Source organism: Pimephales promelas, chromosome 17, assembly GCF_988280905.1.
Source record: "Pimephales promelas chromosome 17, fPimPro1.hap1.1, whole genome shotgun sequence".
NCBI lineage: Eukaryota > Metazoa > Chordata > Actinopteri > Cypriniformes > Leuciscidae > Pimephales > Pimephales promelas.
The window spans coordinates 34211868-34333763 of record NC_142785.1 but is presented as its reverse complement, the minus strand read 5'-3'; the positions used below and the strand labels follow the sequence as shown (position 1 = coordinate 34333763).

Below are 121896 nucleotides of genomic sequence, written 5' to 3'. Positions count from 1 at the left end.
GCTCCTCTTCTGGTGTCACTCCTCTTCTGAGAATACAGTATCACTCCTCTTCTGTGTCACTGCTCTTCTGGTGTCGCTCCTCTTCTGGTGTCACTCCTCTTCTGAGAATACAGTATCACTCCTCTTCTGGTGTCACTCCTCTTCTGGTGTCACTCCTCTTCTGTGAATACAGTGTCACTCCTCTTCTGGTGTCAATCCTCTTCTGTGAACAGGAGCTGATTGGAGCTCCGCTGGAGAAACTGCAGGATCCTTTAGCAAGGGTCAAAGCTTCACTGTGGGATTTACTGCAAAAGATCTGATTCATACGCCGTAGAAAGATTGAGATGTCAGTGTTAAATCTTGAGTTTTATCAGACGTATGATTTTCTATTTTAGAGTAGTCCTCTTAGTAAGAGCAAGAAGGACTGAATTGGTAACGGTTTAATCCGTCTGTGAGACTGGTTGAGCTTCTGGCGTGTTTGACATTCATACTGACTGTGTGAGCTTCAAAGGTCAAACTCATTCAGGGACACACACCGAGAGCAGATGCGCGTTTGAAATCTGTGCGCTACAAAGCCTGGGTTCTGCCAGCGAGCGGCTCAGTCGATCAAACCCAGCGGGTCCGGCGGCTTTCATCTCTGGACCCGCACACGCAGAAGCACAACACACAGCTGACACACTATTAGAACAGCTTTATTGAGGATCAGTGACGTCAGAGGTACACAAAACATGTCAGAGCTGCTGGGGTCAGTCAGGGGTCAGAGCTGCTGGGGTCAGTCAGGGGTCAGAGCTGCTGGGGTCAGTCAGGGGTCAGATCTACTCGGGTCAGTCTGGGGTCAGAGCTGCTGGGGTCAGTCAGGGGTCAGAGCTGCTGGGGTCAGTCAGGGGTCAGAGCTGCTGGGGTCAGAGCTGCTGGGGTCATTCAGACGTCAGAGCTGCTGGGGTCATTCAGGGGTCAGAGCTGCTGGGGTCATTTAGAGGTCAGAGCTGCTGGGGTCAGTCAGGGTCAGGGCTACTAAGGTCAGAGTTCAGAGCTGCTGGGGTCAGTCAGGGGTCAGAGCTGCTGGGGTCAGTCAGGGGTCAGAGCTGCTGGGGTCAGAGCTGCTGGGTCATTCAGACGTCAGAGCTGCTGGGGTCATTCAGGGGTCAGAGCTGCTGGGGTCATTTAGAGGTCAGAACTGCTGGGGTCATTCAGGGGTCAGAGCTGCTGGGGTCATTCAGGGGTCAGAGCTGCTGGGGTCAGTCAGGGTCAGAGCTACTAAGGTCAGAGTTCAGAGCTGCTGGGGTCAGTCAGGGGTCAGATCTACTGGGGTCAGTCAGGGGTCAGAGCTGCTGGGGTCATTTAGAGGTCAGAGCTGCAGGAGTCAGAGCTACTGGGGTCATTCAGAGGTCAGAGCTGCAGGGGTCATTCAGAGGTCAGAGCTGCTAGGGTCAGAGTTCAGAGATGCTGGGGGTCGGGGGTCAGAGGTGTTCAGAGAGGAAGCTGTAAAGTGTTTCCTGAGGTTTTGCTCCTGATGTTTCCTTAATCACACGCTCATAGTATTGCAGCAACATGTTGAACACGGATCCTGCACAACAGAGGAGGAAAATGACTGATGAAAACCTGCACAAATATGATGTCCAGCATCTGATAATGCCGTGATCTCAGGTGTGTCTCACCTACGCTGGCGTGACGGTGTGTGAAGTGTGTGTGGATGCGGCTAACATCTCGGCGCAGATCAACGTCACCAAACGTGAAGTACATCAAATCACGCTCCGCTTCTGCTGCCGCCATCATCTGCAGAACAGCTACACACACACAGATGCACACACACACAGATGCACACACACACAGATGCACACACACACACAGACAGATACACACACACGTTGAGAACAACAGCCGATAGCAATAACAAATATCCCCACACACACTCTTCATCTGAATTCGGAACGGATCTGATGATGTCAGATGTGAGTTAGAGCCGTTTATGAGAAACTGTATGAGGATCAGTAGAGGAGAGGCAGATGCTCTTCAGTAAAGCGAGAGTTACACACGGTGTTGAGGATGGAAACATATAGCTGTTGCTTTCAGTCGAACCTTTGAGACGAGTGTCTCCTCCAAACGCTCCACATCCCCAGTTTCCCGTCGCAACGGCCGACAGATTCTCCGACTCGACTCCAGGGCGAGCGAAACCACAGAAGGCCTGATGGACAGAGAAAGAGAGAGAGAGAGATCATGAGGGACCATCGCTGAGCCGGACCGACCCTCAGCTGAGTCTCCTTCAGTATCCACACTCATATCTGTGAGGATCTGGTTTATGATCTGCCCCTGGATCAGTGATATTGAATGTCTCTGCAACAGATTCATTCACCATTTAAATTTAATGGACAATGCAAACAGCTCTACAATCTGCAATCAATCAATCATTAATGCTTATTTACTCTGTTTGTCCACAACAATACAAATATTAATTCATCATTAATTAGGTCAGAAAGGAAACGGCAATTACAGTTTCCAGAGCAGATGATTAAAGAGACACATCAAACACAGAAACAGCAACCCTGCGGCTCATCGTTAATAATGCAGGAATAAACCAGACCAGTTTACAGCTGCGAACCGAGTCTCGCCACATGATCAGGGGCTTTCTCTCTTATTGCACAGACGATGTGGGATATTTCGGGATTATGATGAGTGATATCTTGCGATTGACCTTGTTGAGTTCTCTGGTCATGTTGTCGGGGAGAAACTGCTGCAGGAAGTTCCTGTAACGCAGGGCGTCAATGGCGACGATCTCCGTGACCCTGCGCTGCCACTCGTCCCTGCGGACACACACACACACATCAGCGTCTCTGAGAACACACACTCGCAGTCAGACGAGTCGCACATCGGCATCACCTTGGCGTCTGGTCGTCATGGTTACCGTCCCATCGGTAGGTGTGCGAGTATCCCGAGTATCTGCTGAACCGCTCTGTTCCTGTTTAATACAACAGAGTCATATTCACACTTGAGCTGAATAACGGCTATAGCGAATGTAGAGCAACATGAACTTGACAACACCGACAGTTATTCTCCTGTTTATATCCAGTTATTCTCCTGTCTCCTGTCTGTCATCATGAAACTATGTGATGATATCTAGGGGAAGACCTCAGACGCCGCTGGCAGACGGTCGGTTTAGCCAGTCCGTCTGCTTCCTGACCTGAGCCCCAGATTGTCACGTTTGAATATTTGCCATATTACTAAAGAGAATAGCAGCACCATGCCAGGAGGGACGTTACAAGTGCCTGACATTGCACTTATCTGACCGTTATCAGTTTGTAGCAGTAAATGAAGAGATGTCTTATCCATCACGAGTTCAGTATGGCGTCCCACAAGGCTCAGTACTAGGACCGCTGCTGTTCACTCTGTACACGCTGCCATTAGGAGATACTATCATTAGGAAACATGGAATAAGCTTTCACTCTTATGCTGATGATACTCAGCTTTATATTTCTTCGCACCCGACAAAACTTACCCATTCACAAAATTTAATTGAATGCACAGCTGATATAAAACATGTCCTACTACTTATTTCTGAAAAAAAAAAAGGAATTTCTAATGATTGGACCAAAAACCTCCTCACGTCATAACCTACAATACTGTCTGACACTCGACGGCTGCTCTGCCAAGTCTTGGTCGTCGGTTAGGAACCTGTGTGTGTGTGTGTGTGTGTGTGTGTGTGCTCTTTTCTAAATTGTGACATGTCCTCAATGACAAATGCGGAACAGTTAGTTGATGTGTTCATGTCATCAAGGCTGGATGACTGTAATGCTCTACTGGGTGGTTGTCCTGCACACTTAATAAACAAACTCCAGCTGGTCCAAAACGCAGCCGCTCCAGATCTTACCAGAACCAGGAAGTATGACCCTATTAGCCCGGTTCTGTCAACCCTGCATTGGCTGCCTATTAAACATTGTATACATTTTAAAATATTGCTGATTACTTTTAAAGCACTGAATGGTTTATCTCCAGTACTAGAGCGAGCTCTTAACGCTTATAGTCCTTCACGTCTATTACGATCTCCAAACTCCGGCCAGTTGATAATGCCTATAACAGTGGTTCCCGAGCACGTTCCTGGAGGCCCCAACACTACACGTTTTCAATCTCTCCTTGGTCTGACACACCCACTTCAGGTCTTGGAGTCTCTACTAATGAGCTGACGACCGGAATCAGGTGCGTTTGAGAAATGAGCGGGGCCTCCAGAAATCTCTGACCTGGAATATCAAACACAACTGCTGGCTGTAGACGCTTTTCCAATTCGGCATGTAAATGACTAAAAATTCGGTATTATGCTGCCAGACAAGTATCTGTACCTTAGAATGACCACACGCCTGCGCGGAAATATATTATGATGCACATACCTACAGTATAGCCTAACGCATAATATCAGTCGATCACCTGACGTCGAGGAGCTGAGAGTCTAATCGGATCACAGACTCCTGGCAGCAGCGGCGGCGGGTCCGCCCGGCATCGACCCGAACCGCAGAACCACAGATAAGCTCATTGTCTTTATTGGAGAGGAAATGAGATAAACGCATTCCTGCTGGGAAGAATTCCTGCTCATGTGACCTTCAGAGGAGTCTGGGCTTTGTGTGTTTCTGAAGCGTCTTCAGTGACCGATGCTGGAGTCTCTGACAGATTAAAGGTCATCTGAACATCGGCTAAACTGAGCATCGGTCCCGCGAGAGCATCATCATCTTCGTCATCTTCATCATCATGGTCTCAGGTTTAATGTCAGGCCTTTGTCTCAAACACCAGCTTTATTCAGAGACGGCCTGCGATTAAAAGGATTCAAATCAGCAACTGGGACGTTCCTGTCGTGTGTGTGTGTGTGTGTGTGTGTTCTGCGTCGGTGAGTCACTGATCTCCATCTCTCACTGAAGCCTGACAGGGCAGACGCTCCGCAATCAGCCGCAATTCAATTAACCGAAGCCACTTTGGCAAATTTCTTTACAGCTACAAGATCCATTTTAGCCATCGATGTCTGAGAGCCGAGCGGGGAATATGATTTTAGAGATAGAGGGCGGGAGAGAGAGAGAGAGAGACACTGTAATAGAGGAGATGTCGCGGCCCGGTGCATTAGCATTAGCCCAGCGACTCCAGTCGGCTCTTAGAGACGTGATTAATTCTGCAGGACCGTAATAAAGTTAAGAGCTGTAAGTGGCGGGAGGGGGGCGGGGCCTGAAGGTGACTCCATGGAGACGAGATGACTGGGGGGGCGGGGCCTGAAGGTGACTCCATGGAGACGAGATGACTGGGGGGGCGGGGCCTGAAGGTGACTCCATGGAAACAAGATGACCGGGGGGCGGTGCCTGGAGGGCGGAGCCTACAGGTGACTCCATGGAGACGAGATGACGGACAGCTGAGGTAAGAATACTGATCAGAGGAAGAGGACGACGAGTCCTTCTGCTACAGTCGACGAGGAGGCCGAAACAGGTCTGTCGTGTGTGTGTGTGTGTGTGTGTGTGTGTGTTATGCTGAAGATTCCAGCGCTACATTAGTGCAAACGCCCGCCTTCCAGTGTTCCCTCCTTCAGGACGCGACTGTGATGAAGAGCAGCGGACGAAGAGTTATGAGTTACACTGATGTGTGTGTAGCTGACTGAACCATCTGAGGACATTGAGACACACACACACACACACACACACACACACTGCAACCTTTATGAGCACTTAAGAAATGAAGGATTTTTGTAGACATCAGCATTCTGGAACATCAACGCAAACTTCTTTCTTACACCATCTGAGTGATCCAGAGAAAGTGCAGTGACGAACGCGTCTCATGAGAACACACACCAGAGCCGCTCTCACGGGTCACTGACGCTGCTTACTCACGCACACGGGTCAGATCACGCACAGTAAAAACTTTGAAATATAAGCCAAATTGTCCTGGAATCGTTCATCACAGCTCCACTTCAGTCGGAACAGGAGGAACCCTTTACAACTGTAAATGGGAAAGACATCGAAATAAAACCCTGATGATTGCGAACACTAATGTCAGAAGACACGAACGGCCTTCATGAGCACTTCAGAAATGAAGGGTTTTAGGAGAACGTCACCATCAGGGACAGACAGCAATCACACACACACACACACACACACACACACACAGACTGATTGAGTCTCAGCGGGTTTGAAGGTTCGAGTGCTGATTACACTCCACAGGGATCTCAGCGTGTTCTTCTGTGTTTGTTCACCTGTGATGATCAGACACTCGTTGTCCTCCAGCGCTTCAGTGAAGAGGCGAGCAGCGATCAGCTCCGGGTTTATCAGGAAACGGATTTCCTCCTGAACCAGACCAGAACCGGTCACTCCGCCCCCGACAAACCTGTTGGCAAAGTCCACCTGCAGAAAACACACACACACACACAGACTATATATATATGCGTGTGGTGAGGCGTGTGGTCAAGCGTGTGTGTGTGTGTGTCACCTGCAGCATGCCGTAGCCCTGCTCCTCTATGGTTCCTTCAGAGCAGATGTGAAGTTTGCTGAACTGCTTCTCTGAGCTAAAACACATCATGAGCATTTACTGGCTTGTGGGAGATGAAACGGCTCAGAGTGTGTGAAGATGAGTCTCACCTGGCCCACGAGGGCGGACGCTGCAGACACTGTCTGGTGTAAGTTATGAGACCGGTGGGCCCTCGGGAACAAAACACACACACACACACGGAGTTAGCCAGCGATCTGTGAGCGAGCGGCGCGTCGAACACTCAAAGCTAAACTCACTTTGCTGCGTGATCCGCTGGAAGTACCACAGAAGGGTTTTGAGCTTCTGCTGTTTGCTCGGGGACGACCCTTCAAACAACCTACAAAACACACACACCACATCAGATGGAAGACTGCGTCTAATATTTCATATTCATATCCACAACGACAGCCACAGTTGATGTGCGGTGCGTTTGGAGACACAAATGCTAACAATCTAAACTCGTGTCAAACGTCTCTTCCATCACTATTTCATTTCATTGAATGTAATTATCATTTGGTTATTTATTAAGCAGTTGTGTCGCAGTCAGTCAGGTTTCAGTAGAGGTCTCAGTCATGTCCATCGAGTATCAGCCGTCATCCTCTCACACACTGATCTGAGGACGCGCACCTGTTGAAGTTGATGTCCGGATAGCTGCTGCGAGAGTTGCGTGGAGGAAAAGTGCAGAAGAAGGCGTTCGCCAGCAGACTCGAGACCTGCTCCTGCGAGAGCGTGACGGAGACGCATCGCTGAACGCTCAGCAGCGGGATCGGCTAAACACACACACAACAGATATTATTAACAACATCCTTCTCAAACACTAAAAATGCTCTTCACTATTGGCAAAGGCAACTGCAATGTGGAGAATCAGTGGGTGGACACTTGATCAACTAATCAATGAGTGCTGGAGTGTTCGCTCTGGAGGCTCTGGTGTGTGTTGTGAGTGATGGAGGTTGTGGTGTGTTTTGTGTTTTGTGTGTGATTGAGATGGAGGTTGTGGTGTGTTTTGTGTGTGTGTTGTGAGTGATGGAGATGGAGGTTGTGGTGTGTTTGTGTGTGTTTTGTGAGTGATTGTGATGGAGGTTGTGGTGTGTTTTGTGTGTGATGGAGGTTGTGGTACCTGTGTGAAGAGGCTCGGCGCTCTCAGTGCCAGCTGTGCCATGGCTGGAAGCAGCTTCCCAAACATCTGCTTTGCTTCTGACCCCTGCAGACCCTGGACAGACACGGACATCCAATAATCAGAATCAGACATTGGATTTCACAGCCGGGCGCAGATGAACACTGGGTTGTGTGTGTGCTTGCGCATCTGTGGGAGATCAGGCCTGTTTCTGTCATGTGTTTCTTTACTCTGTAATATTGTGGAACATTTGACTTACTATCCTGGATTGACTCCATTATATGAGAACTGAACTGAGCTGGACGATGACATCACGGTTTTCTCCAGAGCACATATATATATATATAAATTAACTAAATAACTTTTTTCCAACAGCAATGGAGCATCACTGAACTGACTTACGCCCGTTTCACACATACTCCGTTTGCAGTGCGTATGCGGTCCGTATTTTTTTCCGTACCCATGTAACAGGTTAGAGCTTTCACACTGCACGCGGATGCAGTCCGTCGATCCGTTCCAGTTGCGGTGCGTATACAGCAGTGCAGAGATCGTTTCCGTACCGAGTCTATTTCTGCTGTGCTGCAAACGCAGAAATAAAGTGACAGCGCACGGTTCGTCGTCAAAATGAACTCAGATTGACCTCGAAATGTAGTAGTTTCACCATAAATGCATTTAATTCAATAAAATGTAGTAATCTCTCCATAAAGGTATTTAATTGTTTCATATTTTTTACTTTAAAACATCTTAATATACAAGTAATGCATGGAATTGTATGCATTCGTTGTTTAAATCGTGTTTAAACGAGCATGCGTCCATTCAAGTTTGTAAAAGAGAATCGCAAAGCCATGGCAAAACTTTTATTTTAAAAAAAGTTACTGCATATGGTGAACATATTTTGATTACCAAAAACCAGGACACATGGCCCAGAAAACAAATGATACTCGAAGTTTACTCAAAGATGCCTTATTAATTTCAATACAATTAAAATAGGCTATGCCCCCTCTGTGGATATAGAAAATTGTTGTATTAAGACACAAATTCAGATAGGCTTCTCAGAGGATACTCAACATGTTTTATTATGACAGGTTGGTTTAAAAAATAATGAATAAAATAAAATGATTAAAAAATAATGTCTCTTCTGTGTTAGAAAAATAAATATATCAATATGAATTAACTAAAAGAAATACCTTCAAATTGAACAAAAATACCTCTCACAAACGTACAAAAACAAACTAGTTTCCTTCCTCTTTATCATGTTTTTCCTCCTCATCCTCCTTGTTTGCTCATCTCCTATATTTAGCTGTAAAGCTGATCTTTTCCAGCGGTTTTTTTTTTTTTTTTTTTTGAAAACCAGGACATCACTTTATAAAAAACGGCCAGGAAGGACGTGAAAACAGGACTGGGATAACAGGACTGTTGGTCACTGGTCACGCTATTGCTGCATAACTTCTGATTTTGAAATAAAAATAGCGAGTGTTTGTGGTACAGCTCACGCACTGCAAACGCAGCATATGTGAAAGCACTTTAGCGCGTGCGGCTCCTGTACCGGATACGCACCGCAACACTCACCGCATACGCACTGCAAACGGAGTATGTGTGAAACGGGCGTTAAGCTGGACTGTGACGCTTTTTTCTTCTAGAGAGAAACTTTAATTATATTCCTGTTCTCTCTGTAAATCTGCTCTGAAACACTCTGTGCTGTAAAAAGCGCTATATAAATAAAGGTTGTGTGTGTGTGTGTGTGTGTGTGTGTGTGTGTGTCCTCCAGAGACATGGAGATCAGCACAGAAACTCAAACTGCCGGTCAATCAAGAGCCAGAAAATGATTTCATGTCCTGTTCGGAGGCAGGTTTCTCCTGCTCTGTAAACACACACACACACACACACACACACACACACACACACACACACACAGCTACTGCATTTTTATTCTAATTTACAGACAATCCATGACAAGCAGAAATTCATTTCATCAAGACGGACCTTCAGAGCTTTTAGAGTTTGACACTAACGAGCAGAAGAAATGCAGGCGCTCTTCAGAGCTGTCCGACCAAACCATCACACGACGGGAACCAGGCGGCCGTAAAATCAGCGGCTCCATCTCTGCTCTCACACACACACACACACACACACACGGCCCAATCAGCAGTTTATGGCATGAGCACTGACACACACACACACACAGTGTCAGTCTATCACAGATGATAGTTACTCCGCTCTTGTTTACGATGGCACGTCAGAGGCATCAATCTACAGCGCATTTCATCAGCTTTCCCATCGGATTAAAACCCGTCCGGGAACAAATGCAGACGAAGAACTCCAACGAGCCCGTTCAGCTCAGGACAAACGTGCAGACGACCCCGAACAGGTCGTAAATAACGGTGGCGCTTCCATCATAAACCCAGAGCCGGTCGAGAGCCAGCTGAGACTCAGGAACAGACCAACACACACACACACACACACACACACACACACACACACGCACGATTACAACATCTGACCACACATCCCTCATCCTAATCTCACATCGAGACGTCGAGTCGTACAGGAATTAACATGCTGTGTGTGTGTCATTCAGATATCAGCAAGAAAACAAACAATCAGACTCTGTCAATCAAATAAGTTACACCGCCAAACTGCACCTGTCAATCAAACTGCACCTGTCAATCAAACTGCACCTGTCAATCAAAGCGCGTCTCATTCATCTTCACACTCGCTTCTATTAAACATCTCCACCACTAACATCGTTAACTGTTGAAGTGGACACACACTCACACACACCTTTCTTTTACTGTCAGTCCGCAGCCGGAGGAACACACATACACACACACACACACCTTTCCTTTGACATCTGAGATCTGCTTCTCTTGAACTGTCATACGTCATGAGAAATATGAAGAATATTTTGATTTGAGATAAACTTCATTGTACTCCCCAGTCCTGAAATGACATCATCACAACACTGACATCACAGGCTCATTAGCATATGACCACCTCATTAGCATATGACCACCTCATTAGCATATGACCACCTCATTAGCATATGACCACCTCATTAGCGTTGTGCAGCGATCAGCAGGAACACACACTCGTGTTCCTCATCGTTTCATTTATTACTAGAGAGGGTGGAAAATGACCATCAAAAACTGATTAATTAAAACAACAATTACAAGCAGAGCGTTGGGAAATACACCATTAAATATACGTTATGAGATAATCAGTTTCCAAAGAAATATGATCAGTAATATCTGCACTGCAATCTCCAGAATATAAACCGACTATATTTCACTGTGAAATGCTGAAGATTCATAACGACCTGAGTTTTGATGATGTCATCATCTCACTGACGGAAACACACACCCAGGCTGAGCTGAAATTACCAATAAACTCAGTAAAATCACATTTGATCTTTTCTAAAGAAAAGAAATTCATATTTTCATATGTCAGGCGGTGTCAGAATGAAGGCCATCTGTCAGTCTGAAGTCTGCTTGTGTGTGTAGCGTTCCCGCGCAGTGTGTGTGACGCCGCGAGCGATTAGCGAGATTGAGGAACCGCGTGACGATCACCGGCGACGGCTTCCTGCCCCTCGCGCATCGATCCCTCTTCCGCTCGCTCTCGCCGTTATTAATTAAAACTATTGACTGAAGGGTTGCAACAATTCAAAGGAAAACAAAGTGTTTTATGACGACCTGTACCATAAATAACACCGAATCAATAACAGGACGCTCGCGTTCACTGATACTAGCGGTGCAGAGGCAGGAGAGTCACATGACTGAACACAGCTGAGTGTGTGTGTGTGTGTGTGTGTGTGTGTGTGTGTGTGTTACAGGCGTCGTGTCTCACCGTACAGTATGAGTGCAGTGCAGTGAAGTGTGTGTGTGTGTGTGTGTGTGTGTGTGTGTGTGTTACAGGCGTGTCTCACCGTACAGTATGAGTGCAGTGCAGTGAAGTGTGTGTGTGTGTGTGTGTGTGTGTGTGTGTTACAGGCGTGTCTCACCGTACAGTATGAGTGCAGTGCAGTGAAGTGTGTGTGTGTGTGTGTGTGTGTTACAGGCGTCTCTCACCGTACAGTATGAGTGCAGTGCAGTGAAGTGTGTGTGTGTGTGTGTGTGTGTGTGTGTGTGTGTTACAGGCGTCGTGTCTCACCGTACAGTATGAGTGCAGTGCAGTGAAGTGTGTGTGTGTGTGTGTGTGTGTGTGTGTTACAGGCGTGTCTCACCGTACAGTACGAGTGCAGTGCAGTGAAGTCCCACCCCTTCGCTCGGTCAGGGTTATATCTCAGGATGGCGTCCTGGAGAGTTTGAAAAAGACATATAACATATTTGAAAAAGGTTAAATCTTGAATTAAGTGTGAGAAGCAGCTTCACGTCCTGCAGAGAGTGTGTGTGTGTGTGTGTGTTCATCACTGGTGGAGCTCTGCTGCCCTCATCTGGACAAACCAGGACACCACAACACCTTTCATTCATTAGCACTTATCTTAATGAGGTCAAGACAGACTAATATTGATTAACTATAAACCTAATTTCAATGAATACTGATTGACCAAACCTTTTTGCATCTTTAAAATTTCAATAAAACAATATGATTCATTCTTCCAAATTATGAATCATTCTTCCAAATTAGGGACATTGAGTCATATTTAGTTCATTTGTAAAGGTTAATTTATAGCTGATGATGTTCACACACACACACACACACACACTGACACAGAAGGCATTGAGTAAAACCAAGCAAATCTGTGTGAGTTCAGAGGGGAGGAAGTGACATCACCTTCACATCGAGAGAAGACGTGAACGGGGTGCTCAGGGATCGGGCGATCAAATCCCATCGGCTCTGGAGAGTCTGCAAACATTCACACAAACAACATCACAGTAATGAAGCCACTGCAGGAACGTGTGTGTGTGTGTGTGTGTGTGTCTGACCGTTTGGTCCACAGGGAACAGATTGTGTATGTGAGAGTGTGTGTGGAACAGTTTGTGGATGTGAGTGTGTGTGTCTGACCGTTCGGTCCACATAGAAGGGCAGTTTGACGTGGGAATCGTCCCAGCTGTCGCTCCGAGTCTCTGGAAACGGCACCGGAACCTCCTCAGGATCCAAACGCTCCGTCTGGAAGACAACCGGCGAAACCGTTACAAACCCTGAGTTTCCCAGACTCCTCACTGACGGTTCCTTATCCGGTCTGACTGATCATGACCGTAACTCACCCGGGTCATGACCGTAACTCACCCGGGTCATGACCGTAACTCACCCGGGTCATGACCGTAACTCACCCGGGTCATGACCGTAACTCACCCGGATCATGACCGTAACTCACCCGGGTCATGACCGTAACTCACCCGGATCATGACCGTAACTCACCCGGGTCATGACCGTAACTCACCCGGGTCATGACCGTAACTCACCCGGATCATGACCGTAACTCACCCGGGTCATGACCGCAACTCACCCGGGTCATGACCGCAACTCACCCGGGTCATGACCGTAACTCACCCGGATCATGACCGTAACTCACCCGGGTCATGACCGTAACTCACCCGGGTCATGACCGTAACTCACCCGGATCATGACCGTAACTCACCCGGGTCATGACCGTAACTCACCCGGATCATGACCGTAACTCACCCGGATCATGACCGTAACTCACCCGGATCATGACCGTAACTCACCCGGGTCATGACCGTAACTCACCCGGATCATGACCGTAACTCACCCGGGTCATGACCGTAACTCACCCGGGTCATGACCGTAACTCACCCGGGTCATGACCGTAACTCACCCGGATCATGACCGTAACTCACCCGGGTCATGACCGTAACTCACCCGGGTCATGACCGTAACTCACCCGGGTCATGACCGTAACTCACCCGGATCATGACCGTAACTCACCCGGGTCATGACCGCAACTCACCCGGGTCATGACCGTAACTCACCCGGATCATGACCGTAACTCACCCGGGTCATGACCGTAACTCACCCGGGTCATGACCGTAACTCACCCGGGTCATGACCGTAACTCACCCGGGTCATGACCGTAACTCACCCGGGTCATGACCGTAACTCACCCGGATCATGACCGAAACTCACCCGGGTCATGACCGCAACTCACCCGGGTCATGACCGTAACTCACCCGGGTCATGACCGTAACTCACCCGGGTCATGACCGTAACTCACCCGGGTCATGACCGTAACTCACCCGGGTCATGACCGTAACTCACCCGGGTCATGACCGTAACTCACCCGGATCATGACCGTAACTCACCCGGGTCATGACCGCAACTCACCCGGATCATGACCGTAACTCACCCGGATCATGACCGTAACTCACCCGGATCATGACCGTAACTCACCCGGGTCATGACCGTAACTCACCCGGATCATGACCGTGTGCCCGTCAGCGGGTCTGAGGGGCGGTAAGGAGCCACTGCATGCCGGCGCCCTCCTCAGGTCAGCGAGAGTAACATCCTGACTGATGACATCACTGCTGAGCGCCTTCCCATCAGCCCCTGCTGCAGCCCTGCGAAGAGCGAATCAGGGTTGAGGAGCCAATCACATGATCAGAGACTCAAGCTGCTGTTAATGTGTGTTACAAGCTACACAAGATCTACATAAATACAATAACAAATACAGTCAATTAAATTTACACATTTTGTTGTACATTTTTCATATGATGCAGCCCGTCTTCTAACGAATACACGTAAACATGAGCATGCAACTCCAAGACTTTCTTCACTCCAGTGGCTTCCAGTTTCTTAGTTTTTTAACTAAGAACTAAGAAAAAATAAAGTTTTTTAATTTTTTTAAATTTTAAATGTGTTTTCTCTGGAAAGCACTTTGGTTCACCTTGAGTGTTGTAAAGTTATAAATGTTGATAACAATGATAACAATTCTAAACCTGATGGAATATTTGATGAAACAGCAGGTCTTTAGGAGAGCTTCCTAAATACAAACTTTGTCTAATTGCATTAAAAGACGTTTAGTAAAAAAGAGGATCTTGCAGAACATAAAGTTGGTTCTTCAGTGATTCAGTCCAACAGGGAATGCCATTAATGACACCTGTGAACAACACTAGATCAAATCTAGATTTGACAGAGAATTGACCAGATAAGACAAGATAAGACCAGATGAGACCAGACAATACGAGATAAGACCAGACGAGGCCAGATAATCATAAGACCATATGAGACTAGATAAGACCAGACGAGGCCAGATAAGACCAGATGAGGCCAGATGAGACCAGATGAGACCAGACAATACGAGATAAGACCAGACGAGGCCAGATGAGACCAGCTTCGGCTTGATTGTGCTGTTTTTAGCGTCCATCACTTTAACAAACTTGCACCTTGGAACTTGTTTCAAAGTTTGCGTTCTCGAGCACCGAACACTGTTGTTTAAATGAACAGCTGGAGCACATTAAAAGTGTCGTGTTTATAGCGGCCCCCAAGTTAATGACTAATGATCTTTGCAACGGAAGTGAATCTATCAAAAATAACTTTATCTGGACAATAACTTTATTGTTTATCTATATTGTTAAAGTGCAGTATAAGTGAAGGCGACTCGACTCAGAGCTCAAATGAGTGTTTGTGATTGGCTCTTCCACTTTCAGACAGGAGTACTTCCTGTCAGGGATTAGCAAAAACTGACAGAGCATTTAATCACAAACTCACGCGAATCTGCGGAAGATCGAGCCGATCCTGCATCTGATCCTCATCATCCTCATCACTTCTGTCAGGTTCTACAACAACATCAGCAGCTTTAGCACCAAACCTGAAACCATCATCACACTGATCAGACGAGATTACAGATTACCGACCGCGGAGGCCCTCAGGAGCCCGAACACACACGTCACGAGGAACACCGCGACACACACGTGCACAAGCACCGAGTTGGGGTCCGACTCCGGGTCCACGTCCATCACTGTCGCACTCACTTCCACTGTAACCTCAGTCACTTTCACTTTCCGTTTCACAGAACAGCTGCTCGTCATAAAACTGCATGATGTTTACGGTGTGTATCGAATTAATTGGCAAGGATCTGAATCATGCAATAGTTGCCATGGACACAGAAATAGCAAAGATTAAAAACTAAACTCTCCAGAAACTTTTTCTACAAACGCTCATCATGAATATTAATTAAGTATCGTAACGGTCGCCGCTCTGATTGGCGCTCGCCGTCACCAGCGCATCTCTGCTGTCCAATGAGAACACAGAGCGTTATTCACCTGCTGCTAGTGAAGAAGTGTGTGGTTCTGCGCGCCTCCGGATCAGAACCGGCTCGTCTGGGCTGGACCCTCGCGGGGTCGCGCTCTGGAGAGTTCGAGAGGTCAGGGTGAGCTGAGCTCTTCCGGGTCACACTGGGCTTCTTCTGCAGCCAGAGATCCAGAGAGATCTGACTGCTTTTCCCCGGGATCTGTCTCTTCCTCTGGAGTTTAGATGAACTGTCAGGACGAACGGCTTCTTTTCTTCGGTTTTCTGCATCTTCAGGCCTGTTTAAAAGAAATCACATTATAAATGATAATTTAGAGAAAGTTCAGCTGTTAAAGTTTGTTTCTTCTTTAGCTGTACTTGTGTTCAGACTCCAGCGGCCTCTGGCGCTTCTTCAGCGGCTCGCAGTCTGACATCTGAGGAGAAAGAGAAAGAAACCTCTGATATAATTCACTGGAGAGTATCACGACGTGTATAACACACAGCAACGGTCCCGTCGTGCTCTAGGTTACTATTTCCTGCAGTAATCAGATCACACTCGCAGTTTTAAAGTTTATATGGATGGATTCCATGCAGAGACTGAAGTGAACGAATCGGACTTCCTGTTATCATTGACGTTTAGCGCCACTAACCAATGAGCGGTCGATGTTCTGTGAGTGGGCGGGCTCTGCACGCACATGCGCGCATGTGTTCTGACGCGCTGGTCAGAAGTAGCACGTGATCAACTCAAATCTCCGATGTCTACCGCACGCGCGTGCCTGTGCGTTCTGTGCGGTTTACCGGCGGCGGGGAAATCCCGTCTGGCGCACGAGCTGCGGGGTCACGCGCACGGGCTCGGCTGGAGGATGCTTCTCGTGACGTATGACGAACTGATCCCAGCGCGCGACTGGCAAGAGGTTCTGTTTCATGTTATTATGTCTCATCTCCGTACAGTGTCGTGCTGTGATGATGGCTGTCAAAATCTTCTTCTGAGTGTGTGTGTGTGTGAGAGAGAGAGAGAGAGAGAGAGAGAGAGAGAGAGAGAGAGAGAGAGAATGAGAGTGACAGTGAGTGAGTGTGTGTGTGTGTGTGTGTGTGTGTGTGTGTGTGTGTGTTTGTTTGTGTGTGAGAGAGAGAGAGAGAGAGAGAGAGTGAGAGTGACAGTGAGTGTGTGTGTGAGTGAGTGAGTGTTTTCTGTAAGTTAGTTTTCTGTTCTCTTTGTTTGGCTCATGTGTCTTTTGTATTGTTTTGTGTTCTAGACTGAATGGAAGCAGCACAGGAAGACGGTTCTGGTGTGTTTGGAGAAATTCCTGCAGCAGACTCACACACTCTCCGATCACACACTCTCCGATCACACACTCTCCGATCAGACTCACACACTCTCCGATCAGACTCACACACTCTCCGGCGTCTGGATGCGCTTCCAGCAGATGCTGCAGCAGCAGAGCGTCTCTCTCACACACACACACTCACAGCCGCTCGTCCTGCTGCTGGATGACAACTTCTACTACCAGAGCATGAGGTTCCAGATCCACCAGCTGGCGAGGAAGTGTAGGTGCAGATCGTGTGTGTCTGAGGCGGGCTGCTGGAGAGTGTGTGTGCTGATGACCTGTGTGTGTGTGTGTGTGTGTGTGTGTTGGACAGACGGCGTGGGCTTCTGCCAGGTGTTCCTGCACTGTCCGCTGCAGGTGTGTGTCCAGAGGAACCGGCGGAGATCTCAGCGAGTCCCTGAGGAGGTGCTGGTCCAGGTGTGTGAGCGCATGGAGCCTCCGAACCAGAGCCGGAACCGCTGGGAGAAGCAGAGCGTCACGCTGGACGGGTCCGAGAGCATCGCTGACCGAGATCTGTGGGTCAAACACACACACACACACACACACACACACACACACACGGGTCCGAGAGCATCGCTGACCGAGACCTGTGGGTCAAACACACACACACACACACACACACACACACACACACGGGTCCGAGAGCATCCCAGACCGAGACCTGTGGGTCAAACACACACACACACACACACACACACACACACACACGGGTCCGAGAGCATCCCAGACCGAGACCTGTGGGTCAAACACACACACACACACACACGGGTCCGAGAGCATCCCAGACCGAGACCTGTGGGTCAAACACACACACACACACACACACACACACACACACACGGGTCCGAGAGCATCCCAGACCGAGATCTGTGGGTCAAACACACACACACACACACACACACACACACACACGGGTCCGAGAGCATCGCTGACCGAGACCTGTGGGTCAAACACACACACACACACACACACACACACACACACACGGGTCCGAGAGCATCGCTGACCGAGACCTGTGGGTCAAACACACACACACACACACACACACACACACACACACACACGGGTCCGAGAGCATCCCAGACCGAGACCTGTGGGTCAAACACACACACACACACACACGGGTCCGAGAGCATCCCAGACCGAGACCTGTGGGTCAAACACACACACACACACACACACACACACACACACACGGGTCCGAGAGCATCCCAGACCGAGATCTGTGGGTCAAACACACACACACACACACACACACACACACACACGGGTCCGAGAGCATCGCTGACCGAGACCTGTGGGTCAAACACACACACACACACACACACACACGCGGGTCCGAGAGCATCGCTGTAGGGCGTCCTCAGAGAAGTTATTCTGACTCCAGATTAATTACAGTAACGATGTGCACCCAGAAATCATTTCGAATGAGCGAGAATCGTCCCTGGTGACTCCACAGATCGTCAGATGTAGTGTGTGTGTGTGTGTGTGTGTGTGTGTGTGTGTGTCAGATGATGATGACTCGTTTCTCCTGAAGGCAGAAGCTGGTGGACCTGCTGGCGTCGGCGCTGGAGAACCCGTTGAGGCCCGTCCAGGACGAGTCTCCGCAGAAGGTCTGAACACACACACACTCACTCACTCACACACACACACACACTCTCTCACACACACTCACACACACACACACTCTCTCACGCTGGGGTTTGGGTCGGTTTCGTAACGATTACAGCAGATGAACACGGATAGCGGTGACCCTCTGTCCTCTGTGTTTCAGGAGTCGGACCGGCGCATCTGTGCGTCCAGCGCTCTCCATCGGGCCGATCGGACCTGCAGACGCCTGGTGTCTCACGCCGTGGCCTCGGCTCGCGGTACGCTACCAGCCATGCTAACCTCCGCTAATCTGAGGCTAGCTCAGTCCAACGGCGCGGGGGGTGTGTATTATATCTGTGTGCCAGGATTGTGTTCAGAGTGTGTGTGTGTGTGTGTGTGTGTTGTGCTGTCCCACAGAAGCGCAGGCGTCTCCAGATGTGCTGAAGGCTCTCGCTAAAGAGCTGAACGAGATGAAGACTCGGTTCCTGCAGGATCTGAAGAAGGATCGTCCTCTTTACCCTGAGGAGGAACTGCTGGCGTTCGAGCGGCGCACACACCAGACTCTGTCCGAACACCTGAAGAACACACCTGAGGAACACACCTGAGGAACACACCTGAGGAACACACACCTGAGGAACACACACCTGAGGAGGAACACACACCTGAGGAGGAACACACACCTGAGGAGGAACACACACCTGAGGAGGAACACACACCTGAGGAACACACACCTGAGGAGGAACACACACCTGAGGAGGAACACACACCTGAGGAACACACACCCGAGGAACACACACTTGAGGAGGAACACACACCTGAGGAGGAACACACACCTGAGGGACACACACCTGAGGAGGAACACACACCCGAGGAACACACACCTGAAGAACACACCTGAGGAACACACCTGAGGAACACACACCTGAGGAGGAACACACACCAGAGGAGGAACACACACCTGAGGAGGAACACACACCTGAGGGACACACACCTGAGGAGGAACACACACCCGAGGAACACACACCTGAAGAACACACACCTGAGGAGGAACACACACCTGAGGAGGAACACACACCTGAGGAGGAACACACACCTGAGGAGGAACACACACCTGAGGAGGAACACACACCTGAGGAACACACACCTGAGGAGCACACACCTGAGGAGGAACACACACCTGAGGAGCACACACCTGAGGAGGAACACACACCTGAGGAGGAACACACACCTGAGGAGGAACACACACCTGAGGAACACACACCTGAGGGACACACACCTGAGGAGGAACACACACCCGAGGAACACACACCTGAGGAGGAACACACACCTGAGGAGGAACACACACCTGAGGAGGAACACACACCTGAGGAGGAACACACACCTGAGGAGGGACACACACCTGAGGAGGGACACACACCTGAGGAGGAACACACACCTGAGGAGGAACACACACCTGAGGAACTCTGAAATCCATCATTTATGACCTCTGACATCTGGGTTTCTAAATACTGTAAATGTTTTCAATGCATCGGTCACAAACACTTGAATGTTTGACTTGTAAACATGCATTATTCAATCTTAACATTTTATTTTTTCAAAAAATGATGGGTATAAGGAATGATGAATTATGTAATTGGCAATAAATTCATTGAGCCCCAAGTCGAGTATAATTTCTGAAATGTATACAATTCTTACATCATAATGCGTATTATTTAATAAATGTATCCGATGATCCTTCTGACGAATCTCCAGTTTGTGATACATAAATTTCAGACGATAAGTAGCGCCAGGATTATTGAACTAATTTACGGACGTTATTATAGATTAATTTTAGTAAACTGGCACTGGTTTGTCATAGTTGCAAAATAAAGGTGTTTGTTCCGTTTTCCGTGAGTTCCGCTGCTTGTTTCCCCCGGACACTTTAGAGAGTGACGCAGAGCCAGAATGGCGCCCGGGCTCAGAATGCTGCGACAGGTCAGAACAAACAAACAACAACAAACAAACAACAACACGCTCGACGTTAAAGCTTCAGCACACAACGCGCCTGACACTGAGCGCAGACATAACATCATATTTACATGAAATTATCAGACTTTTGCAATGGGAGCGATAGCCGAACATTTCATAACAACCATGTTTTATGACTGACAGTCTGGATTAGATCAATACATGTTTGTATCCTAAAGGCATGTTTGCATGTGATTGTTTCAGATTCCTCTGATGGGTTTCTGTGTCTGATCTGTCGTTAGATTCGTGTGTTTCGACTGTCAGGATCAGATCAGGTCGAGTCACCTTCAGATACAGCGCAGTTTACCAGCACAGATGTTCCACAGCATCTACAGTGATAACAGAGATTACAGTCACAGAGAGTGTTTAGGTTTCACAGCAGATCTAGAATAAAGTTACTGTCCAGATAAAGTTAGTTTTGATCGATTAGTTATTCACTTTAAAGGGCCGCTAACACGACACCGCTGTACTGAAGACGTTCATGTACACAACAGTGTTTGACTCGATAAATCAGGAGTGTGTGTTCAGTCTTCCACTGACAGGTCACGTGATCGGACCCTTACTGTACGCCAGAGATTAAAATAATATTTCAATAATTTAACGTCACATTTACCGGTTTAATTGTTTTGCCTATAAATTGTGTCTGTATTTATCTGTTTAATCTTTTATTCTCTTTTAAAGACTAAAGCTGGAAATCATCCAGTTGACAGGTTTAGTGTTCGAATAAATAAATTAAATATTAAAAATACTTAATAGTCACATGGCACACAGCTAAACAAATAGCCTATGTGTTTTAATATTTTGGTTTAAATTTGTATTATCATTATTTTTACATTTTATGATTTGCTTGGCAGCGTTTCTGCCATGTACAGAGATTGTGTATAAGTGTGTGTGTGTGTGCAGGTGTGTGATCATGTGACCCGCTCGCGCGCCGCTGTCAGACTCCTGTGTTCACGAGCCGCGGCCGCGGAAACTCCTCCGGACACGAGAGCATCGTTCCCACCGTTACAGAGCTACTCGGAGGAGGAGAGCATGATGAGAGACGCCGGTGAGACACACACACACACACTCCGATCTCAATCCCCATCAGCTGAACACACACACACACACACACACACACACTCACTGAAGTTTGTTCTCCCCCAGTGAGGAGGTTCGCTCAGGAACGCATCGCTCCTTTTGTCTCCAAGATGGACGAGGATTCAGTCATGGATGCAGACGTGATCAGCGCTCTGTTCCAGCAGGGAGTGAGTGTGTGTGTGTGTGTGTGTGTGTGTGCGTTTAACTGATGGGGATTGAGATCGGAGTGTGTGTGTGTGTGTTCAGCTGATGGGGATTGAGACCGGAGTGTGTGTGTGTGTGTGTGTGTGTGTTCAGCTGATGGGGATTGAGATCGGAGTGTGTGTGTGTGTGTGTTCAGCTGATGGGGATTGAGATCGGACCTGAGTTCGGCGGCACCGGCTCCTCCTTCTTCTCGTCTGTTCTGGTGATCGAGGAGCTGGCGAAGGTCGACCCGTCGGTGTCGGTGCTGTGTGACATCCAGAACACACTGATCAACACACTCCTGATGAACCTGGGCACTGAGGAGCAGAAGCAGCGATACCTGCCTCGCCTCGCCAGCGACACGGTGACTATCACACACACACACTCACACACACACTCACTCACTCTCTCTCTCTGACTGACGGTGTGTGTGTGTGTGTGTGTGTGTGTGTTCTTCAGGTCGGCAGCTTCTGCCTGTCGGAGTCGGAGTCGGGCAGCGACGCTTTCTCTCTGAAGACTAAAGCCGAGAAACACAGCGATTATTACATCATCAACGGCTCCAAGATGTGGATCAGTAACGCGGAACATGCCGGAGTGTTTCTGGTCATGGCCAACGCCGAACCCGCCGCGGTGCGTACACACACTCTCTAACACGCACACACACATTCACTTACACACACACACACTCTAACACACTCACACACACACACTTTCTCTCTAACACACACTCTCACACACACACACACGTAGCTGTAAGTCTTATGGCTGTGAATAGTGACCCGTCTCAAGCTTTGAAAAAAGACACGAGTCTCACAGAACGATCCGCTGTGTCGCGTGTGTGTGTCGTGTGTGTCGCGTGTGTGACGCGTGTGTGACGCGTGTGTGTCGCGTGTGTCCGAGTGTTCTGCAGGATCACGGGAGGGTTCGGGGAAAATCAAACCACAACTGAATGTTATTTAACAGAAGGTATGTGTGTGTGCAGGGCTACAAAGGGATCACCTGCTTCCTCGTGGACCGAGACACAGACGGGCTCAGCATCGGGAGGAAGGAGAATAAACTGGGCCTGAGAGCCTCGTCCACCTGCCCTCTCACATTCGACAACATGAAGGTGAAGGCTGTCTTCATTTTACATCATCATCATCATCATCATCATCATCATCATCACCACCTCACCGCATCATCAAATGTTAGCGTACTGACGATGTGCTTCATCCGCAGATTCACCAGAAGAACATTTTGGGGAAAGTCGGTCACGGGTATAAATACGCCATTGGGATGTTGAATGAGGGCCGGATCGGGATCGCAGCACAGGTGTGTGTGTGTGTGTGTGTGTGTGTGTGTGTGAGAGAGAATGAAGGCCGGTCTCACGTCTCTGCTGTGTTTCAGATGCTGGGTCTGGCTCAGGGCTGCTTCGATCACGCGGTTCCCTACACCAGGCAGCGGGTTCAGTTCGGCAAACGCGTCTTTGACTTCCAGGTACTTCACCTGTGTGTGTGTGTGAGTGTGTGTGGCGTGTTGGGCTCGTCCGTCACACACGCCTGTGTAATGTGATGTTGTGAGCAGGGTCTGCAGCATCAGATCGCTCATGTGGCCACACAGCTGGAAGCCGCTCGACTGCTGACGTATAACGCGGCGAGACTGAAGGAGGCCGGAAGACCCTTCATCAAAGAGGCCTGCATGGCCAAATACTTCAGTGCAGAGGTCAGTGTGTCAGTCAGTGCGTGTGTGTGTGTGTGTCTGTGTGTGTGTGTGTGTGTGTGAGTCTGTGCTGCTCTGACACTAGTGTGTGTGTGTGTTTGTGTTTTCAGGTTGCGGCTCTGACCACCTCTAAGTGCATCGAGTGGATGGGGGGAGTGGGGTTCACCAAAGACTATCCCATCGAGAAGTATTACCGCGACTGTAAGATCGGTGAGTGCCGCGCCGCCGCGACTGTAAGACCCGTCACTGGGGTTAATGGCATTTATGACTGTTCCCTTACCATCCTTGGAAAAAAAAAGATCACTCCCCAGATGTAGATCTACATTTTGCTTCGTTTTTCGCGCGGATATTTGATGGCGTGTACAGACACGCGGAATCACTCGGACGTTAATGGCGTAAACATACACATGGATACACGCGGATAGCTCAAAATGCGTAGAGATAACACACCACTTGACTCGAAAGTGTGTGTTTACGCAAAAGTCATGATGTCATGTTGCGTTCTGTTCACTGACGGCCGTTTCCCTGCAGGGAGCATCTACGAGGGAACCACCAACATCCAGCTGAGCACCATGGCCAAGATCATCGACACGGAGTTCGGCGGCTGACTCGGACATCCGGAGATCCAGAATACATAAGCTGCAGCTCTTCACGTACTAAAACACTGATGGAGTTTATTTGATAAAGTTTAGTTTGTTGTGTGTGTCTGTACTGACCCCTGCACTCTCTCGAAACGCATCATTTCTTGCTTCTGTAGTTTTGTTTTTTCCATGAGTTTCTGAGATGATCACGTTAAGATAAAGCTGTCTCATACGTCTGTTACAGTTATTGATCGAGCTGGTGCCTTATTGATGATTGACAGCTGTTCATCGGTTGTGTCTGTGTGTTTGTCACTGATCCTGAGATGAATAAACATGAACACACACCTGTGTTTGGCTTGATGTGTTGTGTTGGACAGCAGGGGGCAGTGCAGGACTGGTCTGATCCATCAGTGTTTCTGCGCATGCGTCCTCTGGCCGCTGGGTGCCGTGCACGCGCTCAAACCTGGCTCAAACAGGCACGCGGTCATGAAAACAGTCAATGCATCAATTTGTGCGGATACAATACTATAAATAACAGCAATAAGTCTTATATTAATAACATAGTGCGTCTGGGTGTATTTTCCTAAACTCAGTCAAGAAAGCGAGCTTTCCTGGTGTCAGACCGCTGAAAGGAGAACAGTTACACACACACACACACACACACAGAGAGAGAGAGTTCAGCAGATCAACCTCAACGTCAGTGCAAGAGTCGTATTTTTTATCATTAATATATGTTGATCAAAACTAAGGATTTACGTTTTTGCAGATTACAGTTTAAATTCTGCCTTTTATTTTTTTCTTTAATGTTAGTTGTATTTAATATTATTAAGCCTACTTGACATCCATCCCCCAGACAGTACTAATAACACAAATATTAATTAAGCTTTTCCAAAATTTGTTAAGAAAAAATCCAGATGAGTTATGAAAGACGCGCGCGCACACACACACACACACACAAACGCGCGCACCTCTCTCTCTTCTCTCAAGATTCTCTCTCTCTCTCTCTCTCTTGATTTCCATCATTTATCTCCAGTCTGCTCTTCAATCGGATCATTTCTCCACATGTGTCAGAGCTGCGGACTGGAGGAACTTTCTTCTTCTTCTTCTTCTTCTTCGACTCTCAGTTTCACTGATGGAGAACAAAACTCAAGAAGTCAATGATTCTCCGTTTTCTATCCAGAATCTGCTGAACAAACCGGACAAACCCAGAGCTCATCTCTGCTTCTCCAGAGGCCCGGAGCTCAGCTTCAGGATCGGGCCCTGGTGCTGCCCCAACACAGGTGTGTGTGTGTGTGTGTGTGTGTGTGTGTGTGTGTGTGTGTGTGTGTGTGAGAGAGAGAGAGAGAGAGAGAGAGAGAGAGAGAGTATTTAAAATATAAATATAGGTAATCAATGAATTATGGATATTTTTGTCATTGTGAGAATAACATCATGTAATTGAAAAGTATTTTAAAATGTAATATAGTCTAATTACAAGTATTATAGACTATAAATGGATCCAGATCACGTGATCAGGCGCAGTGTTATACTAATACCTGAACGGAGGTTTGTAATATAATTATAATGAATGTAATCAATTACAGTTACCGAGACAAAATGTGTAATTAAATTACAGAAAAATGTTAACAATTACAAAGGGGGTTTGAACACCCTAAAGAATCACACTTTATTCTGGTTATTATGAAAAGACGGACATTAAATGGGGACGTAATTAGGGACATTTAATATTCAACAATTGATCTGTGTTGTATTATTTTCATGTTATCACTATGAAGCTGCTTTGATACAATCTGTATTGTAAAAAGCGCTATAAAGGTGACGACGTTAAACTGCTCAAAGTCCCTGTAATGTGCTTTATTTTACTGTGTGTGTGTGTGTGTGTGTGTGTGTGTGTGTGTGTGTGTGTGTGTGTGTCAGATGTCAGGAGCGACTCGACGCTGAACACACACGCGGGTCCCAGGGATGAGGAGGAGGAGGAGGAGGATGAAGGTCTCCTGGAGGAAAGTGACCCGGATGAGCAGAAGCCTGAGGGACAGAAGAGCCTGTGCCGGAAGAAGAAGACGCGCACCGTGTTTTCCCGCGCGCAGGTGTTCCAGCTGGAGTCCACCTTCGACCGCAAGCGCTACCTGAGCAGCGGGGAGCGCGCGGGCCTGGCCGCGGGACTGCGCCTGACGGAGACGCAGGTCAAGATCTGGTTCCAGAACCGCCGGAACAAGTGGAAGCGCCAGATCGCGGCAGAACTGGAGGCCGCTAGCCTCGGGCACGCGCAGAGGATCGTACGCGTTCCCATACTCTACCACGAGCACGCGGAGAACGCGCGGGCCGCGGGGCTAGCCTTCACGCACGCGCTGTATTACCCGCATTCCCTGATTAGACCCGTGTGAGAACCGTAGAGACTCAACCTGGAACAAGTGACCAAAACGAATTAACTTACCTGTGGGAAAGTCACACATCTGCACACGCACACACACACACACACACACACAGACACACACATCTGCGCACAGACACAGACTCCTGCGCGCACACATACACACACACACACTTGCGCGCACGCACACCTGAACAGGGGTTAGCTGGATTAACGGCTGTAAAAACATGTTAGGCTATTTATTTGTTTGTAGAATATGGTAAAATAAACGTGCTTTGCTGAAGGAGAGTGTGTGTTCAGCAGAGGTCGGTGCACTGCGTTTATGAGGCTGTTATTATTATTATTAATTAGCCTAATTATTATTATGAATTATTATTTATGCTGTTGTTATTATTATGAAGCGAAATCAGTGTATTTGTCCATAAAACGTGTGTGTTTATGGAGGAAAGTGAATAGACATCTTATATTATAAATATGTCAATGAAACATCGGCAATGTTGGGAATGTGTTTCCTGTGTGTGTGTGTGTGTGTGTGTGTGTTCATGTTGTTACGCAGATTCATGCAGATACTGAAATCGCATTGTTAATGATTGTATTTGTCAGTGTAAATTTTGCTCTAGTAAATATTTTATTGTCTGAAAACATCAGAAACGATGAATTATGATGATAAACGGATATTTTGGAGGATTTCCTCCAGTTTTTATACGGTCATTAATAAATGTTGATCACTGAATGTGTTTGTGTGATTATGAAGTAGGCTAATAAACTGCTTCTGTTGAAATTATTAAATCATTTATTTTTGTGGTGAATCAGTCATTTAACAACAATCCTCCGTGTTTTATGACGCCACGGGATTTACATTGACATTATCACGCAGCAAATTATGTTTTAGCCTTAAAAATGCTAGAATATCATAAATAATCCCAGTCGTTTCTATCAAGTAATAAAAGTGTTGATGTTCAGAAAATCTATATTCTCTGCAAAGATAGAGATCCACCAGCGATGAACAGAAGATCATAAATAACATATTCTTCTAAGTGTGAATAAATTTTTTAATAACCCATAAATAACATATTTCCTTTATAAAGAAGCTCTTGTGGAATTGGAGATGATAAACGCAGATTATCGAATGAATCAAATTTGACAACTATTATGTTACAACCGAATATTCCAGAGTTATATTTAACATTTATTTATCTTAGGCTAATATTTTCGTGGCAATTCGTGAATAGGCTGCGCATTACAATATTCTCCAGCTAAAGATTAAATCGTATTTAGGCTATTAATGTAGCCAGGGCTATTTGACAGGGGCAGTGTATCAATTAGCATTGCTGCTAAAGCATGAGAATTATTTTCATTCAGTAACGCGCAAGTTATACTAAATTTAATTAAGGTTATATAAATTGAAATCTTATAACGACACAACAAAATATATTCTCTTCATAATATAGGCTACAATAATATGATCTGCAGCTAAAGCAATATTGCGCAGAACTGCGGAGAAATCGTCGTCCAAACTGAGGATTTATAAATATTTTCATTAGTTTCATGATCATCCGCGAAACACAGTTTAAGTGTTTTAAATATTTCAATATAAAGTATTTTTTCCACTCAAATAGACCTAGGCTATATTTTGTTTATTGTTGAATCATTATCATTTTCTGTGAAATGTTGATGTTTCTATAAATAGATTATTTTAATAGTCTGACTGGAATGTTTCTTCATTTGTTTCTCAAAACCTTTTGAATGTTTAAATATGTGCTTAGTTTAATTCTTCAGAAAATCAATGTTTGTTATGATGACAGAATCTGGATGTTAAATCTAAATTGACTGATAATACTAATTATCAACATGAAAAAGGAACTACTTCTTAATGAAATTAAGGAATATACGATCACAATTCTCTATAATGTTGAAATATCCTCTTCAAAGTTCAAACGTTAACATAACGTTATCATTCCTCATTTTGTAGCTACTTTAAATTTATTACATATCGATTTGGCCTTGATCAAATCTTGAAAGAAAAAAAATGAAGAGAAATTAAAATAAAAGGATTGATATAGGCTACAGCTCCAATTCAACAAGCGGAAATACGCAACATCTCGCGGGATTTCGTTGTCTCGTGTTTCTACTATGTTCCCGTTCATGTTCATGCCCGGCTTGGGCGTTCATCCTTGTAACCAATCACCACTAGAGAACATTAGAGGGACTTTTGAAACGGACCAATGAGTGCAAAGGGCTTTTGTGAACGCATCCAATCACAGTAGAGCTTCGATGAGCGGCAGAATAGCAGCAGATCAGAACCTCGCGGTGAGTTTTAACGAACATTCTGCTTATTTTAATACACATATTCTATAATAAACACATCGGCTGTGTTTCAGAGAGGTTTACTCGAGTTTGAGCTCTGTATAAACTCTATAGTGTCAGTCTTTATCAGCTGCGCATTGCTTCAAGACATCCAGTCGAAGGCTGACGGACTTTAGAGTTTAAATACATTCCAGTGTAATTTAAACTTACTTGAGTTTAGTTATGATTTCTTTCGGCTTTAGATTGAGTTTTAGTCCTTTGTAAAGAGAATCGGAGCAGAAACAATGATGTTCACAATGCTGGGAGGTGTACTACTGTGTGGTTGCTAGGGTGTTACTGGATGGTTGCTAAGCTGTTGCTAGGTGGCTTCCTACTGTCTTGGTTTTTGGGGGCAGTTTTATAAGTGGTGAATCTGATGACTAGTAAAGTTAAAACTCACAGAGGATCTGATTCATGTCCTGGGCTGATGAGTGTGAGTTCTGGTACTAGCGATGAGGGTCTTAAAAAATGTCCCCCTGTAACGTTAGTCAGTTTTATCCCTTAAAACTAATATTTATTTCACCCATATATATTTATTAATTCCTTGGAAAAAAATCTTCATGCCTGAGAAACCACTTGAATGTAGCTTAACTCAACACCCTCGGTTCATTTAGTATTTGTGGTTCTAATAAATATTCAAATGAGCCCCGCCTCCACTCACTCACTCAGAGATCCACTGGTTGACCCTCACACGTTGATCTGATTGCTTACAAGGTCGTTTGTGATGTCAGAAACACCAACGATTTCCAATTTTAAGGCTTGGGTCTTTTTTGAGCGAGAGGAATCGAAGTGTAACCGCTAAACGAAGAAGCCATATTAAAAACACCACACACACACACACACACACACAACATTAAACGCTGCATTCACACCACAGGGGGGCAGCAACTAATGCTCCTCTAATGAATGTGTTCAGATGACCGGAGCCAACGAGTTCAAGCTGACCCAGGGCCCGGACGACAGCATCTCCGCTGTGAAGTTCAGCCCGGCCTCGCCTCAGTTCCTGCTGGTGTCGTCCTGGGACTGTTCGGTCCGGCTCTACGACGTCAGCGCCAACAGCATGAGGATGAAGTACCAGCATCTGGCGCCCGTGCTGGACTGCGCTTTCTACGTGAGTGACACGCTGGAGAATGACGTCTGCGTTCGTCTGTAACTCTGTCTGCGTTCGTCTGCGCTGTAACTCTGTGTCTGCTGCTGTTTCAGGATCCGACACACGCGTGGAGCGGTGGGCTAGATAACCAGCTGAAGACTCACGACCTCAACACGGATCAGGGTGAGTTCAACACTTGTGCTGAAAGTCTGGAGTAGGCTGCTCATTTTTGGGTTTGTACACGACATACGCTCGCGACACACTCATGACGCATAGCTCGCTAACACGACATGCTTATAAATGCACGACACAAGCTTGTAAACATGACACTCTCACGAACACACGACACGCTCGCGAACACAACACACGACACGCTCGCTAACACAACACACGACACGCTCGCGAACACAACACACGACACGCTCGCGACCACAACACAAGACACGCTCGCTAACACAACACGCTCGCGAACACACGACACGCTCGCTAACACACGACACGCTCGCTAACACAACACAAGACACGCTCGCTAACACAACACACGACACGCTCGCGAACACACGACACGCTCGCTAACACAACACGCTCGCGAACACACGACACGCTCGCTAACACACGACACGCTCGCGAACACACGACACGCTCGCTAACACAACACAAGACACGCTCGCTAACACAACACACGACACGCTCGCGAACACACGACACGCTCGCTAACACAACACATGACACGCTCGCTAACACAACACATGACACGCTCGCGAACACACGACACGCTCGCTAACACAACACACGACACGCTCGCTAACACAACACACGACACGCTCGCTAACACGCGATACACTTGCAAACACAACACGCGACACGCTCGCGAACACAACACACGACACGCTCGCTAACACAACACGCTCGCTAACACACGACACGTTCGCTAACACAACACACGCTCACTAACACAACACACGACACGCTCGCTAACAGAACACATGACACGATCGCTAACACACGACACGCTTGCTAACACACGACACACTCGCTAACACACGACACGCTCGCTAACACACGACACGCTCGCTAACACACGACACGCTCGCTAACACACGACACGCTCGCTAACACAACACACGACACGCTCGCTAACACAACACACGACACGATCGCTAACACACGACACGCTCGCTAACACAACACATGACACGATCGCTAACACACGACACGCTCGCTAACACACGACACGCTCGCTAACACACGACACGCTCGCTAACAAAACACACGACACGCTCGCTAACACAACACACGACACGATCGCTAACACGCGACACGCTTGCTAACACACGACACGCTCGCTAACACACGACACGCTCGCTAACACACGACACGCTCGCTAACACACGACACGCTCGCTAACACAACACACGACACGCTCGCTAACACAACACACGACACGCTCGCTAACACAACACACGACACGATCGCTAACACACGACACGCTTGCTAACACACGACACACTCGCGAACACACGGCACGTGAACATGTGACGCGCTCATGAGCGCATACAGTAGATGGGGTCCTGATGCCTTGTGTGTAACGCTCCTCAGACACGATGGTGGGGACTCACGACGCTCCGATCCGCTGTGTGGAATACTGTCCCGAGGTGAACGTCATGGTCACGGGCAGCTGGGATATGTCTGTGCGACTCTGGGACCCCCGAACGCCCTGCAACGCCGGCACCTTCACGCAGCCGGACAAGGTATTGTGTGTGTGTGTGTGTGTGTGTGTGCGCTCGCTCGGTCGCTCTAGCGTGTGTGCTCGCTGTGTCATTTGACGTGTGTGTGTGTCCTCAGGTCTACACGCTCTCGGTGGCGGGGGACCGGCTGATCGTGGGCACTGCGGGGAGGCGTGTGCTCGTGTGGGATCTGAGGAACATGGGATACGTGCAGCAGAGACGCGAGTCTAGCCTGAAGTACCAGACGCGCTGCATACGAGCCTTTCCCAACAAACAGGTGAACCGCGACTAACCACGCCTTCACATCCGCGAACATCCGCTGAGCCTGAACCCCACACTGCAAACTGTGTGTGACGCTCTCGCTGTGTTTAGGGGTGTGTGTGACGTAGGGATGGGACGGTATGAAAATTTCATATCACGATTATAGTGTTCAAAATAATCGTGATTATCAATATTATCACGGTTTTTGTTAAAAATTTATGAAAGTGCTCAAAAAGAACTGATGCTCACACTGAAAACATTTCATTTCATTTTATAATTAAAAATCAACAAACAACAAATAAAACAAGTCTCTCTATGCAGTTTTTTAAGCAAGATTCTATTCTATGGCATTTGCTTCTTTATAATGCCCGTCGTCAATAGCAACGCATTATTACACAGCGCACATCCATATCACAACGGACGCGCGCTCTTGTTTCATTCAAATACAACTTGCCGTCTTGCGTCTCCGGTTTTTGATTGTATTGCAAAAATGAAATCAGAGTTGATTTATTGTTTACAGAGTTTGATAATATTGGTGTGATATATCTTGTCTGGACGATTGTTTTACAAAATGAATTCATAAACAGGTAAGATTTAAAACATTAGCTAATCTCATTATCAATTCAATATGTCCCCGTAATTATGTGGTAAAAATAAAATCGGTTTAATACGTGATGTAGCTATACTTTACTATCCCTTAAAATATCACTCTTAATAATAGTCTTGTTTGAAGTTGTTCGTTCGTCTTTGCCTCAAAGCCACTTGCTACGAACTTTTCTTCGCGGAAGCTTGACGTCTAGTTCAAGTGAGTGACATAAAATGTTTCAACTCAAAACAACATTTCGTGCCCAATTGTTTCCCAGACGTAGTTTTGGTATTGAGGTCAAAGTTAACTTGCCTTGCGTTCGGGTGCTGATCACACAAGACGACTCAGCAGATTTGAAGTGTTTCTATTGTAGTGACTTTTTGTTCGGCAGACAGGGTGACCATCCTCGATCAAGTTTCCCTCAGGACTTTTGTAAAACCCAAAATATGACCACACCTCAGATTTGGTCCTCTTAAAAGGCTGAAAAACCTCCTGAGCACGGTCACTGCCTTCCACCATTCCTTCTCGAATAGTAATTTAAAAAAATATTGCGTGCTGCGCGCCTGCGTCAGACTGGCCGACAGGATTCAGTGAGTTATTAAAATCGCGATAATCAAACACGGTTTTAATGATAACTAAATTTTAAACGATAATACTAACCGTCAGTACATTTTATCACGGTTTATAGTGAAACCGGTTATCGTCCCATCCCTAGTGTGACGCTCTCGCTGTATTTAGGGGTGTGTGTGACGCTCTCGCTGTGTTTAGGGGTGTGTGTGACGCTCTCGCTGTGTTTAGGGGTACGTGCTGAGCTCCATCGAGGGCCGAGTGGCCGTGGAGTATCTGGATCCCAGTCTGGAGGTTCAGAAGAAGAAATACGCCTTCAAGTGCCACAGACTGAAGGAGAACGGCATCGAGCAGGTGTTCCCGGTCAGCGCCATCTCCTTCCACAGCGTGCACAACACGTTTGCCACCGGTACTGACCACACACACACACACACACACACACACACACACACACACGCATCACAATGCACCTCTAAACATGCATTTTTTGTTGGGAGAAAAACGGAAGTTGAATTCAGTGACTCTGATAGTGTGTGTGTGTGTGTTTACAGGCGGCTCCGACGGCTTCGTGAACATCTGGGACCCGTTCAACAAGAAGCGCTTGTGTCAGTTCCACCGCTACCCGACTAGCATCGCGTCTCTGGCGTTCAGCGTGGACGGCTCTCTGCTAGCCATCGCGTCCTCCTACATGCAGGAGCAGGGAGACGTGTCACACCCCGCCGACGCCGTGTTCATACGCCAGGTCACCGACGCCGAGACCAAGCCCAAGTGAGTCTGACCTCTGACCTGCCGAAACACGCTCATGCACTGATGTGATGTGTGTTTCTGACACTGATGTGTGTTTGTGCTCTTGTGTTCACAGATCCACGTGAGTCCTGAGAGATTCGACGTCACGTCCGTCTGTTTTGTTTAATTGTTTATATGTTTATTCAATATCTGTTTATTCTGTCTGTGTCGACTGATGTAATTCAATAAATGTTTATATTTTCATGTTCTTTCCTTCAGTGTATTTCCATGTTTTTTAAGAAACAGTAAAACATCCTTTATTACCTGCTGGTCAGTGTGATTTGTCCTGATGTTCGGATCTGTGTGTGTGTGTCCACTTCAGGGGCTTGTACGTCGTTAACTCAGTTAGCTGGATTTGATTGTTGGCGATTTGCCATGATCTCGGATCGTTTGGTTCTTCGACGCTCATCCTGGACTTGCTGTCATAGCAACAGGTCCGTCAGCTTGAAGCTGCTCGCGCGCAGGCTTACTTCATGTAAACAGGATTAGGGGAAGTCCTTTAGCGCAGCGCGATAGTGTAGCCTAATTTCTGAGATTTTTTATTTTTTTTCTCGTGAAACGATCGTCGTGAGGGTGTCGTTTAAATACATTAACGTTATTATTTGTTGGAAATGCACATTAATGTTCGATTCGATGTCGGGCTTCAACAACAGCACAAAATGTTTGCATTCCCCTAAAATTATTTCCGAGTGGCTTCCTTTACACTATTGGAGATGCGGAGATATTGATAAACTTTCTGTCGTGCCATTCACAAAGTTTACCTAGCGCTATAGTTTTTTTTTTTTTTGCCAACTTAGGTTATATTTTAATTTTTAATGAAGATAATGCAATCATGATGACCATGCCTATTATGACTTACAGTCCCTCATTGGTGCCACACTGTAGACTGCACACATGTTCCCATCAAGGCCTCAATGAAGGGATTTTGTGAGCAGAAAGGGGCCTTACCGTGTAAATGTGCTGCCAAGTTACTATTACAATTTTTAATATTCCAGATTAGTAATATTACATCAATATTTTTAAAAGGCAGTTGACTGAGTAAAATCTCTGAGATGGTGTGTGTGACCATGTTCCATATATTACAAATCAGTGTGAAAGCAAACTGGCCAGGATCTGTGCATGACTCAAGAATTAAGAGATTCACATTTATGAACACTGTTTAAACGTGGTAAGGAAAATTATAAATACCAAACTCACGGTATTACATACACTTATGCTGAGAAGTGCATTTTTCCATTACACAGGTGATGACAACAGGATCTGTAAACTGCCATGTCAATCATCTTGTCACAGTTTAAGTCCTCCATTTAATCTAATTTGATTTCCTACCGTTTCGGAGAGCAGGTTCATCTGCCAGTCGTGGGTCTTTCATGCAAAGACTCTCCTCGTGTTTGTAATTTGAATATAATGATGCATTTAAAAAGTAATGGCTAAACGTGTCTTCACAAAAGTTCACAAAGCTGCTGCAGATGAAATATAATGTGGACAACATTGAATAAATTCATTTTCGTCAGGTTAGATACTGATAATTAATCACTCAAAGCTCTTTATCTAAACCTCTCTACACAGCCGCGGGACCAGCTCGGGACTCGCGCGTCCTCTGAGTCTGTAGTTTTTTGGGGTTTTTTAACACGTTTTACTTGTGTTTGTAGTCCTAACCGAATCCTCGTCCACCGCGCAATGGTTTGTGGGCAATATCAGCCGTTAGAGTGTGCATCGATCTACACTTCGGATTCTGACCGGAAATAGTAGACCATCCGGGAATCTTTGAAACACTCATTTCAACAAACTACGATTTGGGACGAACTAATTCTATTTTTGAATATTATTTAGGACGGATATTATGCGAATTGGGACGCAGCAATAAACAACAGGTGTGTTCGATTGTGTTTTTATATTGATGTTCATCTACAATTTCCAACTATGAAACTCCGACTAGGAAACGTTTAGAAATCAGGAAATCCAGACTTCCGAAATTTCTATTCAAACTCATATTATGATAATTCATCACGGTCTATAAAACATATAATATGCTTCAAATGATTATTCATATATGACAAGGCGATGTAGCAGTTGTTGAAAAATTAATAAAGAATAGCAGCAATCGTTCTGTAATACAGTCAATAAAATCTCATTCTTTCCTATGATGAAATATTGATTTATGTGACAAATCCTTCAAACGTCATGATTTAGTAACGCTCTTGTAGTGTTTTTATGTTATGGAAAGTTGCCAATCAACAATACTCTAGCGATTGAACACGCAAAACTCTGACTTTAAAATGATCTCCGAGTTTCCCAGAAGTAAAACTGAGAGTGTTGATCTACGATATCCGACTCGGGAACTCATGATCACTTCACCAGTGCGTGACGCTTCATGATTTCATAAAAGACAGAGGCATGAAAACCAATCAAATCCACAGATGACAGTAAACAGACTGTTCTTGAGTACAGTTGCTCAACTCAACGCACACTCTCTCTCTCTCTCACACACACACACTCTCTCTCACACACACTCCAGAAATTGTGTAGGACATGCAATTATTGCATTAAAGGCACACTATGCAGGAATCCCGGTGGTGTCAAACAGCGCCCCCTGGAGTCGCTGTGGAGTACTTGACGTCACTGTGGTAAACATCACTCGATACTCCTCTGAAGCTGTTACATTACGGGACAAATCTTGCATAGAGTGCCTTTAAATAAGAGATCTAGGGGGTGTTTATGGGTAGGCCTACTGTGATATTACACTACATAGCCTATAATAAACGATAATGAATTTCAAACCTTAACCAAACTTTTTTTTTTTCAAAGACCAGCAGTCTGTCATTAGTATTTATGCCACTAAAAACGGCGTGTCGTGGTTGCGCTACACCAGCCATGTCAACGAAATGAATTAATTTTTTAAAAAAAAGAAACAGAAGAGCTGCTGCAGCCAATGAGGCGCGGCGGGCCCGACTCCGCCTCCACGGACAGTTTTTAATATTTTATCAGATAATAACTACTCAAGGTTTTGCTTTAGTGTAATTTTTGGGACAATTATGTCCGGATTCGGGACAACAGCTTCGATTTCGGGAGGTCTGGTCCCCCAGTGGCGGCGCGGACTCTTCTATCGCCGTTCGGACTCGCTCTATTCAAGCCGGTGGAATCACTAAATAACCTGCACTCATACTAGTCCAACAACAAGATGTCCAGGTCAGCATCACTGCCGACGGGTGAGAGCCCGATCTGGAAAAGCCTGTTATTTATTGTTATCTATTATTTTTTTTATTAATAATTTATTTTATTAACAGAATATGAACAAGTGTCTTCATGCTTCAAATGTTGTTGTTGATGTAAAGCATGTCGTGATTCTCGCGAGATTTGTCGGGCGCTATGATTGGCTCTACTGCGAGTTTAACACTGAAATGACTGAATCGGTCATATGAAGGAACAATACTTGCATAATGTGCCCGTTAAAAGATCAGCTTGTCTAAAGGCTTCGGCTGCTGCTTCAATATCCTAAACATTATTAGTGCGTTTGTTAAATGATGTCAGTAATTGCTCTGATTAGCAGTAATGGCTCTGAGCTAATAGCCCTCATCTGCGATTACACACTTCCTGTCATCTCTGCGTCTGCTAAATTAGAAAATTGACTTCCTTGTCCGGCTTCTGGAGAATCTCCTGATGAACGTCTCGACCGGATCGGAACCGGATCGGAAACGGATCACAGTGAAGCGGTTCGACCCAGAGATCAAGACGCGTCAGAACCAGAATATATCGGCTAAAAATAATCCAAATAGCGCACTAATTAACTAAGTATACATTTAGGTCATCTGCAAAAATACATTTTAAATAATAAATTGAGTAGAACAAATACATTTTGATTTAAATAAAAACATTTGATAAAAGTAAATTACATTTGTAAAATATATAAATAAATAAAATTAAACTCAATAACTAAATAAACAAATACATTTTAATAAAACCTTACAATAAAATTTGATTTAAATAAACTGCAGCAGATGAGCGGATGGGAATCGTGTTTTTGGTGGAAAAAACCTTGAACTGAAATTTCTTTCGTTCATCATTTCTCAGGAAGGAAAGCATGATAAACGTGTGCGTGTGTGTGCGTGTGTGTGTGTGTGTGCGGATCAGAAAGGAATCATCCTGGTCGAGTGTCGAGTTCCTCGTTCCTGCGGGCGAAGCTGAAGCCGGACACGGAGATCAGTTTCCCATCAGAGGCGTTTAACTCCTGATGTTCGACTGCGCCTCGGTGGATCACACACACACACACACACTCCTGTCCAAACCCTCGCATGTGAATCCGCTCACCTTTAAAACACAAGACAACACAATCTGTGTGTCGGAGATCTCACAGGAACAAACACCTCGCTCCTTTGTGTGATCAGAAAGAGTCTGGTGTGATCTCATGCTTCTAGAGTAACATGTGGAGCTCGGAGCGATTCCCACACACACACACACACACACACACACACACACACACACACACACACACACACACACTGAAGTATTGCTGATGTCAGACTCAGATTGAACAGCGACGGAACGCTTTATTGCTTCGTTTGAAGATGATCTCAGGGCAAAAACACGGATGTGAAAGTGAGAAAACCATTCAAACATTCCTGCATTATTACCCAGAATGCAGCAGCCAAAACAAACTGACGGTTTGATTGTTTTCAGATGGAGGGTATATCTAATGACCTTTTCCTGCAATAAAGGTGTTTTGAAACAGATCATGTGATGTCATTTATCTTACCTCAAGGGCATCCAAGATGTAGGTGTCTTTGTTTCCACAGTATCTTCAATTTTGACATTTTTTGGTCAAACCGTTGTTGTCTGTCAGTCATATAATGCAGGTATGAGGGGTCCACCTCAAAGAGCAGCACAGAGAAGTCCAAATTAAACATGATTTAATGACTCGTGAATGCAAGTACACATCGATGGCCTAAGACACGAAACGAGCGGTTTGTGTGAGAAAACCAACAGTATTTATATCGTTTTACCTCTTGTTAACAGCTACGTCGAAGTCGAACTGATCTGAATCAGATGTCTAACTGAACTGAACCGAACTGAACCGTGAACGTTACACCGGAAGTGATCTCTCACGCATTGTTTACACAGAGATTTAGGAAGTTTTACCTTTCACTAAACATATTTAGATATATCGAAATCACAACGAGATTGTTAACAAGAGGTAAAAACGATACTGTTCGTTTTCTCACACAAACTGCTCGTTTCGTGTCTTAGGCCATCAGGCCTTACATTCACGAGCAGGGATGTAACTGTAGTGGAGGCTAAACTCACGTAAACGCCGTTTACGCACAGGTCTCCCAATATTCGGAAATAGCGTTTACCCACCTCAAAAGTGCGTTTATTTACCTCTCAATTGCATTTATCCACCTCTAATTATCCCGTAGTTCCTAAGACATTTTAAATTAAGCTTATGTCGTTTCCATATTATTCATTATTAGTTTCACAGGTTGTTAAACCATAACAAACTCTTTCAGTGTTGTTGAGTATTGCTGACGGTAAGGTTACACTGTTGATGCGCAGAAAAATGCATAAATGAGCGCAGCGCACACAACATAACGTTACTGCCTATAAAAATCTAAATGTGGAGTTTTTATACTTTTAACATATGTTAAGCAACCTCAATTTTTTTCCTGAACGATTGAAAAAGTGACATTGATTTACTACAACAGTTCAATAAAGAGTTCAAATTAATTCACTTACATTTTAGATTCAATATTGGCTGTTTTTGTTCTGTTTCAGCAGAGAAAATAGTTCCAAACTAGCCTGACTAACGCCAGACCACGTATAAAACGTGGTCTGGAAACCAACCACACGTTCAATTTCTCGTATTTGAGGCGTGGTTTACGAATGCCCAGAGCCGTATTATTGGGTGCTACAAATGTCTATCAAATGCGCCTACTCCCTACCCGTTCTGTGATTGGTTCCCTTTTTCAGGGAAAAATTTGGTTCATGGTATCCAGACTGCCTAGCAGAGCGAATTAAATCGAGCCCGCTGCGTCAAGGCCGAATGGGGAAACCCAGGCTAGTTCCAAACAAAAATCACAGCAGAACCACGGAGCATGTCACAGGGACACTCAACCTGTTTTCATTACTGAATTATTCAGCATCTTGAACGAATCGATTGAGTCAAAGATTCAATGAACCATTCATAAACATCAGTCTCATTCTTGAATGAATCAGCCGTTTGAACGAATCGTTTGAATGAATACTCGCCTGCCGCCACCTACTGGCGGTTTGGTGTTAAATGTTTAAAAGCAGTATCATTCTTTCCAACGTTTCTGATATGTAAATTTAAATCAATTTCATAACATTATTTTATGCAATTGTAATTTTTCTGTGTAATTTGATCAGCCCCTAGGGTAACAGCCCTATAGTCTAGTGTCAATTATTCAAAATAATTGAATTTATTGATCAAATTTAGGAATTTAAAATGAAAGATGAAGCATACATTCAATAATATTGGGGGAGAGGATGCCCTATAAAGGTGCATATATTACAATATCGTGATTTAAATATCAAAGCTGATTGAACACTGACAATATTGTTTCAGAATAAATTAACAAAAATCTGGACGAGCAACTTTTTTACTTGGAATCGAAGGACAAGCGTATAAAAAGGCTTAATGTCGAGCCCTCCCTATGTCATCAGGATACAAAGACACTGGGCAGTGGCCCACCTTACCTGTGACCTGTCACATGGTCCACCAGAATTTATAGTTTACCCACTTCTTTTATATAACCAGTACACCTCTGTTCACGAGTCATTAAATCATGTTTAATTTGGACTTGTCTGTGCTGCTCTTTGAGGTGGACCTGCATTATATGACTGACAGACAACACCGGTTTGACTGAAAAATGTCAAAATTGAAAATCCTGTGGAAACAAAGACACCTACATCTTGGATGCCCTTGATGTAAGATAAAACATATCAAAAATGAATTTCAAATTTAACTATCCTTTTAATATTCTCAAGGCACAATTTGATGACATCATGTGGAACGGGTCAGCGACTGATGAACTGCTGCTCTTTCTTTAGGCCTATTGTGTACTTACTGTTCATTAACTGTGTTTATTTACCGTTTACTACTTTACACATGTTGTAACTTACGACGTAAACTTACATTTACTTCGTAACACATGGAATATGCAATATCGTGTCACTCTTTAGGAATCTTACAACAGTTCCCACACGAGTGATTTATAGATTATCACGATAGAATATGCTAATCAATGAGTTGTAGATGATAACTCCACATCTCTGACACTCATCCGTCCGTCACTTCTTCTTCAGTCTCTCCATCCGACTCCGCTTTCAACATAAAAGACTAAATGTTTATGATTCTTTCAGAACGTGTGTGAGGTAATCGGAGCTGCTAACACACACACACACACACACACACAAACTCTTGAAGCTCCGCCCCCTGTGTCAGGAGCAGCAGCTCATTTGCATTTAAAGGGACACAAACAAATCAACATGTTTTTACTTTTTTTTAACATGTTTTTACTTTAACTTTAACTTGCTGTATAAAATGATCTGCTAAAACTTCACTCACACACACACACACACACACACTCTGGGGACAACAGAGACTTATTGTACATCCTGTAAGAAGGTGCATTAAGATTTGACAGTTCAACATGCAGGCTGATGTCTATGAATCATTACTGTAGTGAACACAGCAGAGGATCGTTCAGTAATATAAACCTCATGATTCCCCTTATTAAAGGAAATATAGTTATGTTCATTATAATATGTTCATTAGCGGCGCAGACGATCCTTCAGATGCTCAGTGTGAGGGAGCGGATGCTGCCGGCCGGGATCTTGGCGTCTGCAGTCTCTCCTCGGATGCGGAAGATCACGCGTGTGCTGGACGGGATCGTTGCCGTGGCGATGAGCGGTTTCCCCAGCCAGCCCTGCGCTCCTCGCCGGTACATGGAGACGGTGACCTGCACACACACACACACACACACACACACACACACACACACTCAGCCTTCACTCCACCACACGTGTTCCAGCAGGAGTAAACACTGCAAGTGTGTCTAAAACTTTTGATTACTTGATGGGACACACTTATAGTCTTGCAAAAAATGCAGACCTTTTATTATTATATTTTCAATACTTTGCATTTTAAAATAGACTTCTACATGTCTGTTCCGCTAACAGAAGACACACATTTACAATTGTGGTGGTTGTAATGCAGGGATAAAAACAGGCCTACACACACCATACTCATACACACCAATGACATGTGCAACACGACGTTTTTACTACCGATTATATGCATCTAATTAGTTTAAATGACAGTGGACTGCACTGAAGCCGACAGACGCCTGTGACGAGACGACTCAACGCCGGCGATGTGTCATGCCCTTAATTAAGACATGATTCATTAAATGTATTTTTCCATGTACTTTTCTGAAATGCACTTTCTGTGCCGCTGCTTTGAAACGATATGTATTGTGAAAAGAGCTAAACAAATACATTTGATTTGAATAGTGTGTGTTTAGTGTGCATTAAGGGCACTTTAGGGACATTCTTGCACACACACTTTCTGTCGCACGCGCTCGCCAGTGGCCAAGACCACACGTGTGTGTATTTGGACAAGCCATGTGTAACACTGAGTCTGCTGAGGGTCGTCAGGTCACGAGACCCTGACTGTGACCTCTGACTGTGACCTCTGTGGGCTCGTCTGCACGAAACACACTGAACGCTGAACCGACATTCATGTGAACACACACTCAGTCGAGAACACACACTCAGTCGAGAACACACACTCAGTCGTGAACACACACTCAGTCATGAACACACACTCAGTCTTGAACACACACTCAGTCGAGAACACACACTCAGTCGAGAACACACACTCAGTCGAGAACACACACTCAGTCGAGAACACACACACTCAGTCGTGAACACACACTCAGAAGCCGGATCTTCTTCACGGAGCGTCACATAATGGAGAAAACACACTTGAGCATGAAAGACGAGGCCGATTTGAAAAGCAGATCTGTGGATTACACTCATGAGTCCCGGCACTCGTCTCCGGGTCCGGTGTGTGTGTGTGTGTGTGTGTGTCCCACAATGGCCACTTAATGAGATTCACACATCCACAGATAATAGACGCGTCGATCCGAAGGAGTATTTCCAGCCTCAGGATTAAAACCTCTCTCTTTTCTCTTTTCATGGCTTGATTTTCTTTCATTCTTGATGCCACAATTTTTCAATTATGTTTTTTCTATCCATCCATTCTTTCTTTGGAGGAGAAGTAAATTGGCAAAGGGTTTGTTAATGGAGACGGAGATCAGCGCTTGCTGTGTGTTAAAGCTCTTTTGACATGAAAAAACACACACACACAAACACAAAAAGCCAAGAGACCTTCACATGCATGTATGTGTGTGTTTTATAATTGGCCTTCTAATGCAGCTAACCCACACTTAAACATGCCTGTAATCCACACACACACACACACTTGTCTTGTTCTCCGGCTCTAATATCCAACCTTCTCAAACTCGGAGTGTGTGTGTTTCACTCTCAGCTCTTCAGATTCATGCCGGATCGAATTTGACGTCACAAACATTGGTAATGGCATTAGACTATCCGCACGCACACGACTGCTGCCCGGTAACTCCATTTAGCAGCCAAATCGGGTTTAAAGACCTTATTGATGCGCAGTGTTATTAAGTGTGATTATAAAACAACAGACAATGAGGCAGAGTGTCCGCTAACCGGTTTATCTCTGAGCACAACAGATGGAGAAGCTCCGCAGGACGAGGAACGGCAGATAAAGACCATTTCAGATAAATATCAAAGCACAAGTTCTGATAAAAACATGGCTAATCGCATTTTACAGCAAATGAGGGATTCAAGGAGAGTGACAGATTTTATTGGCAATCAGGAAGTAGATGTTCATTAAAGGGCCTAATTTCTAGCGAAAACACTCCACACTCCTGACATCGCTCAAACCCAGCGGCCGGTCAGTGTGGGTCAGTTAGCTTAGCATTTAGCAGCTAATTATCTGAGGGCAAAAAGCGTCTCTTTCTGGCTCTGACAACAACATTCAGTCAAGCGTCACATCAGTTCTACATTTAAGGACATTTTTAGAGACTCCAGAAACATCTCTAACACTCACCTGCGATCACAAATCTGTTCATACACTTACTTCCATTTTCCCACTTTAGCTACTCTAAATGATTAACAGACACAAGTGGGTAAACTGATGTAAACTTGGATAAACGAGACACGATGAGACCACAAACCTGTCGAGATCGACTCACGCATTTCCCCATCATCCTCATCATCATCATCATCCTCCTCATCCTCCTCCACAGAACGCGCTTCCATCTGCATAATGAAGTGAACTCAAGCTCAACTTCTCAAGTTCCTTCAGTGAAACAAAGCGATCAGACGAGGCTAATGAAATCAAATGAAAGCGTTAATAGAAATTAGCTGAACACACAGATAATCTGAGCGCCCGATCAAGTGCAGCCGCTTCAATCTGCAAGTCAACCAACAAAACTATCGGTCAGTCGGTGGATGATCAAGTGTGTGCCGACAGTAATAAAAACGATCAAAAAAGAGTGAAAGGAGATAATCGCCGTCCTTCAGACAAATATATTCAAAATATGCATAACATAATCTGACCTCGATTATACAATGCGCAGTGATTATGTTCACATTGGCACTCGTGTTGGTGTGTGTGAGGATCTGGATTTCCTGAAGGGCTGTTGAAGCAGAACAAGCACAGGTTTGAGGAGCCTCAGTCGTTAGGATAATTACACACGAGCGAACACGAGAGTTTAACACACTTCCGCTTCACTGAACACATGCAGAAACACAAACATTGGCACTTTTATGGACAAAATAGAGATTTCAGTGCAGCTTATTTTCACTACAAAACCTGTAACATATTGTAACTTCTAAGATATAGAAGTTTATTTCAGAAAATACAGTATCGTCCATACGTGTTACATTTTTAAACAAAATATTATTGTAAATGTGTTACAGGTTTTGTAATCATATTGTGTAGTTGTGCTACGAGTCGATTGTTTTATTTATTTATTTTCTTATAATCCTTATCCAGACTTTCATACAAAGAAATTATGAACATATGCAAAAAGAAGAGAGAACGAACCAAACATTAATAACTGTTTGCTTTTTGTATTCCTGTGCAACATAATCCTGTCAGATAAACGCCTTCATCAAGTTTAGAGTTTATTTAAAATAAATATTTTCTGCATATTTTGATATGGTTTCATTGAGCGTTGTAGGGTCATTAAAAACAGACATCTCCTCCGGACGGCTGAAAGCACACTGCTGTATGGGTAAGAATCGTGTCTGAAGAAAAACACCAACAGAGAATAACCCGAGAGTAAAACCTCTATCAGCTGTTCTCGACTTACTGAAGCAAAGCCACTGAGAAAATGATCAAAATAAAGTGTTTTCCTTAAAACAAACAATAACTAAAATGTAGCAATTGGGTCCAAATATAAACTTATTTTAAAGTGAAAACACGTGAGTTTATTCCTGATTTATTCATAAACTACCTTCATTTTCATTGATTCTTCAGAAAACAAGACTTAATATGTTCAGTCGTTGTGTTTCTCCAGTAAATGTGATTTAGGAATATTTCGATAAAACAGGACTTGATGAGATGAAGTGATGTTGTGTGTGTGTGTGTGTGATCACTGCAGGTGTGTGTTCAGTGAGATGTGTGTGTTATTGTGGATCCGGTGGAGCAGAGCTGTGTCTCGTCCGCTCTCTCTTATCTGATGAAACGTCATATTTCATCAGTTGTGTGTGTGTGTCACCTGAGGCGTGTGTCCCAGCAGGCCCCACAGTGTGTCGGTGATGGCGCTGCCGGCGCGGCTGAACTCCAGCTGGTCGGTGTCGTGTCGGTTGAGCGCCAGATGTCGGCAGCTCTGGAAGTCTCCGCTGAGTTCCTGACCGTCGCAGAGCAGGAGCAGATCCCAGGTTCCCATCAGCTCCAGGTGCTCACGCAGCGCACGCATCTGCCCGTACGACAGGTGACCTGCACACACACACACACACACACAGATCAGCACAACACTGACAAAACACTGAAATTTCAGCTCAAATTCCCCTTAGATAATCTATTATAGCTTGGTGTCCCTTTAAATGCAAATAAGCTTTAGCTCCGCCTCTGTTCAGAAGAGGGCGGAGCCTTCACACGAGCTTCAGAGACTCCGGCATTAACAGCACAGGCGGATCTGACTGATCCAGGATCAGGAGTGACAGCAGCTTTAGCTCCGCCTTCTGGAGAGACTCAGGGAGAGCTTCTGGATGTTAGCGGAGACGTTTGTGTAGTTGTTGTGGAGAAACACTGATCATCTCATCATCATGTTGAACTCTTCAGTTCCTGAGTCAGTGTTTATAAGACAGCGCTGGTCACATGTTCTGCTCAATAGTGGTCAGTGTCGTCTGTGCTGACCACAGAACAGTTTCAGGCTCAGCTGGATCTTCTCCAGTGCGTTACAACTGGGCTCTGATGGCGCTCACCCAACCCAACGTCACTGGTGTGTGTGTGTGTGTGTGTGTGTGTGTGTGAACATGCAGATTAAGGGCTGGGGATATTATAATTAGATCCTCTTCAAACGGCAGAAGCGAAATCTGATTGGCTTATTCTATAATATGCTCTCAGAGAAACACTCGCCAGAACACAGTTACTGGGTTTCACTGTTCATGTGTTCTGGGTCGGTAGAAGCGCCGGAATACAGCACACACACACACACACACACACACACACACACACACACACACACCTCTTCTCTAGCTTGCTTCCTAACAAATGTTTGGGGTTTGGACTGACGGGTTAGTGACCCAAGGTCCCCGATTATCTATAAATCATCTTTTTACTCCCTTTTATCTATTTTTTTAATTTGCTTTTATTTGGTGATTATTGTAATTCCTGTCTGGGTAAAGCACTTCCATGATGTGGTATGAATAAACGTGCCTTGCCTAATCTGGTTGTGTAATAAACTGAATAATGGCGATGCTCTGACCTGAGATCCAGGCCGGGGTGAAGGCGTCGGACAGCCAGGACACGTATCCGGGCCGGAGCGAGTGCAGGAACGCCTGGACCTCGGCGCCGGACACCAGCAGCTCGTGCCGGACCTCGCAGTCGGCCGACAGCAGCAGGACCCGCGGGACGAACAGAGCCGGACGCAGCTTCTGCCCGCAGCGCACCATGTGACTGCAGAGGAGTCGGGCTTTCACCTGCACACACACACACACACACACACACACACACACACACACACAGTTTTGGGGGAATTCACCTTTGGCTAAGCCCCGCCTCCCTTAGTTACTGTTGCTACTGTTGTTTTTGTACAAGTAACTAGTGACGCATTACTTTTACATTTACAACAAACAACAGTCTGAGTTCTCCGATCTGATCATCAGTTCCCCCGTGCTGACGGACTGTCCTCGCTGCGTCAACATGATGCCTACTGTACAGCAAGAGTTAGTTAGCATTTCAGCATTAGCAATCACATGCAAAAAACTGGGAAACGGCCTGAACTGGTTTATTCTGAAGAGCTGAACTGGTTTGTCTGAGGAGCTGAACTGGTTTGTCTGAGGAGCTGAACTGGTTTGTCTGAGGAGCTGAACTGGTTTGTCTAAGGAACTGAACTGGTTTGTCTGAGGAAGGGAAGGCTGGTCTGACCGTGATGGCCTGAAGCGCGTCGGGAAGCTGCTCGGCGGAGACGCTGCTGAGGTTCTGTTGCTGCGACCGGACCCGAGTCTCGCTCCGGGCCGAAACCGAGCCGCTCCACGTCTTCAGGTCGATACACACCACGCCGTGACCTGGAGCGACACACACACGTGTGTGAGAGGGTGTTTGACGGCTGGTTCTGACAGACCCGAGGCTCGGGACGCACCTGTGAGCAGCACCAGGCTGATCTCGTCTCGGCCCGTCTGGGACTCGTTCGGCACACGCAGGTTATAGAACATGTCCTGCTGTCGGAGGCCGGTGACTGTCCTGCGGGAACACACACCAACGACTCTCATACCAGCACAGATCCACCGGGTCATCACGGGTCAGCCTGAGGCTAGAGTGACATACTGAGAAAACATTGCTTAACACACTCCAGGGAAAGGGGCGGAGCCTGAGGGCTGTGATTGACAGGGCACTTTAAACTCTCTAGTAACTCCAGCAAACCATAATGGTAAAGACTTACACACACACACACACACACACACATATATGAATATGTATATGTGTAATTTATTCCTGTGATCAAAGCTGAATTTATCATCATTACTCCAGTCTTCAGTGTCACATGACCCTTCACAAATCACTCTAATATGAGGATCTGTAATAATATTTCACAATATTACTGTTTTTACTGTATTATTGTCAAATACATGCAGTCTTGGTGAACATATGAGACTTTTCTAAATATGTATATATATTATTGGTTTATATATTCTCACCGTACATGCTGTAGAAACTCGCAGTGAGCGGGTTGAGTCCGGTTCTGTGCGGTCGGTGGAGGAACGCTGGTGTTTCCGGGTCTCTTGGGCCCTGAAGGAACTAAAAACTGAACCATCTGGAACATTCTTCTGTCGAATATCTGAAAGCAACCATAAACACACACACATAATCAGAAAAAACCCATCAAACACTCCAAGACACGTGAACGGGCTGAGATGAAGACTTCACGAGACTGGCGTCCACTGTGACCTACAGCACAGATCCTGGAGCAACAGCTGACTGGGCGAGGGGTTAATTAGCTGGGGTTAGTTAGCTAGTTAGTTAGGGTTAGTGAGTAACATGCGGAGCTGCTGTCATACTGACCATGAGCTGCTGTCTGTCACTGATTCTGATGAAGAACTCAATCTGAAGAACATGCGAGCAGAGCCGAAACTCGATCCAGGAACAGTTTCACAATCAGCGCTCCCTGCCTGTCTCTGTCTGTTTATCTGTCTCACTGCTCCTGTCTGTCTGTCTGCATCTGTTTATCTGTCTCACTGCTCCTGTCTGTCTGTCTGTCTGACTGCATCTGTTTATCTGTCTCACTGCTCCTGTCTGTCTGCATGTATTGGAGCGCTGATGACGTCACGCCTGCTTAACTCCAGTATAGTATATGGTACTCGATCTGCCACATTTCTAAATAGAAATTGATACATTTCTGAAGTCTCAAAGATTAAAAACAAGAAACGTGACAGATTCTTGAAATATTATGATGATATTTTCAATACCACTGATGCATGAGGTTTCCTCTGTGTACGTCTTTTATTTATTTATTTATTTTTTCTCTTTATATATGTGAAGCTTTATATAGGCTATACTTGATATAACATGTCGGAGTTCTATGTGTTCTGTGCTTTATACGTGCTTATTTGATACATATTCAATAAAAAAAGGGAGAAATGTTACTCGATCTGCTGTTTCTGTGTTGTAACTGTAATAATGGCACTAATGATAATAGAGTTTGACTGACTCTGAGTCTCAGCTCAGACACAAACAGATTTTATAACGCGATGTTCCTGGATTTTCGTCCATCACAGAAATGAATGTTTCTCCAGACTTTTGTTCGCTCCGCCGCTGCACAGGCATAAAAAAGAGGATATTAGTTTGGAGATGAAGAATGTTTAATTTCGGTGTAAATACACACAAAGCGGTCCGGGCTGGCGATAAGAATCAGAAGCTCAAACAGACTCGCATCGACAGCTGAAGCTCAAACCGAAGCGAATGAACTCAATAAAGAGCAATAAAGCGTTTCAGTGACCTGCACTTCAGCGGCAGATCTCGCGATAACGGCGCGCGGGAACAGAGGAAGCGGGAGCCCGGCCAATATCAGCTGAAGTCCCACACAAAGCCTCCCGACAGGATTTAATATTGCTGCAATCAGTGAACAGAGTCAATTATTACGAGTCCTTTATGCTGCGCTATCAGAGAGAAACGTCACTCAGAGAATATGATTATGATTCTGACGATAAATAATAAACTTTACACACAATAAACAGCGAATCACGTCAGAACACAGAACACACTATCAAATGATTTAGATATTCGCTCTTTCTAAATATTACCTGTATTGTCCTGAATTATCACTAATTAAGGATCATTCTAGAACAATTTTAATGATGTCTGTATTGTTCTTCAGATGAGGACAATATTCTGTCGCGCCTGTTTGATGATGTATGCAATCTTTATAATCATAGTTTACGGAAGAAAAACCTGTAAAAATATACATTACACACTCGAAAATGTTTACTGTTGCATAAACTACATGTTGGAGATTAATAGGCTAATTTTATTAATCGAGCCGAGGACACATTAAACTGATCAAATTTGGACAGTAAAGACATTTATAATGTCACAAAAGACCCTATTTCAAATAAAAGCTGTTCTTTTGGACGTCCTATTCGTCAAATAATCCTGAATAATAAAATGTATGACGGTTTCCACAAAAATATATGAACTGTTTTCGTCATTGATAATAATTATAAATGTTTCTGCAGATTAATAATTTTAACTCACTGTAATGTTTCATCTTTACGTAAATGTTAAATATTACCGAGATAAACATAAATGATTTATGACTGAGTGCACTATTGTGTTAATAATGTTGAATCTTCTCTGATGATGTGGGCGGGGCAACCTGTCAATATTACGAATACGAATATTTCGGACTCAGTGTGCGCGCTCATCATCACCTGACTCATCCGCGGGCGGCGGGAGTGTTACTGTCACGGTCAAATTAATAATAATAGCCTATAATAATAATAATGATAATAACACACACACAATTATGTATTACAAAAAAAATATTATTTTAAATTCTAAAACAATAAGTTTGTCGTGTTTTTTTTTTTTTTTTTTTTTTTTGTCGTGAAAGTGTATTGGCGCATGGAAATGTTAAGGTGACGTAAACCTGAACTTGCTCGGGTCGTTGGCGGGACTGGCCTGGAATACTACAAAGCCGCGAGTCGTGGTTTACGCGCTCAAAAACCTGCTTGGAGCGCATGAGACGAGAATCACAGCTCCTCTGGGTCAAAGGGCAAAAGTCATGAGTCGAATTAACATGGAGAATCTAGGAACACTTTCTAGGAACACCTTTCCTCCTGTCGAGCAGCTCTGAGTGTGTTTGACCAGCAGAGAGAGAGAGAGAGAGAGAGAGAGAGAGAGAGAGAGAGAGAGAGAGAGAGCGAGAGAGAGAGAGAGAGAGAGAGAGAGAGAGAGAGAGAGAGAGAGAGAGAGAGAGAGAGAGAGAGCGAGAGAGAGAGAGAGAGAGAGAGAGAGAGAGAGAGAGAGAGAGAGAGAGAGAGAGAGAGAGAGAGAGAGAGAGAGATATGTCCTCGTCTCTCGGAGCGGAGCCGCAGATCCATGAAGTCGGCCGCTGTTCCCAGACTCCTCTCAGTAATTAATTTGATAAATGTATTAATTATGAATGGGGTCAGCAGGCGATCAGATGGTCAGGCGTCCAGCGGCGCTCGGCTCTTATCACTCGTTTCCTAACCGAGAGTTTAAACCTTCAAAACCTGCAACACACACACACACACACACACACACACACACACACACACACACACACACACACATACATTGTTTCAAAGCAGATCTAGGCTACATAAAATCATGATGATAATGTTAATAATATCTTCATGTTGCGTTTACCAGTTTAGATTATAGTTACACACACACTCAAAGTCAAAGACAACTATTTTACCTTTCACGAGTAGCCTACAGTTCATCTTGTTTTATATTGTATACTATTTTAATATATATATATATATATATATATATATATATATATTTCATTAATACATGATCCCACAGCTCTTTATAAAGTTGGATACCTTCTCTCCAGAGCTGTGATGATGATGATGATGTTCAGTGTGATATCCCGGTTAGCAGAACACACACTTTTGATGAAACTCGCTTCACATTCAAACAGCAGTAACAGAAGTGGCCTGAATATGTAAATGCCACTGCCCTGCTGCTTTTGTTGTGGAACGTTCAAAGAACATTGAAATAGCGAATCATAATGCTTGAAGAATGATGATGATGATGAAGGCCAGAGGAAACATTGACTGATTCCAGTTTCCGCTTAAACTGCTCAGCAGAAACTCCATCATCTCTGCACACGCCGAACAAACGCCTTCATCCTGATGATGAACTCCTGAGTCCTGAAGCACGTGATCCACACCTGTGAACAGGTGACCCGCAGCGGACCTCAGTGAAGACAGCTCGGACCCGGACTGAAGCTCGAGCGGGTCGAGCACGCGCACGGCACTCTTCGTCATCCTCATCCTCAATCCCATGGGTTAGCGTGTGTGTTTGCTGAAGCCCTGAAGGCTGGCCGAGGGCTCCCCCTGCCGGACTGATGGAGTATCGCCACACACACTTTAAACTTTACATAAAACATATTCAGTTATTAGATGATGACGTGTCCTGCAGTGTCACTGTGAAGGCAATGAGTCTGAACGGACATTACAGATTATATTATAACAAGACTATAACAAGACTATAACAAGAACAAAACTTTAAATCATTTCAGCATCAACAAGTCACAAATTGTGCAAAACAGTCACGTGTTCGTCGTCAGATCTTCATCATCATCATCTTCATCTCGATGCTCTGCGGAAGAGAAACACTGAAGTTCGTCAAGAGGAGGATGAGCAGAAGCGATCAGGTGGCGCTACAGGACCTGATGGAGACCCGCTCATTTACACACACACACACAGAAAACTGTTTTTGTTTTTTTCATGCCCATTTTGGGAGATTTTATCAGGTTCAGCTCACTCATGGGTGCAGATGTGTCTCCAAAATATCATTAAGTACAAACACACACACACACACACACACACACTCACACGGAAGGCCAGATATAGTAGGTTCAGATCAGTTCTCTGAAGCTTTATTGTTGCTGTATGTATGAATATTCTCAATACAATGACGAGGACATTATGAACAAACACAGTGAGGAGGATCTGATGATGTCAGAGGTCACCGGCGAGACCCCGTCGAGCCGGGAGCTTCACCTTATTATTCATTACGCTCTAATGACATTAAACTGAATAAAACTAAAAGAGAGAAGAGCTGGAGTCACTCGATACCGAATGAAGAACAAATCTGAAATATATTAAAGCCAATAAACATCAATGAAGAGCAGATAATGCTTTATATAAAATACTCTCTTGATAAACAGCTCCTGTACACACACACACACTCACACACTCACTCTCCTCTATGTGTCCAGTGGGCGGGGCTGTCTCAGTCTCCTCGTGCTGATTGGCTGCTTGTTGAACTTCTGCATGATCTCTCGGATGCGCGACAGGTTTGAGCGTACGAGTGTGAAGTCGCAGCCGCTAGCGCCGATGTCGTATCCCACCACACACACTCGACTGCTGCCGCCGAAGCCCTCGGCACGGGCCGTCACGCGGTACTCACCCGGGTTCAGCAGACGCCAGTAATCCCCGTCAGACGCTGACACACACACACACACACACATCTCAGTTTAATCCAAGACGTTACAAGATCATCAGCTCATATATTCATCCAATCAATCACATCAATATCTGCTGAGACTCGCCGCTCCTGCGCTGCTGTGGGCTGGAGTGTGTCGCGGTGTGTGTCGTGTGTGTCGTGTGTGTCGCGGTGTGTGTCGTGTGTGTCGCGGTGTCACCTGACCTGTGCGAATGTCGTGATTGATTCCGTCCACAGAGATGATGGCATTGGCGATTCCTCTCCCCTGAACGTCTCTGACCACACCTTTAATCCCACGATGCACCTGTACACACACACACACACACACACACTCACTGAGTCTCTTTGAGTCGTTATGCTGGACTGTCACTCTCGGATACGAACGGCTGAAACTGAGGATTAATTAATTATCCTGTTTAATTAAACCAGAGGATTTTAAAGTTCTATCACTGTTTTCAGTCCCCTGATGTAAGACCTCTTCTGATTGGCTGTGATTTGCGCTTGATTTGGTTATTTTTAAAGGGTTCGTTCACCCAAAAATGCAAATTCTGTCAGTATTTACTCGCCCTCATGTTGTTCAACCCCGTAAGACCTTCGTTCATCTTCACAACACAAATTAAGATATTTAAGATATTAAGATCGCTCCTGCATACTAGTCCATAGGCTTCTTGAGGGAATGACTCGAAAAGTCATTAAAGACGTCGTTAAAATAGTCCAAGTGACTACAGCGGCTCAATCTCAACTTTATCAAACGGCGAGAACACTTTTGTGCGAAAAAAACAAACAAAAATAAGGACTTTATTTCAACTATTCACTTCCTTCTCCATGGGCCTGTAGTCAGTTAACGTAGTGTGATTGCGTAGAGCTACGTCACACGAAGGCTCACTATTGGCCGACGCTGGTCATGTGTGTGATGCGTGTGACGTACAATAACAGAAGCTTACGCTATTAAACTAGTAACCTGACTCGCGCAGAGGGAGAAATAAACCAATAGTTGAAATAAAGTCGTTATTTTTGTTGTTTTTTCGCACAAAAAGTGTTGGAACAACATGAGGGTGAGGAAATACTGACAGAATTTTCATTTTTGGGTGAACGAACCCTTTAATTTAGTCCATTTAGTCCATAATATAATAGACACGTTGTGGTGGTGTGGTGGCAGGTCCTCCACCTGATCTGGATACGGCCTGGTTCCGGCTGACCACATCATGCGCACTCGTGTGTGTGTGTGTGTGTGTGTGTGTGTGTGTGAGATCACCTGTTCCATGAAGACGAGCAGAGACTCGCGGTTGTTCTCCCACTCCTCGGGGAGTTCGCTCTCGTGAGGGTATTTGTCACAGCCCACGTACATGGAGAGCTCGAAGCAGTTGGTGTGCAGGTAGCTGAAGTCGTTCATACCTGTAAACCAACAACATCCGTTAACGAAACCGACGACCATCAGAGATCAGCTGTGCTGCTGATGACCTCACTTCCTGCGGCCGTGTGCCACGAGGCGCCGTTGACGGTGCCGTCCTCCTTGGCGAAGTCGTGTGTGTGGCAGACCCTGCGGCTGGCGTGGGTCATGAGCCGGTGCGTGGAGGCGTAGGAGAACGCCAGCCAGCGGAACACGTGATCGTCGGCCGTGGGCGTCGGCTGCCGCAGCGTCTCGGAGCGCGTGCGGTCGAACGGGAACGACACCACCAGCTCGCCGCCCTGCAGGTTGCCCCCCAACACGAACGGGATCTTCTCCATCCACGACACCAGAGCGCGCGTCTCCACGGCCACCTGGGGTCAGAGGTCAGGGGTCAGAGTGAGACACGCGGCTGCAGCAGTTCAATCTTGCTGTGTAATATTATATATCTGGACAGTACTCAGTAATATTAGCGAATATTATCCAGAATAAAGCTTTCGCTGAATTGAGCAACACTAATCTAGATTTCAAACCAATGACCTTTCAACTGACATATCAGACGAACGTTGATCACACACGTGCGCTAACGTACGCTGGCGTTCTCGGAGCGGTACCAGTCCGGGATGGGCATGTGGTGGTTGTGGAACTTGCGCGGGACCCAGTTCCGGTTCTCCGCCTCCCACAGGACTGAGCTGAGGTCAGGGAAGTTATGATGGATGTCGAGGCCGTCGTGACTCCAGCGGCCCAGAGTCCATCCGCTGAGCTCCGAGCCCTGAACACACACACACACACACACACACACGCACACACACACACACACACACACACACCAGCACTGATCTAAACCCAGAGTTAACACCTTTATAATGTTACAAAAGATTCTATTTCAAATAAACGCTCGTCTTTTGAACTTTCTGTTCATCAAAGAATCCTATAAAATAAAACGTATCCCAGTTTCCACAGAAATATGACCTGTGTTCAACACTGATAATAATCATAACTGAGTCTTGATCATCAGATCCTCATATTAGAGTGATTTGTGTAGGATCATGTGACTCTGAAGACTGGAGTAATGATGATAAACTCAGGAATAAATGACACTTTACTGTATATTCATGTAAAGAACAGATGATTTACACTGGAGGAATATTCCAATATTTCATTCACAATCACATGATCTCATGTTTCATGAATGATCGTCTCTGTAATTATTTCTGCATTTTGCGATTGTAATTGAACTAATATTCCACAAATATACTTCAGAAGGTGAGTGTGTATTAATATTCTGGCATGAGTCGTGTGTAGCGCAGGAGTGTGTGTGATTACCGCGGCGAAGGCCTTCTCGTAGCCGTCGGGGTTGACGGAGGGCAGCAGGTGGATGCGTGTCTCCTCCACTAGGTGGCGTACGCGAGTGTTTCCGCTCAGATACTCCTGACACATGAACTGCATGAGCAGCAGCAGCAGCTCGCGGCCCAGAACCTCGTTACCGTGGGAACCGGCCGTGTAGCGGAACTCGGGCTCTCCTGCACACACACACACACACACTGTGATCCCCGTCACACACACACACCTGTGTGTCCTGCGCCTCACCCAGCTCGTGCTCGCCGGGCCGGTCCGAGATCTCGATGGCGTACAGCTTCTGTCCGCTGAAGCTCCGGCCGATGTTGTAGATGCGCGTGATGTTCGGACACTTCTCGTTCACCACCTTCATCAGCTAAACACACACACACACACACACACTCTTGTTTTGAGTGTTTTATCACATGACAGAAGCATGTGACCTGCTCTTCCTCACACCTGTCTCATCTCTTTATAGCTGTGGTGTCTGAAGTCCAGCTCGTCCGTCGTCGTCACTTCATTTCTTCTCCGGTAATAATTGTTTGGATCTGAAAGAAGAGTGTGTGAGTGTGTGTGTGTGTGTGTTTAGTTATCATTAGGCTGCATCTAGCCTCTCTCCGGTGAAGGCCTCATCGACCCAAACCCGTCTCTATACCGGCGTGACTCTGATCCTCAATAGATGAACTGGATAATCTAATCCATAACAGTGTGTGTGTGTGTGTGTGTGTGTGTGTGACCTGGCATCGGGCAGCCCAGGATCTCCACACGCATGCAGATGCCGCCGCCGGGGAACCAGGACCGAGGGTTGATCCGGATGTAGCGAGCGACGACAGGTTTGGGGAAGCTGTTGAGGACGGGGATCTCCTTCTCCCGATTCCCAGAGAAAATCTACTGAGGCGCAGAAACACTGGGTTACAGTTACAGCTGTGTGTGTGTGTGTGTGTGTGTGTGTGTGTGTGTGTGTGTGTGTGTGTGTGTGTGTGTGTGTGTGTGTGTGTGTGTGAAGGGTGTGTTCGGTGTCTCACCAGATCTCTGGAGCCGTTCTTCAGTGTCACCCAGCTGTGAGAGTCATTACTGAGCAGAACTTTATATGAGCTCACCCAATCACTCCTGCAACACACACACACACACACACACTGCATCACATCTGGAGAGAAGAACACGACTCATGTGCCGCTGGAAGAGTGTCAAGCCTGAAGAACAAGCAATAAATCAGCAAAACACGATAATCAGCCACTGATGAACAGATTCCACTGATGACACATGAAGCGTGGGTTAAATGTGACTTATGTTTATGTCATTTCTATACAGTAAGACACATATTATATGATACAGGTGTGTGCTCTGAGACACAAACAACATCACAAAACTAGATCACTGCATTATAATCTCACATTTATGCATTAGACAGATGTGACAATCGAGGCTTCGATCAGATCATGCGATCCCGTCGAACCCATGAGTGTTGTGTGTCCACTGGATCAGTTGTGTGTGTGTGTGTGTGTGTGTGTGTGTGTACTCACGACCAGAGTGAGCTCCGCCCCTGAGTGATGACCCCGGTGAACTTCATGAGTCTGCGAGCGTCGACCTCTAACCACTGCAGCGGGTCGATCCTTCCAGCACACCAGCCTCCATCATACAGGTCATCCTCAAGCAGACCACCCTACACACACACACACACACACACACACACACACACACACTATTAACTCAGCAGTGAGACAGAACCGGGCTAATATGGTCATACTTCCTGGTTCTGGTAAGAACTGGAGCGGCTGCGTTTTGGACTGGATTTAGAAATATGGAAGAATGTGGTTTTACAGATACTAGAAACGTGACTTTTAAATGAAAAACTGGTATTAAAGAGCACACACACACACACACACACACACACACACACACACACACACACACACACAGAGCAGCCATCGAGTGTCAGACAGTTTTTGGTCCAATCATCAGAAACTCTGTTTTTCAGAATTAAGTCGTAGGAAATATTAGTCATCACATCTTCATATCAGCTCAGCTCGTTCATTTGTTGAACTGTCAGGATGTGGAGAGACAGAGCCGAGTGTCATCATCAGTAACAGTGTGAATGAAGCCACTTTGTAAACTCGTTAAGGATCCTGGAGGTCGTGCGGGTCAGAATGATCCTTCATGGTGATGTTCTGGACTCGAGCGCAGCTGCGTGACGCTCCTGTGACTCACAGCCGATTTCAGCAGAAACTGGGTCAGTCTCACACGGCTGTCGCTCTGCAGTTTCCAGCGGATCATTCCTGCTTTAGTTTGTCGTTCTGTTTTCATCAAGAGCAGCGGAAAACAAAGAGCAAATTCTGTGCAAAGTGGATCCAGATGAGGCAAAGATTGTGCTGAACGGGTCTGAGATCTGAGTAACAGATGAAGAGCAGAAACACTGGCAACATTACACACACACACACACACACACACACACACCTGGATGTTCAGCCGGCCCCTGTGCGGCCCCAGACCGTAGTGCCTCATGCTGGATGCGTGGAGCTGGAAGTCATCGATGTTCAGCGTCTCCAGACCCAGCGGAGGACAGTCTGGCCGAGAACAGCAGAATCTGAGATCTACCTTCATTAAACAGGCAATCATGATTTCCACAGTTTCAAAGTTTGTGTTCTCGAGCACCAAAGTCTCTGTCTTCAGTAGAGCGGTGTCGTGTTAGCGCCCCCTAGGTTCATCACTAATGATCTTTGCCACGGGGGTAAATCAATCAAAACTAACTTTATCTGGACAATAACTTTATTCTAGATCTGCTGTAAAAACCCTTTACCTAATTAACCTTTAAAATGACGTATACATTACTTATAACCCCAAATAAAGCTGTCAGTGGGTTGGGGTCTATTATTCCTGTGGTAAACTAAAATCCCCCCAAAACCTTAATAACTGAGGATAGGATCTCTCTTTCAAAATTAGATCTTCAATTATTGTTATAATAATATATTGAGACTGTTATATTGTGAAGATGTGCAGCTTCATTAGAGTCTCGCACACATCATGTTCGTTTGCGGTTCAATAACGAGTGAGTCACTGAGTGAATCGACTCACCAACTCGCTCGGGAGCGAACGAACCACCACTGACGCCCTCGGATGCTTTCATCGCTTTCTTCTTCTCATTCTTTCTGTGAGCAGCTTTCCCTGTGAACGACACACAGCAGAAGAGCTGAAGAATTGAAGAACTGAAGAACTGAAGAACAGAAGAACAGAAGAACCGAAAAACTGAAGAACTGAAGAACTGAAGAACAGCTAAACGAGGAACGCTATAAACTTGTGTTGAGCAGATAAACAGCTGTGTTTCATGTGTGTGTGTGAGGTCGAGTCAGGATAAACACACACACACACGGAAACACTCAGATCCTTAAAACGCTGCCAGTGTTCAGATGTGCCACAGGATAATCCAGTCTTTCCTTCTTAATAATCAACAGCGAGTCTTTTTCCTTTATAAATAATTGACAGCGAGTCTTTCTTTCTTTCTTAATAATCGACAGCGAGTCTTTCTTTCATCCTTAATAAATCGACAAAAAAATCTTTCTTTCTTTCTTAATTGACAGCAAGTCTTTTTCCTTTCTTAATAATCGACAGCGAGTCTTTCTTTTTGCTTCTTAATAATCGACAGTGAGTCTTTTTCCTTTCTTAATAATTGACAAAGAGTCTTTCTTTCTTTCTTAATAAATCGACAGCGAGTCTTTCTTTATTTCTTAATAATCGACAGTGAGTCTTTCTTAATAATCGACAGCAAGTCTTTCTTTATTTCTTAATAATCGACAGTGAGTCTTTCTTAATAATCGACAGCGAGTCTTTCTTTCTTTCTTTATTTCTTAATAATCGACAGTGAGTCTTTCTTAATAATCGACAGCAAGTCTTTCTTTATTTCTTAATAATCGACAGTGAGTCTTTCTTAATAATTGACAGCGAGTCTTTCTTTATTTCTTAATAATCGAGAACGAGTATTTCTTTCTTTCTTAATAATCGACAGCGAGTCTTTCTTTCTTTCTTAATAATCGACAGCGAGTCTTTCTTTCTTTCTTTCTTAATAATCGACAGCGAGTCTTTATTGCTTAATAATCAACAGCGAGTCTTTATTGCTTAATAATCGACAGCGAGTCTTTCTTAATAATCGACAGCGAGTCTTTCTTTCTTTCTTTCTTAATAATCGACAGCGAGTCTTTATTGCTTAATAATCAACAGCGAGTCTTTATTGCTTAATAATCGACAGCGAGTCTTTCTTAATAATCGACAGCGAGTCTTTCTTTCTTTCTTTCTTAATAATCGACAGCGAGTCTTTATTGCTTAATAATCGACAGCGAGTCTTTATTGCTTAATAATCGACAGTGAGTCTTTCTTAATAATCGACAGTGAGTCTTTCTTAATAATCAACAGCAAGTCGTTCTTTCTTTCTTAATAATCGACAGCGAGTCTTTCTTTACTTCTTAATAATCGACAGTGAGTCTTTCTTAATAATCGACGGCAAGTCTTTCTTTCTTTATTTCTTAATAATTGACAGTGAGTCTTTCTTTCTTAATAATCGACAGCAAAAGTCAAACACAATCTCAGCAGATCTGAGACTCATGACTGATCCCAGATTCATCTTCATCAAACGAATCAATAAATGGATCTTTTAGATTATTTGTACTGGAAAACAAGACAAAAATACTATAATAAAATCTAGATTTGTTTGCTGTGTAGGTCAGCAGGGAGAAAATGATCTCAAATTCAAGTTATAAAGTTAAATCTAACAGTGTGTCTTTAGGAGAGCAAAATAAATAGACTAACTGAGAGTTTTAAACCAGGGAGAAACACTCCGTATCCTCTGCTGTCGATGAAGTCCGTGTTCCCGACGGAAGATCACCACTTTCCCAGTCATGAGTGTTTGACACAGTTAAAGCTGATCACTGGAGACGGCTGAATCAGTGTGTGACGGGTTTGCACATGTTCTGGCTTTACCTGGTGTGGATCTGCTCTCCTTCCCGATTCCCCGTCCGGGAGTCTCTCCGCTCGCCGGGATCCCCTGGTAATGTTCCCGACTCAGCAGCTCCTGCATGTAATAATCCTCATCATCAGAGGAATGTCCAGAACACACGTCCAGCAGGAGTCCCAGCAGCAGGAGCGTCCGAAACCACATCATCCGATCCGATCCCATCCCGGACCCATTAACTCACTCCTTCCTTGTTTCAGGGAAAACTTCTGCTGTGTGTGCGGCAGAGAGAGAGAGAGAGAGAGAGAGAGAGAGAGAGAGAGAGAGAGAGAGAGAGACTGTGGTGTTTCGGCTCTGGTTCCAGGTGTTTTGTTGATGTCATGTGAAAACAGGAGCATAATGCAGGAAAAGAGTCGGATCATCTGATCCAGAGCTGATTGATGTGTCACTGTGACTCCTCCCACTGGGCGGAGCTTCCCTGACCTCATTACCATCCCATAACCACACAAGAGAGAGAACTGAAATGAACTCATACTGATGGGCGCAAACGCACTCACACACACACACACACTCTCTCTTTCTCCCTCTCACTCACACACACACACAAACACACACAGCGTCAGTAATGTGTTAATCACATCCAGGTCCGGGCAGGTCCGAGTATCACAGACTGAACACATGTGTGTGAGAGAAAGTGTGTGTTTGTGTGTGTGTAACTCTAGCCCACTTTTATACTGTACAAACTGTATATTTGTGCCCTTACACTAACCCGACCCCTAAACCCACCCATCTCACACACACACACACACACTCACACACACCTCTCATATCTGCTCCTCTACAGTGAATGAAGGCCAGCTATAATGAGCGTCTGCTGTGAAGCTTCGGTGACTCTGATCCGTTCAGACGTGACTCACTGATTCATGATCGTCTCATTACGAGCTTCACTTCCTCACATCTGAAACTCACAAAAACAAACCACTATAAAAAGATTGTGTAACTAACAGTTTACAGTATGATTAATCAATAATCGGTTAACATTAGGCTGATGGCGGTTTGTGGATGTGGAGAGTTCGCTGTGAGATCTCACCTCAGAGTTTGTGCAAATTAAAGCGTGTTTTCACTGGATTGACTGCTGCTGCTCTTCCTGAAACCCTCACACATTCTTCAGACCAAACCCTGATCCGCCTCGGGGAAACATCTGTCCGCGCAGAACCAGGCCAGACGACTAGAGCTTTAATCAGCCGTGTAATGCTTCATCCCCTCTGACGAGCGTCCAACACACACAGTCTTCAGTCACATCTGACAGAGTCACGAGCCGCTCACCATCGACGGCACGGATCAGGAGACGCTTCTGTTTCCCACAATCCCCTGCAAACTCACGTTCTGGCCTACAAGAACACAACACACACACTGAAACAAAGAGAAGCAGAGTAAACGAAGCATGTCGACGCAGAACTCGTAGTTACTGTGCTTTAACTCGTCTGAGGTTGACCTCTGACCTCTGAAGACACAACCTTTGATGGCACAGCGACATGACCTCTGACCTCTGAAGACACAACGACACGACCTTTGATGGCACAGCGACATGACCTCTGACCTCTGAAGACACAACGACACGACCTTTGATGGCATGCAGCGACCTCTGACCTAAGAAGGCACAACGACACAACCTCTGACCTCTGAAGCACTACGATGCACCTCATCACTGCGGCCGATCATCAAGCACTGAATCATGGCCTCTGCAGGAGAGAGATGGACATGGCAAGAATGTTGTTAGATGTGAGTTATAGACTCAGAGTAACACGAAGCAGATGTTCAGAATGAGGCCGGCGAGGATCTGCGCAGACACAGACACACACAGACGGATCTGCGCAGACACACAGACACACACAGACGGATCTGCGCAGACACAGACACACACAGACGGATCTGCGCAGACACAGAGACACACACAGACGGATCTGCGCAGACACAGAGACACACAGACGGATCTGCGCAGACACAGAGACACACAGACGGATCTGCGCAGACACAGAGACACACAGAGACGGATCTGCGCAGACACAGAGACACACACAGACGGATCTGCGCAGACACAGACACACACAGACGGATCTGCGCAGACACACACAGACGGATCTGCGCAGACACAGACACACACAGACGGATCTGCGCAGACACACACAGACGGATCTGCGCAGACACAGACACACACAGACGGATCTGCGCAGACACAGAGACACACACAGACGGATCTGCGCAGACACAGAGACACACAGACGGATCTGCGCAGACACACAGAGACGGATCTGCGCAGACACAGAGACACACACAGACGGATCTGCGCAGACACAGACACACACAGACGGATCTGCGCAGACACACACAGACGGATCTGCGCAGACACAGACACACACAGACGGATCTGCGCAGACACACACAGACGGATCTGCGCAGACACAGACACACACAGACGGATCTGCGCAGACACAGACACACACAGACGGATCTGCGCAGACACAGAGACACACACAGACGGATCTGCGCAGACACAGAGACACACAGACGGATCTGCGCAGACACAGAGACACACAGACGGATCTGCGCAGACACAGAGACACACAGAGACGGATCTGCGCAGACACAGAGACACACACAGACGGATCTGCGCAGACACAGACACACACAGACGGATCTGCGCAGACACACACAGACGGATCTGCGCAGACACAGAGACACACAGACGGATCTGCGCAGACACAGAGACACACACAGATGGATCTGCGCAGACACAGACACACACAGACGGATCTGCGCAGACACAGAGACACACAGATGGATCTGCGCAGACACAGAAACACACACAGATGGATCTGCGCAGACACAGAAACACACACAGATGGATCTGCGCAGACACAGAGACACACACAGACCAGATAACATTTTACCCAGTTAACTGGAATAATTTCATAAGTTATTTTATAGTTTTTGTTAAGACTAATCATTGATCAGGTCAGTTGCATAAAAACGTCCGTTTAATATGAGAACAAAAAGGAAGGCTGATTACTCTGGTTTAACAGGATTGGTTGCGTTCCTGCAACGGGCGCCAGAGCATCTGTTTCCATGGCGACAGAACAATAAATAAACTCACGAAGCCTCGGAAACACTCACAAATATCCACTGGAAGGATGTCAATGCAGGAACCGCTTCCCAGAACAATCTGAGAATGATATTTTACGGTTGTAAAAAATCAAATCTAAAAAGGTTTTTCAGTGGTTCCCAGGATATAACACACGGGACCGAGCGCACAGTAAATCAGATCCGACACAAACACACACTCTCGGCAATAACAGACCGTCTGCGTCAGGCCAAGATCATCAAACACAGTTACCCAGAGGCCTCAGCGCTCGAGCTTCAGCTGCTACGGCCATCAAACACCACAAACCCTCCAGGACATGTTTATGATTCTCCATAAAAGCCCAGGAGCGGCTCTGATGAGATCTGCGAGTCTCACACGGGAAGAGTTCATGATCTGACAGCGAATCCGGATCTTCTGTGGCAGAGAATCAAGAGATCGCAGACGGACCTGATCCAGAAATCCTCATCCTGTCAGCAGTTTCTCAGAGACACACACACACACACGCACACAAAATCAGCCAATCCTAACATCAGTTTAGTTCATATATGAAACATCTCTTTAGTTTGTATTTTTTCCATTTGTTTATTTTGTTTTTAAAATTACTATGTTGTGTTTGCCGAGCGTCTCATGATGATGATGAACTCTGGCGCCCTCTTCTGCTCACAGCACAGCAGTGTTTATGAGTTTATGACGGACATTTCACCAACAACCAGTCCAGGATAAACGCCACACACACACACACGCACACACACACACACACACACACTGTTTTACAGGAAATTTGAATATTCGATGTATCAATTAATCAATAATAACTCACGTCACAATCCGAGGATTCCAGTTCCCCCGTCACTCGCGGAGGGGGAGGAGCCACATCTCACCTGTCAATCATAATAACTTCATCGAACATTACATTTACGCATCCTCACAAACAGGCGAATCCAGCACTGACAACATTAAATAAAAATCACAACACTTCTCATAATCATTGTGTGTGTGTCAGTAAATGTCCATCAAATCAAACATGATATCATGAACTGCACACACACACACACACACACACACAACAGTAGCCCATATGCACAATTGCTAACAAGACTAAATAGAAAATCAGTCAATGCTGCTGATTCACCAAACAAACACAGTCAGGGACTGATATAATTTACAGAAATACTCAAAAGTAGAAGATATGTGTGTTTCTCCTGACGCGTATGTCGAACATTCTGTTTATTTAGCCTTCTATCGAAACATGATTAAATCATGTAGTCTATCTTTATTTAGATAGTTTTCCCAATGCTTGATATTTCATTGATTTGTTCTGATGCAGAAGTGATTAGGACTCAGTCTGAGGTCACCCGTTTCCACGGCAACAGCATGGCCCGGCACGTCACTTCCGTTTCGGTTCAGCGTGAATGTGTGAAGTGAATCTGAAGTGATGTGAGGCACACACACACACACACACACATCAGCTCTCAGCCGGAGCAGAGTCTCCACACAACCGACAAATACAGTTTTTACACATTTAATACATTGGTTTTAGTTGAAAACTCGTATCACTTCCTGTTCTGAGACAAACATCCTCTAGGTTTGTCCTGTATGACTGAAAACACACACAATTTAATTACTACAACATATGATCATATCCGTGAGGATCAGACTGGTGTCGGACTCTAGTTGCTGAAACAATCTCAGGAATAAACCTGCAATACCATCTGTTTTCCATCATAAATCATAATTATTGCTGCCATTCAATCCTTCATGAATAATAATCAGCTGCTAAACATATGCTCATTTAGCCCCTCCCCTCCTCTGCGTCAGCTGACCAACACAAACATCACGTGACCCTTATTGCTTGCTTATCTATTTTTTTTTCCTGTTATTTATCATGTTAACTTGAAAATCCTTCTCAGATGTGTGGAGTCCGACCCCAGGAAACGATGATCAGTTGATAAGACTCACTGATGTCCGCGCTGCTGATTCGCCCTCCAAACTGATGTCACTTCCTGGAGGATGATGCCGCTGAGGAACTTAAGTTAAAGGGTTTTTACAGGTTTTCATATTGAGGACTCGGAAACTGAACAACCAATCAACAGATGTGTGTCTCTGAAACGTTTATAAAACACATTATGATGGATTAAACTCATTAAACTAGAAAGAACAAACAGACTCTCAGCTGACTGAACATTTATTTCAGAGCAGAAATGAAACAACATCTGATCTCACTTCATTTGATTAAACATTCATTAAACGTTCTACAGGAAGCAAACACACACACACACACACACACACACACACACACAGTTCTGATCGACATTAATGACTGCCGTTAAAGTGCACGATTCTCTCATCACGGGGAGAAACTCATTCCTTCAGAGTGGCCACGTCAGACTTCGAACGAGTGGATCAACAGCAGCGTCGTCGGAAGCCACACACACACACACACACACACACACACACACACACACACACAGCGTCGTCTGTTCGGGGAGACACCGTCATTGAGAATGAAAACCGTGCGGAGAGAGAGTCCAGGCTGACCCGAACGACTGTAACAGCTAAAACAAGAGCGCTAAAACCAGACGACTACAGCTCAGATGAGGAGGAGGAGGAAGAGGAGGAGGAGGAGGAAGAGGAGGAGGAGGAGGAAGAGGAGGAGGAGGAGGGTTTAAAACGACATGACGGTCCTGCTGATGATGTCCACACACTCCCTGATCTCGTCTTCGTTTATAACGAGGGGCGGAGCCAGTCTGATGATGTCACCATGCGTGGGCTTTGCTAGCAGGCCGTTGTCACGGAGACGCAGACACACACGCCACGCATCATAGTCTGAGAGATCAAAAGATTAGAAGTAATAATAATAATAATAATAATAAAAGTAGATTATCACACACACACACACACACACACACACACCTTTGGTCTCGTTGATGATGATGGCGTTTAGGAGGCCTTTCCCACGAACGCCGCTCACGATCTCTCGGGGGAGTTTGTTGAGTTCGGCTCGCAGGATCTGACCCATCCGCTCAGCGTTAGCAGCCAGACCCTCGTCCTCCAGAACCTGCAGAGTCCACACACAACATGAGGCGCACACACACACACACACACACACACACACTCTCGCACGCCTGCGCTCACTCACTCACCTCCAGAGCAGCGATGGCGACGCGGCAGGCCAGCGGGTTTCCACCATACGTGGATCCGTGTTCTCCGGGTTTGATGGTCAACATCACCTCATCATCACACAGAACAGCAGACACCTGAAGCACACACACACACACACACAGATCAAGGAGTGCTTCCTATAAACCAACACACGAGTGTGATACGTGGTAACGTGTGTGTGTGTGAGACTCACGGGATACACTCCTCCTGACAGAGCTTTACCCAGAACTACCACATCTGGTCTCACGTCCTCATGATCCACAGCCAATCGGCGGCCGGTGCGGGCCAGACCGGTCTGAACCTCATCCGCGATGAACAGAACCTGCAACACACTCACCTGAGTTACAACACACACTCACCTGAGTTACAACACACACTTCACCTGAGTGACAACACACACTTCACCTGAGTGACAACACACACTTCACCTGAGTTACAACCTTCCCGCCTCTCTCCTGAATGGACTCTGAGTGAGTTAGCCTGCAGTTCCTCCTCTGGCCACTAGAGACTCACTCCCATAGACCCGCATGTTAAAATGACCAACTTTACAGCAGAAAAACACGTGTTTACAGTCTGGTGTTAAAAGTGGTTTTGGTCTATATCGCTGATATTGTCCTTCATGACGGCTGAGGATGGTGAATATTTTTTATAACTCATCCGTTTAAATTATATTACGCCTTAAATTTGTACATAATTAAGGGCGTGGCACTTGAGTGACAGGTGGATTGCCGTTTGTCTGCTAGCATTCACGTCACGTCACCTCAGCTAATCCGCCTCGCTGGACAAGTTCATTTATCTGGGAGTGACGCCATGATGGCGACGGACGGCTCCGCCCACTTTGGGCTTCAGAAACACTACAGGTGATGTCACACACACTACGCCAGTGTTTTATACAGTCTATGGTTAAGACACTTTGACACAATCTGAATGAATGTTTGATGGCACTTATCAGTGTGTGTGTGTGTGTGTGTGTGTGTGTACTTGCATTATGTTTAGTGCACAGCTCCCGGACTTTAGTGAGGTAACCAGCATCAGGAACGACGACACCCGCCTCACCCTGGATGGGCTCCACCATGAACGCAGCCACATGTGGGTCCTGCAGTGCTTTCTGTACGACACACACACACACACACACACACACGATTATGAAGAACTGGTTGAGCTGGTTAGTCACAGGCAAGAAATAAGACTTCACACAGATGTACTGTGTTTGTTTGTATGGCTGCACAATTTGGCCAATTTGTTTTTTTATTATAATCAATTCACCTTTGGCTAAGCCACGCCCTAGAATGTAGATTGACCAATCACAGCGCAGCCCAGAACGAGCCCCCACAGAGGTCGGACAGTTTTTCACAGCGCTCCATCGACTTCAACACAGGCGTCTCTTTGGTCTCGGCAGGCTATAGCCGTCGTAGTTTTATCTGAAATATGGTTAAACGTTGTGCCTCGGGCGTTTATAACACAGATCCGCGTTTCCCAGAGAGGCTGGAGGGGGTGTCCGCTTTTCCCTTCCCTAAACTGGTTTAATCTTTGGAAACTGTGTGGACGTCCTCCGTCAGCTAAACCCGCAAACATCAACACGCACATCTTCTTTACTTCTACCCTTACTGTGAGAGTGAAGTTATACTAGTTAGAGCGTTTTATAATGTTTTAGGTGTTGATTTCGGTTCACACCGGTTGTTGATACGCTAGCACACGCTGCTAATAAACACAACGTTATACTGGTGTAGTCCGTTTGCTTGTAATAACGATTATAGAAGTGAATAGAGACCTAACGTTGCTCCTGATATTGTCCCAGCCTCCGTCTCCATTAGTAGGAAATGCGGTGGTTCATGTTTTGACTAACGGTAACGTTATGCTTTTGCCTCTATTTCGGATGCCTTGTTGTATCTTGCGTTTCACCTGTATGTCTTGAATATAGCCTTCGGACGCATATTGCAGCCCCTTTTGTCTACAACACTAACAATAAGCGTGTGTGTGTGTGTGTGTGTGTGTGTGTACCTCCAGTGCAGTGATGTCATTATACGGCACCAGCTGGAACCCGGGCATGAACGGGCCGAAGCCCTCGGAGCTGCTGGGGTCGGTGGAGCTGGAGATCGCGGCCAGCGTACGGCCCCAGAAGTTCCCCACTATTCATTCACACACCAGATAACAGTTTTGATTAGTTTACTAGTGTGTGCAGGACACTATACTGCCCTACAAAGCAAAAAGGCAGTAACTGCAGTTTTGGTAAAGCATTAATTATTACAATTTTCATGACATTCAAGCCAACCTTTGTTATGACAAAACATCTTATCTTAAATGCATGTCGTTTTAGTGAAAAATGGTAGTCGTTTGTACAGTAACTGCAAAAAGCCTTAGCAAAAGTCATTTTTCTCAGCTCTGCACTCTGCGTAGTTACTGCCTTTTTGCTTTGTAGGGCAGAATAGATCAGTGTTTCCCAACCCTGTTCCTGGCGGCACACCAACACTGCGTGTTTTCTTTGTCTCCCTTATCGAAACACACCTGATTCAACCCATCAGCTCATAATCAGGTGGGTTAATGAGCTGATGAGTTGAATCAGGTGTGTTTCGATTAGGGAGACAAAGAAAACACGCAGTGTTGGTGTGCCGCCAGGAACAGGGTTGGGAAACACTGATCTATAGATCATTCTGTAAATGGGCAGCCTGAATTAAAGGGTTCGTTCACCCAAAAATGAAAATTCTGTCAGTATTTCCTCACCCTCATGTTGTTCCAACCCCGTAAGACCTTCGTTCATCTTCGCAACACAAATTAAGATATTTAAGATATTAAGATCGCTCCTGCATACAGTCCACAGGCTTCTTGAGGGAATGACTCGAAAAGTCATTAAAGACATCGTTAAAATAGTCCAAGTGACTACAGCGGCTCAATCTTAACTTTATCAAACGACGAGAACACTTTTGTGCGCAAAAAAACAACAAAAATAACGACTTTATTTCAACTATTCACTTCCTTCTCCATGGGCCTGTAGTCGGTTAACGTAGTGTGATTGCGTAGAGCTACGTCACACGAAGGCTCACTATTGGCCGACGCTGGTCATGTGTGTGATGCGTGTGACGTACAATAACAGAAGCTTACGCTATTAAACTAGTAACCTGACTCGCGCAGAGGGAGAAATAAACCAATAGTTGAAATAAAGTCGTTATTTTTGCGCACAAAAAGTGTTCTCGTCGTTTTATAAAGTTAAGATTGAGCCGCTGTAGTCACTTGGACTATTTTAACGATGTTTTTAATGACTTTTCGAGTCATTCCCTCAAGAAGCCTGTGGACTAGTATGCAGGAGCGATCTTAATATCTTAAATATCTTAATTTGTGTTGCGAAGATGAACGAAGGTCTTACGGGGTTGGAACAACATGAGGGTGAGTAAATACTGACAGAATTTGCATTTTTGGGTGAACGAACCCTTTAATTTAGGTTTGACTATGTAACAACTGTTTTTCGATTCGAGACACTCCTCATTCCTCGTCTCAATCAGTTTTACACCGAGAGAGAGCGCCTCTAAACACTCATCTGTGTTGGTAAATGAAGGAGACTCGACTCACTGGCGAAAATGATCTTGGCCTCATTCTTCGGGACGCCCTTGACGGAGTACGCCCACTTACGGGCGAGTTTACAGGCCGTCTCTCCGCCCTCCACACCTGCAACACACACACACACAGAGAGCGTCACACACTGTGGTCACGGGTCAGCACAGCTGGTGTGTGTGCGGGCGCAGCGCACCTGTGTTCATGGGCAGCACCTTGTCGTACCCGAACAGGCCGGTGATGTACTGCTCGTAGGCGCCCAGCTGGTCGTTGTAAAAGGCTCTGGACGTGAGCGTGAGTCTGGAGGCCTGCGCCGTCAGCGCCGAGATGATCTTCGGGTGACAGTGACCCTGGTTTACAGCGCTGTACGCGCTCAGGAAGTCGAAGTACCGGCGGCCCTCCACGTCCCACAGGTGAACCCCTGCAAACACACGTCAGGTCAGGGCTACACTTACGTCACTGTGTGTAGGACCCTTACTACAACTGTACAAGCCATCGAAACTCATAAACCCGTATGAAACGAGTGAGGCGTGTTCGCCGTGTGGCGTGAGGCGTGTTCCCCGTGTGGTCAGTTACCCTCTCCGCGCTCCAGGGCCACGGGCAGCGGGTGGTAGTTGTGAGCACCGTAACGATCCTCGCGAGCGAACAGCTCCTCTGGCGTCAGCTTTCGCTCCTTGTGTTTCATGCGTGTCCCAGAATGCACTGTGCGGGTCAGAGCGGGCGTCACTCTGCCCACGCCTCTCATCAGACTCTGCATGCGGTTCATGGCGGGTTGTTCTGAGACAAACAGAGAAATAACATAGAGCCCTTATTACAGTTTACTTCAAATTAACAAAATATAAAACAAGTTAAAATCGAGCTGCCTTGCGTTATCACGGAAAACACACACACTGCCCATGATCTGTGTGAACACGGAGACTGCAGCGCACTGAAAATGAACGTCTGATAAATAAATAAATGCAACTTCAGGGTTTCATAAATGAAATAAAATTCATTGCCTCGATTCATGTTCCTGACGTTAATGTGAATGATTGAACAGAGATGTTATTCTGTTATACATTATTATATTATCCACTTTTCACCATCAGATCATCCTCAGGTAATCTATCGCTTCATGATGCATATGAGAGTCACACCGCTGACATTATCATTATCATTATCAGAACAGGACGGTCTGCGTCAGTCGCCAAACATCAGAGAAAAATCAAATCATCATTTTTAATATACATGCACACGACGAATATCTGATTGAAACGCTTCTGGAAAAAGAACATGATTGTGTCTATGAGGAGTTGCTTTGCTATTGGCTGATCTCCTGTGAGTGACAGGTTAAAGCCCCGCCCACATCATCAGACAAGAGAAGCTGCAAGATGAACTGATTCTGATTCAAGATTATTAACACAATAATGATGATTTCACCTATAAATCATTGACAATAAACACAGACAAGAGTTCCAGATGTTGAATGATTTCATGGGGACTTTAACTCTCGCTGCAGAACTGGACGTTTTAGGGTCTGTTTATCGTAATGTTTATCCATCGACACTAATGGATGAAAACACCTTCATCCCTGTTTTTGACAGCAGTGTGGAGTGGATAAAGTCACATGACTGTCAGGAGAGGAGCACGTGTCCTCCGGAGCGACAGTGTGTGAAAGAAACTGATGAACAGACAGAATCCAACAATCAGGCTCTCGTCAGGTCTAGTGTTTCAGCGGCTCTGACGTTACTGTTCAAGTATTTCACTTCTCAATCACATGACCATGTCTAGAGATCAATGTTCTGATAGATAATAGAAAGAACCAGAAAGAAGCAAACATCAGACCTACACACACCCCATCACACCTACACAGTACACACACACACACACACACACACACCCCATCACACCTACACAGTACACACACACACACACACACACACACCCCATCACACCTACACAGTACACACTCACACACACACACACACACCCCATCACACCTACACAGTACACACACACACTCACACACACACACCCCATCACACTTACACAGTACACACTCACACACACACACACACACCCCATCACACCTACACAGTACACACACACACTCACACACACACACACCCCATCACACCTACACAGTACACACACACACTCACACACACACACACCCCATCACACCTACACAGTACACACTCACACACACACACACACCCCATCACACCTACACAGTACACACTCACACACACACACCCCATCACACCTACACAGTACACACACACACTCACACACACACACCCCATCACACCTAAACAGTACACACACACACTCACACACACACACACCCCATCACACCTACACAGTACACACTCACACACACACACACCCCATCACACCTACACAGTACACACACACACACACACCCCATCACACCCCATCACACCTACACAGTACACACACACACTCACACACACACACACCCCATCACACCTACACAGTACACACTCACACACACACACACCCCATCACACCTACACAGTACACACACACACACACACCCCATCACACCTACACAGTACACACTCACACACACACACACCCCATCACACCTACACAGTACACACACACACACACACCCCATCACACCCCATCACACCCCATCACACCTACACACATGTACATAATGTTCCATTTCTAAGTTCAGTTGTTACATGATTTCTGTTTTATTTATTATTATCTATTTATTTATTTATTATCTTTTTATTTATTTATTATTTTGCTATCTAACTATATATATATATATATATATATATATATATATAATATTGTCCTTTTTATTTAGTTGTTTTATTTTCTGAACCGGCTTTAATAAATGTTCTCAATCATTCAATGTTGTTTTAATGCTTTGGCTATACAAAATTTGAATTTATTTGTTGTTGTGCCAATAAATCTTTCTGAATTGAATTAAAAGAGTGATCTCAAATGAGCAAATATCACCAGTCTCCTCCTGCTCAGAGACTCGTCAATTATTAAACAGATTCACAGAAAACTTTCCAACAAGTGTCAGTCCTAGTGCAGGCGTATGATCACGTGATCTCTCGCACGTCAATTGATTGGCTGAACACTCACTGCCCCCAAAACACCCACCACGAGCCCAGCCAGGGTTAAATAAAGACTCGCGCACACACACGGATAATAAATATATAATAATAACTAATATAGTAACACAGCAGTCCAAAGAAGTTCAATAAAGTAAATACATAAAATAAAATGCATATCACTGAATAAACTCGCAGTGAATCCTACATGAATCTGTGTGTACACACACACACACACACACACACACACACACACACACACACACACACACACACACACACACCGAGAGGGAAAGCACCTTCCTCACCCTCACGTTCATCACTGAAGCTGAAACTCATAACATCCTTCGCTAAGTTACATCAGCAGCCCTCACGTCTCGCGCTCTAATCTGATTTAACGTTAACACCCGTATGGTGTTTCTCTCGTCACGTAACGCGCTCTAGCGTGTTTATGTATGTGTATGTATGTGTGTGTGTGTGTGTGTGTGTGTGTGTGTGTGTGTGTGTGTTACCTGCTGCGGGTCCGTGCGGGTTGAGTCTGCTCTACTGCGTGTCTCGCGCTGCCACTACTCGCATTATTCAAATGAACGCACACTCGTCACTCTCTGCGTCATGACGCAACTCGCTTTAGCGCTGCTCAATTTTGAACGGTTTTCTGCAGAAATGTGAAACATTTCTTTAAAATACATTTAATTACACACTTTAATTGTTTTATTGCGCCTTTAAGTGATGGAGTTCGAGTGACCGAGCGCGGTATGTCTCGATGACGAGGCTCAGGACAGACATAGAGTGTGACGCAACACTGACGCAAGGTTGCCTCGAGATGTCTAAATCTGTACCATGGTAATATATATTAGTAATTTATTTCACCTGCTATAGTTTACAATCAAAATACATAAATATTGTTCAAAATATTTAGTTTGGGCAAAATCAAATAATTAAATCAATAAACATATTATTGTTTTTATACAAAACAAACGAAACAAGCCTTCATACAAAGAATAGATTCAATTAACAACAGTTAACAATTAACAGTTATTTTTCTTGGCATTCATTCTCTGGTTAGCAGCATCGTGAACATAGACTGGCTCGTTTCCACTGAGGGGTACGGACAGTACAGTACAGTACGGGTCGGGACGGGTCGGGTACACCATGATCAGGCTTGCGTTTCCATCGCCAACAGTACCCTTATTACTTGATAGGCGTACAAGCGATCGAACAACATTACAGATGATCTTGTAATAAAATAAAAAAATGACAAAACTATCTCTTTTTGTTGAATTTCAGTTTTATCAATAATAGCCATTATAAAAGTATAAGTAAGATCGTGACGTGCGACAGAGGAACTTCACTTCCCAGAAGACCGTGCGCCGCCCATGCGCAGGAGCGTCAGCAGCATGGCAGCCGCTAGCGGAATGGAGTGGTTGAAGAGTTTGAAAGGAGTGATATTAGACATGTGTGGAGTTCTGTATGATAGTGGAGAAGGAGGAGGACAAGCAATACCCGGATCTATAGAAGCAGTGAAGCGGTATATCTATCTATCTATCTATCTATCTATCTATCTATCTATCTATCTATCTATCTATCTATCTATCTATCTATCTATCTATCTATCTATCTATCTATCTATCTATCTATCTATCTATCTATCTATCTATCTATCTTTGTCTGTCTGTCTGTCAATCCTGTGCACACTGTAGTATGCAAACTTTCTCAATGCATACTACATATACAGCATACTATCATACTATTCTTATTATATCTGCTGCCATATCTTTATGAAAAATGTAATATGGTTTGATTTATGGTATATAGTGGTGGAACGATCACAAAATTGTAACTTTGATTTTCATTTATTACTTAAAGCTCACTTGAAGTTCTTTGACACCACAGCGAAAACTACGAGCATGATAAAGTTCAAAGTTCAAAAAAAAGTTCAAATTATTTAAAACAAGTGAACAGTTGTAGTTTTATGAACATTAACGACACAGACAGCAGAATATTAGGCTACTGTCACTTTAAGACCCAATAAATTTAGCGTTAATCAATCCGTGAATCACATGCATGCCGAACCGTGAGGGCGAGGGTTAGGCCTGATCCGGGTCACGAGGTCACCATCACCTGCGATCCTTGCACCGCTAATGGTTCGTATGCTATGCTAGTCTGTACTGAGTGTCCCACAATGCAATTTTCAGTGTTGAACTGAAGTAATGCCAGATGTGATCATTCTTTACTCACTATTTGATCAGATAAAAACTAAAAAATATACAAAAATATAAAACAAAAGTGTGTGTGTGTGTGTGTGTGTGTGTGTGTCAGGCTGATGGACTCGGGTCTGACCGTGCGCTTCTGCACTAACGAGACTCAGAACACGCGTGAGCACTTCGTGCAGAAGTTGCGTGTGATGGGCTTCGACATCAGCGTCAGTCACGTGTTCTCGCCCGCGCCGGCGCTCGTGCGCATCATCAGAGAGAGACGCCTGAGGCCACACCTGCTGGTGCACGACGGTACTGCACACACACCGTCAGCATCATCATCAACACCATCATCATCTTCCTCACCACCGTCATCATCATAAACATCTTCATCATAAACACCATCATCATCTTCCTCACCACCGTCATCATCATAAACATCTTCATCATCACCGTCATCATCATAAACATCTTCATCATCACCGTCATCATCATAAACATCTTCATCATCACCGTCATCATCATAAACATCTTCATCACCACCGTCATCATCATAAACATCTTCATCATCACCGTCATCATCATAAACATCACTGCAACACAAAGTCCCACAGAGGAAAGATGTGTGTTTGGAGTGACGCGCGTGTGTGTGTGTGTGTGTGTGTGTGATCTCTCAGGTCTGATGGCAGAGTTCGAGGGCGTGGACACGAGTTCTCCTAACTGTGTTGTGATTGGAGACGCTGCGGATAAATTCTCCTACCAGAACCTGAACGAGGCCTTCCGTGTTCTGATTGGTCAGGAGAAACCCCTGCTGTTCTCATTGGGCCGAGGGTGAGGCTGCTCTCAGTCAGGTCCTGTGGGGCGCTGGAGAAATGTGTTTGAGCCCGGGTTATTATCCTTCTAAACCCATTGACATCACTTCATATAAAACACACAGTACATGAACAAACATATGAAAGCGAGTAGTCTCTCCAGACTGACAGATTCAGTGTGTGTGTAATGAGTGTGTGTGTGTGTCGCTGCAGACGCTACTATAAGGAGACGGACGGGCTGAAGCTGGACGTGGGGGTTTACATGAAGGCACTGGAGGTGAATACAGGAGGTCAAAGGTCATGTGTGGCTTTGCTCTGATGGTTTCTTGTTTAAAGGGTTGTTTCATGACATGTTCCTTGACGTTCACTTATAGTGATAATGTTTTTGCACACCCCCCCCCCCCCCCACACACACACACACACACACACATATAAATGTGCAAAAATGATTATTTCAAATCCTCAGACTGACATATTAAACAGTTTTAATGCGCTGCTCCTTTAAGCCTCATCAGTAAACGCCCACTGTTGTGATTGGCTAATGTCACTGGGCGTGGCCTATGGTATCAGTGGGTGTGGTCTATGGTGCCTACAGTGGGATGATGTACAACTATTGGTCTGGAGGCCGGCATATGCAAATGCTCCTGTGACATCACAGATCCTAGTTTTGGAGCTTGAATAATTTCATTTAATTAATGTGTGTGTGTGTGTGTGTGTGTGTGTGTTCAGTACGCCGGGGACGTCCAGGCCGAGGTGGTGGGCAAGCCGTCGGCTGATTTCTTCGGGACGGTCCTGAAGGACATGAGTCTGCAGCCGCACGAGGTGTGTAGAGGCGACTGCTGTGTTCTGTGTCTGTTCACCCTGTTTCACCCTGTGTGTGTGTGTGTGTGTGTGTGTGTGTGTGTGTGTGTGTGTGTGTGTGTCAGGTGGTGATGATCGGTGATGATCTGGTCAATGATGTTGGAGGAGCTCAGAGCTGCGGGATGAAGGGCATTCAAGTCAGAACCGGCAAATACAGGTGTGTGTGTGTGTTTATAATATTTATTTTTATTAATCTTGTGTTTATAAACTGAATCAATATAAGAAGCTTCTGTAGAATCACTCATGATCCTGCAGCGCCCCCTGCTGCTCACACACACACACACACACACTCTCTCTCTCTCTCTCTCTCTCTCTCTCTCTCTCTCACACACACACACACACACTCTCTCTCTCTCTCTCTCTCTCTCTCTCTCTCTCTCACACACACACACACACACACTCTCTCTCTCTCTCTCTCTCTCTCTCTCTCTCTCTCTCTCTCTCTCTCACACACACACACATGCAACTGAAAGGCTGTGTCTGAGAGCAGTCCCCATTCCCAGCATGCAGTGCAGGAAGCGTTCCGCATCATTAGCCGCTCCGTCTGGAGGAAACACACTCCCATGAGCTCAGTGTGTAAACATCGAACCCGGTGTCGGTTCTCAGACAGGGACCTGAAGGAAAGCAGGGCAGTTGACTGACTCTTCAGCCGTTTCTCAGAAACTACAGCTCTGATCTCGTCGCTCCTCTCCTCCAGTGAACGTGCTGTGCAGTTCTGTAGATCACATGATTGGTTAAGTGCTTGACCTTTGACCTGTTCCTGCAGGCCGAGTGATGAGCAGCACGCGAGTGTGAGAGCCGACGCATACATGGATGACCTCGCCGCCGCCGCGCACGCCATCCTGACATCATCCCTGACCAAACACTGACATCATCACTGACCGCTGACATCATCACTGCTGACACCATAACTGACATCATCACTGACCGCTGACATCATCGCTGCTGACACCATCACTGACATCATCACTGACCGCTGACATCATCGCTGCTGACACCATCACTGACATCATCACTGCCTGCCCGTGTGCTGACGGGACTCCAGGGATCGCTGTGTAGACTCACACTGAACGTCCACTCACGGCTCTTATACTTCATTATCATATAAATTATAAAAAATTAAATTAATAAGACAGTTATGTGTTTTCTTTTCTCATTTTTTAATGGCTGATAAAATGGCACGCGTGTGTGCCGTCACTGCTGAAGTGTGTGTGTGTGTGTGTGTTTGTTCTCCATTCAGGACAATAACTGGAAATCTGTGCTGAGAGAAACTGGAGAACAGAGAGCAGATCTGTGTCAAACTGGGTCAGAGGTCACACACACACTAATGCATTTACACACTCTCTCACACACTCGCTCTCTCTGTCTCATACACTCACAAACACACTCTCTGTCTCTCTCACACACACACACACACACACTCAGAGACATACTCTCTCTCTCAAACACACACACACACACACATCTCTTGTTAATGAGTGAATAAGAGCTGCTCTTGAAAACACACACAGATTCATTCTGGAGGATCACATGATCAGACACACACACACACACACACACACACTATACCTAACAACACACACTATACCTCACAACACGTACACACACACACACACACACACCAACAGAGATGAAGCCCTGGAATGAGGTCTGGGAATAATGAAAACATGATGATATACTTCCTGCTGGACAGGAAGTGAGGAATAATCAGACGGGCGTTCACACACACACACACACCTGTGTTGCAGACACACAGACAGGTCTCCATGGCAACCATGGTTTGGTCTCCTGAAACCAACATCAACAAAAGCCTGAGACCTCGAGTGAAGCAACACAGCGATGAATGAGCTTCCTGTGTGTTTGATCAGTTTCCTGTCGAGATCAGAGCTCACTGTGGAAATGGTCTCGTCTACAGGACCTCAGGGAGACACACGAGCCCCTCACAGGAAGTGGCTCTCAGCTGAACAGGAAATTGCTGCATTTGTGCAGAAGTGAGTGATGTGAGGGCATTAGACTTTCTATTCTGGTACATTTTCCAAAAATAGAGTGTGTGTGTGTGTGTGTCACTATATTTGAGCACATTTTAATCTAATAAAGTGAGAATCCTCACAGACACTCGTCCCGACTCTCGGTGTGTGTGTGTGTGTGTGTGTGTAGAGAACCAGCATGAATAAAATGCTGAAAGCAGATTAGCATTACAGATATGTGATTTATTCATATTATGGTATTTGCATAAATATCAGGAAAATATTACCACACACACACACGTGTATATGTGCGGGAGAATCAGCCACACGGAGGCGCTCTTACAAACCCATCCAGCCGTTTATTAGAGACTCGATCTGCAGCTCAACGTACAAACACAGATCTATAGCTTTATTCACCAGTGAGGAACACATTACCTGATATTACTACTGTTACACATCTGAAGCCCTTTCACGCGTGTGTGTGTGTGTGAGTGTGTGTTCTAATGTTGTCGGAATCCGTCGTGACGTCCTCCACCCTGAGTCGATAACATGTGCTCCTGCACTTACTGAAGGCCCATCCCATAATAATCCCCCAGAATCCTCAGTTCCTCTCGATCTGCTCGATGTCCAGTTCTCCGCCCAGCGGGAATAAGTCCCGCCCCTTCCGGCTGCACAGCCCCGCCCACAGCTCCTTCGACCCCGCCCTGCTGGCCTCTGATTGGCTGATGAGGGAGTCCTCTGTGCTGATTGGCCGGTCAGGCCTGACATCACCGTGGAGCGTTTGGTCGTCGGCGGATAATCCTGGACAGCGGAGACTGTGGAAGTCCGGCAGCTTCTGTAACGCACACACACACACACACACTTGAAATGAGCTCAATTAGTGGATATAACGTGTAATATTTCCTATTCTTTTGTGAATAAAATATTGGCTCATGTGATTTGAAATTCTTAGTTAGTTCTGTTAACTGGCCAATCAGACGCAGTGGTGATATGATGGCAGAAATCAATTCGTTCGGGTCACATGACGTCACTGTAGCTTTGCGCCGCCATCTTTACTCCTGACGGTCTCAGTGTAAACACACCCGAGCCGTCGCAACAAACGAGCACGCAAATGGAAATGATGGCGGCCGTAAAAATGAGCTCATTTTTTTATTGTGAGATGAACTGATTTATTGACTATCGTGAGCGGCCTTATCAGATTAACGACAGCTAGCCGTGAGCCGACTTAGCTAGCTAACAACTCGCTACCTAGTCAGAGCAAACTACCACCAAAGTCATACGTTAGAATTTGTATTTATAATTCCTACATTCCCATGATTAACCATGAACCCTCAGGGGCCGGTGCCGCACTTGTTCGTCCTTTACCCATCCTGCACAGCGTGTCGATACGCATCGGTCCTCGAGCGCCTTTGAGCGATCCCCACTGTATAGACATATATCCCAGAAGGCAAACTGGGGCATCGGATCGGAGCCAGGTCTCTCTCTCTCATTCAGGAGGGCAGTTTGGGCGGGCGAGATGGGGCGTAAACATGGCGGCGCTCTGTCTGGAGTGGCGTAGGTGGCGTCTATGATACTCTGATATTCCAGCTCTCATGCGTAACACCAGCGGTCAGGCCTCGTTACCACGGCAACTGAGTGTTTGGTTTGTAAACAGAGCCGTTTTTCCACTGACACAATGATCAACATAGCAAACAATACACCCACACACACACACACACACACCTGGGTCATACTGAGCAGGTCGAGTGAAGGCCTGTGTGTGTCTGTGAGTCTCCTGCACTTAACTCTCACACACACTCTCTCATGCGCACACACACACTCTCTCACCCACACACACACCTGGGTCATCTTGAGCAGGTCGAGTGAAGGCCTGTGTGTGTGTGAGTCCGCGGGTCTCCTGCGCTTGACTCCGCTCTTCTTCTCGTTGTGAACGCAGGGCTGCGATCGGGAGCGGCTCAACCCCTGCCTGCGGCGCGGCTCCGGCGTGGACCCGGGAGATCCGGGAGAGCAGATCTGGGAAGGGAAGCCCAAGGGTTCGGAGAGACTGAAGCTGGAGCTGCGGTGCATGCTGGGAAACCCTGGCGGAGCGAAGGCCGGGCGCTGAACGCTTCCTCCGCTGTAGCATCTGCGCTTCTCCACCGCCGTCCACACCCGCGACCCCTGCGGTTGCCACGGCGACCGGCCGCCCAGGTCCTCGGAGCAGGACAGCGAGCGGCACTGGCGTTTGCTCGGCGGCGCGGCGCTGCTAGCAGAAGAGGCTTCGCTCAGACTCAGATCGCGCAGCAAACCGCTCGTCTCACACACACCGTCCCACAGGCTCTCCAGGCTGGAGCCACACACACCGCCCTGCGGCCACCGGCCTGACTCTGCAACACACACACACACACACACGGGTGAGAAGCAAGACAGATGCTTGGTGAGGAAAACATGAAGGAAGCGAGTTTTTGCACTTACCCATGATTCCACAGGAGAGGAGGGCCCGGCTCATGGCTGAAGGCTCATGCTGTGGAAACACACGGACAGATCAGAGGAGAGCCGCTGCAACGGCTAATCGATCCTCAGATCACACTCGCCAGTGTGTGCTAGAGGCGAAGCACAAGTTTAGCATAGATGTATTTTGAGAGTTTCGCTCTCCGTCAAGCGATCGTAAACTTTCACTGTTTCTCACACACACGCAGAGAGAGAGAAAGAGAGAGCGACCACGCTACAGACCACGCAGAATCGACTCGCTACATGCAAACGATATTCTACGATATGTTCCCTTTGGAATGATTCAGCTTTTATAACTAGCAGAAAACACAGCTGAGGGACGAATGCCCTCTCCGGGAGTGGGCGGAGCTAATGCGCACACGGCTAAACCTCATTGGCTGGCGCTCGTCTATCACCGTCACCGGCCCTCAGTTCGAGCGACGCTGACAGCGTGATCAATAGTCATGAACCCGGCAGCTCATCCATCCTTAGTGCTGTATATTGTTATCTTTTAATAATAATTACTATTATCTTTAATTTTACAGAAACACTGAATGACCAACGATATCTTGATTTCTGTGTTTCTTACTGTGACCCCAGTGTGTTTCTTACTGTGACCCCTGTGACCCCAGTGTGTTTCTTACCGGCGGCAGAGACGCTCTGATGCTTACATCATCGACGGCCTTCTTCTCCAGTGTTTTAGTGTGAATAATTACCATGGCAACACACATCTTTGCCACAGTCCATTCCAGTGCAGACGAGTTCTAGTGAGGCTCATTCTTCAAGTGCAGCGCTGACCCCGACGACCTTCAGACGACCTCTTGACCCCTGCAGAGAGAACGAGAGAGAGAGACGTGTTTGAGTTCACATCAGTGACATCACTGAACCGCTACTAGTGACATCATCTCCAGGAGACGGTTACACCGTTGATGGATTCCAGCGCTTTGGTTTAGCTTTGAGTCCGAGTCGCAGTCATGGAAACGCTCGCCCACGATAGAGAGTTCCTGCTAATAAAGCGGGTCAGGTGAAGCCGTGGGCGAAGCACCCCGAACCCGGCGATGCTGAGGACAAGCTGTGTGTTGGCTCGAAGTCATGTGATCAAGCCGGAGTACGTGTGTCCTCACGGTTCCTGGAGCGAGCAATCCAGTCTATGGGTTAGGGTTACTCTCAGCATTTGTTTTATTTGTTGTTGCGCATGTTATCTTCTTTTGATCTTGCTGTTCTGTAAAGTCTGGAAGCTTGTTTCCGCCACAGAATGAAAAAAGTTAATTGCGACTTTTTATCTCGCAATTCTGACTTTATTTTTCTGAATTGCGAGAAATATACTTCTCGCAACCGCAGATCTGGCAATTATGACTTAATAATACGCAAATGGGAGTTATAAAGTCGGTCTTTTTCCTTAGAATTGGATTTTATAGTTTATATCTCAAAATTCTGAGATAAAGTTACAATTATCTTGTTATATATTGTTATTTTTTCCTCACTCAATTCTGTCTTTATATCTCGCAATAGTGAGATAAAGTTACAATTATCTTTTAAAATGTTTTATTCTGTGGCGGATCAAGCTATAGTAAAGCCCGTTGGTCAGCCCAGTGGCTGCTGTAAATAAAATGTAACTTGAACTTGATATGCGTTCAGTTCTACAGTCGATCTGGTGTATTTAAGTGGAATTCTTCTATGCATTTCAACAGAAACAGCATCTCGTGTGCCTGAAATCTGATGCGAGATGAAGGAGCAGAGCTCGCACCGCTGGGAGTGAGCCGAGGGATACAGCGGGTCACTACAGAACCGGGTCAGGGGTTTCTATTCTATTGTCTATGATAATAACAATGTGATGAAATAGTGAGAGACAGGTTAAACAATGGAATTTAGGGACAAATAAAACTGATTTTACAGGGACGTATTTATTGTAAACTCGTTAATGCTTTCTATATTCTTTTGACTAGACATGCTTTTTGATGACTAAAACCATCGAAATGGAATCCAGGAAAATAGACAACACAGAATTTAGGAAATATGTAGGAACATGATATAGACTGCAGATCAAATCCTCCTTTATAGTGACATGTTTAAAGTTAACACACACACACAGTGCGTGTTTGAGTGTGTTTGACATCTCCCGGGACTTGATAAGCCTCTATCTGAAGGGCGAGACTGGCCTCAGCGTCTCGGATGCGTGACTCGACATTAAGAGCCGTTTCAGGCCAATCAGGGAGCGGCACATTTCCTCCAAACAACAGATTACTCCCGCCATCATTCACTCACGTCAGACACAGAGACTCGATCACATGACCAACAGATTACTCCCGCCATCGTTCACTCACGTCAGACCCAGAGACTCGATCACATGACCAACAGATTACTCCCGCCATCGTTCACTCACGTCAGACCCAGAGACTCGATCACATGACCAACAGATTACTCCCGCCATCGTACACTCACGCTCACGTGAGTTGCGTCCGTTGCTGGAGCGGCTGAGAAGAGTGCGCTGGCGTTACACAGAGCGAGAGCGCCCTCTAGAGGACAACAACACACTATCACTGGCCGTGTTGTTTACGTTAAAGGGATCGTCGGATGCAAAATTCACTTTTAAATGTGTGTTAGCACTAGCAGTGTGTGGACGCGACCATACAATGAAGAAAATCCATTCACTTCATTTTAATCCTCAAAAAGTCTAAACACTCTGAACCGTTTGGATTTTCTAAGCACTATGATGTCATAATGCTCATGCTCTGCCCGCCGCCGCTGACAGAGGAAAGTATTAGCATATTTCTGCCCTCGGCCATTCGACACGCCTCATGGAAGAGAGGTCAATCAAAAATCAAAAATCAAATCAACGGTGTGGGTGGTTGCTTCTGAACACCGGTAACACCATCAACACAGAGTATCGTAGCTAGCCTAGCGGACGCCAGCTCATTCTGAAGATAAATCTTCTCAAAACCAAAAGCGTGAATAGAAAACCCCTCCAGAGAAGGGTAAACCCGCAGCGACTCCACCAAGGGTTTCACAGCTTTGGGAAGTTTCAGCGAATCAATTAGTCACATGAGCTTTGCTAGCCGACGCCACCTCGCGCTCGGGCCAAACCAAACTCAACTAGGCGCGTCCACAAGGCCAGCCAACTCTGTGGCAACAGAAACAGCACAGATCCAGTTGTGAAACACATGTAGAAATGAAGCCAAACCGAGCGAGCCAAGAGTTTAAAGTCCGTCGAGCACCACAGCTCCTCTGCCAGAGAATCGCACACGCTAACACTGCCAAACCGAGCCGTTAGCTCACACAATAGCGGCGCAAAGGAGCGAACGCCTTCACGAGAAGCAGCTGCCCGACCGCTTAACATAAACACAAAAGACAGACAGGTTTCTTTTCATTGGAGAAACCTCAGTTTATACCCAGTCCTGCTCGCAAACGTGAAGCTTGAACACACAGGCCTGTCACTGCAGCGCTGGTTAAAGTGTTACCAGGCAATAACTAGCGGAGAGAGACGCTGAAACACAAAGAAGCATTCATGTGCTCTGCTCTCCACACACACACACACACGCGCTGATCACAAACACACGCTTTCAGGAACACTGGCGCTTAGAAACATGAGCTAACGACACACACAACGTTATCAAATCATCCGTACACTGCTCTACATGATTGGGTGACTGTCCCATTATTTAGGCTACTCACATCATGTGGTTTCAAACACAAAAAGGGACGTTTAGAAGAATGTTCACAATGCTCTTTTTTCAATTTTAAAGGATTTTTTTATTTATTAATGATGACTTGTGATGAAGTACAAACTATGGAAACTTGTTTCCCCGACACAAAATAAACAATAAAAAAGCTAATTGTGACTTTTTATCTCAGAATTGCGTGATAAAGCAGCAATTGTGAGTCATGAAAGTATGAAAACAACAGTCCATTTCATGCTTTTTCTGAATCGCAATTTTAGGTTGTTTTTCACTCTGATCTCAAACACTTGGCTTATATTCAGATGTCCCACAATGCATTGTGAATATTTGAGTGCTGCAATGAAGGGGATGATTTAAGTTAAGTTTCACACAGAAAGCATCATGTTTTTAAGGCTTTCTGCAGCTCGACACACCATCATGTTCACTGCATGGAAAAGGAGTAATGAACATTTAACATTGAACCGGTTTACTAGGATACAGCTCAACCAGAGCCGTTGACTGTTCACAGATCAGCCGGTCCGCCCCGGTGATTCATGATCTCATGAAGCGCTTCCTCTGAGTCTGATGTCAGCATGCAGAGAAAATATGGAACTGGCGATAACTGAAAACCAGTGGACTCATAAAGAGCGTCTTGTGATTCACTATGGGAACTTCCACTGCGGTGCGTTCGCGGCCACATGCATTATGTGCCCTAGTTATCACAACACACACGCAGTGCAAGAAAAGTGCAATCGCACAAGTCCAAAGGCCTCTCAGCTGATCAAACTCAAGACAACCACCAACATCTTTCTGAAGCAGATAAAACACACAAGCGTCAGGGGATTTAAACACTGAATCTGCAAAACAAACAATTATGTAAAGGTCAAAATCAGCCTCTTTTATGTCACAGGAACAGTCAAACCTGTTCTTTCTGATGATGTCGAACAATGGCGTCTATCAAGCAGATCCACCCAACTCTTCACCTAAACACACTGGGACTCTGTAAACACAACTAATCTGCACTTTCCAGTGAGACCAAGACTCCAACACATTAAGTTAATAACTAATGATCTTTGCGACGGAAGTGAATTAATCAAAAATAACTTTATTCTAGATCTGCTGTAAAGCCTAAACACTCTCTGTGACTGTAATCTCCTGTTATTATCACTGTAAAGCTGCTGTGGAGCATCTGTGTTGGTAAACTGCGCTGTATAGATGAAGCAGAGTCAACGCTCAGCCGCTCGTTTGGTCGTTCACCGTGAAACACACACACTTCACACACACTGCTCACGGGACGCTTCAATGCCAGTTCAGCGGAAGATGACGACGAGAGGTGAGAAACACACACACACACACACACACACACACACACACACCAGCCGACGGAGCTTCAGTTTCAGAAACCGAAACCCTGCTGTGAAACCCACACGGGCCAGAAGTGAAACCCTCCTGCATTCGGCCCATCAGAAGCCGAACCAGATCAACACACTCCTGCTCTACTTCATAATCGAGTTACAGCTAATAATACTGCCATTCTACACTATCAAAGTACACTTCATCCTTCAATTACATAGAATACTTAATCAGTGAATACTCTAAAATACTACAATAGCTAAATACACTTCGTTCTCCAATTATATAAAATACTGAATACCCTTAAAATACTACATTCTATACAATACTATAATATCAAAATATACTTAATACTTCAATTATATAGTATACTCAATTAGTGAATACTCTAACTTACCACACTAACAAAATACACTTCATTCTTCAACTAAGGTTAACGTTACACAGCTACTCTAAACTAGAGAACACTCAAAAATACTGAAATCTATAAAATACATACACTTAATTCTTCAATTATATAGAATAATCGTATACTGAATACTCTAGAAATACTACAAAATCAAAATACACTTCATTCTCCAACTAACGTTACAGAGAATTACTCTTAAAACACTGAATAATATTTGTTTCAGCAGGTCTCTGAAGTTTATTTGAGTTTTCAGTTCTCAGTTCGAGCTGAACATGGTTTATGCTTTAACTTTGATCGTAAGTTCGAGTTTTGAAAAGTTTATTTTTGTAATTATGATCGTTGAAAGAAGCTGACTGACTTTAGTTCGGTGTTTCCCAGCGCTCGGGGAACAAAAGCTACTGACGTCCGCGCGCGTCGCGGGAAACTCACGCACTCGCGCACTCACGAGCCCGCGAAACATCGGGAAACACACTGCAGTTCAGGCAATCATTTCACGGTAAATACTCACGGGACAGCGAGCGGCGGGTCGGGTCGGTAAATACTCACGGGACAGCGAGCGGCGGGCCGGATCGGTAAACACGGTCCTTCAGATCATCTTCATCCCGCGGCCGAACACGCACGGAGAGCCGTGGGGGAACACGGAACCGCAGCCCAGCACAAAACACGCACAAACACACTTCTAAACACCTTCAACCGAGTGAAAACTGTATTCATACATACAAAAACATCACTTACGATACCTGACGTGGGCAGACGCGGATATGATAACTATTTCATATTGAAATAAAGAGGCTGCACCCCCGCGTCCGAATGGACTCGGCCAAGCCGTCACACAATATTACTACGCATTATTACAACAACTGAACTAATACACACACACGACACGGAAAGTTTTCCTCTGTTCAATTAATCTGTTCAAGTTTATGAACGAGTTCACACAACATCTGGCTAGTAATAATATATGTATGATACTTTGATAAATTGTTAAAATGTCAACAGACATCGTGTACTTGATAATTGTAGATGGATGGATAAGGGAAAGTGTAGATCGGAGTCTTTTTAATCACATTTGGTCCTGCAGTGAGACCAGTGGATTCTGACACTCATGGGTGATAATGTCCCAGTCCTGATCCCGGTTACAGCTCTACATGAGACTTGAAGCAGCTTTATAGATAATAATGCAATAAAGTTTCCAGTAGAGAATAGCGTCACAGTCCACACGTGTGACACACACACACATCATTATTCAGTAAACTTGGTAACCACTCTTTATCAAATCTTGAATCCAGAATGAAGGGCCTGGTTTCACAGACAGGGTGAAACTTAGATGTTTCTTAGTAAAGCATTTACTTTAAAAGTGGGGTCAATTCAATGTTATATTGTTTGAGTGAATTGTATTGCAAAGGAAACTTCAAGTAAATAGATATTACTCAACCTTTCACTACACAAGTTAAAATTACTGATTTTCTTTGTTACTTTCTCTTCAGTTAAGCAGAGTTTACTCTATTCCATATGTGAAATGTACTTACATATCCATGCAAAAACTTGCCAAAGAAAAATTAAGTAAATGTTATTAAAATATAATGTTTATTTCAGTGTTTCCGGCGTCCGTGGACACACAGATCAACAGTACAGCTGATATTACAGTCACTGTAACACAGGGTTCATACAGTATTACAGCGGTTTACAGTTTTACAGTACAGGTTCAGTTCTGCTGAATAAATACATCATATACATCACAAACACTGATAATAATAATAGAAGCTCCCTGTACTGAAGACTGTTACAGTCAAACATGGTAAAATCCCGTAAAAAGGACAGAATCACATGCATTTCACACACAAGTTCCCACTCGCACTGCAGACTGTAAGTGTAACTCAGATGTGTGTGTGTGTCAGATGTCAGCGGTGTGTGACGCTCGTCCTGCGCTCCGGCGCTCCTCGTCCTGCACGGATCTCCAGAGCGCTCGGATGTTCCCCTGGCCGAAGCCCGAGGCTCCTCTGCGCTCGATGAGCTCCAGGAAGAAGGAGTTCTCCCCGAACAAGGGCTTCGTGAACACCTGGAGCAGGAGCCTGCACACACACACACACACACACACACGGTTATGGGTTTGCTGTCTCAGCACTGTTACATGTTTAGCTGAGATAATATATAAAGTCGTTTGTTCAGGCATGGTTTTGTAGGGAATTATAAACCTGTGCACATTATTCAAACACACATAACTATAGAATCGGTTCTTAATGCGCATGTGAACACCATCAGCGTTTATCACAGGTTCAGTTTAAAGTCTGTTTAGAGACATTAATATACATTATTACCGTACAGTTACTGTAAACCCGGCCTCTAGTTCAGAAAAGCCAGAGGAGAACTGGCCCCGACTGAGCCTGGGTTCTCCCAAGGGTTTTTTCTCCATCGGGTCGCCTGACGGAGTTTCAGGACAGTTTTTCGGTTCTTTGTCACTGTTTCCTTTGGCTTGCTCAGTTGGGGATATTCAAATTAATTAACCAATCAGTAATCCCCTTGATCAGCTCTACCAAACGTGGATGTTTTTCCTCTAAGAAACAAACATTATTATGTTCTGATTGATACTGTGAAGCTGCTTTGATGATCTATATTATGAAAAGCTCTATTTAAATATACTTGACTTGAGGTATAAATATATAATAATACTTATCAAAAGGTCCATCAAAATCTCTTCTGGGCATAAATGACGCAGACAGCAGTGTGTGTGTTTGTGTGTGTCGACAGCAGTGTGAGTGTGTGTGTGTGTGTGTGTGTGTGTGTCGAACCTTTGACTGTGTGTGATCCGGCTGTCTCGGTGTGTGCGAACATCAGTGTCCAGGAGAATCCCGTACCGGCTCAGTGTGTGAGGATCGAGCCCCGCGTCCAAGATCTCCTGCAGCTTTCCCACCTACACACACACACACACACACACACACACACACACTATTATGAGCCATGTATGATCTACAACAGCACTGTGTCCACATGGATTATTGATCATTATTCAAATATCATCACTGGCATCAACTGACATTCTTTTATCATTATAAAATCAAAAACAATTGAACAAACAATGAATAAACCTGATGATTCCAAAAAACATATTTTACACTTATTTTATTAAGATCTAGAAATGGAGCACAATCTGATAAAAAAAATACCAGAAAATTAGATTTTAGATTGAACCTGTTAACTGCAGTGGGCTTTCATTTAATATGTGACAATGTGTGTGTGTGTGTGTGTGTGTCACCTCAGTGTAGTACGCGGCTGGAGGAGAGTAGAGCTGCACTCCCGCGAGTCTCAGTGTGTGTGCGGTCCTGACGATGTTCTGGGTGTAGAGCCCGATGTGTTGCACACCTGCTCCTCCGTGCTGATGCAGGAACGAGTCCATCTGATTACTGCCTGAGACACACACACACACACACACACACACACTTATTAAACACACAACTCAAGATGCTCACTTAAAGATATGGGTAACACTTTACAATCAGGTTTATTAGTTAACATGAACTAATAATGACCACATATGCGTACATCTGTGTGTGAGATGTAAAGTGTGTGTGTGTGTGTGTGTGTGATGCGTGACCGTGCCTTGCTGAGGAAGAGACTCTCCAAACACAAACTTGCAGTCGGGCTCGAGCTCGTCTGTGCTGGGCGGAGCGACTCGCGACTCCATCGCTTTGAGCCGGAGCCCGATCTCGTCCTGGTTCAGCACGTACCCCGCCTCCTCGGACTCGTCACTGCAGGGAGAGCCGCATGAGCACAGACAGGAGGAGGTCGCATGCGCATCGAACACTTCGGCAGACACCAATCAAAAGCGCTGAATTCAAGTCGCACGTTGTTTTGGTTCACGCTCTCCCTGCTGGGACTCAAACCCGAGACTTTAACGTTAAACTCTCTACAGTTTGACTGTTCTCTTTGAACTTGCAATGCATTCAACGCATATACACTGGATCGGTTCATGCATTCCCTAGGAATCAAACCCATAACATTTGCATTTAATCTCCAGCTGTAATCCTAACGGAGATATGTGTCGTCACTCGGCCCTGGGTGGGCAGGAGACTGAGTGATGATGCTGCTGATACCTGTCGATGAAGAACCTCCGGAAGCCGAAGTTCTGCTGGTACCAGCGGGTGAGGAGTGCCGTGCTGCCCCGGGGACACGCGTACGTGATGTGATCGAAGTGGCTGATGGGACAGTGCGCGCGCTCCGCGGTCTGCGACCCCGCCTCGACGGCGCTGAAACCCGGCAGGAACAGACCCCGGTACCGGGAGCAGTCGATGAGCGTGTGGCACACGTTCCCCACGGCGGACCGGAGCACGGAGAAGCAGACCCGCCCGCGGGCATCGCGGACCTCGGTGGGCGGCTGGAGGAACTCGCAGAGACCCTGATCCCGCAACGCCCGCGACGCGCGCTCCACGCACTCCACCTCGAAACACACGTTACTCACGGTGTCCACCGGGTAGTGCGCATGCGCCCCGTAGAGACATCTCAGGTCCCGGTGGTCTCGAGCGGCCACGGAACTCCAGGCACGTGACTGAGATTCGGTCACCGGCTCGTTCGGCCTCTCGTTGACCACGAACACGGCCGATCCCCTGCGGAGTGCGAGCTGCTTCACTCGGTCTGTCACTCTGGCCGCAAACAAATTAAACTGGAACTGGGACACGAGCTTCTGAGCAACATTATCCACGTTTGAGACGTGCAGTGCAATGTGATGCAAGCGAGTCAAGGAGGCCGCCATGTTGGCGTGACGTCACGCAGAAGCGTTTCAATCGGACACGCCTCTCTGTTACATACCACACATCACTCAATGATTTTAACTAGTTTTAAATCGGATGAAACAGCCTTAAAATTCCTAACACTACTGATGAGGTAAAGAGCAGAAACATGAACAAAGTTAGAAGACGATAAATCCCCTAATCACTTTACAAACGTTTACCCTGGATGTAATAATTGACCATGGTTTTGGGCAGAAATCTGGAATATTTAAATTGAATATGTTATTGTGAAGACATGACCAGAGCAAAGGCAGGAGACACTGCTTGCAGTCAGTGAAATCTGTGAAATCAGTGAAATTCCAAATAAAGAATATTAAAAAAAAAAAAACCTAAACAAAACTCACTCAAGGTGACCCTCCTCACCTGACTGCTTTCATGGACAACAAACATACATTCCTTTATACTGAAAGGGTCAACCTATTTACAGTAGGGAAATTAAATAATGTTCACACACATACCACTACACTTAAAATGAAAATAATATTCAAAATACATCAACCTTAATTATACAAGGAAAATAATACGAATAATAAACAAATACATTTCTACATACAATGAACATAAACACAATGAAACATCAAACAATAACCCCCTGCTGCCATTGAGAAATGGACTATGCCTACACTACCCAGAATTCTTTGGGATGTCATACATTCTTTTTTTTTTTTGGGGGGGGGGGGGGGGGGGGGTGGCATACATTTTTTTTATTTTATTTTTTTTGGATGGCATACATTTTTTTGGGGGGGTGGTGGGGGGGGGGATGGCATAATTTTTATTTTTTTTTGGGATGCCATAAAATGAGGAACAGGAAAGCTGCCCCTCCTCTTAGACACCCAACCCCGGAAGCCATGCTGCAGACCTGAGCCCAGAAGGTTAGTTATGCAAATGAGGATACAACTAATGATTTATGTAAATACCAAAATAAAGAAATAAATCTCTTGGTGTTTTTTTTAATCAGTCTAATGTGCACCTCAGACTACAAAAAGTCAATCACCAAATAATGAGAAACAAAAGAATATAAAGCAAACAGACACAGGGCATACACTGCCATCAGGGGTCACTTAGGACTTTGTCACAGTTATGGTCATTTATATTGCATTAGATTTATTAGGGGGGTAGAGTAATATATAATTCATTGTGTGTATAGTTTTTACCTGTTTAGGCATTTTTTTATGGTTTTTTGATATTGTATAATTCATATATTTGTAGCTGTGAATAAGTTATTTATTATGGTCTGCATACTGTTGGATACCACATGGCAAGTAAATGCAATACTTTTTTTGAAAATTGAATTTGAAAATTTTTCAATGAAAAAAAAACATAAAAAAAAACATTCATCACATTCAGCTTTATGTTGTGTGTGTGTGTGTGTGTGTGTATAGGGGGTATTTACCCCTTCACTGTCACCTCTTTTTGAGAATGGGGGTTGAAATGCACTATTCAAACTTAAATGCTTGTAATTCAAGAATGCTTTGGAATATAGACCTACGTTTGGTCTTGCTTTAAAGGAAAGAGTCAGCAGATTATTGCTGAAGTGAAAACACGGTGTGAAAAAGTTATGAGAGTTTAAATTTACAGCAAATCAAATATACTGTACAATATATATATATATATATATATATATTTTTTAATAAAATATATATTTTACAAAATATTTTTTACTCTAAAATGACTATAAAATCAAAGCCATATATCTAACCAAGTTGTGTTCCAAAGTTGATATCACAAAAATTGAAGTTCTCATGAGATTTTGTTTAGGCGTAATACCAAACAATAGCCACCGGGTGACTTAACATTCCATTGAATTTAGTTGTGTACATTCTGCCTAAACAAATGAATACATTTCTGTCTAAATATCAATTCTGTCACAAAATTTTGAACCTTGAGACTTGGACCTTTCTGACAATATGTGTTTTGTCAAGATTAGAAAAGGTTTTGATCATAAATGATGAAATATAATGATGCCCAAAATAATTTAGAGTACCGTTTAATTTCAAAACGGTTTTTACAAGATGAATTCTGAGTGTGTAAGCTTTCAAATGATACCTAATTTATGATAACTACTGAAATAAAATAAGATAATATATTTTAGAGGATCATATATATATATATATATATATATATATATATATATATATATATTAGAGGATAATATTATATTATATTTTTTATTGAAAAATACTAGATAATATGTTTTATTATGAACTTTTAGCATGAAAACCAAAGTTTCAATTATTGAATGTCATGATCCTGGCTCTCTTCTCTTGTTTTATCGGCCTCTGTCTCCCTCTTGTGGTTATTCTGTGTCTCTGTTCCCTCTTGCTCGCTCTCCTCATTTACTGGCTACTTATCTTTCCCAGCTGGTTCTCTTGTAATTTTTACACCTGTTCTCCATCTTCCTTCATTAGCTGCTCTCTATTTCTAGTCATGTGTTTCAGTCTAGTTTGTCGGATTATTGTAGACCGTCACGTTTGTTTTTGCTATTGAACCTTTGTGTCCAGCCCAGTATTGTCCAGTATTGTCAGAGATCTTCCAGTTGTGAGCGGTTTCCTGATAGAGGTCCAGAGAAGGCGTGAGAAGTCAGCGTGTTGAGATTGATAAATATTGTGCTCTCATTTATATTTGATTTGTTTATTTTATTTTGGAACAAAGCAATCATGTTGCATAATGTATGTCATGTGACCCCTTAGTGATTGATTGGATGCACATGTGTCTGTTTAAATAAACTGCGCCAGTCAGAAAGAAACTGGTTGATGTGAAAGTATTACCCTGTTGTCTGCCTAAGTTACTCTGCTAACACAGCGCTTCACCTGATCTTCTTTGCTGTACATTTGCATGTAGTTGTGTTCCTAATGACTTTAAAGAACTGTGTTCTCAAAGACCTTCAAGCTAATTAAGAAGAGTTTTTCTGTTGATCGGCCGATGTGGCCCAGCCTTGTTTCTATTAAAGTAAACCTCCGTTCTGTCTCCCGAAGCCTCCTTCTCTCTCTCTCTCTGTGTGTGTGTGTGTGTGTCAACCTTTTGTGACAAAAGTCAGAACTCCTGTTATGATGCAGATTTTTTGAGGTGTCTTGTCAAAAATTCCTCTGTTACTCTTCCTACATAATTTGTAGCAAAAAACAGTTAGTTTTTATATTAATTTAATAATTAGATTATGATTTAACAGTAATATAGCGAAGTAAACTTGGGCGTCATGTATACGGGACAGTGATAGTTTAAATGATCAACACCCTTGTTTGATGTTCGTATTATTTATTGGATGCCTTGGTGTTGTTAGGTGTTCAAGCACGAAGTGCTGAAAACCTATTGTAATTGTACTGATTTTTATTATTATTATTATTATTATTATTATTCCGCCGTAAAACGCATCGTGCAGCCCAAACCGTAAGAGCTGGATCTTTGAAACTTTGACAGCTGGTAGTACAAAAATCGAGGAGAGGTTATCAAATTATGAGCCATATTGGCCCATAGGTGGCGCTATAATAATCAATTGCGCGAAACTGCTCATATCTCCTAGAATGTAAGTTGTAGACTCAAGTGTCTTATATCACTGGAAAGCTGGATGCCTGAAGGACAAAACGTATATCTCGGATTTTTAATTTTATATGCAAATTTGTCCGCCATTTTGAATTTTATCTAAAACCTACTTTTGCGAACTAGTCCCTGGATTTTTGCCCGATCGGAACCAAACCAGTGCAGAAATGTTCTCTGGAGTCTGAATACCAATAATTATCGAAAAAAAGTTGTATTTTCGATTCAAGGTCGATAGGGGGTGCAAAATGAACATTTTGAAATTAGGCAATTTTACTAAAATGGCTATAACTCAAGAAGTAAATAAGATATCTTCACCAAACTCAATAGACATGTGTATGAGGACAGTTTGCGGTCACTGTAAAAATACTGCATCGATTGGTCACATGGTGGCGCTATAACATTAAATAAACATATAATTGGCTAAAACCATCTGACCATTTGTCCAATTGACTTGAAATTTGGTATGCAGTGTCTTGGTGCAAGTTACCATGTATGTCTAAAAGGATATTGGCATATCTCAAAAAACATGGCCGCCATCAACCAATGAAGTTTGAGCACCTATTAGACGAGGTTAACGGAGGCTGATCGGAACGAAACTCGAGGGGCATATTCGACTTGTGGCACTAGAGGTCTGTAAGAATTTTCATAGAAATCGGCCACTAGTTGGCGCTAAAGAGTTTTATGGCTCTGTAATCACGTGGTGTTGCACACATCCACACAAAATGAATATCATTTGATAGATCTCCTCATGATGAACAACTTTGCCTCTAGAACCATTGCTGTCAATTGAATCGTTCATTAAATATTCACAAATATGTTGAAAACCTACTTTTGCGAACTAGTCCCTGGTTTTTTGTCTGATCAAAACCAAACCAGTCTAGGACAAATCTCTGGAGTCTCTAGATAAATAATTATTGAAAAAAAGTTGAACTTTTAAATTTTTTGCATGGTATTAAAAGGGTTATTTTGAAAAGGGGTGTGGCATAATGAACCAAAAAGCCTATAAATCCTAAAGGAAAACTCAGAACTTCACAAAAATTGATGAGCATATGTGACATAACATGCTGAAGAAGCATGCAAAGTTTCATGGAGATCGAACCGTAGACATAATATATAATTCATATTATGTCTTTATCAATTCAATAATTTAGTCCAAAAGGGTAGGGGCGGCAGTGGCTCAGTGGTTCATGTAGGTTGTCTACAAACCGAAAGGTTGGTGGTTCGATCCCCGGTTCCGCCTGACCAAGTGTCGAGGTGTCTGTGAGCAAGACACCTAACCCTATAATGTTAGCCAGTGCAGTACAATTCTCTGAACTCTCTTGATCAATTATTATAAGAAAAAGTTGAACTACTTCATGTGAATGCCTATAATCGATGGCTTCAACATGTAGCCTTGAAATGAATGCTCAGATGTTAAACACAAGTTAGAACACGTGACATTAAAACATCATGAACATTTTCAGACAGATCGGACAAAATATGCCTATACAACAGTTAAAAAGGTGAACATGATATCAACATGATGGTCTATTAAGCCAATAAGTGGAGTTTTACTGCCCCCTGCTGTTCAAAATTGTCATTTGTCATGACTACTCAACTATAATTCATATTATGACTTTATCAATTCACTAGTTTAACAATAATCACATAATCACAATATTTTAGTCATAAAGGGTAGGGGCGGCAGTGGCTCAGTGGTTCATGTAGGTTGTCTACAAACCGAAAGGTTGGTGGTTCGATCCCCGGTTCAGCCTGACCAAGTGTCGAGGTGTCCATGAGCAAGACACCTAACCCCAGCTGCTCCCGACCAGCTGAATGGTGCCATGTATGGCTGACACCGCCGTCAGTGTGTGAATGGGTGAATGTGAGGCAATATGTAAAGCGCTTTGGTGACCATTAGGTCTATGAATGTGCTATATAAATGCTGTCCATTTACCAAAATTACTATGACAACTGTCACATTTACTTTGACAACTGTCACATCTAGCACATGTGATTCTAATGATCTGAGTGATCTGTTAGGTTTATATTCAGTGAGCATATCTGTAATATATTGAGGTCCTAACCCATTAAATGATTTATATACCAGTAATAATACTTTGAAATCAATCCTAAATGTAACTGGGAGCCAGTGTAAAGACCTGAGGACTGGTGTGATCTGCTCATATTTTCTGGTCCTGCTCAGACTCCTGGCAGCAGCGTTCTGTATGAGCTGCAACTGTCTTATGGTATTTTTAGGAAGGCCAATGAGGAGATACAGTAATGCACCCTGCTGGTGTAAGCAAGCATAATGGAGATAAAGGGATAGTTCACTTTGAAATTAATTTTTCGTATGTTTTAGCTTACCCTAAGGGTATCCAAGATGTAGGTGACAAAATGCACCCAAAAGTATATAAATCCTAAAGGAAAACTCACAACGTCAAAAAAAAAATGATGAGCATATGTGTCATAACATGTAAAAGAAGCATGCACAGTTTCATGGAGATCAGACCATAGATGGTGCTATATCTGTTAAAAAGCATTAAAACCATGTATTTGCAATGGTATATTGCCTGTATTGGCTGTAAATGGTGTTTTCCATCTATTATGTCACTGGATAAATGTATGTTTAATAAAATTTAATGCCTTTTGATGCTTTTGTGCTTTAAGGCCTTAAAGGCCTAAACTGCTTGAACACCGATAAATGCTGCTTGCAGCTTTAATATTATTATTATTTTTTTAAGAAGTAAGGACCTAATTTATTTTCACAATTGAATGTTTTTTTTAGCTTGAAGTTACATTAAATATTGCCTAAAAAAGAAATGAAAACACAAATAAAATGAAAATAAAATAATAAAAAACGAATTTCTCATTCTAGGGTTGGTTTTCACATGGTGTGGAATCGTCCAATCGGCAGCGGTGGATTTGGTCACGTGCTCGTGACGGTGCGCAAGACGCTGGTCGTTTTTTATTTTGTCAGCGCCGCCATTAAATCCGCATCTAAATCAACATTCAGAGCTTAGAATCAGTATTCATCGATTTAAAAACATTCAACGAATTTTATGAAGCTCGGAGAACAAACAACGCAATGGAGTTCGAATAACAACAGTAAAGACTGACTGAGGTGGTTTAAGTCTCATTAATGAGGAGTCGCGCGCGGAGCGATGTGAGTATTTACATGTTTTAGCGTTTATATGTGTCTGTCGGAGTATTAATGCGACTGGAATACAAACAAAAGTGTCTCTGAGTGTCTCTGAGTGTTGTGTGCGGGACGAGTGTCAATAATTAGAAGATTAAAACAGTCAGTAATAACAACTGAACTGTGACATAAGGGTGACAGTAGATATTAACACTGTCAGTGCTGTGATAAAACATGAATACTGTCATTAATAACATCAGAACTGTCAGTGCTGAGATAACATAATTTAATACTGTCAACAATATTGTCGTAAATATTGTCAATAATAACATCAGTACCGTCAGTGCTGTGATATGACATTAATACTGTCATTAATACTGTCAGTGCTGTGATATAACATGAATATTGTCAATAATAACATCAGACTATTGTGACTATTTTAATCATATATGTTTATGTATTGTGTTGTTAATTGTTTTTTGTGATTGTGAGACCAAAGACCAATTTTCAGCCAAGGCTGAACAATAAAGGCTTACTTACTTACTTACTTACTTATCAGTACCATCAGTGCTGTGATAAAACATTAATACTGTCGTTAATGACATCAGTGCTGTGATATAACATTAATACTGTCATTAATATTGTCAATAATAACATCAGTAGCGTCAGTGCTGTGATAAAACATTAATACTGTCGTTAATGACATCAGTGCTGTCGTGTTATGTATTTTTTGACATGTCTTGTTTTATTTTGTGTTTGCAGATTTCTGTCTCCGCCTCAATGTGTGACTCTGATGTAAGTGTGTGTTGAGTGCGTGTGTGTGTGTGTGAGTGAGTGAGTGAGTGAGTGAGTGAGTGTGTGTGTGTGTGTGTGTGTGTGTGTGTGCTGATCCATCATGACAGAGCTGTGTGTGAAGTGGTCGTGTGAGTACTGCACGTATGAAAACTGGCCGTCTGCTATTAAATGCACCATGTGTCGGGCGCAGAAACCCAGCGCAACCATCATCACAGCGGACCCGTTCCCGGGCAGAACCGACCCGACCCCGGTTCTCATCTGTCCGGACTCGAGCGCGCGGCCCCGGGTCCGGTCGGCCCAGTCCGTGGAGCCCAGCGGGAAGTGGTCGTGTCAGGTGTGCACGTTCCTGAACTGGCCCAGATCGGTGCGCTGTACTCAGTGCCGAAGCCTCCGGGCCACAGAACCACCGTCCGGGACCGGCCGGCCCGCGTCGGACCCGTGTGAGGAGTACAACGACCGGAACCGGCTCAACATGCGCGTGCAGTGCTGGACCTGCTCGGGCTGCTCGTACGAGAACTGGCCCAAATCGGCTCGCTGCGTGGTGTGTGACCAGGCCCGACCCAACGACGCCTACCAGCCCGCCGAGCCGGACGAGATCAACGAGCTCTCCGCCGTGATCAACGAGACGGAGCGCAGGCGCGCGCGGGGTGTGTGTAGCGGAGCGCACCGACACTCGCCCAGCTCGTCCACGCGCGAGGCCGAAGTGCAGATCGAGCTCGCCGCCGGCGCTCAGAGCGGGAGAGACGACAGAGAGGTGGACTTCAAGAAGCTCAAGCAGATCAAGAACCGCATGAGGAAGACGGACTGGCTGTTCCTCAACGCCTGCGCTGGTGAGTGCCACTTCCTGTCTAAGGGCCCTTCACACTGAGCCCGAAAGAAATACGGCCTGGCGTCATGTCAATCACGCTTGCACACTGCCGCGTTGTTCTGTGTTTGAGTTTTAATGGAGTTTTGACGATTCAGAGCCACCGGATCACGAATACGATCAAACGTGATAATCCGGGACTCCGTGTGCGAGGGCCTATTTTAGCCATCTAACACACGTCTAAAGTGCACTTAGGGCGTCCAAATCCACTTTTGCTAGTTTAATGACGGGCGAAGTGGTCGGCGCTCGCGGCGCTGGTCTAACAGCGTGTCTCCATTCTCTTAATCAGTAACGGGTGCATTTTGGGCGTAATGCAATCAACCAATCAGAGTCTCGTCTCCCATTCCCTTTAAAGGAGTAGTTCACTTTTGAAAAAACTTTTGCTGATAATTTACTCGCCCCCGTGTCATCCAAGATGTCCACGTCTTTCTTTCTTCAGTCGAAAAGAAATGAAGTTTTTTGATGAAAACATTCCAGGATTTTCTCCATATAATGGACTTCAATGGGAACCAAACGGTTCAAGGTCGAAAAGACAGTTATTAACAGTTTCAGATGCAGCTTCAAATGTCTTTAAACGACACCAGACGATGAATAAGGGTCTTATCATGCGAAGCGATCGCTTATTTCAAAACTTATTCCAAAAATGTAACTTTTCTAAGGACAAATGCTAGCCTTGCTCTATTCTGTGAGGCGCGTTTGTAACGTCAAAAGGTCACGGGCGACGTAGCCGGAAGTACAGAGTCAGTGTTTACAAGTTGAACGCATAGGTTGAACGTGCAAACTAACTCAAACGCCGTTTACAAAAAAAGGAATTAAAAGGTAAAACAACGATGTCGGATGATTTTGATTCTGTACTTCCGGCTACGTCGCCCGTGACCTTTTGAACGTAATTACGTATTACGTGACGTTGCAAACGCGCCTCATAGAATAGAGCAAGGCTAGCATTTGTCCTTAGAAAAGTTACATTTTTGAAATAAGTTTTGAAATAACCGATCGTTTCGCATGATAAGACCCTTATTCATCGTCTGGAGTCGTTTAAAGACATTTGAAGCTGCATCTGAAACTGTTATTAACCGCCTTTTGGACCTTGAGCCGTTTGGTTCCCATTGAAGTCCATTATATGGAGAAAATCCTGGAATGTTTTCATCAGAAACCTTCATTTCTTTTCGACTGAAGAAAGAAAGACTTGGACATCTTGGATGACACGGGGGCGAGTAAATTATCAGCAAAAGTTTTTTCAAAAGTGAACTACTCCTTTAAAAGCCAGAGGCGCTCACATGGTGGATTCGCTATTTACCCGTCTATAGGCGCACATTACTCTTAAATAGTATAAGACACTGTGCGTTGGGTTCAGTGGGTCAACGGCTCAGTGTTTTGCCGCTCCTGAACACACACTCGTTCTCCCGCCGCCCACAGGCCGCAGATGCAGTCGCAGCGCGGCGCCGGACGACACGGAGCAACCTAGTCTGAAACCAGCGACACACACTCGCCTGGCACCGCACTGCTCCAGCTGTAGTCTCGCTGAGCCAGATCACACACACACACACACACACACACACACCGCTCCTGTCAGTTTGAATGGGGAAAGATTGACATGCTTGTCACGATTACTGTGGTAAACATGAGATCATCCTCGACAGACTGAATCAAACATTTCATTGGAGCATCTCTGCATTGTCTGGGTGTAATTCCACTCAGTGATGTCATCGTGATGATGACGATGATGATGTCATGTGCTGGGCTGCGCTGTCTTCTGTTTGCACTGATGCTCGTGTCGTCCAGCGTTCATGTACCTGACGTCAGGCAGCGCTGGGATTGGACGAGTTCGGCATCCGTCTGCTCTATTATTACATTTATGCGTTTGCCAGATGCTTTTATCCAAATCCACTTGCTTTGCATTCATGGCACACTTTTGATGCATTCCCAAATAAAATATTCATAGTGTATATTATAATGTGATTAGGTGTAGCGACCATTGTGTATCAAAACAAATAAAAACAACTTTAAATAATGGTTATAGAACATGCATTTATATATTACCAAACACACTGAAATGATTGAAACACTGTTATTAATATCATTGCACAATAACAAGTAAACACGCACACACACACACACACACACACACAGTGACCTTTACTCTGATTCCGAAGCATCCGAAGCGTGCGAGTGTGTGTCAGTGAGCGGCTCGTGTTCTGGGGCTGGTCATGTGACTGACCTCTTCAGACGCTGCCCTTTAAAACATGTAATCGTCATAACTCATCATCATGAGCGGATCCCGAACGTGTGGAGCGAGTGAACAGTGTGTTACACCGAACTCTGAGCGACAGCGGGAATGCTGCAAAACACACAAACGCACATAAATCCACGATCCCTGGATCTGTGTGAGGTGTAAGGAGCACTATATCGAGTCCAAGCTTTAGTTTAAACTGATAATCGTTCGGTTCTCCAGTTAAATCAGATCAGCTCAGTGTCGCCGCGTATCCTCTACTGCGCTGGTGAAGGGTCATAGAGGCTCTCGTGAAGGCAGAAACACAGCAGTTCTGCATCATTTCTCTCTCTGTGTGTGTGTGTGTGTGTGTGTGTGTGCGCAGGTGTGGTCGAAGGCGATCTGCCGGCGGTCGAGGCCTATAAGTCGTCAGGCGGTGACATCGCGCGTCAGCTGACCGGTGATGAGGTGCGTCTGCTGAACCGGCCCTCCGCCTTCGACAGCGGATTCACACTCGTACACCTCGCCATACGCTTCCAGAGGCAGGACATGCTGGCCGTGCTGCTGACAGAGGTGTGTGTGTGTGTGTGTGTGTGATCAGCTGATCACTGGGTTGTTTGAATGAGATTGTCCTGATGTGTGTGTGTATTTAAAAATCATTACGTATAGCAAAACAAACCTGTGTGTGTGTGTGTGTGTGTGTGATCGCAGGTGTCCCAGCGCGCAGTGAAATGCATCCCAGCGATGGTCTGCCCTGAACTGACGGAGCAGATCCGCAGAGAGATCAGCGCATCACTGCACCAGCGCAAGGGAGACTTCAACTGCTACTTCCTGACTGACCTCATCACGTTCACACTGCCGGCAGGTGGGACACACACTCACACTCAAACACACACTCACACACTCACACTCACTCACTCACTCACTCACTCACTCACTCACTCTCTCACACACTCACACTCAAACACACACTCAAACACACACACACTCACTCACTCACTCACTCTCACACTCACTCTCTCACACACTCACACTAAAACACTCACACTCACTCACTCACACACTCACACACACACTCACTCACTCACTCACTCACACACTCACTCACTCACTCACTCACTCTCTCACACACTCACACACACACTCACTCACTCACTCACACACTCACACTCAAACACACACTCAAACACACACACACTCACTCACTCACTCACTCTCTCACACACTCAGACTAAAACACTCAAACACACACTCACTCACTCACTCACTCACACACTCTCTCACACTCACTCTCTCACACACTCACACTCACACTTAAACACTCAAACACACACTCACTCACTCACTCTCTCACACACTCACACTTAAACACTCAAACACACACTCACTCACTCACTCTCTCACACACTCACACTTAAACACTCAAACACACACTCACTCACTCACTCTCTCACACACTCACACTAAAACACTCAAACACACACTCACTCTCTCACACACTCACACTTAAACACTCAAACACACACTCACTCACTCACTCTCTCACACACTCACACTTAAACACTCAAACACACACTCACTCACTCACTCACTCACTCACTCACACACTCTCTCACACTCACTCTCTCACACACTCACACTCACACTAAAACACTCAAACACACACTCAAACACTCACACTCACTCACTCACTCACTCACTCTCTCACACTCACTCTCTCACACACTCACACTCACATTAAAACACTCACACACTCACTCACTCACTCACTCTCTCACACTCACTCTCTCACACACTCACACTCACATTAAAACACTCACACACTCACTCACTCACTCACTCACTCTCTCACACTCACTCTCTCACACACTCACACTCACATTAAAACACTCAAACACACACTCAATCACTCACTCTCTCACACTCACTCTCTCACACACTCACACTCAAACACACACACACTCACTCACTCACTCACTCACTCACTCACTCTCTCACACTCACTCTCTCACACACTCAAACACACACACACACACACTCACTCACTCACTCACACACTCAAACACACACTCACTCACTCACTCACACACTCAAACACACACTCACTCACTCACTCACACACTCAAACACACACTCACTCACTCACTCACACACTCAAACACTCACTCACTCACTCACACACTCAAACACACACTCACTCACTCACTCACACACTCAAACACTCACTCACTCACTCACACACTCAAACACACACTCACTCACTCACTCACACACTCAAACACTCACTCACTCACTCACACACTCAAACACTCACTCACTCACTCACACACTCAAACACTCACTCACTCACTCACACACTCAAACACTCACTCACTCACGATGGCGTCTGTGTTTGACAGATATTGAGGATCTTCCTCCTGCCGTTCAGCAGAAGCTGTTTGATGAAGTTCTGGACCGAGACGTGCAGAAGGGTGAGGCGCTGCAGGCCTGTTATTACAGCACTGTGTGTGTGTGTGTGTGTGCAGTGTTCCTCACGCAGTGTGTGTGTGTGTGTGCAGAGCTGGAGGAGGAGTCTGCGGTCATCAACTGGTCTCTGGAGTCGGGCTCGCGTCTGGACTCGCGTCTCTACGCCCTGTGGAACCGCACCGCCGGAGACTGCCTGCTGGACTCGGTCCTCCAGGCCACATGGGGCATCTGTGACAAAGACTCCGTGCTGAGGAAGACCCTACACGACAGCTTACACGACTGCTCGCACTGGTGTGTGTGTGTGTTCATGCACAGATTCTCTCGCTGTATCTGATTTGTTTAGATAACTGATTTAATGACGAGCATGTGTGTGTGTGTGTGTGTGTGTGTGTGCAGGTTCTACACTCGCTGGAAGGAATGGGAGTCGTGGTATTCACAGAGTTTTGGGCTTCACTTCTCTCTGAGAGAGGAACAGTGGCAAGAGGACTGGACCTTCATCATCAACCTCGCCAGTCAGGTACACACACACACACACACACACACACACACACACACACACACACACACACTCTCACTGACAGTGTTTCTTTTAGCAGAATTTAGCCTGTTTTTATGATTGTGTGTGTAATATGATCTCTGATGTGATTCCTAGAGGTGTTTCTTTAACTGTTTTGATTACGACTTACACACACACACACACAGTGCATCAGTGTATGACGCGTGATGATCTGTGATGTGTTGCAGCCCGGGGCGAGTCTAGAGCAAACACACATCTTCGTTCTGGCTCATATCCTGCGGCGGCCCATCATCGTCTACGGGGTGAAGTACTACAAGAGCTTCCGGGGAGAAACTTTAGGGTTCACTCGATTTCAAGGTGAGCCGTTCAGAAGAGATCTGCAGTGTCTTATAGAACACACACAGCTGTGACTCGTGTGTGTGTGTGTGTGTGTGTCCAGGTGTTTACCTGCCGTTGCTATGGGAACAGAGCTTCTGCTGGAAGAGTCCGATTGCTCTCGGTTACACGAGAGGTCACTTTTCTGCTCTGGTCGGCATGGAAACGGACGGTTGTGATAATCGTGGTGCAGGCGCCAATCTGAACACTGATGAGGACGTGAGCGTGACCTTCCTGCCGCTGGTGGACAGCGAGAGGAAACTACTACAGATACACTTCCTGTCAGCACAAGAGGTAAACACACTCACACACACACATCGGGCTTGTGCAAAATTCAGGATTTCAGAATTGGCCTCCATTCAATTCATGAATTGGAATTTGAATTGAATTGACTCCGCCCCCCAAGAAGTGGCAGGAAGTGGAATTAAATTCATGGCAATTCAAAGAAATTCCACACAGTCACAGAACAGAAAGAATGTGTTGAGTCTCACATAGGGGAGAGCGGGGCACAACGTAACGCTTCTTGACTTTCTCAGTTTCTGTGCAAATCTATTTAGAGTATTTATTTTTGCCCACATTAATTTCCCACATGTCTAGAACAATTATGTGGTTTTGTTTTACTAATATAGTGTAAACTTTTTTCTTGATTTACCCTGAAATAAATGTTAAATGTGACAACATGCCCCATAGGTGGGGTACATTGTAACATCACCATATGACAGCTTAAAATGCTATCTCACCTAATCAAAAAATTATACAAGTCAAACTAAAATTATTCACTTTTTCATATAAAATAATGGTATTTTTTAATAATTAAAAATAATCTAATTTTTGATTTTGACAACAAACACACCAGAAAACACACATTACAGAATAGTTCAAAACAAAATAATAATTAATCATTTCTGTACATTGACTTTCAGTCTTCATTTACATGTTTCTCATGTTTTCTCAATAGAATTCATAAAAGTATAGAATATAATAGCATATTTCTAATAGGGGCACAATGTAACGCAGTGTGACAACATGCCCCAACTGCACATCTGGGGTTTAAACCCTGCTAGTTAGCAAAGCATAAAGGACTATATCAACTGTTAAACTACAGACTAGAGATTAAAAAAAATATCAGATTTGTGTAATTTTAATTAAACACAAAAAATAGAGATGAAAAATGATCTTAAGTAGGAAATGTGCTTTTGCTATGGTTAAATGTTCAGTGATATCTCACAAAGATCTGAATTTTGGCGCAAATTTTTCTCTGTATAGTGTTGAAATGGCAACTAGTAAATACATCAAGTTTCGTCATGCTAGCGTGTGGAAGTGTTTAAAACAAGTGTGTTACAACTAGCCTACAGTCAGGGTTAGGAAGGTTACTTTGGAAATGAAGTTAACCCATTATAAATGTGGTTTAGATTAATTTATTTGGATTACTTTATCAATGTAAAGCAATTTCCTTTTAATTTGAAATTCCCCCTAAAGATTTACTGAAGTAATTCTGGGAAATGGCCTTACAATTACAATAGATCAAACTTATTATTTATTTCTGTGACTAGAGATTTTAACATTTATTGCTGGAGGAAAACATTTCCTGGTGGTTCAAACTAATATAATTTATATAATATGCAATCATATCTGACATACTGTGTATATTGTGAAGCTACATTGTTCAACACTTCACTTAAAATATCTATATGAATTTCTTAGAATTTTTATTGAATTGTAATTCTGCTTCCTTTAATTCAAATTCGAATTGTAATTCTACATCCTGTTTTTGACATCAATTCAAATTCAAGTATTGAATTGGAATTTAGTAGTCATTCTCAATTCAATTCTGAATTGTGCACAAGCCTGACACACACACACACACACACACACACACACACAGTGCAGAATTTCAGCTGTTTTTATTGTGTGTGTGTGTGTGTGTGTGTGTGTGTGCCCTGCTCATGTCCTGTCTTGTATTTTGCTGTGATCTTTAACTGGAAACAGTGTTCTGAATAAGACATAAACACACACTGCACTGGCTGTTAGTATAGTCATATGGACTTCACTGTGTGTGTGTGTGTGTGTGTGTGTGTGCGCAGATGGGCAGTGAGGAGCAGCAGGAGCGTCTGCTCAGGGATTGGCTGGACTGCTGTGTGACGGAGGGCGGGACGCTAGCGGCGCTGCAGAAGAGCATCAGGCGCAGACGTCACCCGCTCGTCACACACATGCTGGAGAAGTGGCTCGATGGGTACCGGCAGACGCTCGCGTGCCCCTCCGACGGCGAGGACGACGACGACGACTGACGCACATCTCAGCACACTAGCGCTGTCACACGGCCGACTCCGGTACCCAGTTGTGGATGTGGCGCTTTGAGCGCTGTTGCGGAATCGTGAACGCCTCTGATTGGCTGTTGTGTTCATGAGCTCATCGGATGCGTCTGATTGGCTGCAATGATACATGATACATCAATGACAGTCTTCAGCGAGCGATTGCACACACACACACACACGTAAGCGGTTCGGTCCAGCTAGTGCTTTCAAACGCTCCCTGATCACTGCAGCCAATCACAGTAATGCCCGAGCAGCGCGCGAACACAACAGCCAATCAGAGGCGTTTACGATGACGCTCAAAGTGGCACGTTTTTGCAACTTCAGGAGCGACTTGGTACCGAACTCGGTGCTTTTGACAAGACTACAACACACGCCACTCTTTCCCAGAATGCAATGCAACCCCCTCCCCAAACATTGAGGGCTATCTTTGTGTTTAGTCACATGAATTTGTTTTTTCCTGTACGTTTGTGTCCGTCGTGCTGCATGTGGCTCTTTAAACACGGAATGATGAAATATAAAGAGCTTATTAAACGAGCGCTCACACAATGTTTATTGTTTAGAGGTTTCCGTAGAAACGCTAAAACTGACAGGAAGCAGCGTCACACTAACGACACGCACACCTCTCTCTCACCAGTGTTCCTGTTTCTGACACGTGTGCGTTTCTTTCTTCTTTTGATTGTATTTATTTTTGTCTGGATGCTGACCCCTGTGTTGACCTTTGACCTGTACTGATGTCAGGTGATCCAGAACGGCTTTAACATTAAAGTAGAAACACGTCTGCTCTCTCTCGCCTGCTGTCTCTTTATTCTTTATAAGTACGGTTTACACGTTCGTGAGCGCAGAAATCATTCCCACAATCCACAGGGTGTTTACTCGTCATTGGTTAATCACACACACACACACACACTTCCAGAAGTCATTCAAGCGTTCCGCTCAGAGAAAGCGAGTCCCTTCATGAACCTGCTGTGGTTTATTGTTCATCAGAAACTCCTCGTTCTCGCGTCGAGCCGCTACGGAAGCCCGTTGACATATTAGAAAAAACATGCTTTGGTAAATCCTTAAAATGTTAATTTGTCAATTAAGTTACTTGTATTTTTGACTTTGTACGTCAAGTATTACTTGTGCCATAATTAGAACTTTATATCATAATTCGGACTCATAGTTATTAGCTACTTATGTCATGCTTTTTAAAATCAGTAATGGGTGATTCATACCTAACCCTGACTGACGTCATAATGACATTTATATCGTATAATGTGTGCTTAAATATGAAGCTGTGTGAGTGAGTGAGAGAGTTTTTATGTTAGCGTGTGTGTGTGTGTGTGTGTGTGTGTGTTTAAGTGTGTGTACTGAACTTTACCCATAAGGTGATTCCTCTGGTGATTCTCACACTGAGGGTCAAAGTTCACACTGACTCTGACGAGTGTGTGAGAATCACACCATATTCTCATATTCAATTATATATAGTTTAAATGAAGCCAGTTTAACAACCTGCTTTTCTCCTTTTTTTGCTGTGAGACATTCATGTTGTAACACTAACAGTCGTTATGAAGAGTGGCTCAAAGACAGGACGTGCGCCTGCGCATCAGTACACGTGTCAGTCTGCGCATGCGCGGCCGTCCTACACGTGTTGCACAGAAGTCTTCCCAAAGAAAGTTTGCGAGTGTTTGCCGGCCGGCCTCATCGTTTTTCTCAGTGTCTCGGGACTTCACTCGCCTCCATGCCGCCGACGATACACCGCGGTTCGACAGCCGGTGAGTTCGGATCGGTTCTGATGCAACAGGTGACGCGTGCACGCGCTTCATCGGCACCAGCCGGGAGCTGTCAAACTCAATCTGATTTATGCAAATACTAATTGTATTTTTAATGTAGTGTGTGACCTGTGCTTGAGCTCTGAGTTCATAGAGAAATGACGATATTTTGATTAGTTTAAGCATCTCACGCTTTGATCTCTTGTGTTTTGATGGTGTGCACGCACGCTTTCTGCATTTAAATGAACCATTTTTTTTGCTCAAAATTCACTAAAGATTATTCAAAAATATTTTTAATCCTGATTGCACATAGTTTTAGATTTTGTTTTAATCATTGTCACTGACTTATAATTTAAATTGTTATAAAACAGTTATGAATTGAATCATATCTTCTGTAGAGCTGGTTTACAGCTGAAAATGATTGCGTGTCATATTTGATGAAGTTTCATTATTTTGTTATTTTCCTCTTTATTGACGTGAAGCTTCTTTTTATAGTCTGTCATGTAGCATTACACAAGTAAAGCTGACTGTGTGTGTGTGTGTGTGTGTGTGTGTGTGTGTGGAGCAGGAAGAGCGCCGTCTCTCCGGGATGAACTCGAGCAGCTCCTGCATCAGAGGATTCTGGTTCTGGACGGAGGAATGGGAACGATGATCCAGCAGAGGAACCTGGAAGAGGAAGATTTCAGAGGTCAAGAGTTCAAAGGTCATCCCAAGAGTCTGAAGGGCAATAATGACCTGCTGAGCATCACTCAGCCGGACGTCATCTACAGCATCCACAAGGTCTGTGTGTGACACCACTGGCCACGGTCGGTCCCCTCTCTGAAACTGTGCGTGGGATCCGCGGTAAACGTGAATCTGCGGACAAAATATCGTACATCAAAAAATATTCAGGCGTATAAACCCGTACGTACGCCAGAATCCCCTTTATAACCCGTCAGAGGAAGAGTGTGTCCACATGCGTCTCCTCCCCGAAATAACCATATATGAGCTGACAACGCCTCGTTTACCATATCCTCATCTGCATATCATTTGCATATCCTCATCTGGATATTTTTTCGTTCATTGCACTAGTTTCTAACGGTGTGTGTGTGTGTGTGTGTGTGTGCAGGAGTATCTGGAGGCCGGCGCGGACCTCATCGAGACCAACACCTTCAGTAGCACCAGCATCGCTCAGCAAGACTACGGCCTGGAGGATCTGGTGAATGTTTGTCATTAAAGTGCTCCTGTATTACTGAATGTAAAAGCTCAAGTTTTTGGCTCCTAAAAGAAAGAAGCGATTCTGAACTGAACAGAGTCATCAGTAATTCAGTCGCACTTCCTGCGTGGAATTGTAACTAATTAGCATAATTTCCGCCTGTGGTCCTGAATGGCTGAGCAGCGTCTCTTAGCTCCGCCCTCAAACACTAGTGTATCTGAGACTGGAAGAGTTCGGCTCGTGTTCATGTTTTCTGAGATTGATACGGTGAAACCCACGCCATCGTCACTGTTCAGATCACTGTGATCAAGAGCTGAGATTCAGATATGATAATGAGCGTTCGCTTCCTGACCAATCAGAGCAGAGCAGCTCTCAGAGAGGCGGAGCTTAGAGAGGCAGAGTCCTTGATGGAAGTGATTGACAGTACAGTGTTCATGACTTCACATGCTTCTGAACAACATTAGCAAGACAGGGCGCTTTAAATGATAAAGCATGACTTGTCGAGTCAGTAACGTGTGTGTGTGTGTGTGTGTGTGTCAGGCGTATCGGCTGAATAAAGCGTCTGCTGAACTGGCCCGGAGAGCGGCTGATGATGTCACAGCTCAAACAGGTCACACACACGGCAGTCTCTCTTCATCTGATGGTAGCGTGACGTTCGTAGCGTTCGTGACGGTGTTGTTGTCGTTGGCAGGTTGTAAGCGGTTTGTTGCAGGAGCTTTGGGGCCAACCAATAAAACCCTGTCTGTGTCGCCGTCAGTGGAGAGACCCGACTACAGGAACATCAGTAAGACTGTGTGTGTGTGTGTGTGTGTGTGTGTGTGTCGCCGTCAGTGGAGAGACCCGACTACAGGAACATTAGTAAGACTGTGTGTGTGTGTGTGTGTGTGTGTGTCGCCGTCAGTGGAGAGACCCGACTACAGGAACATCAGTAAGACTGTGTGTGTGTGTGTGTGTGTGTGTGTGTGCGTGTGTGTCGCCGTCAGTGGAGAGTGTGTGTGTGCGTGTTCAGTGTTAGGGTAACATCTGTGCTGCTGTTTGTCACGCATGACTTGAGTGTGTGTGTGTGTGTGTGTGTGTGTGTGTGTTCAGCGTTCGATGAGCTGGTGGAGGCGTATGAGGAGCAGGTGAAGGGTTTGCTGGATGGAGGTGCTGATGTTCTGCTGGTGGAAACCATCTTTGATACAGCTAATGCAAAGGTACGAGGACCTGACACACACCTGACTAGAGCCCTGCACAAGCCTCAAATCTAGGCCCTAGCCCGGCCCGTGTCCGACAGCTCATCAGAATGATCAGCCCGAGTCCGACCCGAGCCCGTTATTAAAAAAACACCTACACAGCCCGCCCTGTTGCAGCAGTCATTTAAACACACATGTTTTGTCCTCAATGGCAAAGTAGTTACCGTTTAGATCATTTTAATTTCTTTATAAAGTTAATTAAGACTAATGTTTCTTTTTATTTATTTTTTTATGACGACAGCGAGTTAAACATGTTTGATCCATTTATAGCCTCTCAAATCAACACTTTACTTGGCTACAATAAAATCCATAGATATAAAACAACTTAAACATATTCACACAGACAATTAACGTTAGTTTAAACGTTTGTTAAACGTTTATTGTCATTTTTGAAAAGCTGAGGCAAACTGCTCTGTTACAATACAATACAGAGAATGCAATTTAAACAAATCAAATAAATTACATTAAAAACAAACATGCAGGTTATATTATCTTACCTCAATCAAGTCTTCACTACAGAACATGGCCATTCGTATTTCCAAAAGTTTCCAACAGACTCATGAAACTAAAGTCCAATCAAACAAAAAACAACAAGACCACCTCCTAAACAGTCTCTTACAGAGCAGCGTGCAGGAAAAGCACAGCATCCACCTCGGAAAGTTTTAATCCAGTCGTACTTTTTCCAGCTGCGCTGAAGTCACGCTCAGGCGGGACACTGAACACAGAACGAGCCGGTCGCGCGGATCCCTGCGTGTGCGTGCCGTGAACAGACTGTCAGTCATATATGTCAGTGTGATAGGTTATAAAACGTCTTTCTATGTTTGCTTTTCAATAGTCATCTTCTCATATTTTATTTTAAGTAATATCTAAAATAGGCTATAAAAAGATAAGCCTAAAACAGGCCCGAGGCCCGGCCCGCGTGTCAACTATGACCTTAAAATTGGCCCGAGGAGTGTAAATAAGTCGTGGCTCGTGACACACACCTGACACACACACCCCTGAGGATTTCCCTGCTTCCTGACTCATCAGCAATTCACCTCATCAACTCTTCTCAAGCAGGGCTCAAGATGAATTAATTGATGTGTAATTAATTAGTGTGATGTTTCTGTATGATTGACTGGTGTGTGTTTCCATCAGGCGGCTTTATTTGCAATCGACAGACTGTTTGAAGACACTTATGAACCTCGACCGGTGTTAGTAAGTCACTCACTCTACCTCATCTCCTCACCTGTGTGTGTGTGTGTGTGTGTGTGTGTGTGTGTGTGTGAGAGAGTATAAACAAGAAAATATGATTAACTAATATCCTGAAACGTGTGTGTGTGTGTGTGTGTGTGTGTGTGTAGATTTCCGGCACTATCGTGGATAAGAGCGGACGCACACTCTCCGGTCAGACGGGCGAGGCGTTCGTCATCAGCATGTCTCACGCTCAACCGCTGTGGTGAGAATCTTCATCATCATCATCATCATCTTCAGTCTCTGCAGTGACTCTGTGTTCTCTGACGTGTGTTCTCGTGTTCTCTGACGTGTGTTCTCGTGTTCTCTGACGTGTGTTCTCGTGTTCTCTGATGTGTGTTCTCTGACGTGTGTTCTCGTGTTCTCTGACGTGTGTTCTCGTGTTCTCTGACGTGTGTTCTCGTGTTCTCTGATGTGTGTTCTCTGACGTGTGTTCTCGTGTTCTCTGATGTGTGTTCTCTGACGTGTGTTCTCGTGTTCTCTGATGTGTGTTCTCGTGTTCTCTGACGTGTGTTCTCTGACGTGTGTTCTCGTGTTCTCTGACGCGTGTTCTCTGACGTGTGTTCCAGCATCGGCCTGAACTGCGCTCTGGGAGCCAGTGAGATGCGGCCCTTCATCGAGGCCATCGGGAAGAGCACAGGCGCCTTCGTCATCTGTTACCCGAACGCTGGTGAGCCTCACACACACACACACACACACACACCACTGTTGATGAGTAACGCTGGATACACACACACAACCAGTCAAATAAAGAATATTTCACAATATTACAGTTTTTTTAATCAAATAAACACAGCTGTGGCGAGCAGAAGAGATTTCTTTTAAAAGCATAAAAATCTCACTGATCCACAACTTTAGACTGGCAGTGTGTGTGTGTGTGTGTGTGTGTGTGTGTGTGTGTGATGTTATGATGAAATATGGAGTTATTAGCTGGACGTTTCTGTCCAGCACTGCATGTGTTGAGTGTTGTGTGTCTCTGATCTGTGTTTTCAGGGCTTCCCAACACATTCGGAGGCTACGACGAGACGCCCGAGGTCACAGCGGGGCATATAAAGGTAGCGCAGCGATACACTGACGTGTGTGTGTGTGTGTGTGTGTGTGGAGTTTCTCATGACACACACACTGTTTTCTTGCAGGAGTTCGCTGTGGACGGTTTGGTGAATATTGTTGGCGGCTGCTGCGGAACGACACCCGATCACATCCGGTGTGTGTGTGTGTGTGTGTGTGTGTGTGTGTGTGTGTGTGTGTGTGTGTGTGTGTGTGTGTGTGAGATTCATCCTGACGTCGGAGTGTGTGCTAGTGTTGAGATGGCTGAACTGCAGTGTGTGTGTGTGTGTGTTTCAGGGCGATTGCTGAAAGTGTGCGTCATGTGAAGCCCAGAGTTCCTCCCACAGACGTGTTCAGGGATTATATGCTTCTGTCAGGTGCGTCTCAGAGCTTCTACCAGACTCAACTCCTCATGTCTCCAGTTTAACTCTCTGGACTACAGACGCAGATTATTGACTTCAGAACATCAGTGTAAAACACTCACAGAGGTTCAGGTTTAGTGTAGAGCAAATGCACTGAAGTAGATGTTTTTATTTTATAATATACATATATATATATATATATATATATGAAGAGTTCAGATGCAAAAGCCTCTAAATGCCATTTGAAATTTTCTTCTTTAATGATGATTTTTATCAAACTTGTATATTTAAGTTCAGTGATTTCACTTAAATAACAATTAATAGGTAATTATCATTGCCATTTAAGTGAAATTACTGAACTTAAATATACAAGCTTGATAAAAATCATCATTAAAGAAGAAAATTTCAAATGGCACTAAGAGGCTTTTGCATCTGAACTCTTCATATATAAATATACGAATTTAACACACAAACACACTCTCTCTCTCTCTCACACACACACACTCACACACACACACACACACTCTCACTCTCCACATGCGATATTGTGTGTGTGTGTGTGTGTCAGGTCTGGAGCCGTTCAGGATCGGCCCGTACACAAACTTCGTGAACATCGGTGAGCGCTGCAACGTCGCCGGATCGCGCAGGTTTGCCAAGCTCATCATGGCGGGACAATATGAGGTTTGATTTACAGACAGAACACACATTCTTTTATTATTAAATTTTGTTACAAAAAAGATGTGTAACTTTAAGAAATAATCTCTCTGTCTCTCAGGAGGCGTTGAGCATCGCTAAAGCCCAGGTGGAGATGGGCGCTCAGGTTCTGGACATCAACATGGACGAGGGGATGCTGGACGGATGCGCTGCGATGACCCGCTTCTGTAACCTGATCTCCTCTGAGCCCGACATCGCCAAGGTCCAGCTAACACACACACACATTCACATGAAGCTCCAACTGACCCGGTGACCTCTGCTGACCTCTGACCTCTGCAGGTGCCGCTGTGCATCGACTCGTCGAACTTCGCCGTGATCGAGGCGGGTCTGAAGTGCTGTCAGGGCAAGGGCATCGTGAACAGCATCAGCCTGAAGGAGGGCGAGGAGGAGTTCCTGCGGCGCGCCCGTCTGGTCCGTCGCTACGGCGCCGCGGTGGTCGTCATGGCCTTCGATGAGGAAGGACAGGTGCGGGACTGGCAGAGGACAGTTTCTGTGGATTTGTTGTTGATTGCAATTTTTATCAAAGTTGGGAACCAAACAATTTTGGACCCCATTGACCCCATTGTTTAAACAAAATCAAATAGTTAGTAATGAACTGTGCCATGATTGTTTGTGCTGTAGTGTTTCCCAACCCTGTTCCTGGCGGCACACCAACACTCGCGTATTCTTTGTCTCCCTTATCAAACACACCTGATTCAACCCATCAGCTCATTAACCCATCTGATTATGAGCTGATGAGTTGAATCAGGTGTGTTTGATTAGGGAGACAAAGAACACGCGCAGGAACAGGGTTGGGAAACACAGCTGTATATGACCTGTTTCATCAATGACAAATATGCGTCAGTTGATTAGTTGGTTCAAATTGTGAATTATATGCATTTCAAATATGCATAACTCTTAAATAGGTGTAAATATACATTTTAAAAGATCATGTTCTGTTTTAGGCCTCGTTTTATTTAATTCCCTGTAAAGTCTCCTTCATGTTTACAGTACAGATTTTCTCAAAGCAGCTTTACAGAGATAACAGGAAATAATAAGATTGTACAGCAGATCTAGAAGGAAGTTAATGTCCAGCTTGATTGTATATGTTGTGTGTGTGTGTGTGTGTGTGTGTGTGTGTGTGTGTGTGAAGCAGAGAGAGACCTTGACCTACCATACAGACACTACATGCTAAATATAAAAAACTCCTCTAATAATGAGTGTGAGTGAATCTGCTGACGTGTGTGTGTGTGTGTGTGTGTGTGTGTGTGTGTGTGTGTGTGTGTGTGTGTGTGTGTGTGTGTCCAGGCGACTGAAACGGATCAGAAGGTGCGGATCTGTACGAGAGCCTATCAGCTCCTGATCAGTGAGGCGGGCTTCAACCCCAATGACATCATCTTTGACCCGAACATCCTGACCATCGGCACCGGCATGGAGGAGCACTGCATGTACGCCGTCAACTTCATCAAAGCCACACGCACCATCAAGGTCTGTCTCTCACACACACACACACACACAAATAATGTTTTTAAGTGGACATAAATAAGTTGTTAAATGTGTGTGTAGGAGAGTCTGCCGGGCGCGAGGATCAGCGGTGGCCTCTCCAACCTCTCGTTCTCCTTCAGAGGGATGGAGGTCATCAGGGAAGCCATGCATGGAGTGTTTCTCTACCACGCCATCAAGGTCAGTCTCAGCTCAGTTTCAGTCTCGACTCAGTCTCAGCTAGGGATGGGTATCGTTAAGGTTTTATCAGTATTACTACTCTTACCAATACCGCTTATCGATCCGGTACTTTAACGGTATTCTTATCGGTTCTTTTTGGTGTTTTTATTTTTTTTTTTTTAATTATTATTATTTTTTGTTTTTAAGAATTAAGAACATAATTAAACTTTATATTTTGAAATGTAAAATAGAAAAAGCAAAACGAAGAAAAATATCTTTTTGTTATGCAGCAGTGTGCAGGCTTTTTTTGTTTATACAAAAAGGACACATAAGAAAAAAAACAAGTACAAACACAAGAATACAATTAATCAAAGATACAAATTATATACTAACATATCTTTTCAGGTAATTGTTTCTGTCTGAAAAGAAACCTAGTAATCAAATCTAAAATAGCACTGTATAGTTTATCATAGATAGATTAATGCTTATTAAATCTAAAGTTACTCATTCAAAAGCTGTGAGTGATTTTTTTCTGCCTTTTGTTGTTTGATTTGCATTAATGGCTGAATCGTCAGCAGGTTTAGGCTATTAGACTGCTGCCCCTTTAAGACCGAGTGCAGATCTAATCGGTAACTGATGCACCATCATTTTCTCCCTATTATTTACGTCCATTTAAGACATAATTGTGTTTAAGTGAATAAACTGTGTTTAAGTGAATCTCAGAGCTGGTCTTTTTGACATTTTTATGTATATTTGATAGTTAAGGACACACAAAGCCCAAGTATAGGCTACTTTTCTTGTCTCGTTGCAGTCCGTTTCGGAGCGCGCACCGCCTTGTGAACAGCGTCTCTTGCGCAGGCTTTTGTGTTTTTATTAGTCATTTTTTTTTTATCTTAACAGCATTTTGCAACAATAATAATAATAATAATAATAATAATAATAATTCGTTATATTTATATAGCGCTTTTCTGGACACTCAAAGCGCTTCACATAGACAATCGCCGATCGTGCTGATTCTGATGGTTACATTTGGGTTTTAGGAAGAACTGACAGCGCTCCGCAGTGCTGTGAAGTAACATTAAAAAAAGTTAAGCTGGACAGATCGTCTCGTTTTTTTAACGGTTTTATCTCAAATATCTTCTTTTTATAATCTTTGGAAGCCGAAATATGAAATATATTAGAATAATACCCCACATCTAAAGTGTAACCACGTTGAATGTTTAGTTCTGTCCTCATTGTCACTCATTAAGCAAGGGCTGTCGTGTTGCGCGTGCTGTGGCTTTGCGTGAGAGATCTCTCTCTCTCTTCTCTCTCTCTCTTCTGAACTGCGAAATGCGAATTGCAAATTTGCATCACAGACAAATGGTTTAATTAAAATATAGTTTATATATAGAAATGGCTGGCGATATAAACATTTTCAAAATATCGTCTTTATAGGAATAATAAATAATAGCCTAACTTACGTGTATTTACTTAATTTCTCCAGTACCGACAGCAGAACCGATAACGTCCGAGCTTATCGATACAGCGTTTTTTTTAAAATTCAGTACCGGGGCCCGTTTAATACCGGGTTTCGGTACCCATCCCTAGTCTCAGCTCAGTCTTAGTCTCGACTCAGTCTCAGCTCAGTATCAGTCTCGTCTCAGCTCAGTCTTGTTTCAGTCTCAGTCTCGGTTCAGTCTCAGCTCAGTTTCAGTCTCGACTCAATCTTGTCTCAGCTCAGTATTGTCTCGACTCTGTCTCGACTCAATCTCAGCTCAGTCTCGTCTCAGTCTTGTCTCAGACTTAGCTTAGCTCAGCCTCAGTCTCAGCTCAGTCTTGACTCACTCAGCTCAGTTTCAGTCTTGACTCAGTCTCGTCTCAGGCTCAGTCTCAGCTCAGTCTCGTCTCAGTCTTGACTCAATCTCAGCTCAGTCTCGTCTCAGTCTTTTCTCAGACTCAGCTCAGTCTCAGCTCAGTCTCGTCTCAGTCTTTTCTCAGCTCAGTCTCAGCTCAGTCTCGTCTCAGTCTCAGCTCAGTCTCGTCTCAGTCTCAGCTCAGTCAGTAAAGCAGGTCAGCACTCACTCACACACTAGTGTCCTAGAACTGCAGTCCTGAAACTGAGATCCTGATATTTAATGGATAAGAAGGTTTATCCTTGTACAAACTCGTGAGCAACAGTAAACGTGTGTGTGTGTGTGTGCAGGATGGCATGGACATGGGGATCGTGAACGCTGGTAATCTGCCGGTGTATGACGACATCGATAAAGAGCTCCTGCTGCTCTGTGAGAACATCATCTGGAACCGAGACCCAGACGCCACAGAGAAGCTCCTGCTGTACGCTCAGGTACTGTAGAGCCAGAACCACAACCCGAGACCCGTACCATCCACTCAGAACCAGAACCATCCTCTCTAAACCAGAACCCGAGACCCGTACCATCCGCTCAGAACCAGAACCATCCGCTGAATCATGCCAAGAGATCTCAGATCAGCGGAGAGGGTCATGAACTGTGGTGTCCGTCTGTGTTCCTCATGTTGATGTGTTCTGCTGTGTGTAGAATAACGCTAAAGGAGGAAAGAAGGTGGTTCAGACGGATGAGTGGAGGAAGAGCAGCGTGGAGGAGCGGCTGGAGTACGCACTCATCAAGGTCAGTTCACACACACACACTTCACTGCCCATAACACACAATCAGAAGATTGAGAGACCAGACCAAGCTCAACCTTCCCGCCTCTCTCCTGAATGGACTCTGAGTGAGTTAGCCTGCAGTTCCTCCTCTGGCCACTAGAGACTCACTCCCATAGACCCGCATGTTCAAATGCCCAACTTTACAGCAGAAAAACACGTGTTTACAGTCATCGTTTAAATTATATTGAGCCTTAAAGTTCTGCATAATTAAGGGCGTGGCCACTTGAGTGACAGGTGGATTACCGCTGATTAGCCATTTGTGTGCTAGCATTAGCGTCACGTCACCTCAGCTAATCTGCTTTGTTGCACATGTTTGTATTCAGTCTATGGACTAGACATAATGAAGCTGTGTGTGTGTGTGTGTGTGTGTGTGTGTGTGTTCTCAGGGAATAGAGAAGCATGTGGTGGAGGACACGGAGGAGGCTCGTCTTCAGTCGGAGCGGTATCCCCGGCCGCTGCACGTGATCGAGGGGCCGCTCATGAACGGCATGAAGACGGTCGGAGATCTGTTCGGGGCCGGGAAGATGTTCTTACCTCAGGTACTGGAGACACACACACTGATGATGATGAGGAAGATGATGGTATCTTCTCATATTGATTAGCTCGCTTACATCAGCAGAGAAGCTGAAGACATGGAGCAGCTTTAATGTTGTTTCCCAAAGTGCTTCAGTTTATAATTAATACATGCATATAGCGGTGTCACACGTATCACGATACTGGACTCACCATACTATATTATAAATCCCCTTACACAGCTGAGAGAGAGAGAGAGAGAAATAAAAATAAGTTTTAATACAATACAATTTTTTTTTTATTACAAGTGATTCAAAATAAAGTTTCATGAAGAAGATTTAACATCTACTAAAGAGCAACTGAAGCTTCTCTAGTGAACACAAACTCTCTTAGAAAAAATGTGGATTCAAAAATAGTTATTTTATGGTATCGCTGCCAACCCCCTTTTGGACTACTAATTAATAGAGTGTAAATTGATGTTAGATTATGAATACATCAATCTTTTAAAATTTAGAATAACTAATGAAGCATGTAGAATAATAACATGTTAAACTCGTCATGGAAGGGAAGCGGCGCTGGTCTCTTCTCCTCTGTGTCGTATATCGAGTGAAGCGCTTCAGGAACACCAACACATGTGGGCGGGGCTTGATTGTGTCTGTGGGCGGGGCTTGATTTTGTCTGTGAATTGATTTGGATGGTTGTGGTTTGCTATTGGCTGATCTCCTGTGAGTGACAGGTTTTAAGCCCCGCCCACATCATCACAGAAGCTGCAAGAGGAACTGATTGTGATTCAACA

At 44.9% G+C, this 121896-nt stretch overlaps 13 protein-coding genes across 25 annotated transcripts in view; 7 read left to right on the top strand and 6 right to left on the bottom strand.

Moving 5' to 3' along the window:
- Positions 1-655: 655 nt before the first annotated feature.
- LOC120487118 (poly(ADP-ribose) glycohydrolase) lies at positions 656-16276 on the bottom strand. Of its 2 annotated transcripts, none has more exons than XM_089122461.1 (17): positions 16142-16276; positions 15799-16062; positions 13950-14094; positions 12581-12685; positions 12350-12421; positions 11799-11870; positions 7583-7675; positions 7093-7235; positions 6723-6802; positions 6576-6636; positions 6427-6502; positions 6194-6341; positions 2857-2935; positions 2672-2780; positions 2059-2164; positions 1638-1766; positions 656-1546 (listed from the first exon to the last, which is right to left on the bottom strand). In XM_089122461.1, exons 1-17 carry the CDS (start codon positions 16195-16197, stop codon positions 1440-1442), a joined length of 1845 nt encoding a protein of 614 aa, XP_088978587.1. In that variant the 5' UTR covers positions 16198-16276; the 3' UTR covers positions 656-1439. The 2 variants fall into 2 exon arrangements, with proteins under 2 accessions (XP_088978587.1, XP_088978588.1); XM_089122462.1 differs by lacking the exons at positions 15799-16062; positions 16142-16276 and adding exons at positions 15245-15312; positions 15391-15520.
- Positions 16277-16458: 182 nt separating this feature from the next.
- On the top strand, positions 16459-20566 carry pstk (phosphoseryl-tRNA kinase). The gene is made up of 6 exons (XM_039683342.2): positions 16459-16677; positions 17020-17311; positions 17405-17606; positions 18629-18704; positions 18866-18959; positions 19099-20566. Exons 1-6 carry the CDS (start codon positions 16459-16461, stop codon positions 19284-19286), a joined length of 1071 nt encoding a protein of 356 aa, XP_039539276.2. The 3' UTR covers positions 19287-20566.
- A 3-nt stretch (positions 20567-20569) lies between these two features.
- acadsb (acyl-CoA dehydrogenase short/branched chain) lies at positions 20570-24578 on the top strand. 2 transcript variants are annotated; one of them, XM_039683337.2, is made up of 11 exons: positions 20570-20655; positions 21592-21736; positions 21835-21935; positions 22109-22315; positions 22411-22581; positions 22934-23059; positions 23170-23262; positions 23338-23427; positions 23515-23652; positions 23760-23859; positions 24181-24578. In XM_039683337.2, exons 1-11 carry the CDS (start codon positions 20626-20628, stop codon positions 24255-24257), a joined length of 1278 nt encoding a protein of 425 aa, XP_039539271.1. In that variant the 5' UTR covers positions 20570-20625; the 3' UTR covers positions 24258-24578. The 2 variants fall into 2 exon arrangements, with proteins under 2 accessions (XP_039539271.1, XP_088978589.1); XM_089122463.1 differs by having other exon boundaries at positions 23170-23427.
- A 99-nt stretch (positions 24579-24677) lies between these two features.
- On the top strand, positions 24678-27379 carry hmx3b (H6 family homeobox 3b). Its single transcript, XM_039683352.2, has 2 exons — positions 24678-25510; positions 26148-27379. Exons 1-2 carry the CDS (start codon positions 25363-25365, stop codon positions 26612-26614), a joined length of 615 nt encoding a protein of 204 aa, XP_039539286.1. The 5' UTR covers positions 24678-25362; the 3' UTR covers positions 26615-27379.
- A 1373-nt stretch (positions 27380-28752) lies between these two features.
- On the top strand, positions 28753-34227 carry bub3 (BUB3 mitotic checkpoint protein). Of its 2 annotated transcripts, XM_039683344.2 has the most exons (8): positions 28753-28911; positions 29864-30058; positions 30151-30220; positions 31637-31788; positions 31883-32041; positions 33410-33587; positions 33730-33946; positions 34041-34227. In XM_039683344.2, the coding sequence occupies exons 1-8, from the start codon at positions 28876-28878 to the stop codon at positions 34048-34050; spliced, it is 1017 nt and encodes a 338-aa protein (XP_039539278.1). In that variant the 5' UTR covers positions 28753-28875; the 3' UTR covers positions 34051-34227. The 2 variants fall into 2 exon arrangements, with proteins under 2 accessions (XP_039539278.1, XP_039539279.1); XM_039683345.2 differs by lacking the exon at positions 34041-34227 and having other exon boundaries at positions 33730-33950.
- Positions 34228-40932: 6705 nt separating this feature from the next.
- On the bottom strand, positions 40933-50778 carry LOC120487128 (uncharacterized). Its single transcript, XM_089122460.1, has 7 exons — positions 48813-50778; positions 48449-48588; positions 47893-47993; positions 47679-47818; positions 47017-47230; positions 45805-46025; positions 40933-41940 (listed from the first exon to the last, which is right to left on the bottom strand). The coding sequence occupies exons 1-7, from the start codon at positions 48813-48815 to the stop codon at positions 41773-41775; spliced, it is 987 nt and encodes a 328-aa protein (XP_088978586.1). The 5' UTR covers positions 48816-50778; the 3' UTR covers positions 40933-41772.
- Positions 50779-52850: 2072 nt separating this feature from the next.
- On the bottom strand, positions 52851-64871 carry cpxm2 (carboxypeptidase X, M14 family member 2). Of its 4 annotated transcripts, none has more exons than XM_089122458.1 (18): positions 64509-64871; positions 62617-62856; positions 62205-62527; positions 61936-62072; positions 61144-61386; positions 59248-59337; positions 58630-58739; positions 57699-57838; positions 57201-57285; positions 56913-57063; positions 56635-56723; positions 56428-56551; positions 56164-56360; positions 55430-55609; positions 54917-55211; positions 54706-54845; positions 53655-53754; positions 52851-53450 (listed from the first exon to the last, which is right to left on the bottom strand). In XM_089122458.1, the coding sequence occupies exons 5-18, from the start codon at positions 61337-61339 to the stop codon at positions 53212-53214; spliced, it is 2136 nt and encodes a 711-aa protein (XP_088978584.1). In that variant the 5' UTR covers positions 61340-61386; positions 61936-62072; positions 62205-62527; positions 62617-62856; positions 64509-64871; the 3' UTR covers positions 52851-53211. The 4 variants fall into 4 exon arrangements, with proteins under 4 accessions (XP_088978584.1, XP_039539260.2, XP_039539258.2 ...); XM_039683326.2 differs by lacking the exon at positions 64509-64871 and having other exon boundaries at positions 52851-53096; positions 53206-53450; positions 62617-63176; XM_039683324.2 differs by lacking the exon at positions 64509-64871 and having other exon boundaries at positions 61144-61383; positions 62617-63176.
- A 1552-nt stretch (positions 64872-66423) lies between these two features.
- oat (ornithine aminotransferase) lies at positions 66424-74698 on the bottom strand. Of its 2 annotated transcripts, XM_089122454.1 has the most exons (11): positions 74557-74698; positions 71541-71741; positions 71161-71385; positions 70983-71078; positions 69420-69547; positions 68404-68526; positions 67612-67740; positions 67400-67513; positions 67170-67314; positions 66920-67082; positions 66424-66883 (listed from the first exon to the last, which is right to left on the bottom strand). In XM_089122454.1, exons 2-10 carry the CDS (start codon positions 71728-71730, stop codon positions 66922-66924), a joined length of 1311 nt encoding a protein of 436 aa, XP_088978580.1. In that variant the 5' UTR covers positions 71731-71741; positions 74557-74698; the 3' UTR covers positions 66424-66883; positions 66920-66921. The 2 variants fall into 2 exon arrangements, with proteins under 2 accessions (XP_088978580.1, XP_039539270.2); XM_039683336.2 differs by having other exon boundaries at positions 66424-67082.
- A 54-nt stretch (positions 74699-74752) lies between these two features.
- Positions 74753-83176, top strand: lhpp (phospholysine phosphohistidine inorganic pyrophosphate phosphatase). 4 transcript variants are annotated; one of them, XR_016147156.1, is made up of 9 exons: positions 74753-74887; positions 75332-75572; positions 76364-76551; positions 76917-77070; positions 77265-77328; positions 77781-77873; positions 77978-78069; positions 78679-79217; positions 79828-83176. XR_016147156.1 is itself a non-coding variant. In XM_089122457.1 (9 exons), exons 2-8 carry the CDS (start codon positions 75421-75423, stop codon positions 78779-78781), a joined length of 846 nt encoding a protein of 281 aa, XP_088978583.1. In that variant the 5' UTR covers positions 74753-74887; positions 75332-75420; the 3' UTR covers positions 78782-78817; positions 78922-83176. The 4 variants fall into 4 exon arrangements, 3 of the variants coding, with proteins under 3 accessions (XP_088978583.1, XP_039539284.2, XP_088978582.1); XM_089122457.1 differs by having other exon boundaries at positions 78679-78817; positions 78922-83176; XM_039683350.2 differs by having other exon boundaries at positions 78679-83176.
- fam53b (family with sequence similarity 53 member B) lies at positions 80219-83134 on the bottom strand. The gene is made up of 4 exons (XM_039683348.2): positions 82993-83134; positions 82334-82382; positions 81719-82245; positions 80219-80714 (listed from the first exon to the last, which is right to left on the bottom strand). Exons 1-4 carry the CDS (start codon positions 83077-83079, stop codon positions 80481-80483), a joined length of 897 nt encoding a protein of 298 aa, XP_039539282.2. The 5' UTR covers positions 83080-83134; the 3' UTR covers positions 80219-80480.
- A 6158-nt stretch (positions 83177-89334) lies between the features above and the next one.
- On the bottom strand, positions 89335-92859 carry hpdl (4-hydroxyphenylpyruvate dioxygenase-like). The gene is made up of 5 exons (XM_039683341.2): positions 91858-92859; positions 91364-91512; positions 91020-91171; positions 90556-90677; positions 89335-89838 (listed from the first exon to the last, which is right to left on the bottom strand). The coding sequence occupies exons 1-5, from the start codon at positions 92511-92513 to the stop codon at positions 89661-89663; spliced, it is 1257 nt and encodes a 418-aa protein (XP_039539275.2). The 5' UTR covers positions 92514-92859; the 3' UTR covers positions 89335-89660.
- A 6149-nt stretch (positions 92860-99008) lies between these two features.
- On the top strand, positions 99009-109529 carry zranb1a (zinc finger, RAN-binding domain containing 1a). The gene is made up of 10 exons (XM_039683327.2): positions 99009-99229; positions 99965-100827; positions 103457-103644; positions 103783-103936; positions 105471-105542; positions 105630-105828; positions 105934-106054; positions 106282-106411; positions 106494-106723; positions 108514-109529. Exons 2-10 carry the CDS (start codon positions 100098-100100, stop codon positions 108715-108717), a joined length of 2028 nt encoding a protein of 675 aa, XP_039539261.2. The 5' UTR covers positions 99009-99229; positions 99965-100097; the 3' UTR covers positions 108718-109529.
- Positions 109530-110335: 806 nt separating this feature from the next.
- mtr (5-methyltetrahydrofolate-homocysteine methyltransferase) overlaps positions 110336-121896 on the top strand; it is a 20263-nt gene continuing 8702 nt past the window's right edge. Inside the window, exons 1-20 of one of the 3 annotated variants that reach the window (XM_089122452.1) lie at positions 110336-110498; positions 111061-111275; positions 111604-111693; positions 112231-112300; positions 112382-112474; positions 112780-112886; positions 114063-114122; positions 114269-114363; positions 114728-114828; positions 115152-115213; positions 115295-115362; positions 115503-115582; positions 116136-116248; positions 116343-116483; positions 116561-116746; positions 117569-117748; positions 117827-117943; positions 120108-120248; positions 120460-120549; positions 120974-121126. In XM_089122452.1, the coding sequence (XP_088978578.1) occupies positions 110465-110498; positions 111061-111275; positions 111604-111693; positions 112231-112300; positions 112382-112474; positions 112780-112886; positions 114063-114122; positions 114269-114363; positions 114728-114828; positions 115152-115213; positions 115295-115362; positions 115503-115582; positions 116136-116248; positions 116343-116483; positions 116561-116746; positions 117569-117748; positions 117827-117943; positions 120108-120248; positions 120460-120549; positions 120974-121126 (2196 nt within the window). In that variant the 5' untranslated portion in view covers positions 110336-110464. Of the gene's footprint in view, positions 110499-111060; positions 111276-111603; positions 111694-112230; positions 112301-112381; positions 112475-112544; positions 112619-112779; positions 112887-114062; positions 114123-114268; positions 114364-114727; positions 114829-115151; positions 115214-115294; positions 115363-115502; positions 115583-116135; positions 116249-116342; positions 116484-116560; positions 116747-117568; positions 117749-117826; positions 117944-120107; positions 120249-120459; positions 120550-120973; positions 121127-121896 lie in introns of those variants that run through there. The other 2 variants (XM_089122451.1, XM_089122453.1) reach the window with 2 other exon arrangements.

Excerpts from the sequence above, each read along its gene's own strand:
- LOC120487118 (XM_089122461.1), bottom strand. The coding sequence starts at position 16,197 with ATGTCAGACTGCGAGCCGCTGAAGAAGCGCCAGAGGCCGCTGGAGTCT. Across the intron at positions 12,686-13,949 it reads GGCACACGGTCATGATCCGG|ACGGAGCGTTTGGATCCTGA; the intron begins GTGAGTTACGGT and ends GTTGTCTTCCAG. Across the intron at positions 2,781-2,856 it reads CATGACGACCAGACGCCAAG|GGACGAGTGGCAGCGCAGGG; the intron begins GTGATGCCGATG and ends GTGTGTCCGCAG.
- pstk (XM_039683342.2), top strand. The coding sequence starts at position 16,459 with ATGCGCGCATGTGTTCTGACGCGCTGGTCAGAAGTAGCACGTGATCAA. Across the intron at positions 17,312-17,404 it reads CCACCAGCTGGCGAGGAAGT|ACGGCGTGGGCTTCTGCCAG; the intron begins GTAGGTGCAGAT and ends TGTGTTGGACAG. Across the intron at positions 17,607-18,628 it reads AGCATCGCTGACCGAGATCT|GCAGAAGCTGGTGGACCTGC; the intron begins GTGGGTCAAACA and ends TTTCTCCTGAAG.
- acadsb (XM_089122463.1), top strand. The coding sequence starts at position 20,626 with ATGGCGCCCGGGCTCAGAATGCTGCGACAG. Across the intron at positions 23,060-23,169 it reads TCACATTCGACAACATGAAG|ATTCACCAGAAGAACATTTT; the intron begins GTGAAGGCTGTC and ends CTTCATCCGCAG. Across the intron at positions 23,860-24,180 it reads TTACCGCGACTGTAAGATCG|GGAGCATCTACGAGGGAACC; the intron begins GTGAGTGCCGCG and ends GTTTCCCTGCAG.
- hmx3b (XM_039683352.2), top strand. The coding sequence starts at position 25,363 with ATGGAGAACAAAACTCAAGAAGTCAATGATTCTCCGTTTTCTATCCAG. Across the intron at positions 25,511-26,147 it reads CTGGTGCTGCCCCAACACAG|ATGTCAGGAGCGACTCGACG; the intron begins GTGTGTGTGTGT and ends TGTGTGTGTCAG.
- bub3 (XM_039683344.2), top strand. The coding sequence starts at position 28,876 with ATGAGCGGCAGAATAGCAGCAGATCAGAACCTCGCG. Across the intron at positions 31,789-31,882 it reads CCTTCACGCAGCCGGACAAG|GTCTACACGCTCTCGGTGGC; the intron begins GTATTGTGTGTG and ends GTGTGTCCTCAG. Across the intron at positions 33,588-33,729 it reads GCACAACACGTTTGCCACCG|GCGGCTCCGACGGCTTCGTG; the intron begins GTACTGACCACA and ends GTGTGTTTACAG.
- LOC120487128 (XM_089122460.1), bottom strand. Across the intron at positions 47,994-48,448 it reads GAGTTTCTACAGCATGTACG|GACAGTCACCGGCCTCCGAC; the intron begins GTGAGAATATAT and ends GTGTTCCCGCAG. Across the intron at positions 46,026-47,016 it reads CACCCCGGCCTGGATCTCAG|GTCACCTGTCGTACGGGCAG; the intron begins GTCAGAGCATCG and ends GTGTGTGTGCAG.
- cpxm2 (XM_089122458.1), bottom strand. The coding sequence starts at position 61,339 with ATGGGATCGGATCGGATGATGTGGTTTCGGACGCTCCTGCTGCTGGGA. Across the intron at positions 57,839-58,629 it reads GGGGCCGGCTGAACATCCAG|GGTGGTCTGCTTGAGGATGA; the intron begins GTGTGTGTGTGT and ends GTGTGTGTGTAG. Across the intron at positions 55,610-56,163 it reads ACGAGAAGGCCTTCGCCGCG|GGCTCGGAGCTCAGCGGATG; the intron begins GTAATCACACAC and ends GTGTGTGTTCAG.
- oat (XM_039683336.2), bottom strand. The coding sequence starts at position 71,730 with ATGAACCGCATGCAGAGTCTGATGAGAGGCGTGGGCAGAGTGACGCCC. Across the intron at positions 71,079-71,160 it reads GGTGCTGCCCATGAACACAG|GTGTGGAGGGCGGAGAGACG; the intron begins GTGCGCTGCGCC and ends TGTGTGTTGCAG. Across the intron at positions 67,514-67,611 it reads TGTCAGGAGGAGTGTATCCC|GTGTCTGCTGTTCTGTGTGA; the intron begins GTGAGTCTCACA and ends TGTGTGCTTCAG.
- lhpp (XM_089122457.1), top strand. The coding sequence starts at position 75,421 with ATGCGCAGGAGCGTCAGCAGCATGGCAGCCGCTAGCGGAATGGAGTGG. Across the intron at positions 77,874-77,977 it reads TGAGTCTGCAGCCGCACGAG|GTGGTGATGATCGGTGATGA; the intron begins GTGTGTAGAGGC and ends TGTGTGTGTCAG. Across the intron at positions 78,070-78,678 it reads GTCAGAACCGGCAAATACAG|GCCGAGTGATGAGCAGCACG; the intron begins GTGTGTGTGTGT and ends CTGTTCCTGCAG.
- fam53b (XM_039683348.2), bottom strand. The coding sequence starts at position 83,079 with ATGTGTGTTGCCATGGTAATTATTCACACTAAAACACTGGAGAAGAAG. Across the intron at positions 82,383-82,992 it reads TCAGAGCGTCTCTGCCGCCG|CATGAGCCTTCAGCCATGAG; the intron begins GTAAGAAACACA and ends GTGTTTCCACAG. Across the intron at positions 80,715-81,718 it reads ACCTGCTCAAGATGACCCAG|AAGCTGCCGGACTTCCACAG; the intron begins GTGTGTGTGTGG and ends TGTGCGTTACAG.
- hpdl (XM_039683341.2), bottom strand. The coding sequence starts at position 92,513 with ATGGCGGCCTCCTTGACTCGCTTGCATCACATTGCACTGCACGTCTCA. Across the intron at positions 90,678-91,019 it reads CAGCCGCGTACTACACTGAG|GTGGGAAAGCTGCAGGAGAT; the intron begins GTGACACACACA and ends GTGTGTGTGTAG. Across the intron at positions 89,839-90,555 it reads CGGATCACACACAGTCAAAG|GCTCCTGCTCCAGGTGTTCA; the intron begins GTTCGACACACA and ends GTGTGTGTGCAG.
- zranb1a (XM_039683327.2), top strand. The coding sequence starts at position 100,098 with ATGACAGAGCTGTGTGTGAAGTGGTCGTGTGAGTACTGCACGTATGAA. Across the intron at positions 103,937-105,470 it reads CACGTTCACACTGCCGGCAG|ATATTGAGGATCTTCCTCCT; the intron begins GTGGGACACACA and ends TGTGTTTGACAG. Across the intron at positions 106,412-106,493 it reads AGGGTTCACTCGATTTCAAG|GTGTTTACCTGCCGTTGCTA; the intron begins GTGAGCCGTTCA and ends GTGTGTGTCCAG.